This window comes from Pteronotus mesoamericanus, unplaced genomic scaffold, assembly GCF_021234165.1.
Source record: "Pteronotus mesoamericanus isolate MK-2021 breed Mesoamerican mustached bat unplaced genomic scaffold, CSHL_Meso_final scaffold_533, whole genome shotgun sequence".
NCBI classification, from domain to species: domain Eukaryota; kingdom Metazoa; phylum Chordata; class Mammalia; order Chiroptera; family Mormoopidae; genus Pteronotus; species Pteronotus mesoamericanus.
Genome location: NW_026555320.1, coordinates 57,111 through 200,004, shown reverse-complemented (window position 1 = coordinate 200,004; position 142,894 = coordinate 57,111). Strand labels below are relative to the sequence as shown.

At 50.6% G+C, this 142,894-nt stretch overlaps 2 protein-coding genes across 11 annotated transcripts; one reads left to right on the top strand and one right to left on the bottom strand.

Moving 5' to 3' along the window:
• The first annotated feature begins 13,597 nt into the window (after nt 1–13,597).
• CCK (cholecystokinin) lies at nt 13,598–17,650 on the top strand. 2 transcript variants are annotated; one of them, XM_054594545.1, is made up of 2 exons: nt 13,598–13,811; nt 17,294–17,650. In XM_054594545.1, exons 1-2 carry the CDS (start codon nt 13,598–13,600, stop codon nt 17,425–17,427), a joined length of 348 nt encoding a protein of 115 aa, XP_054450520.1. In that variant the 3' UTR covers nt 17,428–17,650. The 2 variants fall into 2 exon arrangements, with proteins under 2 accessions (XP_054450520.1, XP_054450519.1); XM_054594544.1 differs by having other exon boundaries at nt 17,291–17,650.
• A 7,668-nt stretch (nt 17,651–25,318) lies between these two features.
• Nucleotides 25,319–124,202, bottom strand: TRAK1 (trafficking kinesin protein 1). 9 transcript variants are annotated; one of them, XM_054594584.1, is made up of 17 exons: nt 123,918–124,202; nt 97,204–97,398; nt 62,898–62,974; nt 57,579–57,695; nt 56,581–56,681; nt 54,967–55,075; nt 52,808–52,886; nt 51,689–51,819; nt 50,997–51,071; nt 50,326–50,463; nt 47,590–47,666; nt 45,603–45,839; nt 44,265–44,584; nt 37,878–38,096; nt 31,079–31,181; nt 30,250–30,340; nt 28,108–28,161 (listed from the first exon to the last, which is right to left on the bottom strand). In XM_054594584.1, exons 3-17 carry the CDS (start codon nt 62,946–62,948, stop codon nt 28,156–28,158), a joined length of 1,854 nt encoding a protein of 617 aa, XP_054450559.1. In that variant the 5' UTR covers nt 62,949–62,974; nt 97,204–97,398; nt 123,918–124,202; the 3' UTR covers nt 28,108–28,155. The 9 variants fall into 9 exon arrangements, with proteins under 9 accessions (XP_054450557.1, XP_054450558.1, XP_054450561.1 ...); XM_054594582.1 differs by lacking the exon at nt 30,250–30,340 and having other exon boundaries at nt 25,319–28,161; XM_054594583.1 differs by lacking the exon at nt 30,250–30,340 and having other exon boundaries at nt 25,319–28,161; nt 37,941–38,096.
• Between the last annotated feature and the right edge of the window lie 18,692 nt (nt 124,203–142,894).

The following is a 142,894-nucleotide window of genomic DNA, read 5'->3' as shown; positions in this document are numbered from 1 at the left end:
ATATGTCCCCTGACTGAGAAGCCAACAAGTGGCCCTTTGATTCTTAGGCCCGCACTCAATCCACTGAGCCACACCAGCCAGGGCAGAAATAACTACTTTAGAATAGTGCATTTTTAATCCTTGTCCTTCAAAAATGTTTCTTCATACCTTATATTTTTTATTACTAAAACCATACAATTCCTTTCCAACTTAATTAGAATTCTTAATTCTTAGGGACCTTAATTTTTAGTGACAATTAAAAGTAAGTATGGGCATTCTTTAGATTGATACTTTTATAAACACGTTTCATAACTTTTGGAAACAGGTTTTTTTCCTATGGCAAATATGCTCACATTTTTAAGAGACATATCAGAGATAATATTAACCTTTTTTGGAAACCCAGGCAAAACAAACATATGTTTTATGTTAGTAACTTTAAAAGACATTAACTTAAATTACCCATTTGGATTCTTGGTGATTTTTGCATTCCTTTAGTGTGCTCAAAAGTGAGTAAGTGAGTCATTTAGCCTTGGCCAGGTGGCTCAGTTAGTTGGAACGTTGCCTGGTATATCAAAAGGTCGCGGGTTCGATTCCCAGTTGGGCAGGAGGAAACCAATCAACGCTTCTGTCTCACATCGATGTTTCTCTCTGTTTCTCTCCCCTCCTCTCTCTCTCAAATCAATGAACATGTCCTCAGATGAGGATTAAAAAAATTAAAAAGTGAGTCTTTTAATTACCTAGTGTCCTTGACAACTTTCAAGGAGGCTGGAGAAGAGCAAGAAAGGTATCGGGCTTGGGCATCTTTAGCCACTTGAGTGTTTACAAGTGGCACTTTTTTATTCACATTGAGATGGGGCAGCACCCCCTGCTGCTTCCGCAACCTGCCCAGCATTTGAGGCGGCACTGATTCCCCCGTTGTTCCCTGGACGGTGCTGAGCAATCCTTTGCAAATATCTCAATGCAAAATGCAGCCCAGCTTCATCTTTCCTTTTATGACCTATGTAAAGTTCTTGACTATGGTTTGCTGAGAAAATATGGAAATAAAACTATGTCTTGAACAATGAATATATCCTTCACTGACATCTTTTGGCAGCACTGCTGTTTCCGTGTCCTTCTGTGCACACAATGTCAAATTGTGGTGTAACCTTACCAAAGACATTTTAAATAGCACTTAAAGTCAACAAGCAGCCCTGGCCAGTGCGGCTCAGTGGGTTGGGCATCGTTCTGCAAAGCGAAAGGCCTCTGGTTCCGTTCCCAGTCAGGACACCTGCCTGGGTTCTGGGTTCAGTCCTCGGTCAGGCAGTGTGTAAGGGGGCAACCAATTGATGTTTCTTTCTCCATCGACGTTTCTCTCCCTCTCTTTTTCCCTCCCTTCCCCTCTCTCTAAAAATAAATAAATAAAATCTTTTTTTTTTTTTTAAATAACATGCAACAATACCCATTACTTAGTTGAAGCAATATTGGTGCGTACAACCAAGGCCAAATTTGTGCATCTGTGTGCGGTGACAAACCGCAGGCCCTCACGTGACTGTAAGATACCACAGATTGTAGCACATGTCCTGATTTCAAACATTAAAATGTGAAAAGAAATCTACATCTTAGAATTGATACAATTTGGTAAGCATAAATCATACACACACACACCCACGCACCTCTATGGGACATAAAACCGTTCTGGAAATGCTTTGCTCACAAAAGACCTTCTAATTGCTGTTCCCATTTTGACAACCTCAAGCGCACTTCAAAGTTGCGTCACCGTTGACCCGTTCATTGGCCTAGTTTTGCAAACGGGACTACCATTGAAGCACACCGCCCATAAAATGAGAGTAATTACAGTGTGGGCATTCTGCAGACCACCCCTTGCTCTCACCACAAGCACCCAGCTGGGACAGGGCAAATGACCCTCCATGCGTCCCTTCACTGCAGGGACTGACTTGAGCTGAGAGTTGCCTTCTCAGGCTTGGTGATTACTGTGAACACCTCTGTCCCGAGAAGGAAGGAAAAAGACCCTGCTCTTGAACTTGCAGCCTTACTGAGCGTGCCATCACCAAAGGCCAACCCACACAGGGAGGTAAGTGTGGAAAAGACGCAGGCAAGACACGCATGCGTGGCACCTGCTGAAGTTTCTGCATTAATGTGTGAGAAATTGCTCTGCGGAGGCATGTTCCTTCCAATCCCAAGCCTATTGTTTGATCCTTTTGAAAGCTTGGGGGAAAAAACAGTTGTTCTGGATAGAAGAAAAAACCCCCACAACCATAGCCATGAAACCAGCAGCGTTTCCCTAGCCTCACTGAATCCTTCAGGCCCATCTGGGTCTTCCAAGGAGAGCAGATTGCTTTGTGAGTTCCAGGATCTTGGCTGGTAACAAGCTCAGCTCCTCGCCTCTGATTTCCCCAGCTGTGTGTACAGCACAGGCGAAGGCCTTTAGCAGCCTGGCAGCTCCTGTGGGGAGTTGGGTTGCCAGGAGATGGCTTCACTTTCTTGCCCGCTCCCACACCCATGGTTTGGCTTTAGAATTAGCTTCTTGTTACACAAGGGGTCATCCACAGGGAGTCCAGAATAAACCTCCTATCACTGGACAGTTTAGTGGACTTGAACGTTCAGGGTTTCTCTTCCTCCACTTCGACCTCCATGGAGCCACTGTTCTCAGAGGAGAGAGTAAGTGAAAGCACTTTGGAGTCCTTGCACCCATCTGTATAACTGAGAGCACCCCAGGGTGCCTCTCCCCTCTCCTCTCTCCTCCTGTGGGTCGTCTCTTCCTTAGCATCTCCTCCTGAGATCCGCCTTTCTGTTCCAAGCGGAGCTGGAGGTAGAAACGGGTTGACAATGCACATTTTCTTGTCCCCAAGGCCTCACCTCACACCGCTAAGCTTTACCCCGCTGAGAATCGACAGCATTCAAAGACTTTGTTCCTACCCGCCTCCTTCGGCAGCTGTGCAAACGCAGGGCCAGGAAACCAGAGTGGCTGAATCTGAGTTACTCAGACTGGGGGAGGGAGGAAGCCTGGGACTGAAAGCTGGTACCATTTTCACTGTCGAGTTCCCAGGGTCAGAGAAGAAAGATAAGCAGGCCCTGCCCGAGAAAAGGACACGTGTCTGGAACGTTTCTCCGCGCCAAAGGATGTGTCCTCTGTGATGCACATGTTCCCCAAGAACAAGAACAAAATAGGGAGGCACGTGTTTCCATAGTTTGTGAATGGAACAGGGTCTTTCCTGAGGTTCGTGCTTAGGGCTACACAAGCCGCCGTGGCCTCCTGCCCCGTGTCCCCTCCGCCCACCTGAGTTTGCCTGCAGCTGCTGGGGGCCCTGCCTGCCCTGGCCGAGGGCCTCCCGCGCCCAGCACCTGCGCCTCGCTTCTCTGCCCCCTATAGGTCTCCACCTGCACCGAAGGGTCAGGGATAAATGGCCCAGGGGGGCAGCCTGAGGCGCTTCCTCTCCAGCTTCTCCGAGGGGCCTCACAAGACTGAGCCCCTCACGTCCCCTGCTGTCACCTGTTATGACCCACAGGGCACTGACTCGTCACTTCCCTATTTCCTGCCTTCTCGGTTCAGCTCCCTGGGATGCCCTCCCCAAAACATCACCTGCACCCAGGTTTTTGTCTCGGGGTCAGTTTTTCGGGGATCCCAAACTAAGAGAGGGACCCAAATATGAGCACCATTCTTGCTTCAGGACTGAGTCTCTTTTTCCTCCCCACTCCACGCACCAGAAGCTTACGTAAGAAACACAATCTGGCGGATGCGAGCGTGTTCTCACTCCTCTGCATGTCCCCGGCCGCCTGCGAGCCCGGCACGCAGCTCCCGCTCAGCTGCCGGCCATCTCCGGGGAAGTCTCGGCAGCTGGTAACACAGCCCCTCGCTCGCTCATCATCCTGGGTGCCAGGAAAATATGTGCCCAGATCCCTCATTTCCAGGCTGCCGATTTTTAGCACTTCGTTGCACATGCTGCAGGTTTGCGCTATTCCTGAAGGAACGGACGTTGTGAAAATCTAAATAGAACTTACACTTCCACGGTAAAATTCCTGCTGTCCAAGTACCACTGCTTTTTAGCCTGAAATAATTTTCTCTTTTTCCTTTGGCTTCCTTCCCACTAGCATGCCCTTTGCACATTGCTCAGCGTGATCCCTGTGCAAAGGAGCCCCAAACTTGTTGTTCCTAAAACCCCAAACCTCCGGAGAAGCTCAGCGGGCTCTGTGCACGTCTGGGACCTCCCTGTCCCCGCTTGGGTCTCAGACTTGTCCAGGACAAGCTAGCGCAGATAGGATGGCATGGTCAGGCCCGGCGGTCACCAGTGTGGTGGGAAAGACATGGGTATTCCCTGCTCCTTAGGCAGCATGTCTTTCTTTTGGTTCCCAAGGGCTGACTCCCTTCGCTCCACATACAGCCACAGGCCACTACGTCTTCTGGGGTCAATGCCTTCAATTCCTGCTCCCAATTTTTGCCCCCTGCTTTCCTGGATTGAGCCAGGATAGCAAGAAACAGGCAGAGAAGGATGAGGCCTTAATTGTCCATGCGCTTAAGGCCTGGATCCCCAACACCATCTGATTCAACACCTGCTTTGGAGAACAGATATTTCACATTGTTCCTTTACTGGCCTAAAATACCATTTATAACTCTTATAATACACCTGTATACACTTTTTTTTTTTTAATCCTTACTCAAGGACATGCTTAATTTTTTTTTTTTTTAATTTTAAAGCAAGAGGAATGAAGGGAGAGAGAGAGAGGGAGAGAAACATCGATGTGAGAAATATTGATCCATTGCCTCCTACGTGCAATGCAGGCATGTGCCCTGACGGGGAATCAAAACCTTTTGGTTTACAGCACAACGTCCAACCAACTGAGCCACAACGGCCAGGGCCACATAATATTTTAAAAAATCAATATACTATAATTCCCCAAATATAACATAATGTGAATACCAAGTATATTCTAAAATATAAACATAAATAAAGGTTAAATAACAGGAGCACAGGATTCTGTGAGGGGGCAGCCAGATTTGTGGGAACATACCCATAGAGGTAGGTCACAGAGGCCACTCGAACGCCACAAGCCACCTTCAGGCTGCTGTCATGAGTCTTCAAAATGCTGGCCATTAAAACCCCACACAAAACGAGGTACAGCCTTCCCTTGATTTTTCACAGGGCCCACAGTCTTAGTACATTTAGCTACATTAAAATGATGCCAGAGTACTTTGGTTTTTTAATATTACGTAAGTTAGCGTCTAGGCTTGGATGACTAGAGACAGCCCTTTCACCCACACGCATGCCCTCCACTGGCAATGCCAGTTGACACCCCTATTATCTTGCTCACCAGAAAAGTCCTCATACATTTCCCACGTGTCACCTAGAGGGCAGTACCGGCCACACCGAGAAGCCTCACCCACTCTTGGCCGGCCCCCGCCCCGCCCACACAGGCCACAGGAATTCAAAGAGACCTGTGACTCAAAGATGCAATGCCAGTGGTTCAGTGGGGTCAGCTCGCCACCGCCAGCGCTGATGCTCCCGGGCAGTGACGCTGGCCGAGGAGCTGGCCGAGGAGCTGGCCGAGGAGCCGAGCTGGAGCATTAATAAACAAGAAAGGACAGCTGCCGCGGAACGTAACAGGGCAATATTTATCAGCGCTCTCCATATCCCTGCCCTCTAATTCAGCAAGTCCGCGTGTAGGAACTCATCCCGTAGGCACACTGTGCATGTGTAGAATGATGACTGTTCAAGAAGCCTCAGCTCTCACTGGAAAATGTTAGAAACCATTTCCATTTTTATCAGTAGGGCACGGGGTCGATGAATTTAGGCACACCCTTGCCACAGAGGATTCTATAGACATTGAGGTAGAGTGATGCCAAGAAGACAGAATGACTTCAAATATATATATTTTAAGTAAAAAAGAAAAAAAAAAAAGGCAAGCGGAGGCCATTATGTGTTCTTTGCTTCCATGTGGAGTTTATATATGTGGGCATGTATAAGGCGCTTACTCGATTTGCTTGTACGTACGTGGACCTTCCTTGGAAGAATTTCCTGGGAACAAGACGCACTCCTGGCCTTGGGTAGGAGAAGCTGGACGGTGGATGAACAGGGGTGAGGGGGGACTTAGTTTTTACTACCTACCACTCCCACCCTTTAAGTTTTGAATTATGTGCCATTAATACCAATTCAGGCCATTTTAATTTAATTTTTAAGACTAAGCATCTCCTGATAAGGTTGTCTGGGGACACCTGGTCCCCAGGCCTTAACTCAACGAAAAGGGAATGGTCGTCCTCAAGCGCTAGGGGGTTGGTAGGTGGGACATGTCTGCGCTGGAGGCTGGCATCGGGCAGGAACACGCCCTTGTCCCCTGCTCACAGGGGTGTGGGGTGTGGCTTCTGAGGGAGCAGCCGGACCACAGAGAGCCCAGACTGCCTCTCGAAGAATTTTACCCTCTCCATCCATCCTCTTTCCCCAAGTTCAGCCCGAGAGACTTCTCCTGAAACTTCTACGAGGAAAGTGGGCCAAAGGACACGCCTGAAGGCACCGGCTGCCCGGTTTCCCCGGCAACCATCCTTTCGTCGGCTTTTCAGCATCAGTTTGAAAAGCAAAGGTTCCTCTGGGTGGCGATCCATCGGGGCCTGACCTCTCCTGACTCCTATCACCTATTCATGAGACGACTTCCCGTTTCTGATGGCTCTTACATCCCCGGCTGAAAGAAATGGTGCTAAAAACAATTCCTGTGGCTATTTGGGAATCAGTCACCCAGGCAAAGGCCAGCAAAGGGCTTTTCTTTCATTACTATGTGCCTTGTCAATCCAGTCAACTTAAACTGGCTGAGAGTTGCTTATCATTACTATTATAGTTGCTTATATTATTGATCACTTAACATGTGCCCGGCATGATCCTCGCACTGCAAGGATAAATCACGGTGTCTGGCGTCCCCTGTATTGGCAGATATGTTCATATAGCTGGAGAGTTCAGTCAACAAGTATTTATTGAGCAACTGCTATGGACCAAGGCCTGTTGGAGGGAATTCAGGTACAATATGGGAGCTCTAACACTGAGTGCCTATGAAGTGTCAGTAGCAGGCCAGAGAGCTAGGGAATTAATGACCCCTTCCCGGAGCTGCCCTCAACCAGGGACTGACTGGCATTGATGTAGCTGTGCCTTAGCTCCTGCAGCCCCGCAGGGGAGAGGGCTCTGACCGGTGTGTTCCACAACGGCCCCGAGTGTTCCCCAGGAGGATTAACTACCTTGTCACCGGACATTTGTCACTGTGATTTTGCTATTGCCTGTGTTACACCAGCCTGCCTCACTCCACCTGGTGGCATTTGGGTTTGTGGCCCTTGAATTGACAGTCTTCAAGTCTTCCCCAGAATGAAGATCCTCCTAGAGAGACCAGTGAAAGAATACACTATTTTCCCAACTACAGGCAGGTTGCAGTCTGTTATGGACTAAATGGTTGTGTGCTCCCAGGATTCCTCTGTTGGAGCCCTTGTCCCCATGGGAGGTGGGATCTTTGGCAGGTAACTAAGTTTCAATAAGATCAGAAGGGCAGGGTCCTGGTGGGGGAATTAATGCTCTTACGAGAGGAAAAGCATGGAGTTTGCTTTCCCTCTCTCCACAGTGTGAGCACATGACAAGAGGACAGCCACTGATCTGTGCACCGGGGCCTGGCCAGGGCTTCTGCTGGCCCTGCGGGAACAGGGAGGCCCATTTGGAAGTGAAGGAGAGGTAACACCCCTGAGGCAGTCGCCAGCTACCGTGCCTGGGAGTTGGTGGGGAATGTGACCCAGGCCCTCCTCCTGGCTCCATGGTGATGGGACATGATCCAAGAGGTGTCTCCCAGAGTCCCCAGTGGGATCGAGTCCTCAGCAGGCACCTACTTACTGACGTGCACTTGATTGGCTTCTCTCTCGTCCCTGCTCCCTCACTCCTGCTTCAGGAGATCACCCCCAGAAAACCTCCTACATCCACGTGTTGAGCTCAGCCCTGCTTTTCTGAGCACGCAAAGTAAGGCAAGAGATTCTACAGGAACTCCTCCTCTGGAAAAGGAGACACTCCTTGTAACGACCACGGCGACTTCCTGCTTTTCAGTCCGGTCGTTTCATGAGATGGCAGATGGCACTGGCTCTGTGGGCCTTCGCAAAGTCCTAGGGCAGATAGTGGCACTTATAATACAGGCTCAAGGGAAAAAATTCACTCCTCAAAGCAGAAGTCTTCAAACTGGTACATTTCTACTGACAGCAAACAGTCTAACAGTCTTCTGACGCCTTTAAATGGGGATCACTTTTAACAAGTTTATATCCTATGAACAATAAATGAGGAGTCCCTAGCATGTCCCTGGAAATTCCGCTAATTTTTTTTTTTCTTTAACAAATGCAAAATGGACATACGTCATTGAGATTCTCCCATGGCTAAAAACAATCCTGCATTGCAACTACCACGTGTGCTTCCGGGACTGCTCTTCAGGGCTGCCTCTCCAACTCTGACGGGACTTCCCACAATCAGATGGAAATTCTTTTCACCCACAATCAGATGGAAATTTCCAGGTTCCAAAACCAGTAAACAGACACAAGTTTCCCCTCACGGCTATACTCTCTCGCAAGTGTCACATCTGGATATGGTCCCCATGCTTTCAGTCCCCTGCATGAAAGAAGGGAACTTCCATGTCATGGGCCCCAGAGGGCAAGTCTCACTCAGTGGTGAGGAGGTGGAGGTGGCAGGGACAGAGCGGGCACTGCCCTTTTCTATTCTTTTCCTGCGACGAGAGGGTGGCTTAGGGTAAACTCTACCATCTCACACTTGGTGAAGCACAAAAACAACCTCCAAACAAGGCAAAAGCCATTCCAACTCCCCTCATCTTTATTTGTACTGAAAAGCAAACCCATTTTTCTTGAGTATACACAGTGAGGCCTACATATCAAAGAGCCTCACCGGGACCTCAGGCAGGGCTTGGCATGTGCTCCTGCAAATTCCATGCCGAGGCCTCCTGGCCCCTCTCCCCACTCTACCTTCTCCCAGCACGGCGCCCGTCCACGACCTACTGCGTGCACCAGGATCTGACTCCCGCTAGGATGGAAGCGCCTGAGCACAGCGATTCTGTCAGTCTCCTGCCGCCCCCCCGGCCCACCCCCCCGTTTTATCTCAGCAGTGCCTGATAAACAGTGGATATCATCAGTGGGATTATTCTGAAATCAGACATAGCCTTAGGGTCAGGTGGTTTATTTGGGAGAGGATCATAGTGAGGAAATGAGAAGAGGAGGAAAAAGCCAACTGGAGGGATATGCTCTCAAGGTCACCGCTGCAGGCAAATGACTTTTGAGAAGCTTCTGGAATGGTCATTTAAGTCAGGGGCAGGGGAACTGGGGTTCCCATCCCCCACTGGTGAAGAGCTGTCCTCTTGGGCGGGAAGACCCTTGTACTTCCAGGCTGAACCTCTGTTGGGGCTGAGCTTGGAGGCCAAGGTGCGCAGAGGGCACTTGCGGGACCTGGGGTGGGAACGCTGTGTGTGTGCTCAAAACTGCCCGCCCGGCTGCCGCTGGAACCAGCGGTGGGTGCGTGGCTGAGGTGAAGGTGCCGGAAGCATCCGTCTCGGCGGGCGTGAAGCACACACTTTTTAGTGAGTGAATGAATTTTCCTTCATACAGATATGCACAGGTATCACAGGAAAACGGTGAGCTCCAGCCCACCCTGCTTTAGAGCAATGGTCAGAATTGTTAGTGTCCTCTGATCCACTAACAAGAAAACATCCTTACTACGGCCAAGGACTTCAGGCCCTCTTAACTTTTTATTTTCCCAGACGATCTTCGACGACACGGCTCTGCTCAGAATTCCCACTCCTGGAAGGGATGCGGTTACAACTTCATTGGAAATGAAAAAGGCCCCCCGCAGGAGTCCTCTTCCAGCTTCCGATAATTGATAATCGATAACTGTTGTCCCTCTTGGCTTCTCACTGCAGCCTTTTTACTCGGGCCCCTCGGCCACTCCTTTGCTGGTTCTGTACCAGCTGCCTTTCTGCCACTCACACCTTCTTGCTGTCACGCCTCAGGGTCCGCCTAGAGGAACCCACCCATTCTGCCTGCCCTCCCAGACCCCCCGGGACTCCCAGACACCATCCACCCACCAAAGACTCTGCTCCACACCTCCACGCCTCTCTGTCTTGTGCTTCGGGCTCAAGTTCCCAACCTCCTCCTGGGCCATCCACGTGCAATAAACTCAATCCCATTACTAGACCCGTCGCCTAACCCCACCCCGTAGTCCAAATGTGCTTTGCCCCCTGAATTCCCTGCCTCGGCTAATACGCCGCCAGCCACCCTGGCCTCCCAACCTGGAACCGCAAGGTCGGCCTCAGGTACTTAGTCTCATTGTCTCCACGTGTCTCGAGATAGTTACTAGTGGCTGACCCTGGGTGGTGGGATTGGTCTTCTTTTCTCTATTTTTATTTTCTGAATTATTTCTGATGAACACACTGTTTTCCTAACGTTTATGATGTTTTAGCGTAATTACTAGGTTTCACAATGGTTTATTATTCTAAATATAAATCTCCATTCCTCCCGTTCCTCTCGATCGCCAGGCCCTCCTCCTACCCAGCTCCTGACCTACTGTCTCCTCTCCCCCGCCCTGGAACACTGTGCGCATCCGGGCCAGGCTCCTCTCTCTAAAACCCAAACCTCATTCCTTCGCTCCCCTCATCCAAACATTTCTCTGGGATCATCTCCCCCCCAGATATAGCCAAGTCCCCTGGGGGTTCCCTCATTACAGTGTCGGTCCTGCATATACTACACCCCCGGTGCCTGACACAAAGCGAGTGTTCAATGAGTGTTCCTTAGATTCATGGAGGGGACGTTCATTAACTGGCTTAGGGTAGGGATGGTCTTGGATGGTGGTTCTCGAAGCCTGTGTTGTGGACAGACCAGCTGCAGCAGCAGCAGCTGGGAACGTGTTAGAAATGCTGATTCCCGAGCCCCAGTTCACGCCTACTGAATCAGACTCTGGGGGTGTACGAACTAGCTAGCCCTTTAGGTGAGTCTGCTCTATAACAGGCTTATGCTTCCAGACATGTCTTGGCCAGGGTCACAAATAAAATGAATGTCCCCCACTGACCATACAAACCTTAGAAGCCTCGTGGGAAAATCACTGGAGAGCATTTAAGCAGCTGCAAAAATGGTGCTTCCAGGTTGCAGAAATGCAGCACCCTCTGGGGTTGGAAAGAGAGGAAGTAACCAGAGGCGTCTCCTCGCCGAGCTCCTCGCGCCGCCGCGACCAAGACCCTCAACGCCAGCGTCCCCCTATTTCCCCCATCCAGGGACCCCACAGCGGAGTACAGATTCCAATTTTGGAAGAAGCCCACCAAATCTGTGTTGAGGGAAAGGAGGGGAAGGAGCCGAGGGCCCCCGGGATGGAACGCGGGATGGGTGGCCACCCTCGGGTCCCAGGCCGGGGCGTTGCCATCGGTGAAATGAGGTTGGCAGAGAGCTCGCAGGGACGCTGAACCCGAGGCCAGCCTGCAGCCTTAAGAGCGGAGATGGGTGTAAACCCCCAGGGCTCGCTGGCCCGGGACGCCGCGCTTCAGAGCCAGAGGCGCGAGCGCAGGGCAGGGCGCGCTGGTGACTTGGGGCCTCCCCCAGCCCGCTCCGGGACAGCGAGTGGCGAGGGGTGAGGTCTTATCTCCGAGTCAGGCAGCCTGAGTTCTGGAGTGGCCGAGCGGGGTGTGAGTGCTCGGGTACTCGGGGAGCGGGGGGGTAGCGTGGACGCCGCTGCCCACGGGGAACCGCGAAGGGACTCTTGGGGACGCTCGCTGGCGCCACTTGGCGGCCAGAAGCTGCGCGCGCCGCGGGCTGGAGGTAACTGGCCGTGGAAGAAAACCCAGCCCTTTCCCAAACCCAGAGCAAAGCCTGAAGGGGTCACCCTTGTTTTACAGCGGCGTGAACAGAGGCCCAGGTGCGGCCGCAAAGGCTCAGTGACCCGGGAACGCTTGCTCTTGACATCCTGGAGCCCGTAGAGCGCTTTTCATGGGGCTGAGAAGAAAGTGAAGTTCCCACCTCTTGCCGCGGATACTCACTGGTCCGGAGACCAGAGGCAGCCTGGGATGCTCAGGAAGGGGCCGGCACACCCCCATTTTCATGACGACACTGTGCTGACACCGAGCCCTACCCATTGCCCGCCCCTCCCCCAGTTTCCTTTCCGGCCCCTCGAGTCCCCAAAGCGGACTAAAGGGGGCCCTTTCTATCCCGGAGGAGGTCCCCACCCTGGAAAGCTCCGCGCAGGACCGGCAGGGCGAGGGAGCAGAGAGTTGGGGGCGCACGCTGGTCGGACAGAGGGGGCGCTGGGCGCCTTACACCCGCCGCGGGGTGTGCACCCGATCTCACTGGGCCACGCCCCCTCTCCTCGGGGAGCCACTTCAGTCGGTTGTCGCCCCTGCAGCCGCCCTCTGAGCACGTGCGGCCGCCGGTCTGCGTCAGCGCTGGGCAAACAGATGACTGGCCGGCAGCGCCGGGCGGGGCTATTTAAGAGGCAGCCTCCCGCTCGCCCCCTTGAACTTGGCTCGCTCCCCGCTGCTCCGTCAGAACTGCGAAGCCAGCGGCGTCCTGCTCCGAAGGTAGGTGCCTGCTCTCCGCGCTCCCGCGGGGCGCCCGTGGGTCCGGCGTCCTTGAAGAATGCGGGGCCCCTTCCACTTTATGTTTCTGTTTTCTGTGTCTTCTTTCCGACAACTCGAAAGACTTCTCCTAGTCAGAAATATCGGCGAGAGCTGGGGTGGGGGTGGGGGTGGGGGTGGGGGGCGCGGTGAGCGGCTTTGTTCCTATGCGTGCACCGCTGGTATGTCTACTTGCTGGGACCAGCCTGCACGCGGAGATTGATTTGCTAGATGTTACACAGAGGTGCAGTGGGTTTTACAGTCTTTTCAAATAAACTACCGAGAGGTTTTAAGATTAAGTTCATCTTCTAAATATCGCAGCTCAGTTCTTTGGGGACAGGTGTTCGATTTGCTCCCGGCTCTAAAATGCAGTGCAGCTTTGCCAGCCACCGAGAACTGAACCCGTTATTTCTGATCTCCCCCTCTCCCCACCCTGCCTGTGCTTTGCGTGGTGGTTTAGGGCCAATTCCGGCCAAAGAAACTATATAAATACGGCATTTATTTATTGCTCCCACATCTTAAACGGTGCTTCTCTTCCCTTCCTCATTATTTATTTCCCTATCGAAAGAGTCTTAGCTATCTGGGAAGGTGCTATATTTCTGCAAGGGTCTCATTTCTCCCACCCAGGCTTCCCTTTAGGAAATTTCCACGGCGTCTTTAATCTGTTTCTTTGGCAGTTAGGAGAGAGATGCTCTACGAACACTTCATCAAATTAAAGGAAAGTAGAAGACATTCCTGCTGCTAAACGTGGCAGAAGACAGGGTCTCTCTGTCCGTCCCCAGGCACGGGGTGTGGTTCAACCAAAATACGAGTGGGGCGCGTCCCGGACGCGCGTCCTGTGGCCCGCGGGCTCCGGTCTGCGCTTGGCCGTCCCTGGCATTTGCACCCGCCTGGCCGGGCTGGAGCCCCGCGGGATTGGGCGGAGGCCCCTGCTCCGTAGCCGGGTGCCCCGACCTTCCGCGAGAGGGTACAGCTACCTCACCTTTTCATTCACAGCAGCCCCCCTTCTCTCTCCGCAGCCATGAACAGCGGCGTGTGCCTGTGCGTGCTGATGGCGGCCCTGGCGGCTGGCGCCCTGGCGCAGCCCGTGCCCCCGGCGGAGCCCGAGGGCCCTGGGACACGGCGGGACGAGGAGGCGCCCCGGAGGCAGCTGCGGGCAGTGCAGAGGCTGGACGGCGAGCCCCGAGCGCACCTGGGCGCGCTGCTGGCCAGATACATCCAGCCTGCTCGGAAAGGTACCGATGCCGCGTCCCCATCCCTCGCTTCTGCCCCTGCGCGGGGCTCCCAATCCTGACTATCTAGCGTCTGGCTGATGGAGGTGGGTAAACCCTCGGGAGGAAACACAGGTGACACTTTAAGCGGAAAGGTTTTTTACTTTTTCTCTTGAGTTCTACTGCACCCGGCAGTGCAGTTTCCTGGACGTTCTTTGTAGCAAACTGAGAGAGAATGTGGAGGATGTGCTTATTAGTAAGGGAAACCCTTTTCAAAAGTTTTCTGTAAACTAAATTTTGGCATGGTGTTGCCGTTAAAGTGCTACACCATATTATGGAGACATTAAAAGATAATCCCTGAACAAATTACTGACTCAAAAAGGGCTCACAGATGCACTAAATAGTCCTGTAAACGCAAAAGATGCAGGAGCCGCCTGGACACTGAGGCTTGGGAGCCCTCCAGCAGGAAGCGATCAATGCTGAGAATGCTTGTGTACTGACTGCAACAGTTTAAAAAGAAGTGACGATGTGTCGGTTTTCACAAAAGTCTGTAAGAGGAGGAAAGAATCAATAGCAGTTTGGGGTTGGCAGGGATTTAACATAATTACCCAAGGAGCTCGCTGTTTGTGAGTTTGCTCTTGGAGAGATGCTCCCAACTGCAGCGGGATCGAAGTCTTTCTCTAGGAATAGGGTGGTCCAGCAGCGCACTAGCTGAGAGGCTTACGGACAGCCCTGTCCCCTTCCTGGGCCCAACTGGCTCATCTGTAAAGAGCAGAGGAGGCTAGGGTTCCACTCTTGGTGTTTTTTGGAGGGAGACTCGTCCATCTCTAGGGTCCTACGGAGTCGTGGCTGGGACTGGGGCAGGTTTTTTCTGTCCACATCGTCCCCAGTGACACAGTGGGCGGACACCCTGCTCAGGGGGCAGTGTGCTGCCCTGGACCCACACAGCTGGACAACACAACCACAGCCAGCGCTGCTGGGAGGGGCTGGAGGTGTGCTTCTTTCCACGAGGCTCCCTTGACCCTCCGGGTGCCCAGGGTCTGCATCTGCACCGCGGCTCTGGGCTTGGTTAGACCAGGAGGGAATGCAGGGCACACCTCTCCGGAGCCTCCTGTGGTTTCCCAGGGAGCTGAGCACGGTGGTTTCAGAGGGAAAGAACAGAAGATGATTTGTTATATTCCTTTCTCTCTTTGGGAAATCGTCCCAACTACCATCGTCTGTTTTACTCCCCTGCTCACTACACTGAAAGAAGTGGAAATTACCAATCAGAAGAGAAAGCCCGAAGACTTTTGAGGTTCCTAGTGATTGTCTGTTGAAAGTTATTTAAATATCTGTCCTTGGATGTGGGTTGGATTTCAGCCAGGCCAAGCTGAAATATCCTTGGCTTTTCATTCATCTGGACCCTCCTCCCCACCTGCAGGTGAGGTCTGCAAGAAACACTTCTGGGAGGGAAGTTAGTCACCAGACTGTTTCCCTAGAACTGACACAACAGTGGCTTTATACCACACATCTTAGCTGCAATCATACTCCTCTATGGGACAAATATGAACCGCGAATAAAGATTTACCCACATAAATACTATACGGTTTCTTTGACTGACATATTTTGAGATCATATCCAATTTTTTTTTCACCCAACTGTAGTATATATTATGCTTAAAGATTCTATATGATATCAGGCGCTCCCTGGGCAGTGCTCAAGAGTTTGGCAGAAGCAATTGTTTGCAGAACTTTCAATGATTTGAGGAGAAGCAGTTCCCTGGGGAGGAGGAGGGGCGGGGTGACGAGGTTACCCCTGCCCATGCCCGGCAAAGCCCCCACGCTCCATCTGTCACCCTGTCTCCCTTCATCCTCACAACAGTCCTGCTATCTTCATTTTAAGTCCTGTTATCTTCATTTCGTCAGCATGGCAGCTGGGCTTCTAAATGAGCGCGCAGCCTAGAGGCTGCACCTCTCGGACTGGGGACACTGATGTGTAACACATGCGGCTTCCGCGGCCGAGCACCGCGCTCTCACCAACCCGGGAGTCTCGGGCCTGCGGCAGAGCTGGCGAGTCCTTCCGCGAGCAGGAACTTGGTGCTGCGCCCCGCCCTGGGCGGGCGCATTTGTCGTCCGCCAGCAGGAGGATGGGTCCTACGTAGTTCTGTGGGACTGCGGGCAGATAGCAGGGTCTGCAAGCTTTGCTGAATATTATGACGAATGGGTCACCTGAAAGGGCTGGGCAATGAAACAGCAGGGGCTGCTCTTCTCTGGCACAGGCCAGAGGTATCGGCACAGGGCTGGACTGCGCTGGGTTGATTCTTAGTTCCAGGTGGGAAGAGTTTGGGGTTAAGGCTGGGGACGTGGCTGCGGATCGTTGCAGCTGGTTTTTAGTGCAGCTCGCTTTATCTGATTGTCTCAGGGTCCCCGCCTCTGCCGTGCCCTTTATCGATAAACACGCCATAGTCTGACTCTGCGTGGCCCGTGGACAGGCGCTGGCGAGGGCAGCCTTGTGCCAGTGTGACAAACAGTGGGGACACCGTGGCCCCCTACAACGGGAACCACTGAGTGGTCCTTCCTCCCTCTCCCCATGAAGCCTCCTAGGCTTTGCCCATTGAGGTCCCTGAGGGACTTTCCTTGCCCCTTCATTTGCCCAAGAGAAGCTTTATCCTGATTTCCTACCCAGAAGGCCACCGTCTGCGGTCTCTGGGCTAGGAGTGTGTCACATGCTTCTGAAGAAACCACTTCCTTGCGTCCCTGCTCACTCAATGCCATTTTACACGGAGACGCAATGAGAATCATCCTGTTCCTAAGAACTTAACTCCCATCTCAAAGGGCCCATTTCAGTTTCAGTTATTGCATTTTGGTGAAAATGGCTGCATTAAATTGCCTCTTTATTACCTCTCTGCCCACCCGCCTTTGGATGTTACTGACGTGCCGAGGTTTGAATCTGACAGTGGGCCTTTTTCTTAATATCACTTTTTTAAAAGTATGTAGCTTTCAAATTAATAATTTTTAAACAGTAGTTATCTAACCGTAGGACTTGATTCCTTTTTTTTCTTTTTAAACCATTCCAACATCAAAATATTATCATCGTATTAGCTTAACAAGAGTCAGGTGTGCTCAGGGACGGTAAGGGGTGAATGATAGAAATGGGTAAGGACTGGAAAGTCCTTGGTTGGCTTCTGCTGAGGGCCGCGTATCAGAGGGGAAACACCCCTCGTGGGGAAAACTGAGGCGGGTCCTGGCTGGGAAAGGCTGAGGTCCACGAATCCACCGAATCCCTACAGATCCAGAGCCAGATGGACAACGAGCAAATCCTGCCCTCAGTCCAGTTACACAGACGTGGGCCCTTCTCTTCTCCTGGATTCCGGGCCAGCGATCTCACTGTCTTGGTAGCTCCGTGATGCCTTAAAGAAGGTGTACCGTGCACACTGCCTGGCTCGTTTCATTGCTCTCCTTTACAAACCAAACTAGTGATGTTCTAGTTATAACTGGCCGTGTTTCCTTCCTCTCTGCCCCTAGCAGCTCCTTCCGGCCGAATGTCCCTGATCAAGAACACGCAGAACCGGGACCCCAGATACAACACAGGCGACCGGGACTACATGGGCTGGATGGACTTTGGCCGGCGCAGCGCCGAGGAGTATGAGTACGCCTCCTAGGGCGCCGCCCCGTCAGGACCGCGGGAAGCACCCTCCTGACTCCCCAGGGGCAGAAAAACAACACAATCACACTCATAACTTATTGTCTCTGAAGTCTGACATGTTCAGTGTCTATTTATTAAGTTCTCAATGTGAAAAATCTGTAAGATTGCCTGGCGCAGCCATGCACCTCAGCAGAGTTGTATGAATGGAAGACACACGTTCCCCTCATCTGTGACCCCTGGTCCTAAAGTGTTGCTATGCTATTAAAGTGATTTCGTTCCGCACCTGTGTCCCCATGTCTCCTGAGGGCAGAGGGTGCCAGTGCGAGAAAAAGACAACCTGCCCTACTTGGAGGGAGCACCCATCCGCCCGGGGAAAGCCCATAGGGGCAGCTTGAGGCAGAGCCACATGAGCGAGCATGCGCGAGCATGCGCGTGTGTGGTGGCTTGGAGGGGACCTGATGGAGCGTACTGGGCAGCGGCGGAAGGGAGCCCGGAGACCTGATCCTTAACCCAATCTCAAGGCCACCACTGAATTCAGGCTGTCCCACTCTGATCTCTATGCCACTTGCTGACACAGGGACCAGAAATGGGGACGTTTACCATGGCTTGTCCTGGGCCCTTTCTCGGGGGTCATGTCAGTCTTCTGCAAGGAAGCTGAACAAGCCCCGCAGTAGTACTGCGAGCTGTGCTTGAACTTGAACGGAGCCTGCGGAAAGCAGAGACTTCCCTTTCCTCCCTCCTCTCTTCCCTCCCCCACCCCTCGCCTGGCTCACCTCCTCCACACCCCTATGCCCCACTTTGCCAGCCGCCCCTGTGAATCCCTCCGGCTTGTAGGACCTGCCCCCCCCCGCCCCCCCACCGCAGGCCACTCTTTCTCCCCCTGATCTGGCTATTTGCACTCTTGGCTCTGCCAGCTCAGGCTGCTCTACACGGCTAAGTTTCTAAAAGAGCTAAAGTTCCTTTTTGTGGATCCACTGGAATTTATAATTTGAAAAAAAAAATGCCCCAAACCAACAGCTATCCTTCTAGCTCAACACACATGCTTCCCCTACCCCCATTCCCATTTTATAGATAATAAACTTGCCTCACCACGCAGTGACTTAGTGATGGAACCTGTAGCCCTCTCGGGACTGAGCCCCTTGCCAGGCAGAGACATAAACAAGTTGCCTGGTGGTCCCTGCCCTGGCTGATCCCTCTCAACCTCGGGTTTAAAATGCCTGGCTTGCCCCGGCCGGTGACTGCTCAAGTCTCAACATGGCCAGTAGCCAGAGGGTGGACAGAATTCACTTTCCCAAGATTTGCTTTACCGAACCCTGACTGTAACACATCTCTCCTCCAGAGCAAAGGGATCTTCATGCAATGCGCCCCGGCCTACTGTACCCAACGGCATCTTTGTGCTCAGGTTTAGGTTCACAGGTAAAAGGAAAGGAGGGTGGGAGAAAAAGTCTTTTAACAGACAACAACACAAAAATCACCACTGCCTCCCTTGTCTCGGGTTTGAAGAAACAAGAGGAAAGAATCACGAGCACTTAGCTAGATGTCCAGCTTGAGATGGAGCCGCATTAGCATGTATTGGAATTTTTGGGTCAGCGTCTTCAAATTATTGCTGGTCCTGAAGATAATTAAATTGGAAGTCAAGCCAAAAGAGGAAAAAAATATTGCCTCGCTAATTTCCTCTGGGCCCTGGGTTCTGAGAGGATTTATTTAACGGATCCGCTGGTGCCTGCCTCCTGCTCTGAGTTGTGTTCTCTCGGAGAGCCAGCACCAGGGTTAGCAGATGAGGGAGCGCCTGCCCCAGCGTCTCCACTGTCCCCAAGGCTCTCACGGGGCAGACCCCCGCCCCCACAGGCTCAGCGTCACTCCCAGCTCCCTGACCTTTCCTCTTACCACCACTCCTCCCTCCCTCATTATACTCCGGCCTCATCGCCTTCCTTGAAAACACAAAACTCACTCCCACCTCAGGGCCTTTGCACCTGCTATTCTCTCTGCCTGGCTTCCTCTCCCTCCAAGAAGCACGACTGGACCTCTCAGTTCATTCCGCCCCAACATTACCTGCTCCGTTCTAATCATCCTGTCTAAAGAAGCTCCTCCACTGCTCTCTACCCTTTTCCTTGCTTTGCTTTTCTTCTCATGCTTGTCATCACTTAGAATGACACGGTTTAGCTATTGATTATCGGTTCTGTCTCACCCACTAGGATGTCGGCTCTGCTGGGCGTGGATTTTTGTCTGCTTTGTTTATTGCTATATTCCCAACCCCTACTGCAGCACTCAACTCCTACATAGTACTAAAGAATTATTTGTTTAATTAATTAATCAATTAGGAACGGGAAAATATTCCTGGATTCCCTGCTATTAGGTTACAGACTGGTTTTAGAAGCAGTTTAATTAAACCATTTGTTTGGAGAAGCAGAGAGGTAAAGCAGGCTCAGTGACACTTCCATGTCTTTGCAAGATGGACTTAAGGGTGAGCAATTGGAGAAGAGGCCATGCACGTGTATGCGTGCACACGTACACGCGCGCGCAAACGCGCACGCGCACGGCTAACAGCATGCATACCATCCGTGGAGAGTGACAGTATACTTTAAAATACCTCCCCATACACAGCCAGCCCCCCTTTTTCTACAGTTAAAATCCAGAAATAGAGTGATCTCAAAGAAGGGAAGAGTGTTGGTGGTTTTGTTGCATTTACTCAGAAGATCAAAGATTTGGAAACAATCTCACTGCTTCACAGTGAGGAGGCTGCTAAAGAGATGAGTGGACCTCTAGTTGGTCAACTGCTGAGCAGTTATTTAATGAGCACGAGGACGGTGTAGGAATGCAGAAAAGGACTACGACCCACGTCAAGTATAAAGGTCCTCTGGTTACATTACGTTTATTTATTTTTCAAGGTGGTCATATTAGGGTCCAAAGGTCACAGGTATTTTTCTTCCTTATCTCCAAATTTTTCACTCTTCTCCCCAAATGATTTTGATGATCACTAAAGCTTGCCACTTGTGTAGCCACCCACAGTATCTACCATTTTTGCCTCTTTGGCTCCCTGAGGAAGCCACCTCTGCTGGTGGAGATGAGTATTCATTACGCTTCTTGTCCCCAGCCCCATGATTTTTGTATTTCTTTTAATTTCATTTTTTCCTGTAATTCATAGCTACTGTATTTTATAAAAATATTGGCTCATGACAGATTGATTTAAAACAAACCAACCCTCCCTTCCTCCACTGAAAACTGAGACACGCCCCTCGACTGGTCTGCAAAGCTGCGGGGGCTTGCTTGGCTGTTGGCAGCGGCTAAGCCGCCCTTTCTGAGCCTGTGTAGTCATGCTGGTCAGGACTCCAGTCTTGCCAGGGCAGCCTCAGAGGGGGCCCAGAGCCTGGGTATCACCTCACGGGGGCGGAGGTACCTTCCCACCAGCTCCTGAGTCAGGCAGCTCATTTCTTTGCTGAGTCACTTCCATAGCTTCTGCTGAATTCAAGCCCACTATTGGGAACAGCTGAGTGCACAATGCCATTGCTTCTCCATTCACAGGCGAGTGGCTCAAGGATGGCAGAGGCCACTGCCGGCTGGAAGCCAGGCAACCAGGAGAGTTGGGGGCTGCGTGTTGCCACTGCTATATTTTCACAGGTGACCAAAAGGGGGCCCAGGCAGGACTAAGGGTTTAGGAGGATGCACGTCTCTGTGTTTTCTCCTCTGAAAAGATATCCCTGAACTTCGGCCTGGCACTTGTGAATCACCTGAGCCAACCATCCGCCAGTGCTGCAGCCACCCGGCCCTCGCAGACCCTTCTGAATTCTGTCCCTCCTGCTCTCGGGGGCCCCAGGGTCCTGTCTTGCTCCCAGGCCCTGCTGAGCCTCTGGGCCAGGGGTCTAAGCTAAAGGACCCCCTTCCCCTCCCTGGTTTTAAGTTCTTTTGGGACTTAGAGCAGGGCGGGTCTAAGCCTTGGGCATTCGGCAGGGTGAGTGGCTGAGTGCCGCTGAGCAGAAACCTCCTCCACGCCTGGACTCCGGCGGTGTGCCCTGGCCACGCGGAGCTCGGGACAGGCAGCCCCAGTGTGTGAGTAAAGTGGCCTGATAACTCACCTTCACATGTCTCTAGAAAAAGCAAAGAGTAAAAATTATTTTTGCAAGGAAGAAGCATTCAAAGGGATGTGGATTGATTTGCAAAGATGGGAACACCTTAGTAAAGAATCTGTCTTGTAAACTACGTTTTGCTTTCCGTTGTCTCCTCTTCGCTTTATGCTCAGTTTCTTCATTGACACCCCAAGCCAGTGCTGCCGCCTGGCCTGGAAAGCCTTCATCAAGTTCACCTGGTGGACTTGGTCCATGCTAGCGACGGCCCTCAATGTCTCGGTGAGGCACGGCCGCCTGCCGGAACTGCTTTCCAGGGAAAAGCCAGCCTCACTGATTTTAGGCTTGGATCCTCAGGGCGGGTTCCTTCAGGTTTTCCGCTGCCTGCAAGTGCCCTCTACTGGCTACAGAAAATGTATCCTCCCGGGACACGATACTTCCTAGCCATGAGCCCAAATGTGCAAAAAATCCATTTTTTATTTTTCTAAATCTCAACTTAATCCCTATGATGAGCTCCCAGGCAATTAAGATAATTCAGAATAACCTTCCATTCCTGCCAACGTCTTCCCAGGTGCCCGCACTCATGCGAGCAGTGGGGAAGGCACGTGTCCACTTTCTCTGTCGTGTTAGAAAGGCCCCAGGGCACACCTGTGTCCTCTGCTCCTAAGCAACGTCTGGAAGTGAGTCCCGCATCTGTCTGGGGCTGGACACTCGTCGCCATTTTTACTCTCTCTGCCCTGTTTTGGGGGTTAGGTGCTAGCATGGAGTTCTGGAACATCTCTGCTTTCTCCGCCAGCCCCTCCCCGCCATGTGAAACTAGGTCATTTGTCCTTGGATCCCCAGACCCACCTGCAGCTTCTTCCAAGACCCTGCATTCAGCCCAGGGACAGGGAAGGTGAAGGTTCCTATACCAGGGGTGAGTAAGAACCCCCTCCAACTCCCTCCTTCACCTGTCAGCTTGGAGAAGCTCTTCGGGCCGGACAGGCCAGAGAGGGAGCAATCAATACAAAGGAAAACACGTGGGTTTGGTAGGTTTCATCCCCATTTTATATTTTTAGGGTAAAAAATTTTTAAATTTATTGAGGTAATGCTGGTTAGCAATAACATTATATAAATTTCAGGTGTACATTATAACTTGATATATGTTTAGTTTATTACGGGCTCACCACCCAAAGTCTAGTTTTTGGTCTAATAGAGAAACATATACTCAGCTTTTTCTTTCATCAAAATTAAAACCCAAGAATTTGACGCCCTTGCTTCCTGGTCCCACCAACAGCCTCTTTGACAACTTCCCCTCGGTCTCTGGCGCCCTCTGGTGGAGCCCCGCGGGGAAGGGCAGGGCTTGGGTATAAATGAAGAACTTCAGTAACCGGCAGGGAGGAGAAACCAAATCACTTCAAGCATTCTCCTGCCTTGGCCATGGGGCAAATGGATGCATTGCCTTTTATAGTTTACCAAATGTACAGCATTAGGGTGCTCCCACATTCTGAAGGTTTCTTTTCACACAATCTTCCTTTTAAAAAAAAGTTCTTACTTGCTTTGTTCCAGAAACATCTGAAAGTGACTTACAGTCTGATGTCACGTTCCTTTACCTTAATCCTTTCGCTGGCATCTCCTAGGAAATAGAACAGGCTCTTACATAGCCACAGTACAACAACCGCATTCTGGCAACTTAAAAGTAATGTATTTTAAAATAACCTCAACATTCAAATTTTTGTGATTGCCCTCCCCTACTGGCCTTTAATAGCATCTTCGCCAAATTAAGGATCGTGAATTGCATTATCTGTCTGCCTTTATTCTAGAACTGTTCTTGGTCCTTCATAACATTGGCATGGAAAGCGAACGGGTGCATTGTTTTATAAAATGTCCCCTCAGTTTGGGTTTGTCAATTTGTCAACCTCAGGATTCAGGTTTTGCATTGCTGGCAGAGCAGCACAGAGGCGATGTCCTTCTCAGTGGCTCCCACAGGAGGAGGCACCTGGCATCAGCTTGCCCCACTGGGGTCATGTTACAGGTGGTACACGGCAGGTTTCTCCAATGGGAAGTTACCTCCCCCGACCTTTGAAAATTCACACACATCCTCTGGGAAGACCCACGTGCAAATGTCCTGCTACCTAACAAATTCTCACCCAGTGGATTTGGCATCTATGGTCAAAATAAGTTAGTTTCAGGGTTGCAGAATGGTCCGTTTTCTAACTCTATTGTCCCTTCTATTATTTGTCACTTACCATTCTACTCTAAGGACGAGCTTAGGAGTGCATTCTAGGTTCTCTTTACCATTCCTCCTCCATACTCTTTCCCTCTGCTTGGTCCCACTTGGCAAATTCTGCCCGTCCTTGAACCCAGACCCAGGGTCACCTTGCTTCAAAGCCTTGGTCCACCCCCCCTACTCCCAGCTGGGCAGATAAATCCACCCGCTCTCTCTCCCCTTCAAGCCAGGCGGGCTGCAGCTGTCTGCCCTTCTGAGCCCCTGAAACAGGGAGAGGAGCCCACCCTCCATGGCAGGCTGCCCCCTGTGCTCTGCCTGGCCTGGCACTGTGGTTCCCACCAGGGTGAGCCAAGGGACTTGCTAAAACACGCACACCTGGGCTGCCCCCCGGGGCTTCTCCACCCGGGACTATCATGAGCTTCACAGCAACTGTTTGTTTCTCCTTCACATCGCCATTTCAAATGCGGGTTGGCAGGGAGCCTGGTCCACGCACTTCCTCGGAGACCCAGGATGATGGAGGCTCCGCCAGCTTGTGACACCCCCATTTGAACACATGGCTGCGGGGGAGGAGAGGAGCGTGGATCCCGCTCTGCGCACGGCCCCCTGGCCGGAACTAATCTCTGCCAGCGCCCAGCCACAGGGCCTCCTCTCTGCTCCTCAGATGCACCAAGCGCTTTCCTACTTTTGCGCATTGGCGCCAGCCGCGCTCTGCCCCATTGCTCTTGCGCCACATCTCACGTGGTTGACCCAAATGCCATCTCCTTGGAGAGGCCTTCCCTGACTGCCCAAACTGGCCACCCAGTCCCTCATACAACCCTATTTTTTCTGCGTAGCTCATTGTGCCATGTTTCCACGTTTGGTGTCATTGCTGCTATGAACTGTACGCTCCACGAGAGAAGTCTCTCACGCGTGTCATCAGATCCCCTGGCACATTGCAGATGGTCCAAGTCTATTTACTCAACTAATTAGCCCTCCATATTACTGTGCCCATTTTACAGCTTAAAAATTGGAGGACTCAAAGAAGCGGCTTGCCCAAGGTCCCATCACTATTAAATGGTAACACCTGCTCTAAAATCCATGCTGTGACCACCCACTGTTTGCTTGCGCGATTTCACCGCTTCAAAATATTAACGTGGCAGAAGTTTTATTTTATCCCTTTCTCACAATTCTCTGTTTGGTGATCCTCCACTGTGTTTGGTTTTTAAAAGTCTCTTAATGCTACAGAGGCCAAGCTGGTAGTATCTGTCGAGGAATTATTCACACAGACGTGCTCACATATGTGGAAAGCTACACATATGCAAGGTTTTTTCATCACTGTGCGGTGATAGCCAAAGATCAGAATTAACTCAATGCTTGGCTATGGGATGGATACTGGTCCACACTGGTCATAGCGAGTGCATGCACACGGTGGAATAACATGCAGCGCTGAAAAGCAGGGAAGAGCTCAGGGTTCTGATTGGGAAGGTGGCTCTGATCTTGTATTATGTTTAAAAGGGTAGATAAAACAGTATGTAAAAAAATGACATGGCTTTTTTTTTTTTTTAATTTCCCCCAAAGAGCTGAATACTTTGAAGTCTAATATAAGGTTATTATCAATGAAAAAGATTTTAAAAATGCACGCAGAATGCCAATGTGGTTTCCATCATTTGAACTTATTTTATTGATATTCATTAGCAAATAAAATTTTTATTGTTGATTTTTGATGCATTACAACACACTTTTTGATAGTGGTTGCCCGATGTTGATCATTTATTTACTATGCTAAATACTGCAATCTCCGAATTGCTGATTTGTACACTGGTATTTCCTTTGTGATGATGGGAGGCTCCTCTCTGAACACAAGTGGTCCATTCAATCCATGGTTTCCATGTTTCTTTGTTAAGCTACCTACTGCTTTAAAATACATTCAAATAAAAAGTTACACGCTCCTTGCAGCGAGTGCACACTGGCAACCACAAGGAGTGTTGAAAACATAATGGACCAACACCCTCGTGTTCACAGAATAAATCGTCTGAAGTAGTGGGAGTGAGGCTCCCTCCCAGGGACTTCCTTAAAGTGTCTTCGGTAGACATAAGGTCATACTCCCTCCATTGAAGGACACGTCCTTGGCCCGGGGGGCGGGGAATGGGGGACGCCAAACGGCGATTTCATGTGCACGGGATGGTACCCTTCCATCGATGCTGGGAGCAAGCGGCCACAGAACGCTGCGATGTCCAATGCAGTCTTCGGGTTAGAATAAATAAATGATCCGCTGAGGCTGGAATGCCACAGACACGCTGTGGCTGGAGCTGGAGAGAGGATGTTTGTTCGAAGTACAGCACACATAAATAATAAATAAAAGTTCAAAACTGAGTTCGACAACAGCAACCGGGCTGGGCCCCCTTGCTCATCTGTGTTCGTCTCACGAGCGCCTCTCTCTTTCCCTAAGGATAAAAAGTGGCCCTGGGAGGCTTTGAGGGGAAGGAAATAGCTTGTGTGACTGCTCTGTTCTAAAACTAGAGGGCAAAACGTGGGGGCTTTGCATGGCTGCCACGAGAGACCACGGAAGAGAAAGCGTGTGGACCAGACTCGGGGTCTGGAGTCAGGACCGGACCCAGCGGAAGGCCAAAGCCTCGTTTCTCCCGTGAACCAGTTGGGCGTTGTTACGTTGGGCTGTGGTTTTTTTTCCTTTGACTGTTAAGACATTTCATTCTCAACCTTTTCCCCTGTCCCCCTTCCTCTTAATGCTGTCGTTGAAGTTATCTTGGGTCTGGTCTTACTCAACTTGGCTGTGCCACTGGGCCCCAGAAATAAACTGCTATCTCCTTAGCGGCTCGGTTGTGTTTGCTGCTTGTATTTTGGTGTCAGAACCACAGAGAGAACATACGCTGTGACTTCCCATCTAGTACGATTACTGCCCTGCCTATAAAACATAGAAAAATAAAACAGGGCACACACAGCCCACAGGGGCTGCGGGACAGTTCAGCGGGAGTGTAAACACGTTCTTTCAGGTCAGGTGTCTGGGCTGACAGCTGATTGCAAAACACTGCAGGATGACCTCAGGTTGAAGGCAAAGAAAGAAGTCACACTTCAGGAAGAAGCGACCATCCACTGAGGCAGAGTAAGGAAGGTCTTGAAGAAGCTGGACCACCCGTAAGAAAGAGCAGCTCTCCAGTCCTGAAAGCTACGGCAGCTGCACGAGGCTGTGGACAGAGGTCCCTTACGCTCTTACAGTGCGGGCGAGGCAAGGAACCCAGTGATACGGGCAGGGGAGGGGGGTTGTGCCCCGGGCCGCGCTACAGCCCACGATGTGCACCCTGGCTGCCAGCCACGATCCCCCTGGTTTCCTATCCATGGGATAAGAATGCCCTGGGGAGTTTCAGTGCCTCTCAAAGGACAGAGGGAGAAAAGGACACCTGCCTGCCCTGCCCCCAGGTGAGCACAGGTGAAGTCCTCATGAGAGCAAGGACCATGCTGGGCATTTCCCGTGGGATCTGAAGAAAGGGCAGGTCAGATACAGGCCTCCAAGTCCTATGTACACACTTTACAAAGTCTCCACTCTCCCCCCCTTAGGCACGAGGTTGATTTGTCTAGCTGGGAGGGGATGGTCGAGGAGGGAAGAGGGAGAGAATGCAGTGCAGGGGGAAGTGAGGGAGGCAGGGCAAGATTGGTCTCCTCCGAGGAAGGGCCCCCCTCCCACCCTCACCGCAGGCTAGTTTGTTTGGGGAGCTTAGCACCCATCAAGATGCCCGAGGTGAGAGTCACAGGGGCCTTCATCTGCATGCTGGAGCCCACCATGGTGGGGAAGCTGCGATTCCGTCGGATGCCACTGTTGAGCTGTAGCCCGCCAATGGCACTCGTGACAGTGGGGCATCCGAGCGGCAGACCCTCGGGTCCCAGACCGCCAGGGACAAGGGCCTGTGTTGGGCCGGGGGGCCCGCAGAGGAGAGGTCCCTGGTCCTCAGTCAAGGTGGGGACGTGGGCTCGCCCTGAGTTCACCACTTTGGCCACGCCAAACCTCCTGACTTTGTCCACGAGGTTGAGGTTGGAGACAGACACGTCTGTCTGACTCTCACTGCTGCGGACGCTCTTCTTCTCCCTCACCTCCCTCAGGATGGAGCTGGCCGGCTTGGAAGCCAGGAAGTTGTCATAGGGAGGGCTCGTGCACTTGAACTCAAAGGAGGGCGGGGAAGACGTGGGCGTCTGCATGGGCGAGTTGGGCGGGGTGGAGGGGATCACGGCCATCCTGGGGGTGTGGGAGTGCAGGAGGGAGCCCCGGCCGGCCCTGTCCCAGCTCTGGGGGTCATACACGGCCGCGGAGATGCCCCGTTCCTTCAGCAGCCACACGAGCCCCAGGGACGTGCTCATGGTGGTTGTGGACTCGCGGATGTTGGTGAAGGACTCGGCCAGGCTCAGTCTCCGGGGAGTGCACGGCGTGGCCACGGGTGTGGACTTCAAGTGGCTGGCGCTGCCACAAGCTGGAGTTGGGGCCGAGTTAAGGCTGAAAAGGAAAGACGAGAGGTCATTCATCAGAAAATGCCCAGAGGCACCGGACAGAGGGTCAGTGGCCAGTTTCCTGCCGGGGTGCAGGGCAGGCCAGGGACACAATGAGAGGACGCTCCCAGCCCAGGTTCCCTGCATGCCTCTTCCTAGGGCTGTGCCTCCCTCTCATCCCTGGGCATGTGCATTCCCTTAGGTGGGGCACGGTTTCAGTTCACAGGAAGCTGCCCACAATTCCCATCTCTCAGTTCCCACAGGGTGTGTTGAACTGTCCCCTTTGCAGGTGAGGAAACAGGTTCTGAGGTTAGGTGACTGACTCAATGTCACACTCAGCTATGAAGTAGAAGACCCTGGATTTGAACCCAAGTGTAGTGAACCCCCCCCCACCAAATAGAGGAGGAAGCCCTTTGACAAAGTGGCTCTCTTTCCCCGCCAAATTTACCCAAGCTCCAGAGCTCCTTCCCACCACCTACTTCCCTGAGGTCAGAAGTTACCCAAAACTATGGGATATGAGTTTATCTGGGAATGGCCACAGCAGGCAGGACATCCAGGTGGGGGCCCTTGGGTGACGGGGAGTCAGAGGCTGAAGCCGCACATCAAGTCAGAGGCAGACCCCAGCCCCGACTCCCAGTTCAGAGCTGTCTCCTCTGCAGGGGGCGGCACTCAGTGCCTCCTGCTGTCGCAGGAATCCGCACATGACAAGTGAAGTGACGGGTCAGAGGAAGCCGCACTGCGTTATCAGCCCTCCGTCTACGGAGCTACAGGGGAGGAGGCCCAGTGGGAGTCTGCAGCCTGGGACTAAAGGAAAGCAGATTCCTACGTCTACTTGCGTCATGCTGGCTGAGGACCCGCTACGTTCCAGAAGCTGGGATAGGGAATCAGGACAGAAAAGTGGGTGAGAACCAGCGGGGGAAATGCCTTGCTGTCTTCTCAGAGGACGGGAGGGAACCTCTTGTGACAGCGGCCACGGGAGAGGTGAGGCTGCACAGCAGAAGTCCTGCACGGCCGCCGCGTGAGCGGCTGAGGACCAGGCAGCAAACCCTGCGACACACTCTCGAGGCCTGCCTCAGTGCCGCCCAAGGATGTGCCTGTGGCTGCGTGTCCCCCTGGGCGGCCAGCTGGGCAGTCCCCAGGAGCTGGGCGACAGGGCCCTCTCTCCTCCGCCTGATGGGGGAAAGACTAGATTCCTCGGGCAAAGCATCAAGGTAAGGACAGGGGAGGCAGGGGACAGGTTCCTGGGACAACCAGAGCAGGGCCTCCTGCGGGAGGCACAGTTCACAAGCAAGTCCAAGCTGACATCATCTGGCTCCACACTCAAGTGACCCTGCCGCTGGCCGGTCAGCACAAGATCAGCGAGGCACAGAGAACAAACAGGCCCATCCCGCACACACTGTTCAGGTGCTGGTGGTCGGGGGCACTCGGAAAAACATGAGATTAGAAACCACAGCGGATTCCCAAGGTGCAGAGGTGGACTCTCCAAATGGTATAGGTGGAATTCTATAAAATGCTGATCTACGAGCCATGGAGGGCAACAGAGTTCTGGCCTTAAAAAATCTCGTTCCCCGGGCCATTCCTAGGGAGAGTTTCCATTTTGTTCTGAGCTGCCATTCTTTGAAATGCAGGCAAAAAGCCTTCTCTTGCTGGGGACGGCCCAGGCTCTCCTGTCCCTGGCACGGCCCTGCGGACGCGGATGGGCGTGCAGGTATGAGTCCTAGGGCTCTAGTCGGAAGAGCGCCAGGGCGCCTGCCTCTCCCCCAGGGACAGCCTGTCCCACAGTTTTAAACCTGAGCTCTTCCTACCAGGACGGGGAAAGCCAGGTTCTCCAGAGGCAGGAAGGGAGATAAAGACACGCTAAAACTTGGAAATCCCCTTCCGGTGAGAACTTCGGTTAGGCCTGTATTAGTGCTGGTGCTCGGCTCGACCAGGGCGTTTAGACGGGTTAGGGGTATCCACTGTCAAGGCCGAGTTAGCCAGGCACAACCACAGAGACACATCCACGCCTCCGTCCTGGGTTAGTGGCGGCCACGCGTGCACACACAGCCCCCTCCGCGTGGCCCTGCGGGGGCAGGCACTGCTGGCGTGTGCTCACCCCCTGCCTCGCCTGCGGGCTCACTGTCTGCCCTACATCTCCTCTCAGCTCAACAGGGCATGGGGCTGCTTCGCCGTCCTCCTCACATGACCTGCGGAGAGTTATTCAGAGTTTAAGGTGCTCCTCGGGGCGCTGTTCCTCCACACTGGCCCTGCTCGCCTCCCTCCCTCTCGGCTTGACCTTCGGTCCCCCGGCATCTTTCACCACAGAGAAAATGGCTGGGGGTGGGATGGTCACTCCCTTTCACTAGAAGCTGTGGAAGGCCTGAAATCCGGCCACATAGGCCACCCAATGCCATAGAAGTCCTTTCACCCGACGGTGCCAACCTCTACTGCTCCTGGGAGGCACCAGAGGGGAATGGACCGCACTGGGCGTGTGGTCTGGCCCTCGGACCTGTGCGGCTGTGGTGCACGGTTCCCGCGGTCTATTCCAGGGGCACAGGGGCCCCCACGGGGCAGGAACGGCCGCCTGTAGAGGAACTCCATGCTCTACTGGCAAACTTCAGGGCAAAGCGCTAACAGACTTCGCCTTAGGGCCTGTGGAGTGTCAGCTTCCGCTGTCCTGAGACTTCCATGACCAACTAATAGGGCAACTGAAGGTGGGCCAGGGTTCTCCATCTTCATAATCTGAATTAATAAGGACCTTGGTTCAAAAGGAAATAAGGGACCCAGAACAGGAACCTGCAAGTGCTTACGAGATGTTTCAGCTGGCCAGATGCTGTTGAATGAACCTGTCTACCTGGGCTTTCCTCAACATTACGTCTCACAGGGAGAGCCCTCACCTCATCCCACCCCTGCTCCCGCCCACCCCCAGGGCCGGGGTCCCTTACCTTGGCGTGACCCGCGTGAGCTCGTCCGAAGGATGCAGGATGCGACAGGTGGTGAAGGTGAAGGTGGAGTTGGTCTGTGACATGCACTTCCCAGGGTGGTGTGCTAAATTGGAGGAGGGGGAGGGGACAAAACATATTTCTTGCATCCAAGGACACCCATGAGAAAAGAAAAAGGAAAAAAAAAATCCAGCATGGCCCTCAACAGATGCAAGAAGCGATGAGCTACCTTGTCAATTGGATCTGGGCCAGGAAGGTGAAACGCAAATGTTCTGGATCGAAGGTGGTTCCTCAAAAATAACCACACTTCTGAGCCCTGGTGTGCAGAGCATCGGATTCCAGCTTCCAGCCCAGTCCAGACAGGGCTGCCCATCGGCGTTCTTTGGTCAGTAGTGGATCCAGTTCAAGGGGCTAAAGGGCCCATGTGGTCAATTTGGTTTCCCTTTTCAGGGGTCGGAATAAAGGAGCCTTCTGTCTTTGTTGCTTTACATTTCTTTTCACCGGCCAATGGGTGCCGAACTCTGCCAAAGGGAAGGGATGGGCGCGGGGCGGGGAGAGGCGCTTGCCACCTGGAAACAGGGCAAGGCTCACACGGCTCCCTTTTCTGTTTATACAAAAAGGGGCTGGGGGAGGCTGGTTCCACTACTGTCTATCTGTGGTAGGCAGGAGGGACATGGGAGCTCAGCTGCCTTAGCAACACCGTGGCTGAGACCCAGGACTCGGGGCTCTCTGCGGGGCGCGCACACAGCAGTGCAGCAGCAGCAGCCAGCCCCCTGGGTGCGTTTCTTGCCATCTCTAGGATGCCTCATTTCTAATGCAAATGAGACAGCAACAAGTTATTCTCAATGTAGTTTCCCTTTAAAGGTCTACAGGGTTATCGTTAAGGCAGCTGGAGGCTATGAGTCGGAGCAAAGGAAATCACAGAAGCGTTAGGACTGAGCATCAGAAAGCTGGTGAGTGGTCAGCAGGAAGGTGTATGGGAGACATCATGATTGTAGGGGTCATCCTCATTCATAACTCAAACATTAAAAAACAAAAACAAAAACAAAAGAAAAACTAAAAAAGGAAAAAAAAAGATGCTGCTCCAAATAGCATGCATGATGAAGTACTGGGGTACCCCCGGCCCTCCCAGCCCACCCCCTGCAGCAGCTCAGCCCCCCAGAGACCTCCTGGGAGAAAACTGATCAGGGTGTCAGGGGCCATGAGTGCTCTGAAGATTCAAAAGGCTGTGCTCGAGAATCTTCCAGCTCTTTATGGCAAGTTTTCTCTTGGATTTGACAAAAAGGAAAAGGGAGACACAACAGAAGAGACTGTGGATCCAGACCTACACACACAAGGTGACTGTGTTTCAGGAGAAGAAAAAGAAAAACCACCAACCAGAAACCAGAGGAAACAAACAAAACATGGTGGGAACACACAAGTTGAAGGGAGGCAGGACAAAGCCAGAGCACAAAAACGGTGGCAACGCAAGCCTGGTTTGTCCCGACGACTCCGGTCCGACCCGTCTCTCTGTGTCAAGGGGCGCTCCCGTGGCCTCTGGTGTGGCAGCCAGCGCCGCAGCCACCCAAGCAAAGTCGCAACCACAAGGAGCTCCAGGCAAAGGTTGGGGTGAGGGACACAGAAAAATAGCCTTTATGAAATCTTTGTTTCTCAACTAATGGAATGGTTGAGGAACTTGGATAACTGAGAAAGTGCTGCAAGCAAATAAAAAAACGGAATGAGCTATGAAAAAAAGGCAACCAAACAATCACGATTCTCTGGCCGCCATGAGGTCTAGAAAGAAAAGCAACAAAACACCTGGGAAAAGCATCGCAAATAACGCAAGGGGTTATTTAGGTGGGAGGAAAGGAAAAGGTGATAAATAGAAGTAATTAAGACAAAAGGGTTGGAAGACAGGTTAACATTAAAAAAAAAAAAATCAAACGAAAGCAAGGCCGGATTTGAAATTAGAAGCGTGCCCCATTTAAACACATGTATCAGACATGTATCAAGGGAACACACTGTTCACACCCCACCCACCCCATCACATTGGATCTTCTGTTGCAACGGGGAACATACAATGGACATTTTAGAGACACAGTTGCATCAGCAGAAGCAAAACCCATCTTAGGCAAGTGGGTTTGGGGGATAAGAAAAGGCTGCTAAAATTCAGAAGTCATTGTTCCCCGGAAGTAAGAGATAGCTTTAGAGGCCCAAGGAAGATCAACTAGTTTCAAAAGTGCCAAAGCCAGAGGTTCGGCCCATCCGAAATACCACTGGGACGCCTGGGACCCGCCAGCTCTCCACGTGTCACCACGTATCACCGCGTGTCACCGCCTGCCAGGCCGCTGCAGCACCTCCCTTCCTTGGGACACAACACAGGGACAGTGAGTCGCCCGGGGCTCCTCGCGCTGCCGCAGAGCGGCTCCGGGCGGATTCCTACAGCCCTGCCTGCGGAGAAGCAGTTTCTTACAGGGGCGGCTCAGACACGCTCTTCTCAGTGCGGGGTGGGCGGTGGAGCGGTGCGCGGGCTCACTACTGCAGTCCCCAGGCCCCAGCGTTTCTTGGACTTCATGCTCTGACTTCCTACTCAAATCCTGGTTCTTTGTCTCAGTCTGACTTGTTCCTCAGTGTTGTGCGGAGAGAGCGAGCCGCTTAGAGTATTGCCACGGCCCTGCCAAGTGCTTTCTTTCATCAAGGGTTTCATTGAGGAAGGGAGGAGCATGTCCCAATAAAGTCCCCAACCCTTTATGATCTTCCTTCGCTCCTCCTTCCCCACGTGCTAACCCTGGCGCAAACTTCTAATCGAGCAGATAACCTTTGAACTTAATGAGGCCTGGATCATTCGATATATCGATGTTGGTGAGTAACACACGGGTGGTAGGTGTGCGGATCTCTGTCCTGAAGACTCGGCACACGCACGCACCGTTCAGGCTGCTGCAGGTGGGCGCGGGCGGGCTCCGTAAGGGCGGCCGTCACCCCGCTCGCGCGCTCTCTGATCCGACCAACGTGCCTTCTGTTCTGCCTGGGGACGTGCACCTGGCAAAGGGTTGTGACTGCGCTGCTCCTGGGGGGGCGGGGGCAGCCGTGAAACCCGGTACTGACTGGAAAACTGGGTGCACTGGGTCCTGCGCTACACCCGCCATGGGGGTGCCTGGCACCCTCTACGCCTGGGCGCCCCTGCAGACTGCGCTGGGGGTTACCAGCAAGGCCTGGGTGATTGCTGCTGGTGGAACACTTGGGGTCCAGGGAGGGTGTGCAGGAGAGCCCACCGCCCTCCCAAAGGCGAGGAGAGGGAGGGGGCAAGGATAAGGCCAGTACGCTCTGGGGGGAGGGCCTGAGGATGGCTGGACTCTGCAGTCTGGCCGTCCAGGCCAGGCCTGTACACGCCAGCTCTCGCATTTCAGTCGTCTGAGTGGGGCTCCCCTTCCCCATCCGCAGGGAGGACAGGCTGGCTGCGTGCTGGGGAGGGCAGGAGGCAGGAACTTTCCTCTCTCAAGGCCGCTGTGGCATCTGGTCCTTAAAAGGACCCTCACGTGAGCCCACGTCGATGTCAGGGAGCAACTGAACCCAAAAGGATGGATGGCCCCGCCACACGGCCGCTGTCCGATAGGCTGCCATGACTCGTGTCCGGGGAGAGGCCTGTTTGAGGCTATTCCCCCAGTTGAAATGGTCTCCACGTGTCTGGGTGTTAAAATAAACTGGCCTTCACTTTCTTCTATCTCTGTTGCTTTAATCCCACCGCCTTCTCCCCTTTAAAGATCCAGGCATCCGAGGAAAATATTCAACTGCACTGCCTGTCCAAGCAACGGTCTCTACCAAGGATTAAGCTCCGACCGTAACCCTTCACCACACGCAGGCTCGCGCCTGCTCATCAACACCGAACTCAGAACACTGTCAGCACACGGGAGCGACTACTGCCTCTGACCCAGGGCACTTGCTAGAGGAATGAAAGCATGACATTCACTGAAATAAAGTGAAACTCTAATCTAAACGTTGCTTTAAACACTCCACTTTAATTATCTAAATTATTTACAAATATGAAAACAAGGAGTCATCGTTTTTAAAACATGGGATTATAAAATTCAGCAAGTAATGATACAATAATAATACATTAAAATATATTAATAATTTTTTTTCTGTATGTACTCAAAACTTTTCCTCCATGGGATAAGCAGGCTCTAGACAAAAGTGCCCGCTATACAAGTCTTCTCAATTTCCTTCCACCATCCAGTTGCAAGAAAAAACGTTTCATCACCTTTTGCGATCTCCTCGGGTCGCCCCAGGCCGAGGGCAGCTCCAGGGACTGAGCTGTCCTGCCAGGGAGCCTGGGCCAGGGTGGGGACCGAGCCAGCCTGCATACAAATGCCAGGGCTGAAGACACCCAGGCCTCCCTGCTGAAGCTTATCTGCCTACCCTCGACTCCAAGATCATGTACCTAGTGCCACTCAGGGCCTCTGGGGGCATTATGTAGAGTGACATGCTTCTTACATTCCAAGAATCAAAATGGTCCTGTCATTGCCAATAATAGAGAAAAAGGAGCTGAACCGTTGTTCGTGCCTTTCCTCTCTGCAGGGAGCTTTTAACGCGTCTCACCCAGAAAATCAGCGCCTAAACAATCAGGCCTTTCCTAAACTGCCTTCAGCAACGCGCGTAATTCTCGTTGGTCGTACACTCCCTCCGCGGTTCCCACAGTAAGTTTGTGTGCCTGTCCTCCAAGGTGCTCGGGTGAAATCACTGCAGGGTTGAGCGAGGAGGGAAGATGGAAGAACTCTGTCTGTTTGTGTAAGAAAAGCGGTCCGGACTTGGATCCTTGTTATTGGTCCCCTCTCTCCCTCTGTCCTCCGAGAGTTCTCAGCAGACTTGATAAGCTTTATCCCTTCTGTGCCTTTTGAAGAGCACCAAAGGGTGCTTCTTTAAACGTCCAGAAATACATTCTAGTCCACGTGTGCGGCTCAGGGAGGAGTCGTCTCCCTTGACATGATTCCTCCCATCTGAGCCACGACACTCAGCAGACACTGTGTTTCCTGTACAACTGTCTGTCTGTCTGATGGGCACTGGAGCTCACAACAAAGAGGTGTAACAACACTGCTGCTTTCTCTTTCTTACACATGAGGATACTAAATGATAAGCATTGTCATCCCCTTGCAAGCTTAATCCGATAACTTAGTTGCTACAGAAAATGAAATAAACCATAAATAAATCTATATGCTAAACACATCCTTTTAACTTGATGATGCCTCTATAATTTATGTTAAAGAAAAAAGAAAAGTTGGTCCCAAATAAAGTCCCTTGGCCATAAGCATCTCAACTCAGCCAGGGGGTGAGGGATGCCACCAAGAGCTTTGGTTGCTGTGGCTCAGGGAGTTGAGCACCAGCGTATGAACTATAAGGTCACTGGTTCAATTCCCTGTCAGGACACATGCACAGGCTGTGGTTTAGGTCCCCAGCTGGGGCGTGTGAGAGGCAACTGAGCGATGTTTCTCTGGCACATCGATGTTTCTCTCCCTCTTTTTCTCTCTTCCTTCCCCTCTAAAAAATAAATTTAAAAAATATATATTTTTAAAAAAAGCGAGAGAGATGCCACCAACAACCTCAGCTCTGTCCTTCCTTGTATTGTGTAGGGGACGCTGTGGCCTTCATGAGTAAAAATTATGAATCACAAAGATGAATGAATGTCCTCCTTTCAAACACAGTGACTCGCAAATGTCATGAGGATAAAAACATTGGTTAATTCATCTTTTTCTGGGTCTCTCCCTTTACCCCATAAAAGCCTCCTTCTCGTCTTAGCGCAAGCAGCCCGGAGATCCAAGAAGTCTGGCAGCTAGTAACCCCATGACCCCCGGGACCCCAGGGCCCTCAGCACGAAGCTTTTCAGCCCAGGGGCACCTAGGAGGCGGGCAGCTCTGTAAACTCTTGGTCTCAGCTTTAATGCCTGTTGCGACGCTGGGGGAGGGGTTAGAGGGGAGACTAGCCCGAGCGGTTTCCCGGATGCGCCTAGCGTCCGCCCTCTGAAAGACCTTCCTGATACCCTCTTGCGCTCAGTTAAGGAGTACTGCTAAAACACTTTTTTTAAAGTCCACTCTGAAAAAATAAGAGCTGGAAAGGAAACTCATATGCCTTCATTCCAGGCAGAAAAGTACAAAGGCTGATCAAGTATGGCCTAAAATTCTGAACACTTTTTGGGCTTTCTCCCACTTTAATTCAGTACGTGGGCAACGGATTCTCTCATCTCACCTTCTGGACAATCCAGAACTCATCACTCCCCCTAAAACTGCCCAACTCAGCTCAGCTTGGACATCACCAGGGGACTCAAGAATCTGTCCTTTTGACACAGGGAGAGGTCCATATCAGGAGGAGGGGAGCTGATGTTCTGGGAGGGGGGTGGGGCCAATAATCCACTTCTTTTTAGCAGCCTTTCCTGCTCCCGCTTCAAGAGCCCTGCTGGGCTGCGCACCTCCAGGATGGGCAGGGAGCTGTACCCATTGGTTACAAAAGGAGGCATCCGACGCTGCGTTAGAAACCAGAACTGCATGATGGGAGTGCTTTCATCGTCACCCACACAGACGAGCGGAAGCTACAGACAGAGAGGCACTACGGATGGTGTTCGGGACAGAGGTGAGAATGGCCCAGAACTCTGCCTCCGGTAAAGGTGCCCGGTTTACAGGACGTATCTCGGTGCCCTCACCAGACCCCTCCTCCTCCTCCTCCTCCTCCTCCTCCGTGGCCGCTGGCGGCTCCTGCATCTCTTCTGGGAAAGCCTGAGGCCGGCTCGGGTAACTTCTGCTGCCTGAGACAGTCACATGTGCTCGGGACCTCTCACCTGAGGTCTCTGGGTGCTGCACTGGCGTGGAGGTAGCTAGGCCCGGGAGGGAAATGTGGTCACCTGTGTCGTCTTCTTCAAAGTCGTTAAGGCAGTACACTTCATCCAGGTCAACATCCAGTGTCCGGAAGCCCTTGGTGACCACGCCGGGCCGGGGGTCCAGGATGCCCCCAAGGTGAGGCTGGGCCAGCTGCTGCCAGTGGTGAAGGGTGGCAGAACCTGGCAGGAGGAAGGGCGGACAAGGGGGGACAGGGAGAAGAGAGGGTTAGCGTGGACGTCGAAGCCAACGGCTGCTGACCACCCTCAGGAGCCCTGGAGGGCGCTGAGCTCTGCAGTAGCTGGGCTCTGGTCGGGACCGGGGCTGGCGGGGGTCGGGGGGGAACTGCCTCCCCTTCCCACTGTGCATCTGCAGCCAATACCCACCACACCTGGACGGGGTGCCCATTTAAGGAATAAAATTTTTTTTTTTTAAATTTTAAGTAAAACTCATGCCATACTGTGTGCCAAGGATGTCTGGGACAAACACATCATTTTAAACCAACTGATGTCAACCCCAAAACCCAACACAGAATCACTTCAGGAACAGAAGAGGAAAAATAAGCACGACAGGCACAAAAGGGGGTTTAAGGAGAGGGCAATGTGTCCTGATTCTATGTTGAGTACACACTGCTCGGAACAGGGGACACACAGCAGAGGCAGAACAGGACAATGTCAAGCCAACCCCAGGAGCAGCAAGAAGAGAAAAGCAAAAAGAAATGGAAGTGGCACAAAGGTGAGCGGTAGGCACGGCCCTGGACTACTTTACTTAGGGGTTCTGCATCTGCAACTGCGGGACGCCCCCGGTTTAAGGACAGGGGCCTGGCCTAAACAAGGCGTGACTGAAGAACGCAGTTAGGTCCACACAGAGGTCTGAGGCAGAGGAGCCGATCTCCCCGGTAACACTGGACCCGAGGCCTGGAGATGGCGTCATGCAAGATCTGTAAGAACACCAGAGTGTGTCCGAGGACCTCGAGGGTGCCACAGGGGCCCACAAAGAGAAGCGGTCCAAGGCCAAGTGCGCTTAGGAAACCTGGGTTGCAAAATGTATTTACTGAGGATCCCTAATGAACCTTTGGTACGTGGCTGTGAGCTGTGATTCTGCCGAGCCCGTTGTCTCCTTGGAGCACTAGCTACACCTCCCATGGCCCTGGTATTACGGGTGCATGGCCGGTGAGGCTGGGTGTTTTGTCCTCACCGCGCCGATGAAGTTAACCACACACATAGACATTCTACACTCAAGACAGACTTTGAGAGAAAGGCTCGGGCAATGGAAGGCACAGGCCCTCCCACACACGTGGCCTCCCCGACGGTCACTGCTGCTTTACTGACAGTGTCCTCTGTTGGCGGGGATGGTCAAGAACCCCTCTAGGCCACCAGGCTGCCCCGTCAGAATGGGAGCCAAGGATGCTGGGAGCCAGCAGCTCAGGGGTCAAGATGGAACTGAAGGGAAAGGAAGGCAGTCGGTGAGGTCAGGAAGCCAACCAGGAATGTGGCTGAGACACAAAGACCCTCACTCATCAGTTAGGAGCTCCTGACCCTCTGGGAGGCCTCATATTACTTCCCATGGGACAAACTCAGCCAAGGAGCCATGAAAGCATTTCATAAATGGGCAAATTCAAACCCACTTAGGAGAAGAAACTGTCCCCACTGCCAGTACATGTTTAGAAGGCTTCGTGGACTCCCGTTTTGAGGTCTGTCCCTGCATTAAGTATGCACGAGTACAACAGCAAGCTATTTAACCAGACTCTATTAAATATAAATGGAAAAGATTCTAAATGCAAAAAAGAAAAGTAACATTTAAAGAGAGGTGTGTATAAAGAAGAGGGCATCAAATACCTGTTCTCTCACTAGGTGGTAAGATATGCTTAGAGTATTGGTTCTGAATGGGGGGCGATTTTGCCCTGCAGGGGACATTTGGTCATATTTAGAGGCATTTTTGGTTGTCACAACTGTGCTACTAATGCCATCCAGTGGGTAAAGCTGGGGATGCTATATCCATCCTATGACGCACAGGACAGCCCCCGCAACAAAGAATGATGTGGCCCAAATGTCAACCGTGGGGAGATGGAGAAACCCTGACCTCTCTGTGGCTGTGGTTCTTAATTCTCAGGTCCTTAGAGAACCTGAAGGCAGCCGTGGACCCTCTCCCCAAAGGGATGCCTCACGTAAGCCTCACTGTGCACACATGGCCCGGGCTTCGCACGCACGCTGAGACCAGTTCATGGGATCCTGAGGCCCAGGTGCCAGAGCATCGCGTTTTACAAAGAGCTGTCCTGCACGGAGGCATGCTTGCATGGCAGCTGGTTTACCTGTGTTACAGCAACTCCCTCCTCAAAACCGCCCTGGGAGGAATAATTACCCACGCTTCACCCAGGACGGAACCGAGGCTCAATGAAGTGACAGGACTTTCCAAAGCCGCTGAGTCAGTGGTGGCACAGCCGGGGTCCAGTGCTAAGGCCAGGTTCTTTCAGTAATCTACGGGTATGCCCCCCGCCCTTGCTCCCCCGCCCCCAATCCACAGGTCTGAAAACAAGCAAGGACATCAGCAATCTAACCAAGGATGCAGAGTGAGAGAGAAGCCTAAATGGTGGGCAATGAGCTTCCAGGTGCGTGTCCAGGACCCACCAGGAGACACACACACACTTCTGCTCAAGGGATTTCTCATGTCCTCACCCCCGCCCCGGGACCCCCATTTGGAATCCACAATGCCCCCTGTTCATGTGTTCACTGGAGGCACAGGCACATTCCTGGCAACAAAAGTACAGGGGGAGAAGTGTTCCACAAGGCATGTGACCTCTGGCTTGGGACTGCACTATCGGCCTTAGAAGGACGATGAGAAATCCCCAGGTACAATGTGGCCATGTCAAGGAGCAGCCGAATCTCATCATGCTTCTGAAGGGGGCTCAAGATGTTTACCACACGCTGAGAAAGAACCTGGGGAGGCTGGCGGATGTGCCCGGACCAGAGTCCCATGAGCCGCGATCCTCCTGTTCAACAGACGGCCCCCCTCTCCCCCCCATCCCATGCCTGGCTCCAGAGAGAAACAAGCCTATGAAGGGGCTGCTTTGGGAGTTAACGAGGCTACGGAACTGCATGGGGTTATTTGCATTCCCTGACAACCCACAGCCAATAAAATTTAGTGAGGTTACAAAGGAAAGATTACGCTAAAAGATGCATGGACTGGGGTTTCTATCCCATGCCTTGGGCCTCCCTTCCTCATCAAAGAACAGCTAACTTTTCCTGAGCACTTACCAAGTGTCTAGCACCTCAATATGCAGACCTCTTAGAAGTCTACATTTACTAGTTCACTCAATCGTCACGATAACCCTGTCACTCTCACTTTACAGATGAGCACAAAGAGGTAAAGTAACGTGCCAGCAGCTGCACTGCTGGCAAGAGGCTGGGCTGGGAGTCAAACCCAGGCTGGCCCCATTGCCCGTCCTCCGAACCACACAGGCTGACCTCCCGGCCAGCAGCGAGGGGGCCTCCCATACGTGAGTCTCAGAAACCAGGTCACTCACACACCTGAATGGCAGTTCCAAGAACCCACGGATGACGTTAAGTGAGGACCGACTGCACTATTACCTGCCTCCCTCTACCATCACTTCCTCCCACCCCCGTGACGATGGGCTGTGGCCCAGGCCACAGGGCTGGGGAAGAGAGCAACCTTCGTGTTTGTAGTCAGCACTGAGGTGAAATCCTAAGAAACAGGGGCGTGGAGAGCACAGAAAACATACTTGTGTTGTGTCCCTCTGTTGGCCTTCCTTCCACACCCCACTGTCCTAACTAAAAAATATTCATGTCACCAAAGGAGGTGCCTAAAAGAACTAAACCTGCTGGGTAATGACAGCTTAGAAGTGCATGCTTCTCCCTAATTACACATTATCTTGTTAATTTGGAAATACTACCTGGGTCATAATGAATCAAAAAGGAAGAGCAAAGCTCAGGGGAAAAATACTGTCCAACTCATCTTTTTAATGCACATTTATCTCTTCCAGTCTGAATGTTTTGTTTGTTTTTCACCTGCTTCAAACATGTAAGGTAAGCTGAAGAAACAGGAGTGCTCGCATTCTTAAACACCCAGTCCAGCTATTTTGGCTGCGTCCAATAAGCAGATAGCAAGATTGATTAAAGAGGTAAGGGAGACACCGATGGAAGACACAGATCGGCTATCTGCTGTGATCCCAGCCCATGTTCTCCAGGGGCCTCATCTCGGGTACGTTTACCTGGGTCACTGGAGATCACGGGAATCCTATCAGCTTCTTGGTGGGCCAGTGGAAAGAGATGAAGTAAGAACGTGGCCCCAGCACAATGCTGGTCCACGTCTCAACACTGGTAAGGTCATCTTTAGACCTAAGCTGCTGCAACAGGGACAAGTTTGGGGACCCTAGATTTTAATTAGCACCAGTTAGGTACCGGCCATAATACAAAGCACATCACATTTACTCTTCGTCATAAATAAGGGAGGGAGGGATCACAAAGGTGAGGTAACTTATCCAATGCTACAGTTAGAGTGGCATTGAACTGGATGTCACATAGATTTCCATGCCAGCAGGACACCTTATCAGATTAAACATAGTGACACAAAAAAATAATTGTGGAGGGGAGGAAGAAATAAAATATTGGTTGTGTTTTAAACAACTAAAAAGTCTAAGAACTACAACATGGAGCCAGAGGGACCTCTATCATGAGGATGCAATACAGGCCATAGCAATAAGAGATGAATGTCTTAATGGTAGTGATTTAGTTTTCTGTTGAGCAGGGTACTATAAATGAAATTTATCTTGCAAATCTAATGGGGTTACCTCTTCCTTCATTAACTTACTACAAAAATACTGCTACCTAAGTCACAAGATTAAAAGAAAAAAAGATGTATTGTTCAAAATAAATTAAAAAAAATTTCTCCCTGCACTAATACTTGGAAAATGGACCCAAAAGCATATTCTTAGATGATCTAATGAAACACAAAGTCAAATACAGAAAGTAGACAAGATAAAGATGATAAACTCCAATGATCTCTGAGAGACAAAAGAGAAAAAAGAAAAGAAAGGCAGAAAGTAAAATTGCAGAAATGGGAGACTTTATTGAAAGAAAAACAGACATAATCGTGGATCAGAAAACAATCACCAAACTTACAACTGAATAAACATGAAAAAAAAAATGAGCCATCCCTTTTCTGAAATCTAAGAAGGACCTAAATTACACAATTCACAAATAATCATGAAAAAAAGAACGGAACCCGCCCTCTTCCTTCCTTTGGAGAATATGGAACCCAGCTTGTCTTGGGTCTTTAACAAGCACACCCTCATCTTATAGCAGAAATTCTCAAAAAGGGGAGAGACTGCCCCCCATATCTGTAGTATTACATTGTTGGGGGAATAAATATCTAAGATGGCTCCTTAAAGGGAACAAAACTTTTTTAAAAGTTGAAAAATACTGCCTTACAGAAATTCTGATTTGAGTTTTCATCAGAAATGTAATACAGAATTCTAAGACATCTTTCTCAAATTCACATGGGTTTCCACACTAAAGGAGTAGAAAATGAAAATTACAGACATGTGGCCAGGTAGTGGCAGGTAAAGGGCAGACAGACATTTTATAATGCCTGAAGGAAAAAGAAAGAAAAAGAGGTGTGTTTTTCCACGAGTTTAATCGTCTCGGGTGTCCCTGGTAGTAAAAAGGTAATTGCCCCTGGAAAACGCGGGATGAAGGAGGCACAGAACTCCCTGGCCTTCCCAGCCACCCCCTTCCTGGACCCCAAATAGTGGTGGTCTGGGACCCTTGCTCAGAACATTGCATAGGAAGAAAGCCACACTCTTTATTTGAAGACTGAAGCAGAACATGTGAGCTGACAAATTGCAAAGACAAATCGCAAATCGCTTTCATGTGGTTACAGAGAAAACTTAGAGCGTTTGCTTTGTACTCCTCCTTCCCTGGCACCGCAATTTCCAAGGAGTCAAAGCATTCATTCTCTACACTGCTCAGACCCCTGGGTTAGGACCTAAGGAACTTCTGAGTATGTGGGCAATGCCTCTGGCTAAAAGATCTGCATTGCTAGGGACCTAAATGCAAAAGAGAGAACTAGAAAGCCAACGTCAACCTGCTCTGTTCTTTGGCTTCCTGGCCCAAGTTAGTCTGGGTGCCTGTGTGTGCATTTCCAAACCTGCACTGGGGAGCTGGGGGTCTAGGCGGGAGCTCCTCAGAGGAACTCAAACCAGCAGCGCGGGTGGCTATCCTTGAAGAAAAAGGAGTAGGCATGACAGAGGCTCCCCGCTGGCTGGTGGTGGATCAGAGACCACAGGGAGTCCCCAAGAAGGGCAGAGAGGGGCCGAGGGCCCTGGTGATCACCTTCCAGTGGCTTCACAATCTGGAGTTTCTCAGGCAGGTAGGAGCGGCTGCTGAAGGACATGCCCGAGAAGCCGGTGAACTCAGAGAAGCGGGAGTGCGTGCCCAGGGACATGATGCTCTCGGTGGGCGTGAGGGAGCCCCCACTGAGCAGCTCGCCCTTCTCCGCCAGCTCCCTGAGCTTCCTTTCCTGCTCCTCCTCAAAGAACTTCCTCTCCGACAGGTAGTTTTCCCGGCGGAGGGACAGCCGCCTCAGTGCTGTCTCCAGGTCGTGGGAGCCTGGGGTGCCTGGTGTCCCAGGCTTCTTACTCTGCTCGTTGTTTCTGGAAAGAGGAGAGATGGGGTGAGTGTGGGACACCATCAGGGGGCGCTGTACAGCACACAACGAGGCCTCAATACTGAATGTGCAAGGGTGGCTGCAGTATTTTCTAAGGAAACCAAAGCAGGCTGTTGAAATGTAGGCAAAAATGGGGAAACAAAGGCCCTGTCCTGAAGAACTAATTCCCTCTGTTGGGTTTTTTTCTGGGGGTGCGGGGCGCAGCTAGGGAGGAGCAAAGGGAAGAAAGCACTCAGGCAGAACGAAAATTTGCATATATGATGTAAAATCTAGTCCCTATAAACGCCTCCCTTAGGAAGAAGCTTTCTTTAGCTGCAGTTCCTAGTTACCAAAAGGGCAGCAGGCTCAAGAGATGCTTTTCTTTCTTCTTGAATTTAAGGAGCTACAACCTCAAAACTGTTCTAATGATGCAGTTTCCCAACAGTCTGAACCAACTGGTCAGAAAAGCCAATTTTATTAACACACAGGAATTAGTGTGCATATAGTAGACAATGTTGGGGTATGTTCTGCAGGCCTTCAGGATGGAGAGGGACCAATCCCTGCTGAGGAAGGCCCACCGCAGGGGCACTTGGTGTGGTAGGCACCTGCGGGGCACCCTGCACCCCACCTTCTGGGGCAAACCAGATCCTGGTCATGAGGTAGCACCTGAGTCTTCCTCAGCCTTTCAAACATCCCAGCCACAGAAGAGTTCATAAAACAAATGTCTACCCTTTAGCCTTAACGGTGAAGATTAACAGAAACAAATATTTACTTATCCACCCCTTTGACATTTTTCAGAAAAGCAGACTTCCTGCTGCATCTTGTAATACCTTCTTAAACTGGTTAAAATATCAGTACCAAGGATAAACATGGACTCAGTGGGTGGGTAAAACACATTTGAGAACTAAAGGGTCTGTATTTTTCAGGTGATTCTTATCAGTCTCTCTCTTCTGATTACTGAACCTGTGTTCAATCCACACCACCTCTCTCCAAAACAGACAGGTAAAAACTCCTGGCTGGCTCACCCCATGTTGGCCGACTCTGCTTCCAGGATGATGCTGTTGGTCTTGTTGTCCAGGACGACATTGCCTACGTCACTGCCATAGAAGCTGGACCGGGGGGTGCTGACACAGCTGGAGAGGAGGGAGTTCATGGCCGAGGACTGATTGGAGCCAGGGATGTTCATGGGGGAGGGTGTCAGAGACCTCTGCTTGACAACCTGGTTGATGTTTCTCACAGTCTCAAAGACTCGCTTTTGGTGGCTGGGGAGAATGCACAATATCATCCATGAATAAACAAATGTAGGAATGACCTTGGAGTTAAACCCTCTAAAAACTATCAACTGAGAAGACAAAAAGGTAGCTGGCCCAGGTGAGTGTCCAAGCAACCTGCCATCTTGTGCCTTCCATATATTTCTTAGGGCATTGGTTGGAATTCAGGAGACTCACCACCCACCAACTTCCGGGCTCTAATGTGTGCTTATGCCCTAAAAGTGACGCTAGCAAAAGATACTGCTTTCCACCTGCCTTAAGCTTGACCTACAAATAAAAATATTTAAATAGTACTCTGTCTCCTAGCTAGTTTTTTTTTCATGACAGTCACTGTAATTCAAACTCCAGGAGGGCAGTGGTCACTGCTCAGCACATAGTAGGGCTCAAAAAACATTTGTAGAGTGAGTACTTCTTGATTATTCATATACAATCATGTGCTGCTTAATGACTGGGAAACATTTTGCGAAATGCATCGTTATGCAATTTTGTCATTGTGTAAACAGCACAGAAGGCACGTACACAAACCTAGATGAGAAAGCCTATGGCTCCAGGGCTACAAACCTGCACAGCATGCTACTGCACAAAACAACATGAGATCAAATCAAGCACATGAGACAAATGCTATCAAGAGTTGCGGTGAACTGGGGCACATAAAGCTGCTGCAGGCATAACACATCATACTGTTTCACAGCAAATTCTTTTTACGTAGAAAGAGTACACTCTAAAAAATAACAGAAGTATAATAAATACACAAGCCAGTAATCTAGTTGTCTATTGTCAAGTATTATGTGCTGTGCATAATTGTATGCGATATGCTTTTTTGTGACTGGCAGGGCAGTAGGTCTGTATACACCAGCATCGCCACATACATAACGCGCTGGGTTGTGACGTGACAACAGCTATGACATCACTAGGTGGCAGGAAGTTTAGGCTCCATTATAATCTATGGACCGCCGTCATATATGTGGTCCATCACAGAGCAAAATGTCATTATACAGCACATGACTGTGTATTAAAAAAAAGCAAGTCTCAAAGTTTGTCTTAAACTTCTGAGGTGATAAACAACAGATTAGTCTGTTTTTAGAAACTGCTATTTCTGAGAGCAGCACCACGCAATGTGATGTCCACTTGTTCCCGCGTAAGGAGAAAAAGACACGTTTCTACAATGGCTGCTTCCTCCTGGGAGGGGCTTCACACCTGTGCTGAGGCGCAGGGACACTGGCCGCTCCCCCGACCCCTGTCCATCTCTGTCTATGGGGTTTTGGTACAGAGAAAACACAACGGAATCAGATCCACGGTTTCCTCATAAATACCTCAGGGCAGGCCAAGCACAAGGTCTCGAGCTAGGAAGAGAGACACAGAGGCCGATATCCCTAAACGGATCCAAAAGGGAAACAGGAGTCTTATTTTTTTCTTTCCCTAAAAGGTGTTAAAATTTTTTTAAATACTGTTTTTCTCTGAGAGGAAAGATAAAAATGAATGGAGGTGTCAGGCAGAGCTTGTGTTATTAGGAGAGATGGGAAACACATCTCTCCTCTGCCAACTTTCTGGAAGTTCACAGTGTATCTGTAAAACCTAACAAGGGAGCAGGGGGATGTTGCCCGCTGTGTTCTCTTATTCCCCCCAATCTGTGGAAGGACCGCAGGGACCACTGTTGGAGCCTGAGGCCTTAACAGTGCTCGTTTTGATCACCACGGGTCACCATGCGGTCTCTCTGGGAAGCTCAGGGGTTAGGCCATACGCGATGTCTGGTGACTCGGGTTCTTCCAACTGCAGCTCCTTCCGCATCGTCCCCTCGATCTCGGCTGCCAAGGAGTCCTGGGAAAAGCCAGGAGACACACGTGTGAGCAGCAACTCAAACGCTCTATCTCTAAAGGAGGCACGTGCCCGGGCTAGCCATCGGAGGGCAAACTGAAGCCTCAAAACGTTCAGGCTTCCCCCAACACAGGACTGACAGCATTTGCCACCGTCGGAGACCCTGGCTACGCAATTCCCAGGGCAGGCTCAGAATGCAGCAGGTCCCAACGGCGCTGAGTGGAAAGCCCCTTCGCTTCCACGCAGCTAAGGGTCTGAAGACAAGTCCTACATTCTCTTGGCCAAACCATGGAGCTGCAACTGTGGCTCCAGGAGAGGCAGAGAGCTTGCACAGGGAGACGACTGTGTTCAGAATGACACAGATGGGCGAATAGCCACAGGCCACCAAGCTTACAAGCAGCGAGAGATGATGTGCCCTTGTTGGCTGCACCGGGCTATCAATCTCCCAGTCAGCAGGGTCTGCTAACTGCTCAGCTCACCCAGGGTTCTGAACCACCTGTGTCGCTTCTCACTATGTGAGCTGACGCCTAACGGACGATCCCACACACAGATACAGGCAGATGCCAACAGAACCAGGTGTATGCAGAAAAGCACCTGCTAAGGTCTCACAGGAGGTCGCTCATGTAGGACAAACTGAAGGGAAGAGTTAAGGCCGTGCTAACCAGCAGAACTTCCTGTGACGATGGGAATGTTCTCTTTCTGCCCAAGAGGGGGGTCACCAGCCACCCAGGGCTACTGAGCCCTTGAATGTGGTCAGTGTGACTGAGGACCTGAATTGTTGATTGTGTTTAACTTTAATCGATTTAAATACCTTTTCATGTATCATGTACTTTAAAAGGAGACAGCTCTAAAAACAGAGCCGTGCCAACAGCTACAGAAAAAGGCAAACAAAGGCTTTATCTCAGCAAATATGAAAGCTGAGATCTCTTCAGAAGAAACCCAATCTCAGATTTTCAATTCCACTTTTTTCAAGTCATGGTTTAAATTGGAAAAATACAGGTCTGTCTGTCTGTCTGTCCTGGAGAACGGGGAATGCAAAGGAGTGAGTCCTAGCTGCACAGGGCCTGGGAGACCACCGCACCCAGATGAGAAGCCAGGAAGGAGGGAAACTGAGGCAAGAATTGTGCAAAGCTACGCAGGCCAGTCTGTAAGCCGAGTGTGTTCAGCTCTAGATTGAGGAACTGCGGAGGACAGAATGTTGTTGTTGTTTTTTTAATCTCACCTGAGGACATTTCATTGCTTTTAGAGAGAGAGGGAAAGAAAGAAACATCAGTGCAAGAGAGAAGTACCAATTGGCTGCCTCCCATAAAGACCTGTGCCCAGACTGGGGTTCATATGCATCTGGATGGGGGTTCACACATGCTCAGACAGAGGCTCAGAACCACAACTTAGGCCTGTGGCCTGATTGCGAATTGAACCCGCAACCTCTTGGTTCTGAGACGATGTGCCCACTAACTGAGCCACACCGTCTGTGGCAGGGAACAGTGTTCTTTCCTGGGATTCCTGGAATCACTGGATCACCATTCTGCTCCTTGGAAAATGGGTTATTTATGTTCTGTGCCTGTATTTTAGTTTCATTAGATTTCAGTCAAGTTGAGAGAAAAAGAGAAACAGTTCCAGCCTGACTTGGATGTATGAAAACAACAAAGAAAAAGAGGTCGTGATTTAGGAAAAGTGGACCAGACAACAAGGGGTGGGGTGAAGGGAAAGAGCCCCAGGAAATGCCAAATTCAGAAAGGACCAGGTTCCCTAAACATTTACGCAGCGATCCACTCCCACCTCACTCAGGGGAGTTTCTCTCAAAAATTCTCTCCTCGGAAAATCTGGTATTTTCCCAAACCATGGAAACAGAGCCCCACCATAAAAGTTCTGGGTAGTCTGTTCATCAGTCTGTCCATCCAACATCCAAATCTAGTATCTATTCGGCATCGACAGTTCTGGGTGCAGGGTCATAAAGGGAGGGAGTGAAGAAAATGAAAACCGACATGGTGCTCAGCTCCCAGCCCTTCGGTCTGACACAAGATAAAAGGAGTCAGCTCAGTAAGTGCTACAGGAACACAACTGGCCAGGGGCTGCCCAAAGCTAGAGGGAGAGCTAACCTCCTAGAAAACCCCCTTCTCAGCCATGTTCCCAGAAGTCCAAACAGGAAGCAAGTCAGGCCTGGGTTAAACAATAAGACTGTGGGGGAAACCACATGGAAAAAAAAAAAATACCATACCTAGGCCAGACAGAAATATTTTTTCAGATCACCGATACTGAAAGCCACCAGAAGAAGATTGATAAGCCAACAAAGAGCCTGCAGAGCCATGCAGGCAATTAAATTTCCAGAATGCTCTCGCGGGGCAACAGTAGCATGTACTCATAGGCTCGAAAAAATAACATGGGATAACATCTTCCAAATATCTGAGGTTCCTACGAAATCTCGCTCCTACTACATTTATCTCTTCAAAGCAGGAGGAGAAAAAAATGACAGATGCAGAGAGATGGAAATGAAAAACCAATCTGCCTCACCAGCTGGGGCTTCAGGAGCCCTCAGCTCGAACCCAGATCCAAGCTGCAAAAGGACAAGCAACTGGCACAGACTCTACCTGCCCCACCCCAACCCCGGCCTGGTGCCTCTGGCGGCAGGGGAAGCAGGGCATCAGGACGCAGCAGCACGCACCATGGGAAACAGGCCCAGCGAGTGGTAGCGCCGCGACGTGGTGTTGGGCATGGCCTTGTTCCGCAGGTTCTTGAGCTCCTCTTGCGCCTCGTGCAGCATCTCCATGCACTCTGCGTACTTGTCCTCCAGCTCGCGCAGCTGCGGGGGCCAGGGAGACACCTCGTGAGCCCTGGGGACATGGCCACCAACCCACACAGCCAGACACTGGGCGCTCACAGAAGCCCCGGCACCCTTGGCCTGAAGCCAAACGCCCCAGGGTCCTCAAGGTTCGGTTATTCTTTCACATGTGGCGCCACTGACAGACTCAGAAATCTCCTACACCACCAACCGGGGGCAACTGAGATGAAAAACATCTTTAACCCAACGGGAGAGCAAATCGCGACACCCTGGTCTCCAGGGTGTCTTTGAATGGGCTCCCTTGACAGGATGTGCTCTGTGTCACCTCTTCCTGGACTGTTTATCGAGAGCCCGGGCACATGTGGGCAGGGGGAGACCCAGGCTTCCGGCTGCTCACTATCAATAAGAGCATCAGTGGAAATCAGCTTCGGAGTAAAACCGGCATTCAGTTCAATATGAAAGTGGTTGTTGAGGGGAACGTGCCCTGCAGCCCCGAGGCCGCTGCCCCCGAACCAGCATCGGGGGCCCCGATGAAAAGAGGGGGAGGCTCTTACCTCGGCCGTGAGCTGCCGCTGGGCATCCTTGGCCGCCCCCAGGTGCTGGACGAGTTCTTCATTTTCCACTGCGCACTGGAACGGGACACGGGGAAGTCAGCTTCTCTTTCAGGACACTTAGAAAAGCTTAACCTTCCCCCTCTAAAGACCTGATCTGTTAGGATCCCACAACACTTCTACAATGACTTGTATCTTATACTGGAGGAAACTTGCACCTGTTTTATAATTGGGAAGGCGGTCTTTCCTACATGCATATTCATTCTCTATGGCCCACTCCACCCCCACCCCCGGCCGCATCTGCTCTCGGAAGCATTTCGCTGTCTGCTTCCAGCAAAGGTCTAACCCAGAAATCCAACTGTTTGGGGGCTGCTGCATCTTAAATCTAAAGGGGGTTCTGTTCTGCTGCAGAACATAGCCAGGCATGGTACGTCAAAGCAAATACTAGGCTAGATGATTCGTAAGCTAAATTCCAAAATTCTGGATCTATAGCACCTTTCTTAGTGAACTTAATTAATTTGAAGATTACTCTGAGGAGACAAGTGGTGACAGATAGTATTCTATTGAATCTGCTAAGCTTTTTTCTGCCAAGGAGCAGCCACTCCTAAGGTGTGAAACTGAAGAGCACTGTCTTTCGGGGTGGATGCGGCTTTTCAATCTCAGAACGACCCCTCCTGAACCAGCCAGAACCTTACAGCTTTGGCCTTCTTCTGCAGATCAACTATTTGCGACAGCAGGTGCGTGATTTCCTCCTGCTGGCGGGCGGCATCTTCCGTCTTCTTGGCCAGTTCCTCAGAGATACTAGCAATCTGCACGTTGGCATCCCCTTGGACCAAGAAATGACAGTCACAAGATTAAGTCAGAAAGCCCCACACGCAGATGGAGAACGGTTTCTTTGTGCTTGGTACCAGGAAAAGCGTCTCTGTTACGAGGGCGAGGTTGGTGGGGGCGGGCGAACAGGACATAAAAAGGAGGAGCTCGGGGCACCCCGTTTGCTCTAACGTGAAGCGAAGCAGACCGGCTTCCTCGGCTCCACCTGTCTGTCATGAGAAGGAACCGGCCCCCAGCTGCGGCTGGCGGCTAAGTGGGAGGCCCAACCCCGCTGGCCACGGCCGCCTCCCAGGAGACAATCAGGTGGCCTTCAGGGCTCAGCCAGGAGATGCCACATCAACCTGAAGGTGCGTCTGGCCAAAACCTGCTTTCCACCCATGAACAAATCCATGCCATCGACAGGAACTCCTGCTGAGCCTGCCCTATAAACGAAATACTGCCATGCCCGGAACAATTCCCTTGGGCGTTTTCAGCCCGTATTCAGAGCCATGACTCACTTTACTAGATTTGAACTTAGGGTGTGTTTCATTGACTTAGTATTTTGCTCAAACTCAAAACAGTCTGTGTACCTTTTTGTCTAATCTTAACTTGTCACCCTATAATGGAGAGGGTGAAAAGATCTCTTGCCGCAACTTTCATAAATCAAACGTAGAAAGCAGTTTTCCCCATCTTTCAACATAGGACTCTGAAGCTATGCTGCGAAATAATTCCAATATTCTAATAGAAAGCAAAATTAAAATACCCATCTCAGCAATAAGCTGAGACAATGTACGATTGACCACCTAGCCCCCAAGTTCTCACAGATCCGGGGAGACGTGCCGCACAAGATCAGGGGGGCTCTAGTTTTGTGCAAAATGCTACTGAGCCTTGGCTGGCAGGGAGACGGCACTTCGTCAGGGGACGTGGATCTGTTTGGTCCTAATGAGGGCAGACGCAGAAGTAAAGAGAGGGAGCAGGAGGCAGGGCGAGGGCTGGCGACATACTCAGCTCTTTCACGCAGTCGTTGACCAGCTGCTGCTCCTTCTCTTCGTAGGTGATGGTCTCCGTCTTCAGCTGGCAGGCCTGTGGACAAGGCCAAGGTCAGAGGCCCCATATTCACACCCGAGTAGGGGGGCCTGTCACCCATTGCACCCTCAAACACAGAAAGTCAACCAGAATCCCCTCCTTATTGGCTAATGAATCTCAGTATCTCAAAGCTGAAAGATGTACCACTAGGGGCACCACCCAAAGCCATGCTCCCTGGAGCTATACACCTGCTTAGCCATCCTTGTGTCCAATCTGTCTGTCTATTCATTTGCGCCTGTTCAGGCTCACAGGAACCCGTCTGTGACCCAAATAGTGCCTAGGACCCAGCTCGGCCTACTACGGGCATTCTAAGGCCAACCACAACGAGAACAGCTAATGAATTCACCTACTATGTGCTGGCTGCTGTCCTGTAAGGTTCTGAGTTGGAGTTAAGCCTGTTGCAATCAGCGAAGCAAAAGCTAAGGACAACATGAAAGCCTTAAAATTCAGAGACCCAAGAGCTATTCCAGGACTCTGTACAGCTTGCTCCCGGCTAAAAAGGTGGGAAGAGAGAGGTCACAAGGGCCCGCTTAGACAGGTGTCTCTGAGCCCTCAGGTTCTGGGCCCGGAGGGACGCTCCCCTCCTGAAAGCTGAGGTGGGGTGGCCGGACTCCAGCTGAGATCAGATTCCCCGGCTTGCTTTCGGTGAAGACTCCGACAGAGGGACCATGGCCGTGTGCCCAGGACTAGAGCAGTTACCTGGGGCAGACACTGGGAGGGGCCGCACCAGACTCGGAAGGGGGAGCCCTGGGCTCTGGTCTTAGCTCGGGGCCACTGGCTGACAGAGGGAGTTCAAATAACCCATCAGTAAACGAGGGGCTGGTAGAGGTGAGGCGAGGTGAGGTCTAAGCACGATCCTTTCCTCGTGCCCAGAAGTGTCCTGTTGAGCCCAGACGTGAGGTTCTTTCTGATGTGTGGGCAAGTTCAAGGTGACAGGTGGTCTGCCCTATTGGAGGGGCTTTGGGGAGCGCTGGGCCAGCTCAGGTGGGAATCAGCCCAAACTTGACAAACAAGGGCCAGATAAACAGGGCTGCGCCATACCCCTGGCTAGAGAGCACAAACGCACTGATACTTAAGACTGTAGAAAGTACGACATTTGCATGCATCAGTGTTTCCAGACAGGGACAGTGGGTGAGGAGATATAAAGTGGGGTCTGGAGTCACAGAGACTTGCAAATCCCAGCTTTGTCATTCATTAACATGCGTGACCTTGGGAAATGACAACGCTTAGCTGCCTGGGTCCCGGTGTTCCCATTGGAAATGAGACTCAAAGTCACCAGTTTCCAGCTTTGTTATGAAGATTTTAAAAAGTCACATGTGCCGCCCTGGATGGTGTGGCTCAGCGGATTGAGCGCTGGCCTGCGAACCAAAAGGTCTCTGGTTCAATTCCCAGTCAGGGCACACATCTGGGTCGCAGGCCAGGTCCCCAGTTGGGGGCGTGTGAGAGGCAACCGATCGATGATCCTGTCACACACTGATGTTTCTCATCCTCTCTCCCTCCCTCCCCACCAAAAGTAAATAAATAAAATCTTTTAAAAAAATGTTTAGAAAAATAATGCAGGCTGAGTACCAAGCACAAAGGCTAGCCAATCAGAGATACTCAAAAGCATGAGTTCCCAAGCTGCCTCTGCTCAATCTTGTTCCTGGGCCAAGAAATGTCTCCAAGTTCTCAGGTCCTATTTCGTCGGGTCCTATTTCGCGTCACCCGCGGTGACATGAACATGAGGCCTTCACATCAGGCCTCCGAGTCAGGTCTGTCAGAGCTGGAGAACCCACGGAAAGATCCCACAGCAGGAGCCACTGCCCTCACTGTGAAGGAGACGGGTTGCCACCCTCGCCCATCCACACGCTGCGTGATTCACCTGTTGGTCTGCCCCCGCCCCGGCCATGTGGGCCACTCTGGGAGGTAACACCCAGCACGTAAACAAGGCCTCAGGTCAGCGGTGAGCCAAGGTTCAGGGGGTTCTTTCAGACGGTCGCCTTTGAGAATGGCGCTGTGACCACGGCCTTTCTCACCAGATAAGGTGAGCGGGGCCACCACCCTCCCAGAGGAGACAAGGGCAGGGTGCGGACTTCACCTCGGATCGAAGTACGACGTTCTCCTCTTCGAGGTCCTTCAGCTTCTTGTGAAGAGAATCCAGATGAAAGTAATTCTGGACGGAGGAAGATGACTCATTCCTCTTCAACCTAGGGGGAAAGTCTGGTCACTTTCTAGGGAGAGCCCCACTCCTCTCGCCACCTGGTACAGCACGGGGCGCGGGGGCGGGGGGATGACAATGGACTGCCCCCAGGAGAGCCATGAAATGCACCGGCAGGCTCCCTCACCCCCAGGACAACAGCATCTGCCAGCACGCAGGCTCGCTCCCACTTCAGACTCACATCCCAACCCTTGTCCACAGGTTGCAGTTCCCACATCGCCTCAGAATTCAGGGCAAACAGCTCTGTTTGGAGCCTACATGATCCCAGAATGCCTGGGAGTCTACTATTTATAATGCGCCTCTATATGCCAACAACTGTTAAAATACATGCATTAACTCACTTCATGTATTTAAATTTGAGGAGAGGATGCAAAAATAACTGGAATTAGCTTCTGGAGGGCATGTCCCTTGTAGGACAGGCTTCCCCAAACTAGCTGTTCTAGGAACCCATCTATATCAGTGTACCAGCTGGTGTTGTTGTGAGAGGGTGCGTGAGGACAAAGTAAAAAAAAATATTATTATTTTCTCTCTTTCAACATGTTTGCCCATTTCAGGATGGGTGATTTACGAGTGCACCTGCCCACACTGCGCTGAGTGTTCAGCAGTTTTTGACCAAAAACAGCATGACTCTGTGCTCCACTCTCCCTAGTCTCCTGATCTTACCACAAATGACTTTTTTTTGTTTGTTTCCCGAGGTGAAAAGAGTCCTCAAGGGGAAATGTTTTGCTGAAGTGGAAGAGGTGAAACAAAAAGTGGTAGAAACACTATAAGCCATCAAAATCGATGAGTTCAAAAGCTTTTCTGAGCAGTGGAAAAAAAATCTCGATAGGTGTATTACATCAAATGGAGAGTTCTTTGAATGTGACTGAAGTTTAAACATGTAAGAATAAATACACAATTTTTTATAAATGAATTCTGTGGGTTTTTTGGTCCCCCCATACATGTATTAACTGATTTAACTAAGTGCTGCTATTATCCCTATTTCACAAATGAGGAAACAAGCACAGAGAGGTTGAGTAGCTTGGCCAAGAGCACACAGCTGGTAAGCCACAGAGCCGGGAACTGAACCCAGGCCTTCAGGCTCCGGAGCTCGTGCCGCTAACACGAGGCTCTGCTGACTCCCAGGGAAGCGCCCACACCCCCTGCCCCCGAGGCCCCGCCACAGCAGCTCAGGCTCCAGGGCCCGGCAGCTCTTCTATCAGCAGGGCCTGCCCACCCCGTGGCCCCTGCCAGGCCAGCCCAATCAGCCTAAACTCACAAACGAGCAAGATGATCCCGTAAGAGGAAAACAGAAAACCTGTCCTTCCACATCCCACTAAAACAGTGCCCTCCCTCCGTGCGAGGCCCTGGGAGAGGCCTGGTCTGGAGGAGGCCGGGAGCTGCTGGCCTGCGCTGCTGGAGGAGGCGGCTGACCCTGCCTGGGCCGCTCCAAGGACGGGACGGCAGCAGCCAGCCAGCGCTCTGGCCCCCGCCACACGCCCTCCGGGGACTTACGGGGTGGAGCAGGCGGACTCGGGCTCGCTCTCCTCTGCGGCGCTGGTGTAGAACTGCAGCAGCTCATCCTTCATGGACAGCTCATGCCGGAGCTGAGACACCTGCACAGACACAGACAGGGGCCCATCGTTCTGGTCCCACACGGGGCAACGTCCCCGCCGGTGCTCAGACACCTACTGCTCAGTGACAGCATTTTTCAAATTCCTCATTAAAAGTGAAGGCCTGTCATTGGTTTATGTAATTCAAAGAAAACACATAGTTGAGCGTCATCCCATTTAAGAAAAATCCAATGAGTTACTTTTTTGGCAAAAATCCCTCAGCCTAAATTTGTAATTTTTGCTTTGGTACAGAGAAGAGGTGAGAAGGGACCAGAAAGTTCTAGAATGAGGTCTGGGGGGCACAAGATAGCATGTGGGCTTTGCAAGCACCTGGGCAAATGACCAGAGAAATGGATCATGTTACCAAATGCAAGATGAGGCCATTAGCTTCCGCCAAAGCCTAATCCCCTGGAACCGGGGTCCTGGGGAGGCCAGCTCCAGGGGGGCAGCTCCAAGCGGCTTGACCACCCTTGCTCTCACCCCTGGACAACCTCACAGTCCCACCCGGTGACTGCTGCCCTCCTGAGTCAGGAACCCCTGCTTGTTGGTGTCTCGGCCCATCTGTGCTTTTGCCAAGCCCTGAGCATCCTTCTGAGCCCACGTGATGATCTGGCCTCTCAGAGGAAAGGGAGGGTGGCCGGTCCAACACACCCAGGCCTGCCAGGGGCCGGGGCTCCACGCACCTACCAACTCAGCGAGGCCTGTTCCCACTGCGGCGACCCCGCCCCACTGCAGGGAGGAGACACAGAGAACGGGAGCGGCAGGAAGGCCACATTCCGCGTGCAGGTGGCCACTCCAGCACAGGCAGTTCTTGGGCAAGCCCTGCAGAGGGCCTGTCCGAATGGGGGCCATTCCGTCATCTCTGACCCCGCCCACGGCACCCTCCACCCAGCTCCTCACCTCCTCCCTGATGTGCTCCACCTGCTCCTCCAGAAGCTCGTTCCTCTCGGTGAGGGTCTTGTTCTTCTTCAGCAACGACTGGCCAATCCGGGCAGCCAATTCTAAATCCCGCTCTTTCTACGAAAGGCAGAGGGAGAGCAGAGGTTGAAAGAAATACTCAGGCTTCCGGAAGGAGCCCACAGTGCTCAGTGCCCACGGAGGAAAACAAGGGCATTTAGAAATCAGAAAGGGATGAATAATGCGCCGTCCATTCAGCAGCGTGTGATACTCGTCGGAAGGGCTTACACCGTGCCTGCCTAACGTGCGGGAGTGATGCCGACCTCAAAGGAAACCTGAACATCTGATGAGAACAACAGGAAAAACCTGCTTCCAAAGCATTTCTCTGGCATTTGAGTCGTCACTTGATAACTGGTCTCTCAGGAGAGACCTGAGGGCTGGGCTACCGTACTGCCACAGACCAGCCCATGGAAACCCTCTGTGACCAGCTGCTGGATGAATGAATGAATCCAGAAATTCCAAAGCTCCTGCAATAAAGCCAAGAGCAGCACAGGGAGGCAGCCTCCTCCCTTATAGTTGCCTCATAGGAAGCAAAAACGTTTCAAGTTACCCTGACATAGAATATGTTTCTCTTCATGGGAGGCTACTTAGGCTTCATTTAAAAAAAAACAACCAACCAACCACCTTTCAAAATGGAGGGATAATGCATAAAAGGACCCAACTTCAGAGCTGACTATGTGTTCAAGACACAGAATGTTCTGTTAGTTCGGCCGATGACATTGCTTGGAGCAGAGCAGGACAGCGAGGAAAATCTTTAGTGGCCTCTGAGGGGTTCTGCTGCCTCGATGGGAGGAGAGACGTCCCCGGACGGTGGGGACAGCAGGGCGGCTGCCATCCCCCGATGCAGACTTCGGACCCCGCCCGAGGGGCTGTTTGCCACAAGGGTTGGATTCAACTTGCTCACTTTTAGGTGGGAGTTGGCAAGGGGAGGAGAATTCTGGAAAACTAAATTAGTTTAGAAGCCTGTGCTAATTATTCTGTTCACCTGGTGTAAAAGGCCAACAAATAGGAACATGCGGTTGTTAAGAAAAAATAACATAAATGGAGCCACTTTAAAATGAAGCCGGAGCTCCCATCCCAGAGGAAATGCCTCCCACGTCTTACACATTTTACACCTCAAACCTCTGAGATGTTAAAAAAAAAGGGCACAATAACCTTTGGACTGAGCCTCGGGCGACTCTGTGTCCCAAAGAACTGTTGACAAGCATAACCAGAAAGCAGGTATTAGGATTACTGGACCAATGGCTATCGGGCTGAAAATTAAAAACATCCTTCAGAATGAACATCGCTGTGTTAGCTTTTCTGCACCAATAGAAATGCCTACCTTCTATTGATGGAGCTGCTCCCATTCCCCTTCCCATAAATATCCAGCGCCTTTGTCTCCTAATTGGAACATTATTTGGGTTTCTGCCTCCATCAATGCTCCCTGAATAGATACTCTATTTTTTTTTTTTAATCTCAAATAAATGCTGTTACCTCTCACTTTGAAAAGCCTTTTATTTTTAGGTTAACACAGTTAAGAACAAGAAAAAAAATAGCTGGGAAGAGTCCTGCCTCCTGATCTGCTATTAACTAACTACACGGCCTTAGCCTAACGGCCTCGGCTCACCAACGGGCAGCTACGCACACTCTAAATTAGTCTCCTCCAAAGACAGGTTACAACTTTGAGCAGGTTGAAAATCATTTTTGTAATGGCAACTGACATTCCGGTTTAAATGAAATCGCACAGCACAGAACTGAAATACCAAAGTGCCTTCCATGTAGTAAGGGCACTATTTCACATCTGAACTTCTGCTTATCATATATTCACTCCGGTGAGTACTGGGTCACCACCTAAGGCGCACCTCTCACAGCAGGCACTGGGCCACGGCTGACCTGCTCCAGGGGACCTGTCCTACTCTGAGACAGTGTGAGTTCGGGTTCTGATGGAACATCCCTGGCCTAGCTCCCTCGTCTGTCAGATGCGGGAGAACAGAGGGGCAGACGAGCAGCGATGACCTTCAAAAAAATCTTCTAGCTTTATGATTCACTGACTTGTATGATTCCAAAAAAAAAAAAAAAAAAAAAAAAAATCCACAGCTTTTATTTCTAACTTCTTTACTTCACACAACAGCAGTACGCCTTCCCTTTGCTTATGGCAGGCGTTCCCTGAATTACTGGAGATCAGAATGTCGTCACTTGGGAAGACTCTGGATTTGATAGGGATTTGGCCCTTCCTCCCGCACAGGTGATGGGCTCTCTCCCCCGGTTCTTCGACAGTGCTAAACCCTGTACCTGCTGTCACTTTGTCCCAGAAGCCGGCTGGGGGTCACGCCAAGTGAGCCATAAATACCTCCAGCGCATTCCCAGTCTGTGCCTTCCGAGCACTCCCTCCCAAGGAACGAAGGGGGCCCGTGAGCCTGCCCACTCAAGTGAGATGCTCATCTCTGCGTGGTTACCCATGCCAGCGACTGTGCCTACCAAGGAGGCTCTATCTCAACGGCCCTTTATCACTCCTCAGACGCAAGAGTCGTGCTTATTTGGTACCTGGAGGAACGGGCCCAAAGGAGGGATGTGAGGGAACTTGCACACCGGCCTGCCCAGAGGCTGACCTAAAGTCACCACAGAGTCCAAGTGGCGCCCGTGGGCTAACACACAGTTAAAACCGCAACACCGAGGTCCATTTCCCTTTGAAAGTGTGGTCTCTACCAAGCCCGCCCGAGTCTACTCAATTTCACTCCTAGAGCAAGTTCTCAGACTGAGTATCCAGCAGGTACTTAAATGCCCATTGGCTCACTGTCCTGCTCTTCCTTGTGTCCATCATGCAACTGTGGGGGTTCAGAACGAGTCACCCCAAGATGTGTCTCTGTGGTATGCAGACTGTTCTGGCTAAAGGCAACTTCTGACATTCCCTTAACTACCTAGAAGAACTTACATTAGGGGCATGGCCCATAGTAAGAGGTTATGAGAGATAACCTCTTTTGACCTATCTAAAGTGCAGAACAAACTTCTATTACTGAGCATCTGCTCTTCTTATCATCCTGCAATGTCCGTTTGGAGACCCCAAGGTCCCGTTTCTCATCCCTAGCTCAGGATGTCTTATATGCCCATGGTCCCTTTCAACCTCTGACCCTCTCCTGCACGTGGGGTTCCCATATGTATGCCTGTAGTCAATTTGGTAATTTCCTCTTGCTAATCTGTCTCATGTCTGTTTGACTCTTAGGCCAGCCAGAAGACCCTTGAGGGTGGAGGAAGGTTTGTGTCTCCCCCACACCTCCAAGGGGCTGAGTTCCAAAAAGCACAGTCATTTGCTATGTCTTAGCCACAGTTTGTATGCAAATACCACTGCAAACAAATCAGGCAAAAAAATGATAATAATGAAGACCAGCTGGGGAAGGCCATGCGCGAGCAGGGGAAGGATGAAGAAGGCTGCCCCCAGCTCACCAAGGCCAGAGCCCAACAGGAACAGGCAACAGGAAAAGACAGAAGGGTAAGTGGGCAAGTGGGCAAGTGGGCCAGTTCAACAACCACCGCCTCGCCCCTCGCCCCTCCCCATTACCTCCCCCAGCCTCACCCCTCCCTGCCCCACTGACGCCAAGCTGTCACCTCTACACCAAAAATCTAATCTTTTTAGGACAATAAAGAAAACTCTAACTGCTGGTTAAAAAAAAAGGGGGGAGGGGAGAGGCGGCAAGATATTATAGTAAAAATATTTATGGATGAAATGAAAAAAACTAAACAGAAGTTATCGCAGTGTCTGGTTTTTCTTTACTAAGGCGACCGGCTGGTTGGGTTTCTCTTAGAAAATTACAGGAATGAAAACACTCCCATTTCTTATGAGCAGCCAACAGCGGATAGGTGTTTTACTTCTGAATACAGGAAAACAGCTAGGAAGCGACCACCGGGTTCGACTGCAGTGAGAATAAAAGGCTACAAATAAATAATTTAGGCCCTTGGAAATAAGGTACTGAAAGAACAGGAAAGGTGGCAAGGTGGAGCTCACTCTAACTCTGCTCACTCGTGCTTCACAGATACGCCTTGTTTAAAAAGACGGTGACTTGTGTCTCAGCCCCTTTACCCAATGAACACAACCCCTGGGGCGGGACAGCTGCCTGCCTCCCACCGTCAGCAGCGAACTCATTCACCAATTTCAGGATAAAAAGCATGACTAAGAGGCCCTCGGAATAACCCTCTCTGTAACTGGGGAGGAGGCGAGCTTCGCCCAGGTAAATTCTGAACAGCAGCAGCCAGCCAGGGCAAGCTGCTGACTCCTCTTCCCCTCTAGCCCAGAAGCAAACGCTCCAAGCTGGCCATGCCTTGGCTTCCCGTGCAAACGCCCCCAGCGCCTCACCTGCAGGCAAGCAAATCAAAGCATGTGATCGTGATCGAAGGAAACAGAACCAAAGCCACACGGTACATCTGCCACATGCTGTATCAGTGAGACATTAACCAGGAAACGCTTCTTCCTAAGAAAGGCAGTGACTCAGATGCGATTCTTATCAGGAAGAAGAATGGCATATAAAAAAACACATAGATATACACGGGCCATGGCGAGTCACTAAAATAAAACCAAGGTGGCACAACATAGAGCCACCTCAAAAATGGCTCCACAAGTACTCTTTTCAGTAACTCAATTATTTTAAAAGACAATGGCAAACTCTTTATACATGGACACACCTTTAAGAAATTAGCTTGGAGGGGAAGTGAACTATTTTTAACCAGCATCTGCATAAAGGGCTGGAGTCCCAGGCTCCCTGGGAAGAGCTCCCCCCGCAGAGCAGAGCCTATGTCACCTGTGGAGGTGTCACCCAGCGCTGCCATCTCAAACTCCGCAAAAGCCAAGAATGTGCGCAGTGGACACACACAGAGGCAGCTCCCATAAAAAACATTACCCAGGTCATGTTTCAAAAGTAAACACGTTCCACTGACGATCAACCAACCATACTCCCCGAGACTAAACATGCAGGACAATAAACACAACAGCCACCACAACCGTCACAGGCACTGCTATTGGGGACCTGGGTTGGAAAGCAGCCGAGCTATTGTGGGCATCTTCTGCCCTCTCAGGTTCAGGTCCCTTGACTGCAGAATGGGGACCCAGTGGCATCTACCTCTGAGCTACCGTAGAATTAATGAGATGCCACACGGACAAACAGAGCTCACAGTAAAATTTCACCCCTAATCATAAGGATGACAACAGAGGCGGACATTTATCAGAGGCCCATCACCGCATGGTTGAAGGGTCCACTGTAAGTGACCTTTCCCCTCCCTCAAAACACTTACCTCCTCAAGAAGCCGAGTAACAGCATCAATGTCATTATATGTCTTAGTCATCTGGCCAACTCTTTCAGCACATAAAACTGCAAGAAATAAAAATGACAACGGATCAGACAAGAAATGATAAGAGTTGGCGAGGACGTAGAGAGGAAGGAACCCTGGTGCGCTGCTGGTGGGAATGTAAATTGGTGCAGCCACTACGGACGATAGTACGCAGGTCCCTCAGAAGATGAAGACTACAGCTCCCATATGACTTAGCAATCCCTCTTCTGTGTATCTACCCGAAAAATTTGAAAACACTTATTCGTAAAGATACATGTACCCCTATGTTCATTGAAGCAAATACAGTAGCCAAGACATGGGAACAACCTAAGGGTCCTTGGGTAGATAATTGGATAAGGAAGATGTGGTACATATATACAATGGAAGGCTACTCAGCCATAAAAAATGATGAAATATTGCCATTTGCAACAACATGGAGATAGATCTTCAGAGTATCACACTAAGTGAAACAAGTCACACAGGAAAGGACTAGAACCATATGATTTCACTCTTGGGTGAAATACTTTAAAAAAAAGCAACAAATGAACAAAACAAACTCATAGACACAGACAACAGAATGGTGGTTTCCAGAGGGGAAGGGAGTAGGGGGAAGACAAAGAAGGCAAAAGGGGTCAAACACATGGTGACAGGAGACTATAGACTTCAGGTGGTGGGCACACAATAGATAATACAGACGTTGTATTATAAAGCTGTACACCTGGAATTTATATAATGTTATTAACCAATATTACCCAATGTGTTTCATTTTTTAAAAACATCAATGAAACTACCAATGCCACAAACCTGCCAAACAAATGACCCATCTAACAAAGTGGCTTCAAAATTGTGCCTGTGCATCAGGCCCAAAGGGTCGCTGGTTGTGCCAAGTTCAACCCACACAGCATTCAGCACCACTCAGTTTAAGTTCCCAGTTCCAGGGGATGGCCCAAAGCTCTGAGTGGGTGAGGGGGTGGGAGGGACCTCTAATCCCTGCAAAGCCTTGACATTGTGTGTGAAGTACTTGGAGGTGGTGCTGGGGCCAAGGCACTGGAGTGGACGGGATCTGGCCTCTTACAAATTCAGCACACTAAAATAGGTCAGCAGCTCAGCCACCAAAATGATTGGAAAGACCAACAGGATCTAGACCTCATGAAGCACAGAGACCCAACCATGTGGACGAAGTTTGATCCTTCAGAAAGCAGCTATCGGTATAATTATTAAACAACAGTCTTGGCTCATAATTTCATAATGGTACAGCTCCCTCTCCCCAAATGGGCTACATTCTAGGGCTAGGCAACCAGTTTCCATACCATGAAAACTAGGGTGGCAGAGTTTTTAATCCATGCCAAAAAGACCTGCACTATTACTGTGACACATGTAACAGATTGAAATGTTCTCTCTCTCTGACCCTACCTTCATTCTAGCCTGTATTTATCCTGTGGCCTTCAGGTAAATAGCTCCTGCTATAGATTATTAGATGAATCAGGCTTGAGCCTTGAGCTTTCTGCAAAGATTTGCAGGAGCATCAGACCAGACTCAGATCAGCAGGGGTCAATGGCCCAGGCAGCTAAGATCTAGAGCTTTCACAGTCTTCCTGGATCCCTGCTGGTGCCTAGGTGTCAAAAGACTCTTGCTCCATCCATCCTCCCTTCCCTTTACATAAAAGAAGCCTGAATTCTGGGCTCTCTTAAGAGGGATTTGCAGAAACTTGAATGCAACTCCCGTCTTCTCAAGATGGAGCCTTCTTGATCTACAGACCTTTCTTTACTCCGAACTATGATGTTTTGAATACTGGCCTTTATGAAGAAGCATCAGGAAGATGAACCTTGAACTGGTAAAACGCACACATGTGCACACACACACATAGCAGTTACTTCATTACAAGGAAATTAGTTTAGGACTGTGTGTCTTTGTTCTCCCTTCCATTAGAGAAAAACCTTGTGCAATGAAAGAAGACTATAGTCTGCTAAAAAAAAAAAAAAAATTCTTAGGTTTGTTTTATTTTAAATCAATGGCAAGGAATTGATTTCCAGTTCAACAAACACCAAGAAGGTGGCACGGGTTTTTTTCAGTGGAGGAAAGAGTAAATGCAAAAGGATTAAGGCCAAAGTATAAAACTTTTTGAAACCTGCCACTTTTGGGTGAAATAATAACTTCTTAGTAACTCTTCTTAACTAAGATTCTAGAGAGTTCAGCTTTGGCAATGACCCACATTCAATAACAGCCCACGCAAGGCATCTGGGAACTGGAGTGTATTACTAAACTCGGAGCATTACGGAGGGCAAGCTGCAAGGGAAATGCAATAGGTCTCTAAATATTTGATTAAATGCAAGCAGAGATCATCCTAGGGAAGGAGCTCAGAGAAATATGATCTATTGGAATGATTTTCTAGCTTAAGAAGGTGACCTAAAATCTGGTTCCAAATCTGAAACCCAACCAACACAGAGCCCTGGGAGCCAGGAGAAGGGGCTCCCCCTCCCCGCTTCTCTCCACCCCCCAGCACTTTATCACCACCCAGCACTTTACGGAAGGAACCCTAATGCCCACTGCAGGGAAGTGTGCAGCCTCACCTCCCTCGGAGCTGCCAGGTTGGAAAAGGTGAGGGGGATTTCTAAGGCTTGGTTCAAAATTGAATTTGATGGAGATGGCGTCTGGCTCAAATTGCTGTAAATAGTTCATCAGCTCACGGTCACAAGAAATTCATATGTGAAGATTCCTATGCTGTGGACAGGGATTGGTTTGCAAGCTGTCCAGCTGCCATGTTCTGCAACAGAGCAGATAAGACGCTGGAGCCCTCCAGCCAGGCGGCCGGGAGGTCGGCATCCGCACGCTCCCTTCGTCAACCAGAAACGGACCAGCGCCGTCACCATAGGCCTCTCTCGGTGCTGCCACCTGTACTGTGACTGAGGACCTGCTCCTGCCCACTATGTTCTCAAAGGACCAAGTCCTCTGCTATGTCCAGGGAGAAAAGAAAACCGCTCCATTATAACTCTTGTGCTCTATGTCACCCTGATGTAGGAGAATGACAGTCAGAACCGCTTTTCCTCTGGGATCCTAGTAACCAGAAATTACACTTCCTTTTTTGAAGCTAATTTTTTGATACAAGAAATAATACAGAGATACCCTTTACCCAGTTCCGCCCAGTAGTGGCGTTTTGTAAAATGATTTATCAACTGGGACCCTGACATGGAGACAGTCCCCAAACCTTACTCAGGTTTCCCCAGCTTCCCATGTGCATGCACACATGTATGACTATGAAGCCCTATACAATTTTATCACCTAGGAAGGTCTATGCATCCACCACCACAAGGCTCCCTCGTGGTGCCCTTTTATACAACTAATTACAAAAAAAGCCTTAACATATTTTAAGAATTAAACCTGCCAAAAAATGTACACTTGGGCCAGGGGTGTTTCCCAGCATTAAGCAGTCAAGCACGTCGTCACTACGCATGCAATGTTAGAAGGCTAGGCGGGCCCTTTCTTGTTCAATTAGGGCTGCAGAGGGATGGGGGGCCCCTCCGACCGACGTCCCGAGGCCTCTGACAGAGCCTCCCTGCGGCCCTCAGAGGCATGAATGAAAAGCTACTGCTGCCTCGGAGCTATGCAAGTGTGTGTGTTATTACTCTAGGTGTGTTTTTAAAAACACATACAGTCCAAATCGAGGGAGGGGGCAATGTACGGATTTATCACACACAGAAAAAAAAATTAGGGTAGCCATAAAATATCGACATTTGGATGGGATTACAAATTTTCATTCTTTTTTTGTGCGAAATTTGTGTGTGTGTGTGTGTGAGCATGCACTGATGGGGAACAAATTACTTAAAATATTTTTCTAGAAGATCTACAACTGACGACACTCCAAGGTGCTGGGGTCCTCCCTGAGGCCACCTTAAGAGGCATTAGTAACGGCAGCAGCAGCCCCCTCCCGAACACACTTCCTATGATGGGCCTGGTTCACGGCGCCCCGCACGGATTATTTCATTTAATCCTCAGAGCACTAACTCCCACAGGGGAGGTGCTCACATTAACCCCATTTTACAACAGGAAACTGAGGCCCATAGAGGTTAAATAATTCGTCCAATGTCACACAGCTAGCAAACAGCGAGTTTCAAAATAAGGAGAGACTCCCAGCAGGGGCAGCAGATAACATTTATGGATTTAACGTGCTTTCTCATTAAGTCCTATGACGACTCTGCAGGGGTAGGTGCTGTTATGAGGACCACCCAAAAACGTATCCAAAGAAAGTAAAACAACAGACTTCAACCTCTATGACTTAATAAGGAAAAAAAAAAGGGTCTAAGTCCTAGAAAAGAAGTGTAACACGCCTACTATAGCGAAGCAGGCATACATACCCGGGGCACAGGTCTAGCAGCACCAAACTAGCATCACACATTTATCGTCATGCCCCAGGCTCTGCACTGAACAAGACGGGAGACTCGCCTTCCTGGGGTGCACAGAAAACAGGCAGCCCACGTGCCTGTCGGGAGGGTTTTTCTAAGGGGCGTGCCCACGTAAGAGCTGTATTTCAGAAAACATTCTGGCTGCAGTGCAGAGAAACGGGAGGGGGGGGGGGAGGTCCGCGGCGAGGCTGTTGATCGATCCAAGGTTCTCCTTGCTGGTGGTGGGGTGGAGAGAAGTGGTCTCTTTTCTGGAGAGAGTTAAGAGTTAAGACACAGGACTGGGCGGGAGGTAAATCAAACAGCGCAGAATCTGGGCTTCTCGCTGGGACAAGGGGGGCGCTGAGCCCATTTCCTAGGGTCCCCATGTGAGATGGGCACGTGAGACCTAAGGTCAGAAACAAGATGGGGTTGCCCCAGTGCAATCACTGCACAGGGACAGCCGCTGAGGTCGCCATGGAAAAACATGCGAGGCACAGGGCTTGTCAACAGGAGCTGGGACTTGGACAGCAGAGAAAAGCTGGCCCACACATCAGTGAACTGTGTCTTCTCACTCTGAGCAGCAGCCGCAGGTGTCAGCTAAAAAAGCATCCTTCCGTTTGGCCCCTGATTCCGCAGGTAGTAAATCTAATAAAAATGTCTGCCCCGTTCAAAGGGACAAGGGGTAGAGGGTTCACAGCCCGAGAGCCACGGCCAAAAAGCTTCCCATGAATTCTGAATGAGTCACCCCTGACGCCAAGCTCCCAGGCATGACAAATAGGTGTCCTTTACAGCTTTTGAATTGAATGTGTCAGTGCTCGGCTGAAAAACCTTCACCGGCTCTGCCACTACTGCCTACAAGCAGCAGCCTCAACACCTAAGCCACGGGGGCCACCCTGACCTGGCCCCAGCCGGCCTTTCTCGCCTCCTCACCGGCCACCTGTGCCCATTTTCCATCACAGCTCATCCACATCCAATGATGCTACTCTCCGGTGCCTGGCCTGGCACATGTGTGCTGCTATTTCCTTCTGTGGGGGCCTTTCTGCCACATCTCCACCTGGGAAGTCCCTGCTCCACCCCGTGGCCCAGAAGGAAGATGGTGCCTCCATGGAGCTGACCCCCACCCAAGACTTACCCGCTCTGTCCCCTGTTGGAACCCCTGTGCCCTATACAGTCAGCCTGGCCTTGGGAGACATCTAGCAGACATCTATCTAGACTGGGCCGACTGGGCGAAGCACTCCTGAGGGGGCGTCTTCAAATGGCTGTTTTGACGCCGCTGCTCTGGAGCAACGCCCACTTGTCTTGGCCACACACAGCGCTGATGGGTGAGACACGTGTGGCCACACACTTGATGGCAGGGAGACTCAGGCTCTGAGAAGTCAGACAGCTCGCCTAAGGTCACGAGGACTTCCAAGCCAGCAGGCCTACGTGTCTGCCCTACATAAATAAAAATATACATCCACACGAAAACCTTCACACAAAGGTTTATAGCAGCATTGCTCATTAGACCACAAAGTGGAAACGATCCAAATGACTCTCGAGTGGTGGGTAAATAAACCAGATGGGGAATGGCCGCACAATGGAGTGTTATTCAGCTGAAGAACGGATGAAGTGTTGATATACACGCTACAGCACGGGCGAACCTCGAAACCTTGGGCTCAGGAGCCAGACACAAAAGGCTGCGTGTTGTAGGATTCCATTCTTATAAAGGATCCAGTCTAGGCAAGTCAGAGAGACAGAACGAGGGTCAGGGGTTCCCTGGGACTGGGAATGGGGAGGGCATGAACTGTAAACAGGCACGAGGCACCTCGTGGGAGGAGCAGAATACAAATGTTCTAAAACCGAAGTACAGGGATGGGGGCACAACTCGGTGAATTCACTACAAACCATTCAAATGTCCACTTAAAATGGGTGACTGTTACGATATGTAAACTACACCTTAGTATTTTAAGTTACCAAGTAACATGCAAACAAGCGTCCCTGAACCACAACACACACACTGTATTCCAACCACTTCGGCAGCACTCCACAGTGTAGAAGCCCCCTTTTGTCACCTCGGTCCCCACCGAGCCTTCCTGGGTGGTGGCCTCAGACAGCGCAATTGCTCAGGAGCAGCAACCACCCATTCAAAAACCAGCACTGATAAAACGCACAGGAGTCTGCCCCAGAGAGACTAGATTATTTTTAATTAGATAAATTTCATTAAAATTTGCTCAGATGGCAGGACAATTTCAGGGTAGATCCATAAGAAAACCAGAAAACCAAGGGCCAACACTCCAGCTAGTGAGAAGAGCGTGACTTTGAACTCTCCTCCCAGGCACGACGCTCTCCTAAACGTCACCCAAGTTAAGGTCACTTCTTGGAGGCTCAGCCAAGTCCCTCGCTTAGGGGTTGTCCTTCAATATCTACAGAATAATTTAGACTTGACCCAATAGCCCAACTGACTCCCTAAGGCTCACAAGACACAAGACACACACTACTTGGTTAAAAAAAAACAAAAAACAAAATTTAACTATTTTGATTGAGCCCTTGAAGTGGATCCAGGAATAGGGTACAGGCCTACCAAAAATGGTTTCAGCCACAATAAACCTAATTCTTACAAATATCCCTTTGTTCCTTCCCACCGGGATGGTGTTAAGTCACATGAAGACAGCTGAGTTTTATTTTGGGCCCAGTGCATAGGTGATTAAAAAAATAATAAAGTAAGGTTTTGTTTTACTCCCAGACCAGTCTTTGCAAGGGAAAGCTTCCTTCTAATCAACACCCCAGAGAGGGATGAAAACCTAAAAGCCCTGATGTGCATCTTATCACCCCAAGATAAGCAGTTGTCCTGGACAGTCCTGAGAAAGAAAGGGGCAACCTCAAGTTCAATGTGGCGCAAAGAGATGAGAGGCCGAAAGCTGCTAAGAAAGAAGCTGCATTAACAAGAAAGGCATCAACTGATAAGCAGCTGTGTCTGAAGCCAGACGCCAACAGGCGGACTGCGGCTACCACTCTGCGGTGAGACGTGCTGATTTATCACGGCAGCCCCTGGGACGGCCTCTGGGGCAACGAGGTGGCAGAGGCCAGCCCACTACGAGGAGCAGTCTGTTCTGCCCTCGCCAGCATCTTGTGGTGTCGGGTCTGCGCACTGGGCAGTGGGGGAGAGGTGTCACACGCCAAGGGAAGTGACCTGACAATACAGCTCTCTCTACATGTTCTTGCTCATCAGCATCGGTAGCTGAAATTTCAGTGTATTTTACTGGCTCACCTTCCCTGGCCAAGGCCGGCTGAGGGCAGGTCCCCAAAGCAAGTGACTGAAGAAGTGGGGAAGAATAAACTGCTACGCTGGGCATTTGACAAATGTCATTTCACTTAAAACCCGCAATACCCCACGGTACAAGTACAATCCCCGATGAACACACCAGACAGAGAGAGAGGCCACATGCCTTGTCCAAGGTCAGGCAGGACATATCACAGACTTGAACTTGGTCTGTTAGATGCCGTCATTCACCCCACCCAGGACTGGCCCGCTCAGTGTTGATTAATGGTGGCCGTTCATCACCAGGATAGCCAATGAGGGTCTGTGGGCAAACCCAAGGGCTCTTTTCTGACCGCTCACCATGTGCCTGGCATTCTGCTAAGTACTGGATATCTATCATCAACTTTAGAGTTTACATTCATCCTATGAGGAAAGCAGGACTATTGTCCGTATTTTAGACCTGAAGAAAGTGCCCAAGGTCACAGAGTTATTAGGGAAGGGCCTGATCTGTTTGGCTCCCAAACTGATGCTCTTAACTGAAGAGTAAATAAATGAATCCTGCCCCCAGGGGAATTCTTGGCTTAGTAGAGAAGGTAAGACACATGCATAAATCAGTATAATTCAGAGGAGCTAGCAGGAAGTGCCAGGGAGAGGTGCTACTGCGGGGTTTCAGAGACCAGAAGGCTGGGAGTGGCAGGGGGTTGGGGGACAGGTGCCAGACGCAAGCAGAGCTGCAAGGAGACCCCAACTACACAGATCATGGGTGAATTTGCTCATGGCCAGCCTTGGGGTGACGCTGGGACCCGTACCCCAGTAAGAGAACTGCCCAGAGCAACTGACATCCCTGGAGGCCTGCATGGGGTTGCCATGGATACTAACAACAAAAGCCCAGGCTGGATCCAAGGTGAAGGTGATCTAAACACCATCAGCAAAGAGACCTTAGGGCAGGTGCTGAGGGCAGTACTGATAAGCCAGGTCTGCTCCTTCCTCATCTGTGACCCTAAGGGACAGAGTCCTGCATGGCACCTGTGCGTGCTGCGGCCACACTGTCAACATAGACACCGGGGAAGCCGATGGCTCCTTCTCTGGGGTGGACATTCCCACTCCACAGGACCAGAGGCATCACAGCCACCCTTGGACTCAGACCACCCAAATACAGCCATGCTCAAGGCGGCCCAGGGCTCTTCGTGCCGCCGCTCATGCTTGGCCTTGGAACCATCCAGAGACGGGGGATGGCCCAGCAGGGTTCACCTGAGGCTCGGGGCGCTGGCCCGAGGCGCGCCATCAGGCTCCAGGTTCCCACTGCCAGCCAGCACTTTTTTCATCCCTGCTTCTCCAAGATAAGGTCTGGCGAGTCCTCAACACCTGAAAACCACCCTCTGATGCTGCCACCCCGGACAGCAGCCGTCTCGAAGGACCAGACACACTCCCCCTGCAGCCCACGCGCCAGGAAACCCAAGCTGCTGGTCACAGCACTCAGACCACGCCACGTGCTCCTTTCCGGCCCTCGCGGGAACTCAGGGACTGAACTCACTGAGTAACAGCCTCAGCAGTGTCCAGACGACAAAAGAAAATCACAAAGTCCAGCTTTTCTGTAGGGTACTCCCGGGAGAAAGTGTGGGAATCTGCCACACAATGAACTGAACCAGGGGTGCGGCTGGCACACAGAGGCCTGTGACCTACAGTTCCACGCCCAGCAGCCCAGCATGACCTTCCCCTGAGCAGAGGGGACCAGGAAAACCCAGCCAAGCTGCCCTCCACAAGGCCACTCAGCAAGCAACTGCTTGAGGTCAATTCCGGTTCCACCCCTGCAAGTCTTCTGTGAAGACACCAAGCGGGAGCCTGGATCTTTCCTCTCCCTGAAGGTTAAATGAGATAAGGGGAAGGAAGGGACTCTATTAGCTTAGAGCCCAGGGTGGCAGCCAGAGGGCCCCCCAGGCAGGGGGTGGGCCGGTTCTGTGCCCGCAGCTCTGGGATCATGACCGGGCCAACCTCCCTTCCCCTCGGTTGCTTTGATTGTAAATGGGATTATCAGCTTGATCTCAAAGGCTGTCTTGAAGATACAATGAGTGACAATAAAAAGTGCCTATCACCCACGCAAGGTGACTGTATCTCCTGTATCTGTAGCTTTCAGAGCCACCCAAATACTAATTTTGTCCTTTGGTTTTCAACCCAAAGTGCCTCTTTTAAACCAGTGAGCGCAGGAAACCACCTACACCACTGGGGAGGCCCACACCCTGCACACATTTCCACTGTTCCCACAGGGGACTTGCTTCCCACTAATGCAAGACAAGGGTGGTGTGACGGTCTCAGAGAAAAACGAGTTGCTCTGGATACAGGACAGGTTTCCAGCAAAACTGGCCGCAGCGACCAGCCAGTCCAAACCAGACCCGCGTCTTCCTCTACTGCGCAACAGACTTCCTTCAGGCCAGGAGAGACCTTGTGAATTTTATTTTACAAAGAAAGCTAAGCACGTTGGCAATACAGTGTGTCTCTGTCTCTGTCTCTATCTCTCTCTCTCTTAAGGTTACTGTCCTGTAAATATTAACACTTCAGTTCCAGGACAGCGAAAAATATTTTATTGGAGAAAGGAGGGACATGGGATGGGAACAAACAAGAGAGAAGGGAGGGAATGTAAGTCTACCGTGGAAGCTGGCAAATACAGAGTGGGGTCTTCTCCCAAGAACGTGATCACAGGCACCCTGATGTCTAAGGGATGTGGACCCGTACAGGCGGTTGGGCGCTGGAAGCAGCCAGAATGTGAGTTAAAGCCCAGGTTGCCGGGCCAGGCCCGGAGTGTTGGACCCCGCAGGTCTAGGGCGAGGCCCACCAGGGTGCTTTCCTAACACGGTTCTGGGTGAACGCAGAGGCTGCTGGCGGACCCCGCTTTAGGAGGGGGTGTAAACGCAGAGGGCTGAGACCACTCCCTAGCCCGGTGACTTCAGGGCGGTTGTTTAACTTAAGCGGTCCTCTTGGAAACCCATGAAATGGAAATAACAACAGTACTTAACCTCACGCAGTCGTCTGAAGGGGTAAGTGCACAAATCCACATGAAGTACTTAGGATGGTGCCTGACACATGTAAGTACACCGTAAACACTGGCTGTCATTGGCACGGTCATTGGGCTCAGTTTCTTTTTAAGTGAAACATATATAGATATACGAAATACGTGCAATACAAAATTTCTTTCTCCTAACTAGGATACATGACACTGCCCCAGAACCGTGGCCTTTAATTCAGAATCCTATGGTTCAATGATTGGTTTTTTAAAAAGACATCCTACTATCCTTGAAGGCAGCAACACCTCTCATACTTTCATTTGCATAAGAATCCCCCCAAGCTCCTGTTAAAATGCAGATTCTGCCCTGACTGCTGTGGCACAGTGGGTTGGAGCGTTGTTCCATGAACAGAAGGGTCGTGGGTTTGATTCTGGTCAGGGCACATGCTTGGGTTGTGGGTTCAGTCACTGGTCAGGGCACATGCGATAGACAACCTATTGATGTTCCTCTCTCACATCCATGTTTCTCTCCCTCTCTCTCTCCCTTCCCCTTTTCCTAAAAACTAAGTCAATAAAATCTTAAAAAAAAATTAAATAGAGATTCTTGGACTCAGAGGGCCCAAGGAGGGCCCAACAGTCTGCATTTCTAGCAAGCTCCTGGGTCACGGGAGTACAGGGCAGGCGGGGTCGCCCAGTTTTAAGGGATACCAGCCGATCAGCGAGATCGGGGCTGGCCCTGCTCCTGCAAGAGCAGATGGAGGCCTTTCTCCTGAGCACTTCCAGGAACCTGACAAATGCACAGTCCCCACCAGTCTGTCACTCCCCTCTGCTGCCATGTCTACGTCTCTTTCATGAAACGGCCAGGCGGGGTGCCAGCCCGCAGCGGGAAGCCCCTTTGCTCTCTTCTGGCTGTTCCCCCTGGTTCCCCCTCTTCCCCAATTAAATCCGTTTAACTCTCCTGTCGGTGAAGCATTCGTATCTTCAAGATACATACTTTTTCTATGTGGCCAATTATAAAATAGCTCGAAAAGTAAAAGTTATGCTGAGACATGAAAATAGGTCATCACAGAGCAGAATTCTGACAAAGTGTTCTGACCTAAAGAACATCTAGGCATAGTCACTGTTTAAACACCTCGTTTCTCCCCCAGAATGCCTTGCTCTGGGCTGTGGGTAAAAGCCCCACGAACCCAACTAGGAAACCGACACTCAGCATGTGGGCGCACTTCATTGAACTAACAGTCTCCCTCTTCTCCGAAAGCAGCAGCAGCCCTGATACTGCCCCGCGGTGGGTTCCCCGGTGACCTCAGTGTCAGCCCTTGTACTTTTCTATTCGAAATATGTCTAAGGTTTTTCCCAAATCAGTGATACTGCTTTCAAACAGACAATGCTAGCACAAAAACATGCTTTAGTTATAATAATAACTCAGTCTCTTGCCCATTAACTCACCCAAGCCTGTTCAGTCCCAAGAAAACAAAACTCTTAACACAGAGTGCTGGAATGCTGCCAAAAAAAAAAAAAAAAAGAGAGAGAAAAAAAGAAGAAAAAAAAAGACAACTACTGATATTTGCAACAACATGTATGAATTTCAAAGACCTTAGTTAAGCAACAGAAGCCGGACAAAATAATACACACAGTTTGATTCCATTTCCATGGATCAAAGAACAGGCAAAAACAAATCTCAGGTGACACACGTCTGAGTGGTCTCTCAGGAGGCAGGCATAAGCCAGGGGACCTCCCAGGGGGCCAGAAATGGGCGTCTCTCGTGGTGGCTTCACAGGAGTGCCATTAAGCCACTCACCACGTAAGATCTACTGTGTTTGCTGTTACAGCTCATTAAGAAAATAAAAAGAGCGCTGGAGATCCAGGCACCAGCTGGGCCGATCCAGACACTAACAGGGAAGGGATCAGATTTGTGCAAAGGACAGAATTTACCCTCTTCCACGAGATCCAGGGTTTCACGCTGCTCCAGGCTGAACTTCCTCTCTTCATCTTGGTAGTCGTACTCAAAGCATTCTTCTTCCCCAACCTCGTCTCTCAGGGACATTGCTGAAGTCACTCCAAAGCCAAAACATCGCCCTAAGGGGTTGTCGTTGGGGGAGCTCCTGGCAGCCTGCCCGGGGGAGCCATTGGGGCCCAGGCCCCAGGGGCACACGCTGGGCCCCTGCCAGGGCCTGGGATATGCCCTGGCTGCACTGGAGTGGAGGGTGTACACAGGGCCATGGGCCCAGCATCGCCCAGGACAGACCCGGAAGGGAGGGGCTCCCCTGAGCTGGGAGGAGGGACCAGACAGGGCAGGGAGAAACACCTGTCAGAAGGGAAACGCCCCACCCAGCCATAGGGTGACCCTGCCAGGTATTGTCGTCAGCGGGGAGGCGGGCAGGCAGGGGTTAGACCTCAGAGCAAGCTCTCCGCCTCCAGAATCTTTTCCCCTCCCCTTTCCCCAGACCGAGGAGGAACCGTAGCTTCCAGAAGTTTCACAGCAACTGCACAGGGCAATCCCAACCAAGCCTTAAGCAGGCCGGGGCTGAAGGTGGGGCTCGAGAAGAGAAGGTGCCAGTGGGGAGACTGCCCAATGCCCTCGCACGAGGGATTTCCCGTGGGCTGCTCCAGAGGCTGAGACAAATCTGCTGTGACAACACCCTGCCTCAGTGCTGAACTGGGAAGGGGGTGATCATTCTGAATCCCACAAGAGGAAAAAAACTGCCGTAGCCATTACCCATGTGAAGCTCACGCCATCCCAGTCTTTCCCCGGTAATAACACATTGCATTTGCTCTTTTTTTTTTTTTAAAGTGCATGTTACACAAAGGGGGGAAAACTGGGACAACTGTAACAACATTAACAATAAAATATAATTTAAAAAATTAAGGGCGTTGTATAAATCTCGGCCTCAGTCTGCGTATTTACAGCCAAAGAGCTGTTCAACTGCTGGGAGTGGGGCGGTAGAATCTAGAGCCTCCTAGCTTGCAATGTTGCCTGGAAGAAGAATCCACAGTTTGGCTGCGCATCTCATTACGGATTCCTCAGCACTGTTTGGTTTTGCCTGTGACAGCGAAGATGGCAGGTTCCTCCATCAAACCTGCTAAAAGGTGGCCCAGAGCACGGGCATCTCAGAGCATCACAGCACATCCTGCAATTTGAGCGTTTCAGCCACCTCTCAGCTACATGCTGGCAGGTCTCCCTGCTCCCAACAGCCACTCCAGGAGATCTAGTCCACCCTCTGCTGACTCACCTCCCTCATCCTGAGGAATTCTCTGCACACGCTCAGCGACTAGGTCTCACCCAGGCATGAACCCTTAGGGTGGAGAGGCCTGCTCAGGCAGCTAAAAATGTCTGCTAAATTCAATTGCTACCTCCATGACAATCAATCGAAGACCACAGGTGAGGGCCTCCAAGTAGAAAGCCAGAATATAACACAGATTTTATTAAGTTAAAACCTAGAGATGCATCCATGTCTGCTTAATGTTTTGGAAGCTACATTTTATGACATTAATGGTAAAAAGGAGGTTTAGTAGAAAATTCAGTGACAGGGAGTTCCAAAACACATTTGGAAAAATCTCCGTAAGTTTTCAGTACAATGTTTAGAAAGATACACACTCAGGGGAAAAAAAAATCTTCCTTTAATCTCAATAGATGCGATCAAATTGGGCTTGTTAGTTCAACTCAAATGACAGTGAGTCTGAAGCCCTGGGGAGGGGACGGGGGAGAATCTCCACCTTCCACATCACCCGCTCAGCAACTAGCAGGTCCACGGTAAGATGTACAGGATTCTGGGCTGGGCCTCGTGCATAGAAAGGTAAACAAAAGCTGATTTCATATATTTGAAAACAATGTTAACTCATTTTACTGATACCCAAGTTGGTCTTACTCATCCTTTAACTCAAATCCAGGCCACCCATAACCAGCGGTGTGCATGTCTATATATATTATACCATAAAGACTAAAAATATATATATACATTTTAAAAACACTGAAGATGTGTCGTCTTGAACACAGGACCACCCTAGCCTCTTCACGTCACCCCATCTGTCTAGGTTTCATCATTCTTCAGCTTATCCCCCACTATTACCACCCAAATCTCCCCCCACCCCGTTCTCCCCCGCTCTGGGGATGGGAGGGAATTCTCAAACCTCACCCACATCTGCCTTCACGTCAAGGTTAAAGGCAGAGAGGGGCCAAAGGGCACCTTCTCTGATAGAGCAGCTTTTCCAAAAGCCAAAGCCAGACATGACCCCTTTATAAAGACCAGTGAGAAAGCCCGGACTCTCTGTGCCACGGAGAGTTAGGGACATCGACTTGGGAACTAGGGATGACTCGGCCCAGCCCTGGGAGAGTCAAGCAGCAGGTGTGACTGTTGCCCCAGAGGCGAGGGCCAGCCCCTGGCACCCAGAGCTGATCCGTCTCCCCAAAGACTGGATGGGAAGGGCGAAAGGAGGAAGGTGTTACTCGTCCCCAGCAGGGCAGAGGGATAGCTTTCTGGGAGGGTCCCTCCACAGATCTACTCCACAAACCACCATGAAGTCATCTTCCAGAAACTCTACCCTGTGCTGTCCAAAGAGCGGCCACAAGCTGCTGGGGCCACTGATGTTTAAACTGGAATAAAATCCTGAATTCAGCCATACTGGCCATGTTGCCCGCACTCCAGAGCCACATGTGGCTAGTGGCTGCCCCACTGGGCAGGAGCATTATGAAGGGCACCTGTTTTTCTAGAGGCGGTGCCACACGCCCCCACTGCCCGCCGGCGTTTGCCCAGGGCCTCCGCTCCCACCAGACCCCAGCACGCCTCCTGGACAGCGGCACAGAGCGCTAAACCCGTGGCCTTTTCTCTCTGGCCTTCCTGGGAGCTCTCTTGACCTCCAAGCCACGTGCGAGGGAAAATGTTCCTTCTCCGTTAGCAAAGCTAGTGATAAAGACTTACAGTTACATTTCACATTTATATTTAATTCCTTTTTTTTTTAAAAAAAAAGTTAACAGCTACCAGCAAAGTGCTATCTGGAAAGGGGGATGTTAACCCCTATCTCTGAAGGTACACCCCACAATACACCAATTAAGAAATGGAGGGCTGTTTACATTGTTCCACACAAAATGAAAGACAGTGAGAAAAATTGCCTCAGTTTCCCCATTTATAAAATCACTGTGAACCAGACCATCTCCTGCCCCAACTCTGGATTCTGTGGTACGTCAAAGGAGGAAATGAGGCTGAGTGATTGTAAAAATAACCATGGCAAGAAACAGGTGGTCAAAATGCTATAGACCTTGTTCGACAGACCATGCACCTTTTCAAGGGGATGTTTAAAAAGAACCTAATAACAGTGCTATTTCTGAGAAAATACAATTAAGCACTGGCACGGCAAGGCACCATTTACGAAGAGCTCTTACTTTGCTGACAAGCTTTGCCCTCTTTGCAATGCCTCTGGAAGGTGTGGTTATTTACCCCCATTTTCCAAATGGAAACTCTGGGTTGACAGAGGCTACCTGAGGTCCCGGGAGATGCCCTAGCCACGCAGCCATGGAGCACACAAAACCGACATCAAACGCAAACTTCATGCCACTGTGCTTCTATTCCACCTCTTTCTAGAATAACTACAAAAGCACGCTGTTTCTTTAACTTAAGGAACATACACTTGAACCTACGCCTTTTTGAAAAAAAAACTCACTCTCTTTATAAACACACTTTTTTTTCCCAAGTGACCAGTGTAGCCAAGAAACAACATAAGATTCTGCAACAGACCTAAAGAATCACTGAGTTGGCCAGAAAGTTTGCATGGTTTTTTCCATAAAATAAAAGACACATTTTTCATTTTCCCCCAAAACTTTATTGACCTGGATATTTTGAGTATGTCGGCTATCTCCTGCATGGTAGAATGTTGATTGTTCTCAATTTATGTGTCAGTTTGCTTGCTGGTAACTTCAACTGGACTACTGGACCCTGCAGTGCTGTCCAGCAAGAAATCTCTTGCACGAAACTTCGCAAACCACTTTTGACACGTTCAGTCAGTCACAGCAACTTCTCCATGCACCACACAAATCTTTTTTTGTGTTTCAGTTATTTTTACCTTTCTTGAAATAATAAAGCATAATATGCCAAAACTGTTGCATATTTTCTTCCACTTTCACTATTAAAATGGCTACACAAAAACTCAATTTTGCTAAGTCTTTTCTTTCAATGCACACTGATACGGGCAGCTGTCACAGTACAACCTAACAAAATTGTTTCGAATGAAGTTAAATAGACAACTAAGCGCTACTAGAACCATCTTACGGAAAAAAACAAACTCTTTAGCCAACCCCATATTTTGCGGACCCCTGTGCCTGGGGCCGGTGTCCACTGATCATGCCCACGAGTTTCCCAAACACCCTTTGATGCAAAAATCACCGAAAGCATGCACTAAAAATTCAGATTTCTCCGAGCCTCTCCTGGTCTGGAGAGGGTCAGGGAATTTGCTTTATTAATAAGCGGGTGGGTGATTTTCACGATCTCAAGGCTCTCAGGTTCTGCAGTCAGGGATGGGACACACGCAGTGGAGTCAACCATGACCCTGTTTGACACCAGAGTTTAAACTCTGAACTGTGCACATTCTGCAAACGCCACAGGCTGTTGACTGCTGGCCGATTCAAATCTCTAAAAATTACTGAAGATAACGGGCCGCCGACCCCTCCAATTTTTTATTATCTACGTCCCTGCCCTTCATGGCCCGGTTACACCCTCTGTGGTTTTGCTGTGCGTTTGGCAGGTGGGATGGAGCATAAGATTCCACAGCAAACACTGGTCAGGGAGAAGGAGAGAGTGACCCAACCCCGAGCAATGGTACCCTGAAGCTCAGCGGTAAAACACAATGCTGACATTTTTAATTCCAGCTTTCACGGAGGGGTCCTAATGGTCCTGCAGGTGATAGTGCACCCATCTCTAGAACTCTTTTCAGTGCTAACCCTGCAATTCCAGTGGGACTCGGTAACTCTGGCACAGACGATGATTTTCCATCTTTTTTCAAAACATTTGACTCACCTTTCGTTGTTGGCATGGAAAATTCCCTAGAAGTCTCTCTCATTGAGAACTCAAATGTCAGATAATAAGGGAGACCAAGCAAAGCGATGCCTACTCCTACCCGGCCTCTCCCTGGGAAGGCCGGGCCTGGGAGGGGAAGGCTGATTTGCAATTTTAAAGATGCACGAACACAGGGGCAAATGGCATTTCCAGACTAGCCTTTCAGGAAAGAATCCAACTAGTTAGAAGTACAGAAAGTACAGAAACAAGTAACCACACATTTAGAGTGTAGGTGAAACCCATCCCTTCTGCGTGTTTCCAGAGCTAGGTCCTTCTGGGCTTGTTCCTCTTCCATCCCTCCTTTGCTATCTTTGAAATGGGATGATAAAAATGCCAGTTGTCCCAGTGGCTTTCTCCCCTTCACCCAAATTGAGAAGGAGGGTCAAAGGCCACATATCTTGCTCAACACATATTCACACAGCAACCACAATCAACACTTATTTACCCGCGAACAGATGAGTCACCTCTTCTTCCATTTTCCTTCTCTGTTGGGAGAAGAGAGATCTGGCTGCCTAGGGGCCCAAAGACTCAACTGAGAAACCGCTGGGTAAGAAAATCCTTCTCGCAGATGTGCAGATAAAGCAGGCCTGGTCTCACCATTCAGGTTGACCAGCGCGAGTGACTGGCTTTATTCCCACAGACAGGGGTGTAAAGAGAGCTGAAGAGCATAGCAATTGGGTCAGGACAGTAAGAAACCTCCCTCCCCCGCTTCGAGAACGGACCCGTGGGAGCCGTGGCCACGCCCAACTCACCCACAGGCCAAGGGACAGGTGCTCTGCTGCACCCAATGCCCCCAAGCCGTCCACGGCTCACTGAGGCCCACACCTGACAAAGTTACAGAGGGTTCAGCGAGCCACAATCACCAAGGAAACCACAAGAGGTCAATGATTGTTTGAGGAAAGAAGCACCACTATAGGTACTAGGATGGGACCCTGCTTCAAGGATAAAATATCCAAAAGGAAACAAGAATTCTGTCATCTTGTCCTCTTAAGACCTTGGAAGCTGCCCAACACCATCGCTGCTGAAGATATTTAAAGACGTACACAGATGACACATAACACTACCTTCATCTAATGCTGGGGGACAGTGGGGCTGAGCTAGGGTGTTCCTTGGTCCATATAAATACTCCCCACCACCCCGAGAGAGCCTCTAGCCCCTCTCCCGCAGGCCACGCTCAAGGCAGAAATCAGCATATAAGAGATAATTACGCAGGTTTTCGGCTCACCGAGGAGGCCAGCTCCCAGCCTGTGACGTCATTCAGGTTAACCAAAGGCAGTCACGGCTCCAGCCACCTGAAAGTGCCCCTTCAATTAAAAAGCAGTTACCTTACCTACTAACGGCTTGTGTGGGGCTGGGAACAGATATCCCTGGGAACAGACCCTCCAAGGGTATATATTAATTGGGTCCTTTTCGTGTGCTGCGCACGTATGTAAAGGCATGTGGTTTGCTGGTCATTTTAAGGAAGACCCGTGGACTGTGACATGCACCATTTCGATACCCAGCACCCCAGGGGCCTGGGGCCCCTTCCCTGTGGCCTCCCTGACAAGGCCCCTCAGTGCTCTTTCCCGGGGTCTGTCCAGCCACTCACCCTCCACCCAGCCCCCTCTGGAATGTGCCACACCCTCCCTGCACAAACTGTGACCAGGCAGAAGGATACAGCCGCTCCCTGCCCCTCCCAAGGCCTCCCCACCCCCACCTCCGTGGGACCCCGCAAGCAAAATCCCTTAGAACCGCCTGCCAGCAGGGAGCCGCTCTTGCCTTTCCTCCAGCCTCCCTGGGCGGCAGGTCTGGGTTCAGGACCGGGCAGGTTCCTCCGGGCCAGCTGCTCCCCTCAAAGAAAGCCGCCTCTCGAACGCACCCATCGCGAGCCCCTCCAACAGCACAGAGCACGGCAGACACATCTCCGCTCGCACACACGCGTGCCCACGCCACATGCACACCTCACCCCAGAGGGCATGCCATCCAACTCACAATGCGCGCAAGCCCAGCACTCCAACACCATCTCCCCTTCGGAGCCCAGACCGGACGACCGCGAAGGAGCCTCCCACGGGAACGAGCCCTGCCCACCTGCCATCCTCCACCGTGCCCTGGAACCTGTCAGAGCCACGCATGTCTGCTGGCGGCGCTGCTTCCAGCGCCCCTCCTCCTGCCCGTCTCCCCGCACAGGTTTCAGAACTCCCTCCCCCCCTCCCGGGAGACAATGCCCCTACACATCCCTGCTCTGTCTCACAGGGGCCGTCATTACCGTCCGAGCATTCTTCATAATACCAGTCTAGTTCATAATAATCCGCTTCGATAAATTTCTGCATAGTCAGTATTCTGGCCGAGAAAGGAGCGGACTTCACAGCGCCACCCACGTCAAGGATAACGCTGCCGTGCCTCCCTGCCCTTCCAGAACCCTGGGCGGGAGCACACCCCGAAGTACGCCAGGGTCGAGCTGTGCATGCTCAGTGACAGTCCGGAGCCAAAACAGAAAAGGGGCAGTGAAAAGGAAAATTCGGGGGAAGCGGGGAAGAGGAGCAGGAAGGGAGGCAGTTTGCAGATCTGGCAGAGACCCTGGCAGCCCTGCGAATAAAGCAGCGCGGCCAGCAGCCCTGAATGGGAGTAGCCAGAATCCTCCTATCCAGGCGTGTGGAGGGTGACGTCAGGGACACACACCACCACCCGGAGATCTCACTCCAGCCTCCCGTCCCGCTCACCGCTCATCTTTCAATCTATCGGTTGCCATAGCAACCGGCCGGCTCTGAAAAATGATGCAGAGACTGGGGAGGCAATGTCTTCCAAGGATGCTGAGAGCAGGGGCTGAGAGGTGCCACTCAGGGAGAAAGGAGGGAGCAGGCGGCGAGGGGGCCAGGGCTTTATCATTGTCATCACCTCCAACAGATGTTTGGACAAGTTTATGGGCTCAAAACTGGGCCACGCCAGAGTCTGCATTTGAAAAATGCCTCCTTTTAAAACCTGCAACCGTTACTTCTGGTTTTCTTTCCGCAATCTGATTTCAAACACTGCAAACCTCTTAAAATTCTGGACTGCCACCTAAAGGACATGTCAATTACGTAGAAAATGGAAATGTTTTCATTTAGATATTGTACTGCCTTCTCTGCTCGTGCCTTTGCTCAAACTTCTGGAAAAACAGCCTGCAGCATACAAACAGGAGAAGGCCGTTATAAAGCGGCCCACGCAATGTGACCCATGATGTCACAGGCACTCACGTGTGTCATCAAAGCGCAAAAACACACACGGCGGGGACGGTTCACCTTCTGAAAGGTGGTTGCCTCCAGGGAAGGAGTGAGGGAATGCGGCTTTGAAACTGTCCTCAGAAATGCACCTGTAATGTTTTCTTTCCTAAAAGAAAAATGCAGCTAACATTTATTAGTTCTAAGTGTTCGGCGTATTTGAAATATCTCACAAAAATGAGCGACTGGACAATGAGACAGATGTTAGACTTACTGTAGGTTAAACTGCATCCCCTACCGCAGGATTTCTGCAGCTGAGCACTACAGACAGTTAGGGCAGGACCATCCTGTGCTGCAGGCGGGCTGTCCTGGGCCTTGGAGGGGATATTTAATGGCATCCCTGGCTCTTCCCACTTAGATCCCCGAAGTACCATCCTCTCTCCCCCAGGATGGAAGCAGAAAATGCTTCCAGATGCTGCCAAATGTTCCCCAGGGGCAAAAATGTCTGGGTTGAAGACCAATGCCCTAAAATAAAAATCCTACAGAAGCCCAGTGCCCACGGGCCAAGTACTGTCAGTGTGTGCTGGGCTCAATGATCGCAGTGCGGACTTGGTTTCCTTTTCCTCTGAAGTGTTCCTCGCCCGACTGTATAAATTGCAAGTGAGAAATAGTAAAAGGTCCCTGGGAGGGGCATGAAGCTTTTTGTCCACAGTGACCAAGCGGACGGTTTGGCTCCCGGAGGCAGGTAATGGCTCAGTTAATAACTGCTAGGGGGAGATGCCCCTCTAGGGCAGGCGAATCGCCTGGAGCTCTGATGGAAATGCAGAGGCAGATGCCACAGGTCTGTGCTGGGCCCAAGGTTCTACGTTCCTAAAGAGGCCCCACATGATAGCAATGCCGCCGGACCCCAGACCCCACTTTAAATAGCAAAGCTCTTCAAAGGTTGGCTGGCTGGGGAGAGGGAGAAGAAGAGGAAGAGGGGGAAGGAAAGGGAGTGTGTATGTGTTTGTGCACGTGTGTTAGTAGAAAATTAAGAGGAAAACTATATACATATACAAACGTGCGCACACACCATGTGTAATCATTGGAAGCCGATGAGCCCTTTAATGCTGTGTTGTGAGGTTCCCAAAGCTGGCTTCCTAAATCCTGTCTGTGCTCCAGAAGCAACCCCCTCCCCCCCCCCCCCCGGCTCCCGGGCACCCCCTCCCTACTTTAGGGCTCTGTGTCTCTTCCCTAGGCTGTGCTTCTGCGACAGGACAGGGTGCTACAAGCAGACCTTCCCACGTGCCGGGTGGCCGGCTAAACGCCATCAAATGTCAGAACCTCCCCAAGTCTCAGAGGGGTAAGTTGAAGGCAGATGGTGAAGAATCTTTGCTCACATTGTGAACAGGCTTTCAAGAAAGTTCCGAAGATGTAGGAGGCAAGAAGCTGGTACTGCTTCTGGCCACGCTGTCCCTCGCTATCACCTAAACCCTGGAGGACCTGCGCCCCATGGCCCCTCTTCTTCTTCCGAGGCGTCCCCAACCCAGCTCCAAATTTCTCCTGGTCAAAGGGGAGATCAGACCCCGTGGCCTCCCCTCGCTGCCTTTCCCTCTCCCTGACCCCAAACTGGATTCACATTTAAAATTTTCTAGGACATCTGCCTATTTAAAGTGAGCAGACGATGATTTTAATTCCTGCTGTAACTGTCATCTGAACACATCTCATCTCCCCCTTTGGTCCTTGATCATGTCTCTGGCAATGATGACAGCAGGGCCCTCTCAGGTGACTGACAGTCCTTGAGACGGGTGGGCAGAGGCCAGTGTCCCAAGGTTTCCCAAGGTTCTGTTTGTCCCAACTCCCTTGTGGTACTAAAAAGAGGATCACAGGCCTCATAAATAAACCAATCAACGGTTAACAGGGCCCTCAAAAATCAGCATTCCAACAGGTCCAATCCCCTGTGTCTGGGGACAAGGGGAGGGTCCAAGGTGAATTTGCCAAATGAAGATGCAGTAACGGAAGGGAAACGCAAACTCCACAAAGCAACACAGAAAGCTGGGTGGGGCTGGGGACCCCTTAGGCAAAGGTGTGGCACTTCCGCCTTCCAGTGCTAGGAGCCTATTTAAGTGTTCTGTTCATACCGCATCCCCATAAAAACAAAAAATAATGGATAAATGGACAGATGGAAGGACAGAAGGAAGGATGGACAGACAGGACTAACGGTGGGCAATTTAATCTCGTAGTTAAGAGCATGGGATTGTGGAGTCAGCTGGCCTGCGGTTTGGCCCAGGCTCATTTGCCTCCTCAGTGACCTTTTTAGACACCTGAGTCTTCTCGGCTAAACGGGGGTGGGGGGGGGGGGGGGGAATGAAAACGCCCGCTGCGTGGATGCGCGAGGCTTCCACTAACGGACGAACGGCGCCGCACTCCGCGCAGAGCCTGGGACACGCGGAGCTGGCACGGGATGTTAGTTGTGATCATCGCCATCACTCAGATTCTTTAACACAGGAAACAAGCAAGTGTGAGTGAGTAAAAAGAGAGACAATTTTCTAAGCTATAATTAGGGAAATGAGGTAGAAACATCATTTATTAGCTCTTCCCAGCATAATGAACCCGAAGGCCCTGAGCGCACAGCCACGAGCAAGAGTGGCGGTGGGGGCCGGGGAGGGACATTCTCCGCAGCAGTGCCTTACGGAGCAAAGCTCATGTCAAGTCCAAAGGCGGCACGGATCCCATGTCCTTCTTAAGAAAATGGGAAAGAAGGAAAACAAGAGAGTAAATGAAGACATACAAAGGGGACGAGCATCCTTTCGGGGTGAACTTTACGGGCTCTGAGCAGTTTCACAGTGAACACCTACACCAGCGCTCCCTTTTAGAAGCTCTGTCAGTTCTGCAGGGAGGTTGAGATCGAAATCCAGGTCCCCCGCCTTCGAATCCCCACTTTCCTCCCACGGTCCCCTGACTCCTGAGCGTCCCAGCCATCCCCTGCTCCGCTTACTGCCCCTGAAAAGGCAGCGTCTCGCTCCGTGGTCCTGGGCTCCCGCCTCGGTGCCCCACCCACAGGGGAGTCGGGAAGAGGGACAGGTCCCAGGAGCAGCCTCGGAGCAGCCCCCCTGCCACCGGCCAGCCACCTCTCGCTCCCCCTCATCCTGACGCTGCACCGTTCAGAAAATGCTGGCGTGCGCCCCGCATTCCTTCACAGTTCCCTTACCCCCCAGACCCTGCTACGTAGCAACCGCCACACCAGGAAAGGGGCTCAGAAGGAAGGGGTCGCCTGCCCAGGGTCGCTCAGCAAATCCCAAGAGCGTCTGGATGTAAGCCAGGCACAGCCGCCTCCACAGCCTTTGCCACTCTGTCGGTAACTGAGAAAACATCCGAAGGTTATTTACAAATAAAATTTGAAAGGATACAATTATAGGAGATAAATATTCAAGTGGGCACCTCGCAGGGAAACCAAAAAGGTGTTTTTTTAAAAGAACAAAATAAAAAGTGATCAGGAAAGTGAGAATTAAATTGAATATATCTATGTGGCTTTGCGACATTAAAAAGAAAACGTTATTTCCAGTTCTGTCAAGACAGTGGCCCTACAAGGAAGCCACTCCACTCATCGCTGCACATCAATGTTTTGGTTCCCAGACTTGAGTTAAACCTTCACAGGGCTCCTTGCATTACAGCTGGTTCCATGTCTTAGGGAGGGGAAAGGGCGGGATGGGCCTGCGACGCCCCCTTGCAAGAAAGCAGAGGCTGCTCCAAAAGGCCCGGGGAAGAGGTGAGAAGGTGGAGAAGCCAGCATCAAAGGCCAGTCGCGGGCCAGGCTCAGGCCCTCTGAGCATCCAAAAGGAAATGCAGCTAACAATAGTTAAAGGGAACAAGCTGAGTCTGCAAAGGCCAGGAATATCAGTGAATACCAAAACGAAAAGGGCAAGTGATGTATAAAGGAAAGAAGAATATATTAGGAAGATATTTTTAATCCATTTGAAGAAGTGGGAGAGGGAGTGTGGGTATGACTATTGTCTCTGCCATTACGCCTTTCACACAGCACTGTCTGAACATCTCTGTAACTAGGGTGGCTACCGGGTATGGAATGAGGAGGCAGGTTAGAGAGCCAAACGCCTGACGCTGTGGTCGCAAACTGCACCAGGTGGGAGGGCCGTCCGCCCCCGTGTGGCAAGGTGGATTGTATGTTCCCTTTTGTAAGCATTTAAGAGAATCTGATATTTTTGGTCTGCAGTCTTAAGGGGAGTCTAATTAAATACATTTGTCATGAAATTTAAATGGTAAATGACTTTAATAAAATTTCTAAGATTCTAATTATTAGTTGTGTGAGCATATGAATTAAAGTCATATATATACATACACTTTACACATATGCTTGTATGCACACATATAACAATTTTCAATCGATACAGTACAGTTATTCAGTACAGGTGAACAGTGAGTAGACACTAACAATTGAGAATCAAAGTTATGAGTTCACTCCAAAGCACCCCAGACGTGACAGAGCTTGCTGCAAGCCACCTTCCTCGGTGCCTCCTGTGATCAGCACAGGCCACGCTGCGGCCCTAGCGCTGCCCAGTGCACAAGCAGGTGGTACAAGGCTGGCTCCCTCCTGCTTGAATTAGGACCCCTCCGGGGCTCCAACCCACTCTAGAGCACACTCCCAGTCTCCAGAGCTTTCCTCCCTTCCCAAAGTAGTACTGCTGGCCTTCCATCTGCACACAGGACAGCCAGCTAGGAGCCAAGACAGAGGGGCAGGCCCCGAAGGGCTCTAACCCTCCGTTGCAGAGGGGGTTTGTGGGTCGCTCATGAAACACGGCCTTACAAGCAGGCCTTCCCTGCACGTGCTACAGAAAATAAACTAACAGGATGCTTCTGCAGAGTTCTCCTTCTGATTTTTTATTTTTTAAAACAATGCCACTGCCAGTCACTGAGCTCCCGCGGCAGAAGGCAGGCTGCTACCCAACAGCTTGCTGTCAACTACCCCTCCCTAAGCATCTCCACCTCATTTCAGGCACCCGTCCACGTCCAGGGGGACGGGTGGGGGAGAACAAAGCCTGGCCTTCAGAGAAGACATCCAAAGGCAGGGAGGCGGCATTCGGCATGGCACCGCATAGCCAAAGTGCACTCGGCCTGGACGCAATCACTAAAATCACCCGTGCACCTGAGAAGGAGGCAGACCAGGAATGAGGGAGGGTTCAGACATGATACACAGATTCAGGTTCGCTTCCCGCAGCCCGGGAGGGCTGCCTGGGCCTCTCACTCCGGGGACCCGAGGGTCACCTAGCAGATGTCACAGGCTTTAATGCACAAACTCAGATGGCCTCTGACTGTGCACCTGCTGTGATTCTGAACTGCTGCGGCCTGAGCCCATCACCCAGGAGCAGCAGACAAGGCGCGAGCTGAGCTGTCATGTCAATTTCCCACCTGGGTCCGTTCCAGCTTTGTCTTAGACATGCTGGATTAACATGAAAAGGAAAAAAGTCAATCTGTACAGAATTGCTTGCCAAGCGTTTTTGTTTTTAAAAGAAAGAAAAAAAAAAAACTCAATGTTGGAATCGGGTTTGACGAGGAAGGATGAAAGCTGCCAGGTGGCAGGTGGCGAAGTTAGCCTGGGGACCACGCGAGTAAATGTGCCCACCAGGATGAGTCCCTGGCTGCCCGCTCACCAGACACCGTGCCCGGGGCTCCTGGTGCTGTCAGGCGGCTTGGCGTGGGCTTGCCTCCAACCACCTTCCACAGACAGACGCCTGCAACTCCCCCAGCACCTGGGAGACAGCACCACGACCGCGTGTGGCTAACATGCAGGGAATGACTGTGCAGTTAGGGCTTCTCTGCTCCCACCTGTAACCCTGCGGACACCTGGACAGGTGAAAGCAGTGAACATGGGCTCAAGAAAGAATCTACGAGAGAGAAGGGAGAAGGCACAATTCCAGGGCTCATGTGGGGTCTCACCTGAAAATAAAACGGCCCCAAGCCTTGGGAATGGCAGAGAGGGCATGGCCAATATGCGGGTATTCACAGGAAAGAAGTTCATGGCAACTGTTTACCAACACAGGCGTGGGCAAAAGCAGACTTACAGTTGTGCGTATGGAAAAAGACATACAGGTTATGATTATGATAATAGCTTTATTAACCCAAAAGAATGGCACAATGGCATAGTAAACCCTGCTCCCTGCCCACCCTTGTATATTGCAATGTATGTATTTTTAGTATTATTTTTGTTAGCAAATCATAATGACAAGTTTTCCCCCGGTCATTAGATCTCTTTTCCAGCCTGAGTACAGCCTCCACCCCACTCCCATAATTCATCTTTTCCTCCTTCACTCAACTGCACCCCCCACACACAATGCCTGGGTAAGAACAGAGTCTTCAATGTACCACGTGGCAAACCCTCCTTCAAACACACACACACACAACCTATGTTTTCTCCTATGTCACCACCTCATAAAACTCTTGACCCCCGCCCCCCGCCCCGCTTCAGGAGGTCCTCACTGTGTGTTATTTATCCACTTAATTTGCACAGGCTTAGGACATAATGTGGTGCCTCTATTTTTGTCTCATTCAGAATTTTAATTAGATGGAGGCAATCTTTAGAAGGTGGCAACAGACAAATGATCTTTATATGTGAGTTTTAATTTTGTTTTGTTTTTACAAAAAAGAGAGGCAAACCTGTTTTTTAATCTAAAACCATGTGTCTTTGCATTTTCTCTTATTTAGGAAGCATTTATTAAGCACCTTTGTAATGCAAGGCCCTGGAATACCTAGCATAGGTCCTATGATTTTCATCATAGATTTGCTTATAAGCAGTTAATGCACCATAAACATTCCTCTCCATTAATGAAATCCTTTTGGTGTTGGGGGCCCATGTTTTCAAACTGTTTAAGGAACTTGGTGAGGTCTGCAAAAGCTCCTGCTAAACCCTTCACTGCGCATTTTCTTGAGGGTTCTTTTTCTTCTCCTGCAGTTTCCTTTTCTCTTGCTTTGTCTTCACCTGCATGTTTCTGTTCCAGTTCCGCCAACTCCTCACTAGTCCATCCCTCAGACCCACCTCTAGGAGCTCCTCAGCGTCACCCCCACCCGCCCCTGGGTTAAAGCTGTTGGCTGCCTCACCCACAGCCCTGCTGACTTTTGCAGCCTCCTCATCCTTGGTAGATCCTTTGGAGCCATGGACAAACCCTTTGATATTCTTCTAGATGCCAGGCTCCTGATGCGGCCATAGCTGTTGTAACCCTTCCAGAATTGCACCCGTGTCTCCCTCAGTTGCAGCACTAGTCTGGGCAAAGGTCATCCTCAGGGAGCAGGCCTTAAAAGCTGCTATGACTCTTTGGTCTACTGGTTGGATCAAAGAGGTGGTGGCTGGAGGGAGAAACACCTCTTGAGTAATGGGTTGAAGGTCACCAATAAAAAGAGGATGTCCAGGAGCCTTCTCAACAATGAGCAAAATCTAGAAAGGTCTATTATTCTCTAATGAGATGGGGAAGACTCCATCTTGTCAGCAGAGCAATCCAGGAGGGCATCCTGGAAGAGGAGCGGTGTCCTCCATGACTTTTTACGGCCCCTGTGGTGCACTGGAAGCGTGTGCTTGTTAGTCCTGGGACTCTCACTGAGCCAGATCACAAAGGATTTTAGTCTGTAACATGCAGCACTGACCCCAAGCAAGACTGTTCTCCTGTCCCCAGAAGCCCTGAAACCAGGCACTGACCTGTCCTCCTTATGGATGGAAGTCCTTTCAGGCATCTGTTTCCAGAATAGGAAGGTTTCATCCATACTGAACATTTGCCCCTGCAAGTAATTTTCCTCCACAATCAGCACCTCTAGAGTTCCCAGGGATTCCTCAGCTGCCTTCAGTTCAGCACTTGCAGACTCACCACTCGTGTTCACATTATGTTATAATGAATCTGTTTAAACACCTAGAGCTGGCAGTAAAGTCACCCTCGTGGGCGGGCCCAGCCTCTTCTTCCAGCGTCGCAGACAGACTTTTTGCTGCGGTCCTCAGGATGCCAAGAGGGGCGTCCGCTTCTGCGTCCGGTCTTCAGTCCAGGCTGTCGGAAGCTCTTCCACGTCTGACACAGGCCCTTCTCAGATTTTTTGTTATGTCTCACTGCCTGCAGCGAGGCCGGTCCTCTAGCAGCTTCCGCCATGTTGTTCTTGTTCTTCAAGATCAGAGCTGTTGTGCCCGTTCGTACCTCTTCATTCCATGCCATGGGGATGTCAAGTACAGCACAGGGAGTATAGTCAATAATAATGGAGTAACTGTGTATAGTGCGTGGTGGGGACTAGACTGATCAGGGGTGATCACTTCAGAAGTTATACAAATGTCTAACCACCATACTGTACACCGGAAACTAATATAATACTGTACATCAACTGTAATTGATGTTCCTTTATGTGTTATCTGAGGAAAAATTAGAAACAGTTGAGATTCCTAATACTAGACCAGGATGGTTAGATATAAATGATGAACTAAGAAGCAAAAGTGAAGATGGTGGGTTTTTTCAAGAATTTAAGTGTCATGGGAATATGGTCAAAATATATAATTAAGTAAAAAAGCATTATGTTCCCAAATATGAGATAAGTTTGTTAGAAGAAAAGGAACAACTAGAAATCTCTCTCTCTCACACACACATACACACACAAAATGAAAAGTGGTTGCTAAGTTAGTCATCTTTTTGTCTTTGTTTATTTTCCAAATTATCTAAAATTAATGTGCTCTTATGACCAGAAGATATGTTATTTTTGAAACCTAAGTCCTTTTAAAGACTATTTATGTTCACTAAAAGGCCAGGCACGAAGAGCTGGGAAATGAACTAGGCTCTGATTCTGCAAAGTAGTGATAAGCATCCTTGTCTGACTCTGAAAATCAGAAATGAACACTATTTCTGCGGACAGATGAATGGGTAAAGGAGCTAGGGGGGGAGGGGGTATAAAGGAATATTATTCAGCCATAAAAAATTTGGCAATCCTACCATTTCCACAACACAGATGGACCTTGAAGGCGTTATGCTAAGTGAAATAAGTCACACAAAGAAAGCCAAACTCTGTTATGATCTCACTTACATTTGGAATCGAAACAACAAACAAACTCATGGAAAAAGAAATCAGACCTCTGGTTATCAGAGGCAGAAGGGAGATAGGGAAGGGAGGAAGGGGGTCCAAGGTACAAACTTTCGGTAAAGGCCTTGAGACCGTCCTGTGCTGACCCAACCCAGTGCAAAGTCCCTGGCTAGGTCATAAAAGAAAGTCAATAATCCCGGAGACAATTTCACTCCTTCGCCAGAAAACCTCAGCTGGAACTCAAACAAATCAAGTTCACATAAGATTACGGGTGCATACCAGGCACTCAATACTTGGCTGATTTCGTCACAGCAAAAGCAAACACCACAACGATGTGTTGAGATTCTTATTTGCTCCGTAGCCTTCTCTTCTCCTTAGGAAAAAAAGCATTCAGGTAAACTCAGAGGTGAAGTGGTCAGCAGATCGTATGCACTTGAGGCATAGAGAAATTTCTTTTCCTGACATAGCTTGGCCCCTGGAAGGAGAAGCCAGGAAAAGCTGTGGCCACCGGCTCATCAACACAGCAACCTTCATGTCTGCTGTCTGCCGAACCTCCCGAGACTGAAATGTCTGTAGCAGAGTCATGCCCACCTGGGGACGAGGTAGTGTGACCTACAGCCCACAGGATGGTGACAAAATTCACAGGGAAGAAGGAAACCTCACCGTGAAAGTCAGCTACATCAGGCTGAGTTTCACTTGAGAAAGTAACCTTTGAATAAAGAAATAAATTTTAAAGGTTTTGAATTTTATAATAAGCTACTGACACATTCTGAAATTGAGGGGGTTTTTGTTTTCTTTTTTACCAAATGAGCTTTATTCCTGAACTAGAATTTTTTTCCTCATTTAGCTACTTTGAGTAGTTTGACCCAGACAACCCAGGTTTGAAAGTCGGCAGCCCACTGTGCTCTGTGACTTCGGGCAGGATCAACTTCCCTGCGCCACAGTGACCCCATGGGTAGGATCAGAGGTCACCATGAGAATTGAACGAGAGACACGTAAAGCATTAAAAGCAGTGCCTGGCCCTGGCCGGGGTGGCTCAGTTGGTTCGAGCATCGTCCCATAATCCGAAAGGTTGCAGGTTCAGTTTCAGGACATGGCACATGCCTGGATTGCAGGCACAGTCCCCAGTAGGGGTGCCCGTGACAGGCAACCACGGATGTTTCTCTCTCACATCGATGTTTCTCTCCCTCTCTCTAAAATCGATGAACATGTCCTTGGAGGAGAATAATAAAATAAAAATTTAAAAAAATAAAACTTTGTCTGGCCCCCAGTAAGTACTAAATGTGGACTATTTTTCATTCCTGTTGGACCTTCTAATCCTAAATGCCCCATGTTTACGGATGCATTTGCTTTGTGGGACATTTTCATTTTCTGTGTCCCTCTGACTCATCAGGAGTCAAGAAGTCCACCTGACTATGGAAGTGCTGAAAATTTTCTAAGAGGACCATTCTATCACGTGGTCAAGGTAGGCACCCCAAGTTTCTTGCCTCTTTTAAACAAGCCAGGTGAGGGCCAGATCTAAGAGGCAAAGCGTCATTTCTCCACTCTGGGGATGACAGGTAGGGAAGGAGTTGAGTTTTCCCCCTGCTCTGATCTGTGTGGAAACAGAGCAGGTGACCTACTCATCCAGGAGTCCTTACCTGGGGAAGCGTATCATGACCCCCTGTGAGCCCCCTGACCCCACTCACGCCCACAACAGAGAACCCTGCCTTGGCCGAGGCAGGAAAATCTCAAACGAAGGAAGGGTTCACATCTGATTTAACACACCAGTGAGTCACAATGCCGTGACTCACAGCATCTCCTGGGTTACACACCTGTAAACAAACTTGAAAGAGCCACCAGGTGCACAGCAGGGCTCCAAACCCATGTCGCCTCCCACCCCAGCCCCTCAGCCAGTTTGGTGAGGCCCACAGGCCCCGCCTCAGGAGAAAGATGTGAAGACAAAATGCAAAGGCCTACAAAGGAAACCAATGGCATTGTAACGCAGTTACTAAAACGTGAAAAAAGTCTGGGATTTATGTGCTTCTTTCTCCATGCATTAAATAACAACATCTAATACTGAATGTAATTGCAAAGCAATGATTAGTAAAGGTGATATTTCAATGCATCAGCTTCTCCCATAGCATGACATCTGTGATTCTACTGGGGACAGGGTCACAGGTCCCGATAATACCCTTGTGCTGTTTTCTACGTTCATAATGAAAGGAAATGCTGCATTTCAGTTAGGAGCTAATGAAAATAAAGATGTACCTTTTTCCTTTATAAGGTCATAGAATCCTCATCTGTCTCTCCAGACCCGTTGGGGCCCCCACAGAACCTCAGCTGGAAAGCCCTACTCCAGAAGGTGTTATATAACATTTAAGTTAAGAATTAACACCTGGTCGCTCATTTAATAGATATTTAGAAAATACCTCCTTTGCTCTAAGCAGAGGTACCACAGAGGAAAATACGGAACTAAGGTAAGACTTGATGCAACTGTACTCCAACGACTTTCAGCATCTCTGCTCGGTGTTGATCTTGGTTCTTCCCGTTTTGCTTTAATCTGTGTTATCCACTGCCAAATCTACCACGGTTTCTTTTCTTTTTCTCTCTTAAATCTACATAACTAGAAGCAAAACAGATACACAAAAAAATAGGGCACAAAGTCTTCAAGTCTACTGTTCAAGGTTTTAGAAGCTGTGGATAGGCGCTGTGGAACAAATACCATGAGTCCTCCACTCTTCTACTTCCTCTATAATAAAACCAGCCCTGCCTAAACTGGAGAGATTTTATAGAAATGACGTGGGGCAATTCATGTACAAGTTCTCTGAAAATAGTGAGATAGTGCCCATGGATGGTGCTCCGAGTACACTGTGAACAAAAGTGGCAGATCAGCATGTCTGAGGAGAGACCCAGGAGCCTCCTGAGTCGGAAACAGCCATGAGGGGTCCTGCAGAATCTTAAGGTAGAGTAATGCACCACACGGAAATTTACAGAAGAATAATTCTGCTGTGACTTCTGTGAACAGCCTGAAAGAGCCAAATACGGAGTCTACCCAGCAGGTTAGTCCAGATACAGATTTCCACACAATACTCCACGTCCTTGCCAGTACAGACACTATGAGTAAACAAAAAGTGACTCACAGAGGGACTCTCCTGTACACCATGAGACACCCCAGAAGTTCTGTGGCCTCAACTTGAACAAGAGTTCAAGTCTGATACACTTTGCATCTGCCTTGGTGCGCAGATGACTCAATTTTTATTGCTACCAAAACTGATCCTCTGCAGAGCTCACACAGAGGCGGTAGGGTGTGTGTTAGGTATAAAATCACTGGTCAATTTAAATAAAATGCCTTCCTTATCAATATCTGATAGAGAAAATGTGAAAACAGCCTCAGAGACACCCTCATGGAGAAATTGGTTGCTCTGACTTGTTTATTATAAATGGTTTTACAAATTCAAGAACGCTGAAGATCCATCTGTAGAGAAAATGACAGAAAAATTCACAGATGCATTCGAACCAAGTTATTTCCAAGGGGAAGCAGGGCCACTGTACTTTTTTTCCAGGTGACACAGTGATACACAGATATGTAACTGAGGCCGCTTTGAGAGTGACATCACTCATTTAGGCCAGCCTCAAATTAACTTGAATTATAAAGCCAGAGGTGTCAAAACAAAGGACACGCTCTGTCCCAACAAAGTCAGAGGGCGGCCACGGCTTCCTAAAGAGTAACATCTTCCTCCAAAGGCACCTCTTGAATGAACATCAGAAAACATCCTTCATATCAATTTTTTCAATCATCCCAACATTTTTTTTTTCAAGGCTGCAAAATCAGGTTGCACACCCTTGTCATCACGAACACACTGAAAACAACCGCCTGGCGTACTGCTCCCCGCACCGGACGTCAGCTCCACAGCCGCGGGCACATCCACGGCGCTGCTGCGGCGGCCTTCTGAGTCCCCTGGGTATCCAGCTCAGTGGCCTTTCACCCAGAAATCACCAGCCTTGGTCCACATGTCTTGCTGGGTCATATAAATATCGAGGGGCCAAGATGCCCCAGGACCTGTGGTTCGAATGCTGACAAACTTCTTTCCAAACTCCCTCCCAGTAAGAACTTCTAAGGACTCACATGATACCTTGGGTTTGGAGGAAAAAAATGGGAGCGTTTTCAAATTCTTCTGCATAGTTAAGAGGAAGCTGGTTCAAATGGAAATCCGTACTTGTTCCCCACTGCTCTAAAATTTCTAATCAGAATACTTAACATCCAGGCCTTTTATGTGGCTAAAGCCTACCCTACCGCCACATTTCTTTGCACACCTTCCACGGATGGCAGCCATGTGCCTTGGTAACCGGTACAAGGTCACGTCTGAGACGTGGCTAAGAAGCCAGGGTCACCCTCGTGCCCCGAGCGGGGATCTACTCACGGAAGTACTTCAGCGTCTCCTCGATCTGCTCGGTTGTGAGGTCGATGCTGGCATCTGGAGAAATGAGGGGCGTGTGGAGCCAGTCGTCGTGGTCATAACCATAGATGGTATCAGCTCTTAACTTATAATGGGGCAGCTGCTCCTCCAGCAGGCTGATGATCTCGACTTCCGGAAGGTCGGTGCTGTTGCACACGTCTAGAGAGAGAAGACGGAGAAATGAGGACTCAGACCCAGATGCGCGAGCCCAGTGCCAAGAACAACCTGGAATAGTTCCTGCTGCTTGGCTGCCCGCGTCCTGCAAAGTAAAGGCAAGGTTCTTGTGCCTTCAGCACCTGGGCCAAGTCTTTCTTTCCAAGCCTTTCTCTGGCCACGCTCCCCCAATCACCCCACACTGAAGCCAAACCAGTTACAGTCTCGCCAATATGCCAAACTTCTTTCTGCCCCTCTTTTACCATTCAAGCTGTCCCCTCCACGTCGGATTTTGTTTTCATTGCATTCATTCATTCATTCATTCATTCATCTGTTCATCCACCTGCATTTCCCCCATGCATCCACCCAAATATATCCCGATTACCAGAGACACAGGAGACACAATGGCAAACACACAGCCATGGTCTTGCCCTTGTGAAGCTGTAGCTCACGGGCTTCCAACCAGTAAAACACCAGGTGCCCACCCCCCAATAAGCAGAGTTAACCTGTCTTCCTGCTTCTACGCAGTCAGCCCTCCGTATGCCTCTGTGGATTCAGCCAACAATGAAAACTACGGTGGCGGGGGGGCAGGGGCAGTTACCCCGTTGGTGACGTGTGTTCTGCAGTGAGGCCTACGACGACTGCATCTGTGCGGGACAGGTACAAGGCTTTTTTCCTCGTCATTGTTCCCTAAACAATAGAGTGTCACAGCTATCTCCATAGCATTTGTACTGTATTAGGAATTATAAGTAATCTAGAGATGATTAAAAGTATAAGTGGGAATGGGTGTAGGTTATATGCAAATATATAAGGGACCTGAGCATCCGTGGATTTTGGTTTCTGCGGGGATCCTAGAACGAATCCCCCCAGGACACCAAGGGACCACTATACACACACAGCATTTTGTCAGAGCTTCTGTAACTGCACTTAAAAGTTCCGTCTTCTGGGTGTTTTAAAATCTGACCCATCTCCCTGTGAGATGGCAAACTTCGGACATTCATCACATCCATAGATGGCTCGTCGCCTCACGTCATCCCGCTCCACACACAGTTGTCCCCGATCCGCCACCCGCACCCTTCGTGTTCCTGGCCCAGGCTGTGCCCAGGGGCTGCCGGTGATGCCTAGGAAGGGCATTCAATCCATACAAAGCACATTCAAGTGGGTCTTTTAATTAAACTGCACACAGTGGCAAGCGGGCAAATGTTCCCAGGGCAAGAACCAGTCTTACACAACTTCCCTTCCCCCAGGGAGAAGGAATTAAATAAATGCTAATGGGTGTCTATCAACTAGCTCTGATGTCAATCGCTGTATCAACCCATGTCACAGAAAGTACTTGGGACCTACTGTCATAGGTCCCCCAAAAACATATGGAACCACAGGTGAAGAGACCAACTGTCTTCCTTTGGGCAGGAGCCCACAGAGGTCGCCTGGCCCCGCCCCCCCGCCGGGCCACCTGCCACCCCACACTGCCTTCTCACTCAGTCCAATTCGCAAAGCTTCCCGGTAGACCCTTCGGTTAAGGAAGTCAGTGTGGTTTGTCCAAAGCTGAGGAACAGAGTTTTAAGTAGAAAGTGAAGACATTCAGGACTTGACACAGAGCTTTAGGGAAGCTCCTGGAAGGATGACAACAGCTGAGCTCGGAATCCCCTGCCTCATGTGGGAAACATCACAGTGTGCACACCTGGCACTTCGGCCAACTCCGCCACTCAGCGAAGTGCGGTCCCCACAGAACTACGTCCTCCTCTCAGCCAGAGCCAACAGCCACCCCCCCACCCAAGGCAGAAGGCATCTCCTATTTTGTCTCCTCTTCCTCTAACCACAAACACCGTCCAAAAGGTTCAACATCGACCCATAGCCCATAATGAAGTTTCTTCCTCTGAATCAAGCAAGTGAAAATTCCCCCAAAGCTCATCTCAGGGAGAGCTCCCACAGCTAGAAAATGGCTGCCACCAGCCTGAGGGGAAACGGGGTCAAGGAAGGCAGATGCCCAGCCGGTGGCACCTCTCAGCTAAACCTGACTGCCCCCTGGAAGGCAGCCCTGGCTTGTCCTAGAACGAGCAGCGGACCAATACATTCCTGCATGACGCACCCACACATGAGGCTGGAATCTTCTGGTGCCACTGCTATGTGGCAGTGGAGAAGGCAATGGTGTCCAAAGATATATATATATCTCCCTTCTAAGAATAACGTGTCACTTGTGAGCACACTGGCAGCTGCTCAAACACTGAGATTTGACCTGTCCTTCTACATTTCCAGGGTGAAGGTCAACCTATTTACAGTGTGGGTCCTTGTGCCCAAGTGATATTGTTTTCTTTAAAGCATATGATGGCCAGTGGGATAAAGTATCAAAAGGTGAAGCTGTGCCAAAATGCCTTAAAAAAAACCAAAACAGAACTCTGTTTATTTGATTTCTTCAATAACATGACCAGCCAAGCAAACAAAGCCAAGTTTTCAGCTTCCTGGAAGATGCAGAGAATGAGGGCACAGGAAAGGATTACAAGGTCAGCTCGGGGAGCTCTGCTTGACCTTGGCCGCCGGGCCAGAAGCCCTGGGTCCTCCTGTAGAGGGGGATGCAACAGCTGGCTCATGGAGAAGACCCACTGAGACCTGAGGTTGGGTGAACGTAGTACACGTTCCCCAGGAATTTTGCTTTTCTAGTACCAAACACCAAGCCAGGAGCTTTCTGACCCTCCCAGCAGCCTGAGGCAGAGATAGTTGTGCTGTTTTATAGATGAGAAAGCTGAGATTCACAGGGACTGTGGGATATCTTTTTTTTTTAAGATAACATCTTTAAAAAATAATTTTTAAATTGATTTTAAAGAGGGAAAGGGATAGTGAGAGAAACATCAATATGTTGTTCTCATTATTTGTGCATCCATAGGTTGATTCTTGGATGTGTTCCCCGACCCAGGGTCGAACCTGCAACCTTGGTGTATTGGGACAATGCTCTAACCAACTGAGGTACCCAGCCAGGGCAGGACTGGGGAATATCCTGCTGGTCAAGGTTACATACCTCAATAAGTGACAGACCCTGTGTGAGACGCCTCAGCTGTCAGCCTAAAAGCTGTGTTCTTGCCTCTGCCATCTGCTGCCTGTCCCCTGGGCGGGCACTCTAGAAATGCTGGGGAACTCCCAGGATGTTCTGAGCTGGAAGTTCCCGTTCTGAACAGGTAGATTTCATGAGTACGGCAAGGATATTCAATTACACACATGGACAATGGAGGAGGTGTTGGGACGGTTTTCCCTTCCAAAGCACAGGGAGCAGAGCCAAGAGCTGAGGTGACCTGTCTGCCGAACCACGAAGGATCAGGGGCCGAGAAGGACGGCCCTGCTGCTCCCTCTCCTGGAGCTGCCTCAAGTTCATGGTGGGAAAGGACCCGGGTGGGCCAGCCTGGGGGAAGAGAGCCCCGTCACGGCAGTCGTCACTTCTGCACAGCTGCAACTCACGTTACTAACACGCTGTAAAAAAAACGTGTTCTTAGGTAAGTCTCAAATGCAGGGCACCAGCCCCCTAATTGAACCTGGTCCCAACAGGTCCATGGCTCTGACAGCTCTACCCAACAACAGCCTGGATCCCCCGACCCCCAGCCTGTCCCACCATCAAAAAAGGCCAGGCTCAGCCGGGCAGTCAGGGTGGACTTCACCCCAGCTTCTCCCCTTCCTGTCACTACAGCAGCCCCGCGGTGGCTGGCCATGTTGCTGCTGGCCCCATCTGTCAAAAGACACTTCTTTTTTAAGTTAAATTTATCAGGGGTGACATTAGTTAATAAGATTATATGAGTTTCAAGTGCACAGTTCTACAATACATGACCAGTCTGCTGCACTGTGTGCCCAAAAAGACACTTTTTAAACCACAGGACTGCCCTGCTTTAGCCGCCTCCCAGCATCCTGTAAAGTAGTTCATGGAACCCCCAAGGTGTGGCTGGGCACATGGCCACCCCAGCGAAAAACTACATTTCCCAGCATTCCTTGCAACAAGGTATGTCCAGATGCCTGCCTGGTTTACAGGATGTAAACAGACCTTCCAAGTCAAACCCTTCCCATTTGTGGAATTGCGGAGATGGTTTGGTCCTGGAGCCATCGTCAGCCATACAAGTGACACGCAGGGAATGACCCTGGGCACCTGGAACGACGTGGCACAGCAGAGCATTCCTGAGCTACCTTCCACTTGGCCTTTTAAGAGAGAAAGAAGCATCTAGCTTAGGGAAGCCACTATGGTCCCGGCATCTGTTAAAGCGGCCAAGTCAATATCCAAACAGCCTTTCGTAGCCAGCCCAGCTTTCGCTATTTTCTCCAATGCCTCTTCTGTTAGGTCGCACCAGCTTCCCACCCTTCTCCGAACGCATTTTTGCAGAAATCTTGGTTTTTACACCAGCTGTGCTAGCTGTTTGGAATGCCCTTCAGTGCTCAGTAAACTCCATCTCAAAATATCACTCAAATGTCAGCCTGTATTTCAGGCTGCCCTCGCCCTCTGTCCCCGGCTATGGATTTAGCACATAGTTCACTTCATTACAATGTTCTCAGTGTTTTCCACAGTCTCTTCTCCATGAACTGTGAGCCCCTGAGAAGAAAAAGCTCTGAATTACCCAGCTGTACTTCCAGTCCAGTGCTTAGCACTGTGTCAGGCAATAGTGTCAGTGAATGTTGGAGGAATAATGGAACAAAGGGAAGGAAAAATCAGCAATGGGTGATAGGCCTGGTCAACCCCTGCCCGCTCAGGATGGACACACGCCTGCCTTCAGCAGGGGCGGAGTGGAGTTATCTAGTGCCAAGGTCTTTTCAGGGCCCTATCAGTATCACCCCAGGTCTTGGCATGGGAGAAAGTGTGGCAGGAAAGTGGAAGTCCCCTCAGCCACTCAGCAAATGGCAACCAGACCCAAGGCCCGCCATTCTTACGGCCCCGTTTTGGGAGGAGAACATAATGGGTCTCTTCACCTTTCCTAGGTTTTCTCCAAGGCATGAGGTTTGGAGTGGGTCCTCCCACCGGAAGGCAAGAGCTTCCTTTAGGGCTGCCTGGGAGGCAGGAGAGGGGGTGGGGGCCTGCTCAGTGTCCGGTGGGTCTGAGGCCATAGGTGCAGCTGTGTTCACTCTATGCCTGACTTGGACTAGAGCTCCCCCACCCCGACCAAGAGAGGGGCCAGAAGAAGACCCTCCATCTCATGATTTGCACTGATGCCTAGGTGACATGCCAGCTTCGTGAAAGTTTCCAGGTGTCCAAGACGAGGCTTACATTTTTCGGCAGAAATGGCTGCTCTAAATCAGTGTCTAACATTTAAAAATCAGAGACTCTCAGGTAAGAAGACAGATCCCTGGCTTCCAGGACCAGACTGTTGCACGCTCCGAGGGGCGGTCATCCCTGCATGGGGTGGGGGTAGCTCCATTGGGGTTTCCTGGCTTCCGGTCTGCAGGCTGGCGTCAGAGGACCCTGGGCCTGGAGAGCAGGGGGCTGCACAGCTGCCAGGGAGCAGGGCGAAGAGCTGTCTCAGAGGGCAGTGTCCTAGACGCCCGCCCAGGCCCCAGGAGATCCTGGGAAAAGCAGCAGCAGAAAGGGAAGAATAAAGAGGGAGAGAGGGAGCAGTGCTAGACAAAGAGGAAAAGTTAATGAGAGAAAGCTCTGGCAAAATCAGGGGGAGACACCAGAAGGGCACAGAGGAAAGAAGGAATGAGGCAAGTCAGGGAGAGGACAGAACGTGAGGCCGGCGGCTCCATACCGCCACCTGCTGGCACCTGCTGACAGGTGCGCGGCCCTGGGCTTAGCAAGTAGGCTGTTCCAAGACTTGGGAGGAGGGGACTCCGCTTGGCCCTGTCACCCCAGCAAGTCACATCTTGGTCCGTCTGGGACTCAGTTTCTTCATCTGTAGAACAAAGGGGTCAGGTTGGAGAAAAGCCCTCTTTCTGCCCTAAATATTTCCGGGCCCCCGGACCAAGAGCTGTGTCTGTGGGTACCTACTAGTAGTCCCAAGGCCCTCGACGTGTTGACTTCTTCCGAGAGGCCAGGGATCTGTATTTTTACCTGAGATTTTCCGATGTTTCAATGTTGGACACTAATCTGCCCTGGCTGGTGTGGCTCAGTGGATTGAGAGCTGGTCTGTGAACCAAAGGGTCACAGTTACATTCCCAGTCAGGGCACACGCCTGGGTTGCGGGCCAGGTCCCCAGCAGGGGGCGCATGAAACGCTACCGCGTATTGCTGTCTCTCTCTCTGTCTCTCTCAATAAATAAATAAATAAATATCTTTTAGAAGAAGATAAATAAATGTTGGACACTAATTTAGAATTCTGTAAACAGCGGAGGGCCAAAGTAAACACATGTGCTTCCAGTTTGCATGCTGAGATTTCCCACCCTGGTGTCTCTGGGCCTCAGGAGAAGGTTCTAGACTCTGCTAAAAGTGACAAAGAACAGCAAAAGGAACTTTAACTTTAACTTTAATAAGGAACCAAAACTCGTCATATTCCAAGGCCCACTGTTTTTCTCTTTTTTCCTCCCCATCCCAATCCTGACTCTGTTTCTTTACCCAGCAAGTATGAACTTGGCCACGAGGGTGGTGGGTAAGGAGCCAGACCTAGGTGCATGAGGCAGTTCTGGCGGGAGGCAGGGGGTCTCCCTCCTCACCCACCACACCTGGCAGTGACTGCAAACCCATACGTTTAAAGGTCTAAAGATGTCACAAGACGAAACCCTTCTCCCACTCAGCTACACACACAAACCGTTCTGTACAGACTTGGAAACAATTCCTTTTTTTTTGAAATTATTCAAGCAAAAGGGCATAGGCTCAAAGACTCACACACAGATATCATACTGTTGCTGGAGACACGTATGATACTTTGTAACTGGTGTCCAACAGACGTCCTTCTAGAAAATTCTTCCCTATCATAAAGTCACATCTTTTAGAGCCTTACTTAAGCATCTTCAGGGAACTCAGGGTAAATACTCTCTACCCCACAAAAATGATTCCACAAACCACAAAGGGACTATTAGAGCTAAAAATTACTGGCTCGACCACCTCATTTAATGGAAGAGGACTCTGTCCTTGGAGAGGCTGGGGAGATGGCCAAATGTCACGGAGCAGCCAGCAACAGACACAAGACTGGTGCACGGCCGGCCGCTGCTCAGCCTGCCTTACGGGGGGGTGTCCTCAGGAAGCAACAGGCCACCCTCCACCAGACACACACACACAAACACACACACACACACACACACACACACACACACACACACACACACACACAGTTTCTCCCCCTCTTACCCAGCACCCTGCCAGGTAACCTAAGTGCTCAATAAACATTTGCTGAAAAGTGCAAAGCACCTGAATCTATCCCTGTGTTTCATTACTCTCAGGACCAGCCGGCAGAGCAGGGCGAGGATTAGGAACGCGTTTTACAAATGAGGAAATCCAGGTCCCAAAGATTCAGTGAGGAGCCCAAATCCTCGCCCAGTAAGTGGCTGAGCCGGACCCCACACATGCCCGCTTCCCCTTGACCCTAATTCACATGACTCACTCCCTCTGTCTCTGGCCCCTCACGAGGACCCTGTAAGGGAAGGAACCTGCCAGAAGGTATTTCTCCTCCCTACGCTCATCTGTGGGGATTTCAGCAGAACTGAGGACCCTCCTAAGGACGGAGCACAGGGTGGGTGGCTTCGCAGGGCAGGCACCAGCACACTGCAAACCCTGGCTTCTCCACCCTAGACCTCCGGACCCAGGATCCACACAGGTGGGACCCAGGGGCTGGCTCTTACATTCAGTCCTCTGAGGGGGACATGCACGCTGACATGAGAGGTGACAGTTTGCCCCTCGCGATTTTAATTAATATAATTTGCTTTCTTAATTTAAAAAAGATCGGTAAAGAAAGCACATGACTCAGCATTAAACAGGAGTCTCCCCGCCAGCTGCCCCCACAACATCCCAGCCTCCACAGGAGACTTCTCAGACTCCGCACAGAGCCGGTGTGAGCTCACAACCCAGTGGTCCTCGCCCAGTCCTTCCCCCGACCCAGTCCCCTTACGGAAGGGGAAACTGCAGCCCTGTGAGTTTTAGGGACTTGGGCGAGGTTTCCGAGCCAAGCGGGGCAGGAACAGACACTAGGACCTCCGACTCATCGGCCCCCCAAATCCACCCCTTGGCTCCATGCCTCAGGTGCCACCTCCCAGCCCCAAAAGGACAGGCCCGCTCCCCTTTTCCTTTCTGCCTCACCCTCACCCACCCCCTGGCCAGGGACTGTCCTGCGGTGAGTGGTAAAAGCGGTAAAAGCGGGGAGGTGCCTCCAGGAGAGGGAGGGCCAAGCAGAGAAACCTGAATGGAAAAGGAAAGAAAAGGCCAACAAAACTGTGCTTCAGAGACAGAAACCAAAGCCGACACTGGGGAGTTCTCTGGAACGGCGGTGGCCTCAGTTGCCACCAGAAGCGACTCTTTCTAAGAAAAAGGGTAAACAATGACACGGTTCGATTCCACGGAGACCAGGTGTCAGGTTCTGAGCTATCACTTAGCCCCAGGTGAACACCGGCTCCGTGGGTATGTACCCAGACAGGAGCAGGGGAGCCACTCCGCCCCACGGTCCTCTCAGAGCAGGGTCTCCGGCGAGAGGCTAAAGGGCATGATTGTGCAACTGAACATGGCAGAGCACACAGGCACGCGCCAGTGCGCTGAGCAACAGAGAGGGCGCGTGGAGGCGGGGCAAAGCAAGGAGGGAAGGGCCCTGCTTGGCAGGCCCCCAACGTCAAAACCAAGTTCAGTGTTTTGGTGACTCCAGTGGGCTTGGTGTGGAAAGCTACAAAAGCAGGTGATGCGACATTACAGACCAGGTGGATTCTACTACTAATACAGCCAGAACTACACAGGTGGTTCTTTTATTTTAAAAGGAAAAATGAATGTGCATAAACCTAGTCCAGAGTTAAACCTCCGGAAAAATCCTTAAAAAACGGAAAGTATTTACTGTTCATTTGAAGTTGTTTTACTAGGAGAGAAATTTAAACATTACTTTGGTTTTCCCATTTTATTGATCATTTCTCTTTAACATGTATATGACCTATCTCATAATTATAAAATTGCCAGGGGAAATTATTTTTACCTAAAAACAGCCCGTGTCAGTGTGATTATAATTAAAGTGCTCACAACTGAATTCCTGTTTACTGTTGTAAATTGGAACATTTGCAGAAAACAGTGTGGCAGTATTTCTGGAAAACCAAGATCGGTCATGACCCTCCAACCAGTAATCTCACACGTAGGATTAAATCTAAGACAGGACTCCAAAAACCATAAAGTGTAAAATATATTAGCACGTTCACTGTGCATCTGATACATAAAAAAGCATGCTGTTAGGAGGTTCCTCAAAAAGTGAAACAGAATTACCTTGTGATTCAGCAGTTCCACTTCTGGGTGTATATCCAAAAGAAGCGAATGCAGGACTTGAACGGATATTTGTACACCCTTGCTCAGAACAGCATTATTCACAACAGCCAAAGGCAGATGCAACCCAAGTATCCACCAATGGGTGAACGGATAACAAAATATATTATATGCATACAATAGAATATTATTCAGCCCTAAAAAGGAAGATAACTTTGAAACTACTACTACATGGAGGAACCTTGAAGACATTATGCTTAGTAATATAAGCCAGGCACAAAAGGACAAACACTGCATGACTCCACTTGTATAAGTTCCCTGCAATTGTCAAATTCACAATCGTCAATGGGATAGCAACAGGAGTATGTGAGGTTTCCCAAAGGCTGCCTTCCTACAGCCTGGAACTTAAACAAAACGGCCGGAGCTTCAGCAGCCTTTTTAGACCCTGAGGTGACATGAAGGATGAAAACCGTAACTAGTATGGCGGACCTGAAGGACAGGCGGAGCCTGGGGTCCAGAGGACAGCAGGGCTGCACCAGCACTGAAGAGCCCCCCTCTGAACTTCTATGTGAGAGGAAAGTCAATCCTACGACGTGAAGGCACTATTCTATGCAGCCAAACCTAATCCTCACTGACACAGGCAGTAACCTTTAAATTACTACTAGGAGGTACACCTGCATTTCTCTCATCGCCCATAACAAAAATAGGAAAACTTACCTGTACCCCACCTCACCCATCTCCCTCCCACTTCCTGGGTTCTGTTGCTCCAATCTGGGGGTTCATATCCAGTCTCTTGTTTTCAAATGGTTGAGTTTTGACCCCTACAACTGCTTTCCATTTCCCAAACACACACCCAGGACTTAGGCCCTCGAAGGCTTGAGCAGCGGGCTGGCAGGGCTCGGAACCACATCCCTCCACCTGTCCTCTTCGCCCCAAAGTCAGCTCTTACGAGGGGACAGTGAAGGCAATTAGCACCAAGGGGCAAACTCCGGGATAAAGAGTTAAGTGCCAAATCAGGAGGACTTAATTTATTAATAGAACACAATTTTGTGGAACCATAATACCCACTGTGCCTCCACCACTCAATACAGTCGACCATCTTATTGTTAATTGAAACGATTTCCTGAACAGGAAATTCTGTTTATAAATGAACAATGGTTAGTTTTTCAGAACATCAAATGAGATCATGTGGATATTAAAAGACTTCCAACCCATCCAAAGAAATTACTACGGCCTGATGATAATAAACAGTTAAACAACACAGATAAAAGAAATAAAACCTGAGAAGGAAATGATTCCAATTACTTGAGCCAGGGCTCAAACCCACATAGGCATACATTCAAAATGTGGAAAATTACAAAGGGCAACCTCCTACAAAGAGTACAAATGAAAAAATATAAAACTATAATAAAGGGCAAATGTTAAAGGTCTTGTATCAGGACACGTAATTACAATATACAACTCAACTGTCAGAGGCAACGTGAGTGTCTATTTGGCATACACTTGAGTAGCACAATGGTCACTTGAGAAGGTCCCTTGGTGTGTTCTCCGTTTTTCTGGACTCAAGGCAGGAGTGAGCCTTGAGTCCAGAAAAACAGGGGCAGCCCTGACCAGCAAGGCTCAGTGGGTTTGGCTTTCTCCCGCAAAGCAGAAGTTCCCGGGTTCAATTCCCAGGGAGCACACAGTCACGCCTGGGTTGCGGGGCTGGCCCCAGCCCGGGCACATGCAGGAGGCAGCCGATCTACGTTTCTTTCTCACGTGGGTGTTTCTTTCTCCCTCCCTCCCTCCCTTCTCTAAAAATAAATAAATAAAATCTTAAAAACATAAAACGAGGGCAGCAGAAACCAAGAACTGAACTTTTTGAAAGCTTATTAAAAAGGCTGCCACATTGAGGGGCATGGGAGCAGACTGGGGGTGAACGGCTAAAGAATCTCGGGTTTCTTTTTGGGGTGACAAAAAATGTTCCAAAAATGATTGTGGTTGATGGCTTACCACCCTAGGAACACACTAAAAACCATCAAATGATACACTTTGTATGGGTGACTTACCTGCTATGGGAATTATATCTCAAGGAAAGTAGTCGCATGTACACAGGCAATGCGACCACAAGGAATGCAAACGCCGGGCCTCCGGCGCGCTCACTGAGGTCAGAAACACGGCCACGCCTCTCAGAGCGGAAGCACCGTCCCTGCTTCCCTACCAACTGTCTGGAAGGCCCAGGGAGCTCACGATATCTGTTCAGGCACTTCTCTAGAAAATGGGTTAATTATTAGCAAAATGAGGTTTCATGAACAATAGCTCTTCCTGGCTGTGTAGGGCATTCCATGCTTACAGAACAGTTTACAGCTGAGCAATGCTGGGTGGTGGGGTCCCACTGGCCTCACCAACAGGCCTTGGATTTTTTTTTTTTTTTTTTTTTGGCTTCCCAACTAAAAAGGGCTATTTCTCTCTTATTGTTAAGTTGATGTCCTGACACAGATCGGGCCTCGAAGGTCTTGGCCAGAAGACCACACACTATGGCAGCCAGTGAAACCCAGCTCCTGCTTGCTTCGCGAAATAAAATTTTATGGGAACACAGTTAGCCCTGTTCTACAGGAATTGTCTGTGGCTGCTTTCAGCTCTGACAGCAGAAATGAATAGTTGTGACGGAGACCAGGGGACCCACAAACCTAAGATAACACTCCAGCCCGTCCCGGGAAGCCTGCCAACGCCCGCTCTGGCCACAGGATCCTGCGTCCGTCCTTCCCCGTCACACCTACCCAGCGGCGATATGAGAGTAAGCAACGAACATGGAGTCACGAGGCCACGGGGCTTTCCCGAAGACCCCCTGTGCCTCCGCCATTCCAGGCCACTCCTGGGTTACCTGAGGATCTTCTAAAATCCAGGCTGCTCCTTTGGTTCACAGTTCTTCCCTCACTGCTCACCCCTGCCATGGTTCACCGTGAATGAAACTTCATTTCGCAACTCTGACTTCGAGCCAAGCCGCAGAACTCGCTTCGGCCAGTGAAATGTGAGTGGACAGAACTTACTGCACGTCTCGCCAGAGGCCTTCCACGTGCCTGTGTGGTTGAGCCTGTCCCCTTGAGCCCCTGTCCTCTGGCAGGAGAGGGTGGCCCCAGACAGCTGCTGCCCCGTTAGCCCCAATCCTCCAATGAGTGACACATGGAACAGGCTATAGCGAAGCCCAGGCTGTCCTCGGGGGACCTATGGCCGTGATCAGGGAATAAATGTTGCCACTGTGGATCTGGGGGGTCTTTTGTCACCCGGCGTTTCCAAAGCAAACCTGACTGATACACACCCAATTTAAAATCACGTAAGATACAAGCACTGATAACTAGAAGAATCAAGTTCACCATGTGGGGCTGACATGACACCACTGTCAGGATCTCCTGAGACGCCTAAACAAGAATGGCAGGGCCACACTCTCATACATGCTCTCTCACCAGAACAACTGGAATGAGCTTCAGCAAAGAGCAGATGGGGTAGAATAAAATAAAGGAAGATGAATCGAGGCAGGAGAAGGGATGGGGCTGGGCGGGAGGGGTTTCTTTTGTTCCATCTACACAACGAAAGTTGCCTGCCTTTACCTGTCAGGTTCTCTGGACAATCCCTCAGTCCCTTACAAAAGCAGAAGACCCAGGGTGCTGCAGGTGTCTGGTCTCAAGGTCCAGGCTGCTGTTCCTGTTGCTAGTGCTCCCCTGGCCCACTAGGTGGTGCTGCACCCGCCCCTGGACAGGCCCACTCCCTCCCTCCGGTCACGGCACAGGAAGGAGAGCAGGCGCCAGAGGGTTCGCAGGCCCTTCCTCAAGCCCCCATCTGCCCCTTCCCATTTCTACTCACCACAAACCCCCACACAGCTAGGGAGGGGCAGAGGCAAAACACCACCAGGCAGGGAGTTCAAGCCTGCCCCTGAATTCTCTGTTGAGCTTTGTTCCACACAGGAAAAAACAGTATAGTTCTCCTAATCGGATAACATGTTGGGTTGGGAAGAAGAACAGAATTCCTCCCGAGAGAAGAGAAGGAGCATCAGCGTCCCCATGACCACAGGCTGAGCCTCATCTCATCTTTCCAAGGAAGCAAGACCTTCCCTGCCTCCTACTGAGGAGGCCCCGTTCGGCCCCCACACAGGTTCCGGTAGAGAGATCAGAAGGCAGCCAGGGCGGAAGACCTCCTGGGACATGAAGATTCTAGTCTTGGCCTGAGCTGGCTCAGGTGGGGGCTGCAGCGTCCGCACCCTCTGGCTCCCCCGGCTCATTTTCCTCCACCTGCCTGAAAAATCCTGGAGGCTCAGGCTGCCTTGCCTGTGTCCACGTGTCCACGTCCCTGTCCCCCCACCTGCGGCCTCAGGCTCACAGTCAGCCAGCCCGTCTGTCCTCATTGCCACCTCTGAGCCAGACTCCCCACCCTCTCAACCCCTGGACCTCCTGGTCCACCTCCGCCAGCGACACCTGGGCCACCTCTGAAACCTGAACCTCAGGTGCCCCTTCCCTGACCAAAACCCCTACCCGTTGATCCCTTCAATTTGCATCTAACAGACACCCCCTTCCCATCCGGCTTGAACCCCACAGCCCTTTGCTTTAACCTCCCTCCCTTCCTTCTCAGTGGCATTTTCCTGATACCCACAGGACACAGCCCAATTCTGATGAAACCAGCTGTCCCCTCCCTGTGCGCCACAGCTGGGCTCCCACAGCCCCTCACGGAGCACAGTGGGGCTGGCAGGGAGCCCCATCCTGGGTCCGCCTTGCTCAGCACTGGGTCTCCCACTCCGCCTGGGGCGGCGGGGGGGGGGGGCGGCGGCAGGGAGGGCGGAGTGGGGAGCAGGGAGCAGGAGGGGAGGGGAGACGACACAGGCTGAGTAAGGCATGAAACAGCCTCCCTGCAGGGCAGTAAATGAGGGTGAACCTGCCTCCCAGTCACCCAGAAGGCAGCCGGCTGGCTCTCTGTGTGTTCTCGCTCCCTAGCGCTCTCTCTCTCTCTCTCTCTCTCTCTCTCTCTCTCCCCCAGACGTCAGCCCTCAGGCCTCCCCCTGGGCTTCCTGGCTTCCTCCCCCCGCATCTAACTCCGTCTAAGAACCTAGAGACCTGCTGCATGCTGAGTCACTTCCCTCATCCATTCACTCACCTGCAAGCCCGCCCAGGAAGTCTGTCTGCTGACCCCTTTACTCGTCCTCCTGCTTCTGGCTACCGGGTGTACCCCCAATGAGCGGCGAAGCCCCTTCATCATCGCAGGAAGCGCATCAGAGAGATAAGAGGGTGCCCAGCACCCAGACACAACGGGGGAGGGCCCGCTTACAACAGGCCACGGACACACCTTCCGTGAGCTGGAAAAGCGCCAAAGACATCCCTCAGCGTGGCCTGGAGACCTGCTGTCTTCGCCCAGAAGTGCTGGTTGACTGTGGCAAGGCTCCCAAGGTCTTAGCCAGCCTAGATTCACATTGGTGGCAAATTTTTTTTAGGAAGGGAAAAGAAATTGTCTCTCCTTGAGGTGGGGAAGGAAAGGAGCGGGGGGCGGGGGGGGGGGGAAGAAGGGGAAGAAGTGGGAGGAGAGGAGGGGGAGGCAGGGAGCGGGAAACGGGTACCGAGGAGGAGGGAAGAGAAGTGGAAGGAAAAAAAAGAGGCGAGGCAACGAGGGGGAAGAAGAGGGGAGGAAAGAGAGGGAGAAACAGAAAAGGAAGGAAAGAAAGGAAAATGAAAAATAAAAGTTCTCTGAGCCCGGGCTGGGTGGGTCAGCTGGTTGGAGTGTCATCCCGTACAACAAAAAGTTCCAGGTTTGGTGCCCGGTGCGGGTGCATACAGGGGGCAACCAAGTGGTGTTTCTTACATCGATGTTTCTCTCTCTCTCTCTTTCTCTGTCCCTTCCCCCTCTCTAAAATCAATAAACGTATCCTCAGCTGACAATTAAAGAGAAAAAGAATTCTCTGAGATATTCCTCTGGAAACAAAATGCCCATTGGCCCCTGGTGTTGGGTCGGTTTTCCGACGCGACAGCAGTTTAGGTTCAGACCCTGTGGGCCTCCTCGGGCACCCCATCGATCTGTGCATTCCGTTTTCCGGGACAGAGGTCTGGGAAGTCAGGGAACATGAGAGGGGTCCCTACTTATAGTTGGCACAGGGTACGCCCAGCAGGGGACCCGAAGCATGGCTCCTCCAGCTGGAATTCAAAGCCCAAGCCTCCAGACAGTGACGTGCCTGATGGGGCCAATGGACAAGTAGGTACTAGAACATTCCACTGTAAACTGGGCTGGCTGGAAGCAGCTCGGCAGGAGTTGGGAGTTCAGCTGAGCCATCAGTAAGAAGGGTTATTAATACAATAATTCTGGAACTCCTTCCGCACACCCCTGCACCAGGCACTGACTAGGAATCACCACACAGCACCAGCAGACACCCTGAGGCTCTTGCTGCCACGCCCATTTTAGAGACCTGGAAACTGAGGGACGAGAGTTCTCACCCGAGGCCACACCATGGGTGCTGCAGCTCTGAGTCACACCCAGACCTCTTGGCCCCAAACCCCCGGAAGCCACACTGCAGGTCTGTTCAGGCTGAAATGGGGCGGAAGGGCGCGTTCACCGCACCCTAAGAAAGTGCAGTGGGCCGACGTCCATTTATTTCCTCTTAAACTCCATGTATGTCCAATAAAATTTCAACAGGGCCAGGAGAATAAGCATAAAAGAAGAAGAACTTGAAAGTTTATTAAAGGGAGGGAGGCGGATGTTGGCAAAGGACAAAGTTTTACAAGAATAGCTACTCAATGAAAATCTAAGGCAATGAGCTCCCTAGAAGCCAAAGCAAAAGGACACCCCTGCACACACCCACACGTACACAGACACCCCAAAACCCTCATTATCTAATAAAAAGCAGTATAGATAGAGAAAGGAGAACAGTTTGAGCATGAATCTCAAGAGTTCAAATATTTCTTGAGACAAATACTAAATAACATAATGGGAAAATTCTTTAAAATTATTTTTACAAATGAGGCAGAGATTCCAGTCACTTCTCCAATCAACTAATAGTTATCTGTAACGCAGAGGTCACATGCTACAGGTCTCTGAAGACCCGTGAATCAAGAGCATTTTCATCACTTTGCAGAAGGTTCTATTGGACTTCCAGCAGAGCTTCAGACCTTTCTAGGTATTCTCACAAAGTTATGTCACTTGCTCCCACCCCTCCACCCCCAATAAATCAGCTGTTCCCGGGAACCAAATCCTGCCTCCTTCACAACTTCCAGAACCAGAAGGCCTGCCACTCACTGAGGCCACACCCACGGCCTCCCAGCCCTGCCACTCCCAGCAGAGCGAGCTGTGCCGTCTCTGACACAGGGGGCCCAGCCTCTCAGCCCAGAGGACAGTAGAGAACCAAAGGGGCGAAGGAAGGACCGAGTCAGGGGTGTGTAAAAGATGTGCACATTTCTGAGACACAGGAGGGGAGTGATGGTGGAAGAAAGAAGTGAATCAGCCTGGGCCCAGAATCTGGAGGAGGGGACATGGGGCCTGTAAACAGGGGGACCTGAAGGGCAACATTAAAGCCACTATGCCCGCCGCTACCCCTCCCCCGCCCCCCCCCCAACCTACTAATGCAGCAACAGGAATCCCAGGATGGCCCTGCAGGTCGAATACAGATGGATGATGATGGCGAGACACACGGACAAAGAGGCAGGCAGAGAGATGGCAGGCGGGCGGGCAGATAGGTAGGCAGGTACATAGACAGACAGACTGAGGATAGAAAGAGAGAAACAGACAATAGTAACAGAGAAAAAACTGCTCAGTGAGCACTTACTATGTGCCAACAGCATGCTAAGTACTCCGCATGCATTCACTAATTTAATCCTCACAGCTAGTAACTAAAGTATAAATAATAATTATCCCATTTAGAATTACAGAGGTAACTACTCCATGAGCTAAAAATAGAAACTGTTCAGAAGTATTTAACTCAAGTCATAGAAAAAAAAAAAGAAAGTCTTCTAGGAACACCCCAAAACGCTCAATGCCCACATCCGGAGGGGAATACAAACCGAGGCCAGACGCGGGGCTGTTTTCTACAGCTCGGCCGGCACAGGGCAAGACGTTCGCAAACGCCGGGGCGCCCAGGCTGCGGGCCCAGACGCTGCCCCACATCTCCTGAACAAGACAAAAAGTACAACTTCTCTGGCAACACCCATCACAGCTCAAGTCCCCACTCCAGAAATTCTCACCAGTGCATTCAGCACATATTTGCACAGATGTGTGGGAACGAAGACATTCCCTGCAGCCCTTCTGTATTCGCAAACTACCGGTCCACATTCCAGGGTATGCGCAGACCACACTTTGTTTATCTGCTCATCAACTGAGAGGCACTGGGGTTGCTTCTACCTTTTGGCAATTATGAATGATGCTGCTCGGAACACTTGCCCATAAGGTTTTGTGTGAGCTTCTGTTTTCATTTCTTGGTTGTATCACTAGGAGTAGAGTTGGTAAGGCACACACAGTAACTACATGTCACCTTTGAGAAACTGCCACACTGTTTTCCCCAGTGCCAAATGTTTGATGTTTTAAGCTGCCAAGGAAATTTGTTACACAGCAACAGATAACTAAGACACTAGAATTGAACAAAGTTAGATGTAAAGGGCATTTAGGGCGATGCCTCGTACACAGTAAGTGCTCTATCAACGTTAGCCATTACTATCATTATCAATATCTTCCTACCACAGGGCCTTTGCTCATGCTGTTTCCACGGTTTCGAATGAATGTTCTTTCCCTCCCACCCTTTCTCCCTACCCCGCTAACTCCTACATATCCTTCAGACTTCTGCTTAAATACTGCTTTCCCATAGAAGCCTTCTTGGAAATGTCAATTCAGAAACCCCCTTTGCACAATCTCCTAGCGCCCTGTACTTCTCCTGTGAATATCAGACACAGTCACAGTTCAACAGAAATTTCTGTGCTATTTTTAAGACACTTTTCTCTCCTCTGAATTACAAAAGAATCTTAGGCTGGCACAACGCCCTGTCTCTGTGCACACAATAGAAACTCCATTATAACTCTGAAAGGCCAACAGCCCACTAGGAAAACGAGCAAAGACAAAATAAACAGGCTGTTTGCAGAAAATGAAATAACAGAAAGGAGGCACAGATGCATTTGTACTTGAGAAGATACCAAACAAGATGAAATACCATTTTTCATCACGACCTGATTAACCAAGATGAAGAGGACTGATACTGCCCAGACTTGGCAAGCAATGGCCACAGCCTGCCACTCCCTTGCGCCGGTGCTTGGCACTTAGGAAGTGTGGGCTCTCGGTGAGGCAGTGCTATGATACGGTGCTCTGAAGGCACATGCTCGTCGGCTCAGAGACATGTAGGATAGGTGACCCAAGAGATACACATGCAAGATGGTTCCCTTGGGCACAGTTAAAAAGCAAAACCCAGACACAGCTGAAAGTATCCTTCGAGAGGGGACCGCCACAGAGAGTGGCACTTTCCTGGCAGTAGCCTTTGCAGCTGCCACCTTCACAGCAGTTCCGCCTGCAGGGCCTGCTCATTATGCGCCCAGTGAAGCCAAGGCCACGGCCACAGCCACTCCGTTACATCTGAAGCCTAGCGTCTGTCATCTTATTCTAGTTCCTCCTTTACGTTACACAAGGTGGTGTGCGGGGTCTCATAACAGGATGTGTTGTGGAGGACTAGTTATCTATCAATTTCCGATTCATAAAGGAGAAATTACAACAGGTTTCTAATAAAAAGAAACGATACATCTCCTGGTTTAAGTAAATGAATAATGATCAGGAGACAGCCCCACAATGGGAGACTATGCAGCCATTTCAAAGAATAAGGCAACATTGTAATTACTGTGAAATGTTTCAAAGCACCTCAGGGTACATGATATGGTCCCACTTGTGTTTTTCAGAAAAGAAATTATGTGCATCAGAACTTCCTGGAATCATTTTTTAAAACTGTAGAATGGTGGGGTTATTCTGCATTGACTACACTTTGGTCCAATTTCAAGCTTTACCACTTGTATGTGTTATTTCTATAATGTAAAACCCTAGTGAAATGAAATTATTTTTTAAAAAAGAAAAGTCCAGCATGAAGGAGGTTAACTTAAATAAGGTCAGAACACAGCGCTGCTGGGTCTGAACCCCAAGGACCCTGGTTTTACGTGAGAGGATCGCTTCTCTCTACACCTCCCTAAAGGTGTGGGTGACAATGGTGCCCGCCTGGCAGGCTTGTGCTGAGGACAAAATGAGTCCCCAAGGCAGCATTTGGAAGCCAGCCAGGCACAGAGCAACGGCTCAGTAAAGTGTCAGCCTTCGTTAGCCCTGGTGATGGCTAACTGTACGTGTCAACGTGATGGGGCCACAGGGTGCCCAGGCGTTTGTCAAACATTATTCTGGGTATTTCTGGGAGAATGTCTGTCAATGATTAACATTTATAGCAGTGGACTGAGCAAAGCGGGTTGCCCTCCTGATGTGGGTGGGCCTCGTCCAATCAGTTGAAGGTCTGGCTAGACGAAAGAGGCTGATTGATGTTCCTGTAAGGGTTCCAAGCTAGGGTTCCTCGTGCCTGGCTGCCTTCAAGCTGGCTTCAGCTTTTTCCTGCCTTTGGACTCAAACTGAAACACTGGCTCTTCCTAGGCGGCAAGCCTGTGGCCTTGGGCGGGGACCTACGCCACCAGCTCTCCTGAGTCTCCCTCCCGCTCGCTGACTGCAGATCTTGGCACCTGTCAGCCTCCGTAACCACGTGAGTCAATTCCTTATAATAAACATCATGCATGTTTATATATGCATATATATGTGTATATGCATATGTAATTTTGTAACCCTCACCCGAGGATATGTTTATTGATTTAAGAAAGAGAGACACAGAGAGAGAGAGAGAGAAACATCAATGTGAGAGCAAAGCATTGATTGACTGCCTCCCATACACGCCCTGACCGGGGATCAAACCCACCACGTAGGTACGTGTCCTGACCAGGAATCGAACCTGCAACCTTTTGGTGTATGGGACAATGCTCCAACCAACTGAGCCACCGGGCCAGGGCTATATATGTATCTTGTTGGTTCTGTTTCTCTGGAGAGCCCTGGCTAATATATGATTTATGAAATATGATTCATTCCAGGTCTAATTACAGTTATAAAGTGTTGGTTCACAGCAGTTTCAGCTTGAGTCGCTCATCTGTCAATGTTCACACAAGAGCAGGGTTCAGAGAACACAGACAAGTTTCTGACTCAAAGTTCCTCATGGGGCCATGAGGCTCAGAGTCACCCGTGACCCATGCGGCCAGGGGCCATCCAAGCCCACCTACGAGGCCTGGCCCTGGCAGTGGTATGCCCTGCACCTCTCTCAGCAAATCCCTGGAGAGCCCTGGTGGCAGAACCCAGCTGCGTGGGCAGAGCCGGGCGCTACATGTAGAGGCCCACGCCTGGCCCCTGCCCAGCAGCCGCCTCTGAACCCTGATCCGGTCGCACTGGAAGACAGCGCCTTGGCAGAGCGCGCGTGCGCTTCTGAAGGGAGCTCGCTCCCATACCTGCCAATCCAATTCACGTAAAGCCTCTATGAAACATCGCACGTAAAGGAGCACCGTGAGGAAGGCTGTTTGTGGCTGGGATCAATGTTCTGAAGTCCTAAAACGCACCCCTGACTAATTCTTTAATAAGATTAGTCTTTAATGTTTTTATTTTAATTTATTATTTATCAGCTTCCTAAAATGGTTTCAAGTGAGCAAAGACTAACACCAATACATTACATACACTAAAGACTTGTTTCAAATTAGGAACAAAGATCAATTAGAAGCATAAAAATGTATCAAATACCAGGAAATGTAGCCCCCTCATGCATGTCAAGAATCTTACTAATACATTTTAACTAAGTGTTACAATTTATGTCAAAAACCCTGTGTGGTAAGGGTCCTGCTCACCTCCTGAAGAGGAACCCAGGGGAAGCAAGATCAGCAGGCTTCCTCCAAACTCATCAGAGCACTTTTAAAGAGGTGAGTGCTTGGGTGTTTTCACTAAAGATTAGTAGCCCTAGAAATCACCGCAACACAGCCCCACTCCAGCATTACAAACGCAAACACAAACAGACTGTTAAATAGGGGAGAGTCCAGTAAGGACCAAAAATCACTTCTAAGTTACAAATTCAGAAAAAAAGTTTTCATGTCCTAGATTCGAATTCACATCTACTTATTCTGTGAAACATGGGATATTTCAACTGTCCCTTCTTTTGTTCCATTTAGTCGCGTAAGTAGCAATTAGATGATAAAGTTTCTACGGAAAACACATTAAAAATGTTATTCTAGACAGGAATCGATAAACAAGCCCTTAAACTTAAGTCTTTGAAGAATCCACAGCGTTTTAGTTGAGCATGTTTTTAGACGATAAATCCTTGAGTTCGATGGCTTAAATCAGCGAGAGACAAGGAACAAATCCTAAGTGGCAGTGGCTCTGTGAAGAAGAGGACACCCAAGCAGGGCTACCCCTGGAAGTGCACTTGGGGGTCACAGCTAGTCACTCACACCTCGGCCCCCTGCACGGCTCTGGGGCGAAACTCGTTCTCCTCAACGGACCCCAGCAAAAAAAGCTGGTGTTGAATAGATGCTGGTCGGACAGAATTACTGAATAAACCTGAAGCCACACACAAAGACACTCACAGCATCTCCATAATCTTCTCTCATGCAAAGTCTCTTACATCTTGACACCTACAGCTGCCTGCACCAGGACAAGAGGCGCTCCTACCACCTCCCAGGAAAGCACTGGTTTGTGGCCCCGAAAGGTCTGGGGCAACAGCACACAGACAAGACAGAAACCAGGTGGGCCATCAGCAGTCAGGCTCTGGGCAGCTCTGGGAGGCAAGGGGGAACGTCGGCCCCCCGGGGGGAGGCGAGCCAGAGCAGAGCTGGTTAGCAGGCTCTGCCGGGGTGTGGGGGCCGGGCACAGGGCCGAGCACGTTTAGTAAAGACCAAAAAAAGTGAGGGCAGAAAGGGGGGAAGGGAAGAGGGAGACATTGTCTCACCCTGTTCTTCACCTTTTGCACATTTCCTTGCTGACTCAGACACCAGTGGAGGCTCTAAGAAACCAGGAAAAAGACACAGGATTAGGCAAATGGCAATTGGAGAGGCCAGGGGTAACTCGGAGACCTCCGTTCAGCTGTTTCAAAGAACTGTCGGGGGAAACATGGTGGGAGTCCGGCAGGCCTGGCCCCGATCCAGCCCTGGGACTCGCTGTCCTGCGTCCCTCTGAGGGGACCTGGGTGAGGGGACAGGGGGTGAGCAGCCGCCAAGGTCCCTCTGCTCAGCCTGTCCCTGATTCAAAATTGCAATGTCCCTAGCACATGTCCAAGGACAACCTGGCAGGCAGAACAGAGCAGGAGAGAAACAAGGTCCCCTGTGGTCCTTTCTCCTTTCCAGCCACACCACAGAGAAAACAAACAGCAGCGAAAGAAGCGCACACACACTCACCACCCGAGTCTGTCCGAATGAGCTCGCCCCGGCACAGTCCCGGCAGAGGCGGGGCCCCCGTGGGCTGCCTGAACTGAAACACCACTGCCATGTGCAGAAATCAGCTCCAAAGACAATTCAGAGAGAGCAGAGCCTTCTGTCCACGAGAGCTGGCCGGCCAGCGCCTCGGCACCGCCACCTCCCACAGCTTCCTCAGCACTTTTCCCAGTTTGCTTGTTGGGGCGAATCCTAAAATCGGGAGCTGCCCTGGACGCACAATGGGTTACGTAACTCCAGGCCGCCTGAGCACCCTATCGGCTCATCTTGTAAAACCGCCCCAAACAGAAGGTGACGCACCCAAAAATGTGATACCCCCCGGTTGGGGGCAGGGGAGCAGGGCTTTGTGACGGGCACTTGGCTTTGCCGAAAAATTTAAGAGGAACAAAAAGTCTCCTGTTCGTTTCAGCGCTCCCTGGGAATAGGGGGCGGAGTGCATTTATCAGGGGCTGGATGCCAAGTGGTGTCCCAGGACCGCACTTGGCAAAGCCGCTGGAGCCCACATAGGCACCCTCGGGGATACTCCCGGTCACTCTGAGAATGTTTTTCATGTCGTGCCGTCCTCTCCATGAGCATCTAAGGCAACTTGAACCCAAGCGTGATGTGCATGGTCTGTCTGCTCGGCACCTTCAACACGTCACGCTGCCTGCGTTTACCCTCCTGTTTACCAAGCCGCTGCCAAACGTGACAGCACAGAGCCCTGCTTCTCAGCTGTCCCACGGAGCCTGCCACAGATGTCCCGGCATGGAACTTTCAGTTACCACGCCCTATACAGTTTGAGGTTTCAGCACTGAGTTCTGCCATTGCTTCGCTTTCAGTTCTCACGTTCAGGGAGAGGGAAACTGCCTCAACAGGCTGGATGTTTCCTGGATTTCACTGGCACAGATGCTACAAGAATCCCAGGGATTAGGGCACATGTTTGGACAAATGAAGATGCAGCTGGTGCACTGCCTCCTCCTTGAAGTCCTCCTGGTCTTCCTCTACCTTTTCCCCTCCAAGGCTTGGCCAGGCACCCTGCCTGGTGCTCGCCTGTGTGCCCGTGGCCATCACTGCGCTAACCACGGTGCACACCCAGCTTGCACTTGCTCCCTCAGCCGGCTCCGCGACTAGACTGCGCTCCTGGGCGGCAGAGAACATGTGCCCCAGTGCCATGGCCCGGGTGCACGTACCGCCCCTCGGAGCTCGGGGATTTAAGGCAGGATGCTGAACTTTCATGATTTGGTCTCTTTACCTGTAAAAGGGGATAAGAGTCCCCGCTTCAGGTGGAGGCAGCAATAAGTAAATGACATTTTATTTACCCAACCAACGTATACTGAGCTCTGGCCCCACGCAGGCGCTACTGCAATCACTGGGACACAGGGGCGCACAAAGGCCTTGCCCTGAGGTCAGTTCATGTTCTATTTATACTCTGCAAGTGTCGCTCACCACGAAGTCTGGGGAGAAAGGTAAAGCGGGAAAGGGAGATGGGGAAAGGTAGGGGGACCCCTCTTTAGGCAGGGTGGTCTCATTTCTAAGGAAGTGCCACTTGGAGAAAGTGAAGAGGGAATCATGAAAACATCGGGGGTTAAAGGTGATGCAGGTGCCAGGCAGCTGCAAGAACAAGGGCCCCGCGGAGGGATGCTCATGGGTGTCCAGGGCCGGGCAGGGAGGCCCGTGTGCCCAGAGTGGAGCAGGCACAGAGGAGCCAGGTGAGAGGGGCGGGGAGCCCTATCACTTAGACCCTCTCAGGCCATGGTGAGAATGAAGCCCACTACAGGTTTGAGCACAAGAGTTAAACCATCTGACTCTGTCCTTGAAAAGCCTCTCTCCTGGCTGCAGAGGATGGGCCGGTGGGGAAGCAAGAGGCCCCCTGCGGAGCCCACTGCAATGATCCAAGTGGAAAATGGAGGTGGCTTGGACCAGGGTAGCTGCGGGGGTGCTGGTGAGAGACAAATTCTGGATGAGGGAACCAAGAGATGTCCCAGCAAACTGGGGTGCGAAAGAAAAACAGAGGTCCTGGATGCCTCCTGGGTTTTCAGTGTGGACAAATGGATGGAGGACGTGCCATCTACAAAGGCAGGGAGACCTCAGGAAAGCGGGTGAAGGTGGAAATCAGGAGTCTGAGATGCCTACTAGGCACCCAAGGGAAAATGGCGTGCAGTCAGACCAACACGTCCGGCCTTCAGGGGAGGGGCCAGTCTGCAGATGGGAACTGGAGAGCGGTCAGTGTAGAGGCAGGTTTTCAATCCTGGAGGCTGGGTGAGGTCACTTAGGGCACAGCTGTACACGGGGGAGCGGGAGGCTGGGAGGGCCGAGCCCTGGGCCCGCCCGCATCCCCACGCTGGGGAGAAGACAGGGGCAGCCTGCAAGGTGGGAGAACTTGGGAGAGTCGGGACCCAGAGCCAAGGGGGGGCCAGACTTCTGGGAGAAGGGAGTGGTTGGCAGCATCAACTCCTGCTGAAAAGGGAAGGAGGTGAAGGCTGAGGACGGATCCCGGGACTGAATCGGGCCATCCGTGCCGGGGAAACGGTGGGGTCACAAACCTGCTCACGCTGGGCGCAGGAGAGAACAGAAGAGAAAGTGGGGTCAGGAAACCAAGGAGCAGAGACATGAGCGAGCACTGGCTCTGGGAAAAGAGGGGCCAAGAAGGGTGCCTTGTTAGAAGAGAGTCATCAAAAAAAAAATAATAATAATAATAGTAACAAAGAGCAATCGTAGCATATTTTTGTGCCAATAGGAAAGGTCCATGAGCAAAGGAAATGGATGCTGTAGTAGAGAGAGGTGAGACGTTGGAACCGGGTCCTTCGGTGAGGGGGCAGGCGGGTGGGATGTAGTGCCCAAGTGCCGTCGCCCGTGGGAGGGGCACTCGGCACAGGGGCAGGGCACCCAGGCCGGGATCCTGACACACGGGGCTCCTCCGCGCTTCACGGGTGAGACTGAACAATGAGAAGCAACCGGAAGTCAAGGCGCCTGTTTGAAACTGTCACTGGGCATTATTTTAAACTGCCAGGGGGCAGGCTTTCCAACAGGAGGGCAAAAGCAAACACCACAGACAATAATGAGAAACAAAGCAAACTTCTTTAGGCGCACCACCGGCTTTAACTGTCACTGTGCCCCGGCTGCTCTTCTGAACGCCACCCGACCGGCACCATTTCTGCCTGAGCCCCTGTCAGGCTGCCCCGAGCTCTGTCCCAATGGTCCCGTGGGGGACAGAAACAACCAAGAGTTCTAGCACCATGGGCTGCACAGCAGACCTTGCCAGCACACGGCGGGGTGACTGACTCCGGTCCTGGGACCCCGGAAGGTGTGACTGACACAGGCACCCGTAAGAACCGATGTGTGTGCAACTCTTGACAGCATACAAAGACATTGTGTGTCATTTCCATTACTGTGTCCTACACACACGGCGTCTCATTTGCATGACACCTATCGTGTATCTGAAGAGACTGAGCCTCAGAGAGGCGGGTGGGGGGTGGGGCCACACTATGCGGAGCACCGTGATGGCCATGCACGCTGCGTGGGGTTCAACGTGCCCATCTTCAACCTTCATGACAATTTTATGAGGTGCTGCCCTCATCTCAGGCCGGTTGGTTGTCGATGGCGGGTCTCACCATCCCAAAGCTCAGACTCTGGTGGTCCCTCCCCACCCGCCAGGTTCCTCCCTGACACTGGTTCTTGCAGCCACACCCTTCCCCTGTCCTGCCCGGCCCCTCCCTCTGTCCCGGCAGGGAAGGGCCCCCGTACCTGTGATGGTACAGGCATCCCGGTACCCTCTGCAGCTGGGAGCATCTTCCACAGCCTCGCTCACATAGTGCTCCTCAGGGATGCCCGGGCTGCAGGCTAGGACTGCATGGCTGCACACCTCCGAGGAGGGCACAGAGTGGGCCGAAGTGTCGTCGTGCAGAGCTGTGGCGTCCAGCTTGGCAGGTTTCACGGGGAGGTGCCCACTGCCATCGGGGGTCCCGCTGCCGGAGTCTGGCGCAGTCGGGCAGACGGCCCCCGTTAGGTCTGGCACTCCAGCAGGGCTTCCTTACAGCGACTCTAGAGGACAGCGCAGAGAGAGGAGCACAGTTACTCAGGGTCTGAGAACAGGGGACACAATCCTTAGAAAAATACGGTCCCGCAGAGCATGTGGGTTCAGGTGGCAAATTCTAAAACCTACTCCCTTCAAGCCAATGTACTGCCAATCAAAGTCCACAGCGTCGATCAAAGGACTGCGGGATTCGATGCAGACCATTTCGAGGCAGGTTTCGTTCGCTGTAGGTCTTGAAACCTGTCTCGGAGCAGGTTGAGCAAGGAAACGCGCTGGGCCCCAGCTAAGATGACGACACCTGCCCAGACGTCCAGGGCACCAGGCAGCCACGCTGAGCCTAAGAAGAGCTGCGTGTGTCCCTTCTGTGCAAGACACGCACCGATCTATTCATGCAGGATCCATATACATTTGATTTATATACCGAGTTCTGTATAACATGCTGTTTCTCTTAAGCCCTTTCAACCACGATACATTCCCAACTCCCCAGGCACCCTAAGGCCTGCCCCTACCTTAAGCTACAGCGAGAAATTAGGGGACTCCTTTAAGAATACGATGAAAACTACAGGCCTTATTCAAACAACCAACCAACCACATGCAATTTCAGGAAAAGCAGCCCATTCGCAGGTTCTGGGAGATGCCACGGTAGCAGGTGAGGGGCCTGCGAGGCCAGCCCTCTCTGGGGGCCACCCCAGCACCATCAGCCTACCCGGGCCATTCCTGGCCCCGTTTAAAATCCGACGGCCAGAATGTGACTCAGGGGAAGGGACGGCGCACAACAGAGGCTGCTGAAGACTCTGCGGAGCTCCAAGGGACGGCCGACGGCCGTGCCAAGGACGTCCCCGTGCATTTCAGGGGAGCAATACTGCCTTAGACCTTAACTTTCAACTCAGCAAAGGCCCCTCTCCTCCCAGCCCCCCCTCCACATACACCGCACAGATGTGTGAAAACACGCAAACACACACAGGCCGGCAAAAATGTCAAACGTGAGCTTAGCGAATAAGGCAGGCAGCCTGAGAAACACCCTTCAGCACAGCAGTTCTCAGAGCTGTGGTCTGAGAACCGCGTGGTTCCTTCGCTCCAGTTTACAGGGTCCACAGAGTCCACGGGTCCAAGGTTTTCTCTAAGGTACTTTTGTTGTCTCGTGGATGCACACAGAGCTCCCAGAAACTATGTGATGCGTGATGATGCCCTCATTCTGGCGTCTAATTAATAAACTGGGTAATTCTGTGGTTAAAATGTTCCATTTTGATCTCTAATACAATGTATGGGAATCAATATGACACCCATGAACAAAAGCTCTTTGGGATCCTCCATCATTTTTAAGAGATTCTGGGACTCAGAAAGTTTGAGAATTACTTCTCTAGGACATGATGCATGTACAGTTCATTTTTGAAAAGGAAAAAGAAAGAAAACCAAAAGACAAGTTAACGGACGCCTTACCCGACAGGGTGCAGTTGGTGACGTTTTCCCGCAGCAAAACCCACCAAGTGCTCCTTTTAAAAGTGAACTCAGCCAAGGCGATGACCCGTAAATACCAGGCAGGAAGGCGTGGGGCAGCCTGGACATTCCTGGCCAACATGAAAGATACCCCGAGACGAGGCGGGACTGCAGCGTGACGTCAGTGATTTGGCTACAGAAAGACGGCTACGCCACCTGGTAAGAAAAAGCCTAGACTTGTCCAGAAGAAAACCATGCTGGGCAGAAGAGGCATGAGGAAGGGGCCTGCAAGACCTCCAGAGGACCAATTAAGCTCCTGCTGTGTGCAAAGACTGCAGAAGACAGTGGCAGGTCTGCAGAAACTGAAAGGCCCCGTGCTTCCCCAGAGCTGCGGCACACTGGCGGCATCGTACCGGCGCTCACCCATGAACAGATCCACGCACGGAACTCACAGGTGAGGAAGGCACGCTACAGGGCAAATGGCAGTTAGGGTCGGAACGGGGCACAGGACTCATAAACCTGGAGCCAACAGTCCAAAAGGGAAAAAAATACGGACAAAGGATGTACAGATTACCTCCCCTCCCAAACAAAGAGCTGCACAGACACCAAACATTTTAAGGAACCTTAATAGTAATCAAAAATAAAATCTGTATTGACTAACAAAGAGTTAAAAATTATAACGAGGCTCCATTTGGCAAGAGTTTTTGCAGCTCGTAGTCTCACGCATTACTTGGACAGCCTGGCTAAATGTATGTGGCTTGCTGGCCCGAGTAGGCATGTGTCCAGGTCACTATCACAGAGAAAGGCTAAGAACAACCTAATGTGCAACAGACAGGATCGTGTCAGATATGGGGCAGCCACAGAGGAAGCTGCGAAAAGTGTCAGAGCAGGTATGAGTTTATCAACACAGAGAGATGCCTTGCATGGAGGGACGGGGGACCAGGAACATGGACTTCAAAAGGTTTTAAAACCCATTAGCGGACTGACCCCTCCTCATCAGACCTTCCTTAATCTGTACGTAGGTGCATTCTATATGATCATTACGCAGGAGTTGGAAATACTTTCTTCTTTTGCAAAATGCCATTACTCTACTGAAAATGAGGAAAATTCTGTTCAAATCAATGTATTTTTTTAAACCAAGGGTCTAAAAGATAAAGATTTCCTAAAGAGGGCATCGAGCATGGATTACACAACTTTTGCTCTCGCGGTCTGTAAGATGAGGGAGTTGGCCTAAATGCCAATCGCTCATCCTAGATCGGTACCGCCCCTCCCTCCCAGTGCCTTGGCTCCCACTTACAGTCGTCACAGCCATCACCCAGACGCATGCTGTTATAAAACAAACAGCTCAAGTATGAACACTTTCTAAAAAAACAAATTTTGGAGACATCAGCACATGCTCACTCAAGCCTCAAAACGGAATGCAAGCAACCGTTTTGAAGTCCAAAGTACAGTTTTTCTGCCCAGCAACTGGCAAAGCCTCCACAAGAGGCACCTCTTTTAAAAAAAGAAAAGTACAATAGAACTCCAATTTATTTTCGCATCTCAAACGCTGGTTCATATAATTAAGTGTGTAAGCATGTGTATTATTCACACGCTCGCCACACCTGAGGTACCTCGTACCCCGTGATTCCTGAATTTTAATTCTCATATGACTTCTTTGTCAAAATGGTATTTATGTTTTATTATGATTAAAATAACATAACATCAAAAAGTACCACTTTAACCATCTCTAAATGTATAACTCAATAGTGTTAGGTACATTCGCACTGCTGTGTAAACAACCTCCAGAAGCCTTTTCATCTTGCAGAACTGAAACTCCTTCCCCATTAAACAACTACTCTCCTTCTTCCCCTCCTGCCACCCGAGGCAACCAACCGGCCTACTTTCTATCTCTGCAAATTCACTACTCGAAATACCTCTTAGGAATGGAACGGGATGGTATTTGTCCTTCTCTGACTGGCTTAGTTCACTTAGCGTAATGTCCTCAAGTTTCATCCACTACTGTAGCGTGTGTCAGAATCCCATTCCTTTTCAAGGCTGAATAATATTCCACTGTACTGAGAAGCCCCTCTTGAAGTGAAAGGACCAAACTTCAGTCCATCAAAATCAAGTGAGGAACAACCTCAACGCCTCTCAACGGAAGAACGGTTACAAGGAATGGCCCGTCCAGACTCCTGAGTTCCGTAAAATGAGATAACCCGCGTCGGACACGTACCCCTGCGGCAGGTGCGTATCAAGTCATCCAAATAATCATGGTCACTGACTTCATGATTCCCAGGCTCTCAGAACCGGGCCCCTTTCTTGGTTCTGCCGTCATATTCATACACCAGCACTTCCAAACCTATTTCGCTGTGAAACCTTCTCCGCGTGACATCTCGTCACGTGGCGTTTACTTCGTGGGGTGCGCTCGGGGAAAAATGTCTCTGCATTTGCCATCCAGCCGCGCGCCTTCATTCGCACTTGTCCAGCACCCGGGTCTCTTGCAACTTGTGTGCTCCTTGAAGGCACGGGCTGGTCCTGACATGGTTAAGTTATGAAGTTAAACCGTGGCAGAATCAACAATCATGAACGAAACAAAAGGGTTGGCGCAAAGCCTTGGAGGACCTCCTGACGCCAGGAAGCTGTGTCAAGGGCTTTGGAGGTTCTAGCTGATACCACCTGCCGTCAGCCCCCTCTCAGCTGGCTACAGTCACCAGCCCCATTTTACAGTGGAGGGAAAGACTGCTCAGAGAGGTTTGGTAACTCTCCAAAGGCCACAGAGCCAGCTGAAGGAGGAACCCAGGTCTGGGTGGAGCCAAGAGATGAGACCCCCAATGTGAAGCCGTCTCTTGGCACCCATGTGTCTCGCCTCCCCTCACTCGAACATAAGCAGGCATTTCTGAGGCGCCACATGGGACTCAGAAACAATGCAGCCACAGCCCTGGGTGCTCCCGGGCCCCGGCAAACCCTGGCACACCAAGCAAAAGGCTCCTTTCAGGCAGAGGACACAAATGGGGCTGGAGCAGAGTGAGGGCGGGCGGCTCGGGCCGTGAAAGCGCCTCTGCCCCGCTTGCTGAGCTCTGCTGGGGGCCGGCCGGAAGGAGGGATTTTTCTTAGCAGAGGAGTGAGAAATTCTGCAACCTGGTCAATTTTTTCAGCAAAAAGACGTGCCAGGAAAAGAAGTAGGAGAAAGAACTGCCGGAAGCAGCTCTGCATCCCGCAGAGAGAACCCTCCCGCCTGGCGCCTGGCACCCGGTGCCTGGAGGCCCCTGACCTAGGTCCCCTGACCCACGTCCCCGGTCTCAGGCTTCTCAATCTGCAGTCAGCGTCCCAGCCCCCGCCGCTGCGAGTCCTGCCCAGGCTGCTCCCACTGAACCCAGCTTGTTGCTGAGCTCAATTTTGCTGACAAAGGACAGGCATGCAAGTTCCTAGGTCTCCCCCTCTGCTGTGGGATTTTTGTGGCTTGGAACTTGAACTACCAACCCCAAGAGCCATGTGACACAGGAGGTGGTGTCCCTGGGACTCAGACACTTCATCTTTTGACAAGGACGAGATGGAGCCAGCATCGGAGGTGTGGGAGGGCTTCCTTGTCCTTCTCAGCCCTTCCCCCAAGTCCCTGCTGCTCTTAGCATGAACCCTCTGCCACCCACATGCAGGTGACTTCTGGCAGGAGAGCCACGTGGCAGTGCATAGACAGAGCTGCCCCTGGTGAACACAGATCACCTACTTCCCACGGGCTAAAACAGGCGCTTCCTCCAGGACAAATGCAGAGGTTGTCAGGAGAAAACCAGAACCAAGCTCCAGGTGGGAGGCCCAGCAGGTGACACAGATGTGGGGGTCACAAGCAGAGACCGGAGACAGGCCTCTAGGAGCTCATGGAAAGTGTGCAAAGGGACACAGACAGCCTCTGGGGACGCAGGCCAGCCCCTGCAAGGAAACGGGATCTCAGTCCCGCAACCACAAGAAACCCGATTTTTGCCAACAACCTGGATAAGCTTGAATATAGGTTCTTCCCCAGAGTTCCAGGGAAGGGCGCAGGCCTGCTAACCTGTAGAACTGGGAGTTGCCACATGGGTGTTATCGCAAGCCACTGAATTTGTGGCAATTTGTCACAGCTGCCCAGGAGGGCTGATATAATCTCTGTGAACAGTCTGTCCTGCGTTGAGAACTGCTGCTGCACCCGAACCTGTTTGTTCGGAATTGCTGAACTGTGGCGGTCAGTCACACAGTCCATAGGTTCTTGGATGCCTCTGCCCAGAAAAAGGACCCTTTGGAAGCGCAGGCCCCTGGCCGGCCACGGAGGCTCTTGTGCTTGCCGTCTCACAGATAATTCGCGGAGGAAACTGCTGTCTGCTTAGAAGGCCCGTGTGTGCCACCCTGAAGTGCAGGGAGCCCGCAACACTCCTGTAATTGCTTGCTGAGCTACAGGTCTGGCAGGAGGCTCAGCTACTTACATGCGCGACCTCATTTAAGGCTCACCACCTACAATGTAGTATCACTATCTGCCTTTTACACGGGAGGAAACAGGCTCAGAGGGGTCCAACAAGTGGCCCAGGAATTGAACTTAGATTTGAATGATTCCAAATATGCCGCTCGCTTTCTGACAATGGTGAGGATCATTCGACTTCAAGATGCTCCCAGTCCAGTGGAGGGTCAGACGTTCCCTGGGATCCCCGACTACTGACCATTCTCCCACATCTGTCCCCTGTCTCTCAAAATAACTGTCTTGCCATCACAGGCGCAAAGGAACTCAACGCAGAGAGCCCACCGAGACCACGTCAGTTCAAAGGAGAAATACACACAGTCCGGCCAGCCTGCAGGCGGGGTCTGACCTCCCGGGCCACCTGGGCTGGCGGACGCCTGACGGGTGACCCTGCAGGTCTGCTCCTCCTCGTCACGGTCCCCTCGCTCTCCAACCTCATCTGACCTTCCCGTGGTCCCACCAGGCCAGGCCAGCTCCTTAAATAACGGGGCAAGTGGCTGCGCAGTGGAAAACAGCGTGGCTGGACTGAACAGCTGGAGGGCGAGGAGGAGCGGCGAGGCGGGGCTGCCGAGGCGGTGCCGGGTGGAAGAAAGAGCAAGGCTGCCCACAAGCAGCCACGGGCCCCGCAGTCAAAGCAGCGCCCTGGGCTTGCTCCCGCCTGATGCCATGCGTCCCGGAAAAACACCCTACACTAGAGCTGGGTGGAAACACCCTTGTTTTGGGAGGCAGGGGTAAGAGAAGGTTGGGTGGCTGGCTCAACATTTCCTCAGATGATGGCAGAAGCAGGACTGGGAAGCATCTTTTATTTACTCAGACAATGTTAACTACTGCGGCACAGGACGGAGCATCTTGGGAGAGGGCACGGAGAAGGAGGAAGAACATGTGGAGGAGCAGGGCCAGCCACTCCAGCCAGAGAGTCGGAGCCACGCCGGGGTGGCCAAGGGCACAGGAAAGGCTCTGCCATCTGGTCCAAAGGGACCGTCAGGGCCTCTGTGAGCCCCTAGGGGGACCCCAAGGGCCCCTTAAAAAGGAGAGGCCAGGACAGGACAGCTGGTGACTGTACTCAGACACTGGCACAGCTTCCACGGGAATCACTCAAGGCGTGTGGGACGGGGGCTGGGCATGCACGCTTGTCATGCGTGTCTTTCCTCCCGTGCTGTCACTTTTCCACACCCTCCTGCCCCCACATGTACCCACATGCACACACACGTGCAAACACCTTGTGCCACACATGTGTACACAGCTGTATGCCCCCACACAACACACACACCCCACCACACGCGCACACACCGATGCACCCATGTGTGTACACACACACACACACACACACACACTACATGCCATTTTCAAGGCTACACCATTCTCGGGCTCTGAAGAAAGGGAATCACTCCCAAAATAGTATTTTTTTTCCCTAAAAAAAAAAAATCAAGAATCACTCAAAGAAAATATCTATAACTCAAGGCAACTGGAGAGAAGTTCCTCCAGCCCAGTTTACTCCCATAACCCGCCTTCTCTTTCTAGACCTTGCTGAAGACGAAAGCACACCCACCCACAGACAGGCTGCCCCCACCCCCGTGAGTCCCAAATCCATCCCCCCTTGGGACTCGTGAATGACCACTGCTGTCATGGGACCAAATTCCCCCGTTTCCAAAAGTAATTCTGCTGCAGTCAGCATGCTCCCTTCTGCAAGCCCACCCCTGTCTCCCAGAATAAGGAGGGAAAGAGAATAAAAAGGCAGCATGCTCTGACAGCCTTACGTAACCGCCCGTCTCTCTAGCTGGCGGCAGCAGGTTCCTAGCCTGCCACAAATAGCTCCCTCTCCTGCCAAAGGAGCCCAGGGGAGTCTGGGCCGAGCGGCCTCCCTTATGGCCTGCCTCTCCTCTCTCGTCCCCAACGGAACCTTTCTGTGGGGCCAGAGGGCCCAGGCCCAGCACAGACATGTGTCACCTGAGAGATGCCAAAAGCTGGGCAAGACATTCAAAGCTTGGCTGTGGATCCCCAAGAGCCCGTGTTCCCAGGCCGGTGGAGAAATGGTAACTCGAGTATGTTCTTCTGCACAGAGGTTTCCAGGATGCCAGGCCAATGGAGTTGTTCAGTGTTCTCAAACCAACTCAGGACGAAGCCTCGGGACACTTCATCCTGCCACCAAGGAGTGTGGGGCCAGCCTGGCGGGCAGTGGGCAGGACAGGAGTGGTCCTCAGACCTATATCCTGGTCCTCAGCACTGCCTCCCAGTCCTCAGCACTGCATCCTGGTCCTCAGCACTGCATCCTGGTCCTCAGACCTGCATCCTGGTCCTCAGCACAGCATCGGGTCCTCAGCACTGCCTCCTGGTCCTCAGCACTGCCTCCTGGTCCTCAGCACAGCAACCTGGTCCTCAGACCTGCGTCCTGGTCCTCAGCACAGCATCGGGTCCTCAGCACTGCCTCCCAGTCGTCAGACCTGCATCCCGGTCCTCAGCACTGCATCCCGGTCCTCAACCCTGCATCCCGGTCCTCAGCACTGCATCCCGGTCCTCAACCCTGCATCCCAGTCCTCAGCACAGCATCCCTGCTGTGCAGTCCCTGCCCTATTTCAAATCCCAATCAGAAACTGCAGTGGAGCTCTCTGCACATTCCCAGGACACCTGGAGGAAATCTGGAGGCTGGCCAAAGCTGGAGAAATTGGCAAGAGCGGTGCCCTCATACCAGATCCCTGTGTGTGTGCGCAGGAGGGAGTCTTGTTGGAAATCTCTGAGATGCCAGGCTGAAAGGCTGTTGCTGTGACGAGGAAAGTTTCCCCTGAGACAAGCCTGATGTCCGAAATTAAGCCCTGAGGCCCACACTGCATGAGTCATCACTCTGAAGGGCCACAGGGTCTCCGGGGAGCGAGAAATGAGGAGAAAGGCAGCTGAGGTCCGGGGGGAGGCACTGAGGCCCAGCCCCCACTCCGCTGTGCGGGCCTGAACTGGTAATAAACCTCGTCCAGCCACGAACAGCGGCTGCCAGCCTGTCACACTCGAGGACGAAGGTAACATAATCGCCAGCGTGAGAGAGAGGCCCGCGAATGTGGGACAAGGATGGAAGGGAGGAAGAGGGGGAAGAGAGCAGCTCCAAGCACATTACCCCTCAGCAGGGCCTGGCTTTCACTGCGCTAGCTCCCTGGGAGAAGCCGGCCCCTTAAAAATCATGACTCCAATAAGGCAAAGTGTGCTAGGGGCTCCCGATGACTCCAGGGTGACCCTGTGCCTGGCAGCATCCTCACAGCTGCATCGCCCCCTTCCTTGAGTGGCCGATGGGGAGACTGGCGCTGGAAGGAACTCGCCCACCGTCCAGGATCCCACGGGTGGGGCAGGCGTCGAACCCAGGCCTGTTTAATTCCACAACGTTTGGCGAACACACCAATAAATGGGTATGGCAAATATCAACTTAGGTCCTTGGACTCTGTCCTCTTACCATATATGCAGATTTATTTGAAAACTTTCAGAAGAAAACGTTGGGACTTAAAAAGAGTAACCCTCCATGAGAAAAAATTGTTTAAGATTAAAAGGTAACATTGATTTCACAACAAGGGCAGTCCATGGAATCATGAAGACGATCACACCCTGAAAAATGTTAGAATCCGTAATTTAAATGCTTCTGTATGTATCTTTATTAAAGGAAATTCAGTAATAAAAGTTTTCAGGAAAAAAACGCCCACAAGTAATCAAAGGAATGAAAATTAAAACAAGTATGAGATCCACCTTGTTATCTACCACTCGGCGCTTTTTGTTCTAGTGACAACTTGTGTTGGGTACAAGGGGCATGTGATGAGCTTGCTGTGCCCAGGGGCATGCAACAAAAGCAACTGCACTGCTACAAGTATTCCTAAGGGAAAAGCGTACCTGTGTACAGTGAACAAAATACGCCGAAGTGACTATTTCAGTCAGTTTCTGCCCCTACAATATGAAGCATGGACTATGAACCATGTGTGCTTGAACTTTTTACACAGCCTGACTGTAGGAAAATGCCTGTTGAAATAGGGTTCCCATTTCCCCAACAGACTAACTCTCACTTACGGAGTGTTTTCCTCTTCTCCACATGGCACAACAGAGAAAAACGGGAAAATGACAAGTTCTGATGACGTGGATTTCAATTCAATAAAGCCCGGTCCACCCATCTCACAGGTCTGTACCATCCTCGGCAGCCCACGACTCCTAGCGGCACCGCAGAGAAGCACATGGTGGCCCAGGACACGTGCTCGGAACAGACCAAGTGGGAAAGAGCGAGTCACAAAACAGGGTGTCGACAGAATAGGGTGTCTCTGTTTTAATAAAAATAAGACACATGAATATAATTTTAAAAAATATGTCCAGTAGAACTTCCTCTGTATGGGTGACCCATGCCCACACCCTATCCCCACCCACTGCCTGGTTACCCGTCCTTGTTAGGCCCCGGGCCCTCCTCCAACGTGACAACCCAGCCCTCGCCGCTCGATGGGGGCTGAGCTGCAGGACCACTGCACATCCTACCCGCCCACGGCTTGAAACAAACAGAGTGGAGAGGAGCACACTTCCTCACCACGGCCACGCAGGCACACAAATGCATTTCCTAAAGAAAGCACTTCCGCCGCAAGCTCAACCCCTCTGGGGACAGAAAGACACAGTCACCATTAGTCACTTTGTGATGTTGGGCAGGTTAGTTACTGTAACCTCCACAAAGGCCTCCATTTCCTCACCTAAGAAATGGGAAGTAACAACCATTCCTACCAGCGCAGGGCTGGCGTAAGGTTTAAATGGGATGATACGCTCAAGGGAAATGCCCCCAAGTGCTTAGTGAATGCTCAGTGAACAACAGCTCTGCTCATACCTCTGAGAACACGCCCTGTAAGTGGGAGTTAGTCTGTTGGGGAAGTGGGAACCCTGTTTCAACAGGCATCTTCCTACACTCAGGCTGTATAAGAAGTTCAAGCACACGTGGTTCATAGTCCACGCCTCATATTGTAGGGGCAGAAATCGACGGAAATATTCATTTCAGCCTACTGTGTTGGCTGTTCTATCCTGCGTACCATGGAGTAAATGACCCACCCATCCTTTATGCCCTAGTCTACCTAGTATCACCAGCCCCACACTCTTGTCTTAATTACAACGACATGATAGGCCAATCACAACTGTGGTGACTGGAAGTGCAATGGATTTCCACTGAGTCATCTGCTACTAAAGGAAAGGAGCAGGAAATGTTTGCGGGGCTTCCTGCGTGACCGAATCACACCCAGCTTCTGAAAGTAACCTGCCAAACCCGAAGGCTGGAAAGAGAAAAATAAATCTCATGCAAGCATCCGAGGAGGCCAGGAAATTGTTGTTTTCGATTGTATTTTTGAATAAAGCCTCACTTCTATGTCCGTATCAGCTTCCCCGTGCGCACTCAACTCCAGTGAAATCAGAGCCTTTGTGTTTTGGAAAACAAATTCCACAGCTATGGTAACAGAAGTTGTGGCTGAATTCTGACTTCACTGTTAGTGTCAAGTGAGAAGGAACATCTCTCAGCTCAGACACAACTGCTTAGCTACATAAATTGTTCTTTTCAATAAGCTGTGCTTAACTGCCATCAGTAAATCAAGCCCCTACGTTCTTAACTCTCTAGACACACTGTACCACAGAACAGGCCCCTCAGCTAACCATTCATACGTCAAGTACATGCAGAAAAAAAAGTATCCGACTTCTGATTTTATTCGTTTGAAATAATCCCCCAAGAGGAAAGGCAGTTTTACTAGGTCCACATTAAAAATTAGATTCTGGACGTAAACCAGCTTGATGGCAAAAAAAAAAAAAAAAAAGCAATTCTCTACAAAGCACTAATACAGGCATCTGGGGGAAAAGGGAAAGAATGGGAAACTATAGCTCAAGTTTTATCATCCACTTTAAGTAAATAATTCAGAGCAGGCCTCAGGATCACTTAAGAAGTAGCACAAAGAATTAGGAATGTGTGGTATGGAGGGTAGAAGCCAAAAGTCTTCGGAAGCTGTGAGGGCAAAGACCAGAGTCACTGAGGGGCTGCGGGAAACACTCTTTTTTGTTGTTCTTCCAGAAAAAGGCACTCAGTTAGCCCTTCTCACTGAAATTAACAGGGCCGTTACTAGGGAACTGGCCAAAACAGCCATGTACACATGGAATAAATAGGGGACAGCTGGGCCTTCGGTCGCATAGTTTCATAGACGGCAAGGTCTCCTTAGGATGAGCGGCCCATGACAAGCACAACACACGAAGACAAGGACAAGGCCAGAAATGCAAGGAACAGACACACCAGCTAGGCACTGGACAGGTGAGGGGTAGGGAAGGCTGAGTCACGCCCCAGGCCACCACTTCTGCACTGTTGGGGACCCTGCTCAGGGGATCAGGACCCACGTGCAGCTTCCCGAAGCGGGGCTGTCTCTTTCTCAGTCCCTCACCTCTCCCAGGCAGAGCAAGCGGCATCACCTCTCCTGGGCAGAGCAAGCGGCGTCTCTCTCCCTGGCCTTGGTGGGCCTCACGCACCTCAGAGCTTCCTCTTCACAACAGAAAGTTACAGCAGACCCAGCTAAGACAGCCGCTCACAGCTTCCACACTATACCACCTGCGTGGCCTCAGGAGAGCGGACGGGGTCGCAGGTTTCAAACTCTGTTATGTTTGGACTACACCGTGTTTTTCATTTTTGGATTAACTGCCAAGTCTTAAAAGTCAAACGTTTTCACATTAAAAAAAAAACCCAACAACAAAAGGACCTTTTAGCCTCCCCTGGTAGATTTGGAGATCTGGCAACATTGGGCTCACATTCCTGAGATGTTGCTGGGAAGTAACACTTGGTCAGGAGAAAAGCTGCCCTCTAACTTGCCACAGTCTCCACCGCTCCCTAGTACCTGACTCCCAGCTGGTCTCATCCGTTTGTGTTATCTGCCTGGCTTCTATTAGCATGTTATATAGGGGAAAGGCAAGGCTCTGGAATAGCTTTGCTTCGACTAATACAGAATGAGTCCAATCCTGGCAGACTCCCTTTTTAAAATGTCACTTTGCAAAATTCCAGTTATAAAGAACCTCTGGAAATGGGATTGGCTTAAGATAAATTTCTGGTTAGCTTATTGTTTATGTTTATAATTGTGAACATGGAACCCATCATGAAAGTTCTTCAAAAATCCCTGAAGTTCACATGATGAGAATTTTCTCCATCAAGTTCTACAATTTATATCAGAATTTCACAGAGGAATTCTATTAGACCTTCAAAGATCTGATAATCCCATTACACTTACATTGTTCCAGAGCACAAGAAATGGAAAAAAAAATCCATTTCTTTGTATGAAGCAAATATAATATTGACATCTAAACTAGATAAATATAGCACAAAAAAAAGAGAAACTAATCTCACTCATGAATATCAACAAAAAAATCTTAATGTAACATAAGCAAAAAAGATTTACTACCACATTAAAAAAGAAACCCCGTATCATGGGACCTGTTCCAGAAATTAAAGGTGATTCAACAATTTAAAATCTATTAATATAATCCAACATATTACTAGAGCTAAAAAGGAAATCATAATTATTACAAAAAATACTCAAAAACTTCAATAAAATGCAACAAACTATTTCTAATGAAAACATTCCATTAACGAGGAGTTGGATGCTGCCTCTCCACAGGGTCCTAAAGCTGAGCATCTCATAAGACTCCACAGGGAAACACCAACAGCATTTTCAATAAGGTTAGGAACCAGGTGACACCCACTATCTGCTCTACTACAATGTGTTAGGCGTATCAGCTGATAGTATTAGACTAAAGAAAGCAATCTGGAATCAGCAGCATAAGGATGGGAAAAGAAATTAGATGCTCTCTTTGCTGATGGGATCATATATTTGGAAAAAAACATGAGAAATAACATCAAAACTAATTCAAACAATAAAGGAACTCATAAAGTAGCAGGATATATTAACATGACAATTAATGGCTTTCATAACCATGAACAATAACCAGTTAGAAGATAAAATTCCATCTATGGGAGAAAAATAAAATAGAAATAAACTGAACAAAAAATATGGGAAACAATTAAAAGACAGAGAAGACAAAGTTATTCGACATGACATAACTTGTAACAGTAAGTTATTAGAAGCATTGGAATGTTTCTATATCGGTTGTTCAACCAAGCAATGGAATACAACACAGGAAAAGCTGCTTATGGAACAGTCTCCATAATATACGACTAAATGGAAAAAAAAAAGATATAAAAAGATCACTACAGTTGTACAAGAAAGAAAGGAAAGTAAGATATTTGCATAAAAGTAGCTGTTTATTTTTGTAAGAGGAAACATGGGGTAACTAACAACTGGAAATCGATTACCTTTGCAGGTAGATAGAAAAAGCGTGAAAGAATTGAGAAGGTAAAGAGCAGCGTCTCTAGGCACACTTCTTTCTATACTTTGGACTTTGGACTGTGTTAATGTTTTACATAATTTAAAAATTAATTTACATCAGCAAAGATGGGGACTCTTAATACTGTATGTAAACACAAAGAGATGAACATCATCCTAGAGCAAATTAGTACCGTTACACCCAGGAGAAGAAAAGAGAGCAACAAAGTCACCCTTGCGCACAATACTCTATATACACTCCATGAGATACTTTCTAAAGACAAAAAGAACCACAGGAAGTAAATTTTGAATTTAATTACTAGGTTTGTTTATGGTAGTGGTATGGGTATAGCCAATTTTAAGATCATTTGGGGTACAATGTGTACATATATTGCTGTTCATAACCAGGTGTTGTTTTATACAAGGTTTTGGGGTTGTCTGTGTATTTAGTTGGAAGGGCAGGGAGGGCATTTTTGGCAGGAGCAAGAAACCCCTAACAAGGTTCAATGTGGGTGAAACTTAAGCTTCAAGGGTAAAGCTGGAGAGGCAGGGGCAGATGCAGGCCTTTCCATCACGCAGCTCCACGATAGCACTCACTCTGCCACCGATGTAACTGCGGACTAAGGCGGCCTTGGCTTCGTACCCCATGCTAAAAAGAGTTTGGACTTTATCCAGGACGCAAATAATCCGCCGTGGCAGATGTTCCCTGGGATGCAGAGTTTGGCACAAGTCACTCAATGAGTTAAGTGGAACCCTGAGCTTGGACAGGAGAGAACGTCACTGCTGGGTGGTGAATGCTCAGCACAAACAAGCACCACAGGTTTAGATCTGTAGGAAGGCATGTGTTTTAAAACCTAGCCCAGTACTTCCACAACTGTGTGACTCTTGAATGGAATCAAGCAATATTTAATTGGACAGCCTTTGCTGACTATAAGTATGGGGGTGGAGGGTACATAGCTATTTAACTCATTGAAAATATACCCTGCCCATTCCAAGGCAGAATCAATTCATAAATCATTTTCAGAAAGGGTTCTCGTTTCCAAGAAGTTAGCACAAATATTTTAACTTCAGTATTTTAGGAAACATTTTGTAAGCTGCATAAAATGTTTATTACTCGCTTGCTTTTCCATGACAAGTTTATAATAAAGTAACATGTAGTCTATGTTTTCCAATCTAGAATCAGATGGTAGCTTCCCAAGTTCCAGGGATCATGTCTCAAGAGTTCCCAGGAATGACATCTGGGTAAGTCAGCAAGTTCAAATATTTGTTTCACACCTCAAAGTCTTCCCAGCCCTGACATGGGGCTGGCTGCGGGGGAATTCACATTAGGGATGTGTCACTGCTGAAGACGTGTGTGGCATCTCTCCCAGGTGTCATCTCACCTTGGTCCAGGAGGCATCTATTTTTATATCACAAACCACTCAGAAACACAGTTGCCAAAAACAATAATGGTTTATGCCTCTCACAGTTCTGTGCAGGTGGCAGAAGCTCAGCTGGGCGGCCCCGCTGTTCTCTCTTGGGGTCTCCCGTGAAGAGTAGCAAGGGCTGGAGCATCCCCAACCGGTTCCCTCACACGGCTCGCAGGGGCTGGGAGAGGGGAACCTCTCTCCCCGGTGGGAACACTGCTTCCATGGGGCTACGCGGGCTTCTCACAGGCGCACGGATCCCAAGAGGCAGTGTTCACGGTATGAGGCAGGAGAGGCAGAGCTCTTCAGACTCCTCTTGAGAGTTATATGGTGTCACCTCTGCTACAAACTATTGGTAAAAATAAGTCACAAGGCCAGCCCAAGGGGAATAGAGATCCCATCTCTCCGGTAAGACTCTGCGGCCCAAGACGTGGCCAGCCGGCCTCAGGCCCCTTAGACAATAAGGCACAGCTGTGCTTCCCTGCCCTGTGTGGCTGACACCTTTTCAAAGGAGCAAGAACTCGTTGCGATTCTGTACCACCGAGGACCTGAATGTTTCTTCAGCTATGCTCTAGGACGGGGGTCTGCGAACCCTTTCTGTACAAGGCAAGAGGGTAAACACTCCAGGCTTTGAGGGCAATATGGTCTCAGTTCATGGCAACAGTTCAACTCGGGCTCTGCGGCAGGAAAGCAGAGGCAACGTGTAAACAAAGGTGCTGGCGACGGTGAGGAGAAAGGGGGTCCCTTCTGCGCTGTTGGTGGGAATGCAGACTGGTGCAGCCGCTGTGGGAAGCAGTATGGCGCTACCTCAAAAAATGAAAAATGGAACTGCCTTATGACCCAGTGATTCCACTTCTGGGAATTTATCCAAAGGAACCCAAAACACTAATTTGAACGCGCATAAGCACCCCTGTGTTCACTGCAGTGTTATTGACAATAGCCAAGCTTTGGAAGCAGCCCAGTGCCCATCAGGAGATGAGTGGATAAAAGGGCGATGGCACATTTACACACTGGGATACTACTCGGCCGTAAAAAAGAAAATTTTACCCTTTGCCACAGCACGGATGGACCTGGAGAACATTATGCTAAGTGAGATAATAAGCCAGTCAGTCAAAGACAAATACCATATGACTTCACTCATATGTGCAACCTAATGCACAAACTGAACTAACATGCAAAATAGAGGAGACTCAGAGAGAGCAGGCGGACAGCCCTGGGGAGTGCGGGGTAGGGGGTGGGAGGATTGGGCAAAAAAAGAACAAGGACTCATGGACAGGGACAACAGTGTGGTGACTGCAGGGGTGGGGGGGGTGGAGGTGGAAGAGGGTATAAGGGGGATAAATAGTAATGAAAAAATACAAGAAAAAATTAACTTCAAAAATGGATGTGGCTGTGTCCCACTAAAACTTCACAACAGGCGGCGGGCCGTGTACTGACCCCTGGTCCAGGAGAAGGAGCCCTGGATTCCAGAACGGAAAGCCAGGCCTGGGATTCCGACCTCACTACTCACCCCCTGCGTGACTTTGGTTGCATTTCTTAAACCGTCTGAAGTTTACCTTCCACATCTAAAACACGAGGACGACATCGTCACGGCCCAAGACGGCTGTAGGGAGTGATGCGCGTGAAGGGACACAGCGTGACCCTCGGGAAGACAAACAAGCTCCCCAGGTGGACGACATCCAGCCAGGCAGGGGGGAGGGCCTGTCCGGCACTGTTTTCCAATGAAATGGAACCTTCGCTAATGAAAATTATATTTCGCAGAGGACTGAACAGTCTTTGTTAAAGACCTGGCACTGTTCTGTTCTTTCTCGATGACAAAATACCTTGTTTTAAGGCACACAGCACCAACACAACTAGTTTTTTACACACAAGTAGTGTACGTGGTCAGGGAAGAGAAAAACACCAAAACAAGCAAGCTTCAGGCGTATTATTATTCAAACACAGAGTTAGTTCAGAGGCACAGCAGTATAATCTACTGTATGGGACCTTCTGAAAGGTTCAAAGATTAGCCTCTGAGATAAGTAGGGTTAGTTTTTTTTAGAACGCTAAAAGTATAACTGGAATTTTTTTAACATGTGGGTGCGTACTTTCTTTTTCAGAAATTGGCCTTTGTAGAAAAAATATATTCAAAAAAATTTTTAATCTCTCCTTAGCCAAAAGGAATGAAAAGCATTAAAGTACTTTGTTTGCATCTCCGTGAATGGGGAAGCCCTTCGATACACCAGCAGTCCTCCAAGAGTATTCCACATAAACAACTGGCAGCATTCTACTCCTGCTTTTGGAAAATTCCATTCCATCCACCGGGAAGTGGGTATATTAGAAGCTGAGTGGCTTTGCCCAAGGTCGAAACCTTGTCCACAGTAGGATTTTCCTGCCCCAGTCACCTGAGCGGGATCCCGGCCGGGACACCTACATGCAATTCCCACATCCCTTTCGCCCACAGCTGGGCAGCCCTGGCCGGACGCAGCTGTCCCGTGGCCTCCCTGAGAGACAGCTGTGTTCTGCAGCGATGGCGTCAGCACCATCCTAGAAGGGTGTGGGTTCCCTCCTAAGCCCCACAGGGAATGCCACCGGCTGTCATTGTTTGGATTGCATGTCTCCTTCCAAAGCAACCTGGACCCCTGCCAGAGCATGGTACAGCGGAGAAAAGTTAAAATCCAGGCAAGCGCATGGGTGGGTGGACTTGCTGCTCCAGATTCATAAATGAATACATTGGTAGCCACCGCTGGCCTCCTGATTCAGAAACTAGGTAGGAAAGAAGTCAGATGACTTAGCATTTACAGAAGCAAAAGTGAACATTCCTAAATTCCCTTGTATTTGTACTTGAGCAGAATGGAATTCTCACATGATCGCTGGGATGCCTATATTAAGTATCTCAGGCCAATCTTCTACTAAATAAAGTTCAAGTGGCACTGAGTTCACATGATACTCGGAGCTCTCCAGACAGCTGATTGTTCTCCCCATATCTCAGGCTTTGGAACTTGAGCTTCAAAGTAGCTCCTTGCCTGCTTTTGCCATGGCCAGAGTCCACTCTGTCCCGGGGGAGGGGTGTC

Coding starts and splice junctions, on each gene's coding strand:
- CCK (XM_054594544.1), top strand. CDS start 13,598: ATGAACAGCGGCGTGTGCCTGTGCGTGCTGATGGCGGCCCTGGCGGCT. Junction 13,812..17,290: donor CATCCAGCCTGCTCGGAAAG/GTACCGATGCCG, acceptor CTCTGCCCCTAG/CAGCTCCTTCCGGCCGAATG.
- TRAK1 (XM_054594586.1), bottom strand. CDS start 120,249: ATGGCAGTGGTGTTTCAGTTCAGGCAGCCCACGGGGGCCCCGCCTCTG. Junction 62,975..97,203: donor GGAGACGCTGAAGTACTTCC/GTGAGTAGATCC, acceptor TATTTCTTGCAG/TTTTATGTGCTGAAAGAGTT. Junction 51,820..52,807: donor CGACTGCGTGAAAGAGCTGA/GTATGTCGCCAG, acceptor TCTTGGTCCAAG/GGGATGCCAACGTGCAGATT.